At 46.1% G+C, this 144,179-nt stretch overlaps 1 protein-coding gene across 1 annotated transcript; it reads left to right on the top strand.

The window, feature by feature from the left end:
- Positions 1-33,102: 33,102 nt before the first annotated feature.
- LOC141076227 (uncharacterized) lies at positions 33,103-93,477 on the top strand. The gene is made up of 7 exons (XM_073563584.1): positions 33,103-33,191; positions 41,149-41,918; positions 81,480-81,653; positions 81,737-81,860; positions 81,944-82,041; positions 82,240-82,330; positions 92,158-93,477. The coding sequence occupies exons 2-7, from the start codon at positions 41,301-41,303 to the stop codon at positions 93,348-93,350; spliced, it is 2,298 nt and encodes a 765-aa protein (XP_073419685.1). The 5' UTR covers positions 33,103-33,191; positions 41,149-41,300; the 3' UTR covers positions 93,351-93,477.
- The last annotated feature ends 50,702 nt before the right edge of the window (positions 93,478-144,179 follow it).

Consider the following 144,179-nt stretch of genomic DNA (forward strand, 5'->3'; position numbering starts at 1 on the left):
AACATGTCAAGCCTGGAACGTTTTATATGCAGTCTTTATAATAATAATAATAATAATCTTTTTATTTATATAGCGCCAACATATTCTGCAGCGCTTTACAGTTTGCACACACTATCATCGCTGTCCCCGATGGGTCTCACAATCTAAATTCCCTATCAGTATGTCTTTGGAATGAAAAAACGCCAACAAGAGGCGTGGCCTGGATCTCACACAGGGAGGACGTGTCTTATGGCAGCTCGCGCTTCCAGCCACAAAACTACCTTATTTGGCCCGGACGAAAGTGGCTAAAACTAATTTTAGAGTGCCCCGGGCTTGGAGGAGAAGGTGAGGGGTGGTAGGGAGAAGAGAGGGGCTGCTGCTCTCCGCCGTGACACCGGAGCGCAGAGCGGCCTCGTGGAGGGTGCTGCAGCGCTGGAGAGAGACGGGCGCCATCTTTACATCCCCCTGAGCACAAGGCCTGGAAACCGGACCGCAGGAGGCCCTCGATAGAGGCGTGAGACCGCGGAACAAGGAGCGGTCTCGCCCGTTAGAGCAAACGGTGGTGAGAGGGAACCCCCGGTGAGCTGTCTCTGGGGCCTGCGGGGATCACTATCGATACGTGCGGTGGAGGAGGGTGCTGGCTCTGGGCCAGACGGGTTGTTGACGGCCCCCTCTTTTTACTGAGACATTTCCCAGGGACTGAGTTGTTTTTGGAGCGGGGGATATCGCTCTCCTCACATAGAGGTGCTGCTGTCTACAGATTTATGCGACATTGGTGAGGAGGACATTGTGTCTTTTCTGCAGCGCCGTGGTGGGGATTTGACGTTACCCTGTCCCTACCGGCTCCAGCAGATCCCCACGGATGTTTCCATATATTAACCCCTCGCCCTCCAAGTTGCATGGGGCTATTTTCATATAGAAAAATGCACTACTAGACTTTTCTGGACGCACGAGTGGTAAATTAAAGGCGCGCTTTAATTAAGCAAAATGGTCAAAACTAACAAAGAGCGTGCAAAACCGTTGGCTGCAGAGGCGTATAGAAGCAAACAGGGTGAAATGGATAAATTTTTGAAAAATAAATCTGCTTCGTCTAAGCCTGATGCTAAAAGGCTCCCTGCAGAGGTTGTGGAGGAGGAGCATGTCGAGGACTCAGACTCCAGTGACGATGCTTCAGGCAGCGATGTCACTCAATCAGATTCTGGGAAACTTTCTAGATCATTTTTTAAAAAATTATTAGCACAAGCTATAAAACCATTAGTTAATGAGATATCTGGTATGAGAGCGGACTTGCTACACATTGGTAATAGAGTGGAGTCTTTGGAGTCCTCTCAGTCCTCTATCATTAGCCACTCCAATGCCATGAGAGAGCATCTGGACTACCACAGAGCACAGCTTAACAACTCTTTTCTAGCTCTCGAGGATCAGGAAAATCGGAGTCGCAGGAAGAACATACGGATAAAAGACTTACCTGAAAGTGTTTCCACAGAAATATTAGAAAAATCTACGAAGGAGATCTTTGCCCTCTTAATCCCACAAGAAAAATGTGACCGAATTGTAATAGAAAGGGTGCATAGATCACTTAGACCAAAGCCGAAGCCAACGGAACCCCCGAGGGATGTGATTTGCGGCTTATTGAGCTATTTGAATACCAATGCTATTTTGTCTGCCTCAAGAGACATTAAAAATCTTTCTTATGAGGGATCTGCTATTCATCTTTATCAGGACGTTGCGCCGTCAACCCTTGCAAAAAGAAGAGTCCTAAGGCCCCTCCTGGAGGTGTTACGCTCACGTAAAATCTTATATAAATGGCTGTTTCCGTTTGGTATATCTATACAAGGAGATGGTAGGCAAATAATGGTTCGGACCCTTGAGGATTTAACCAAAATATGGGACGCTTTTGGCATTGCCCCTATGGATATTCCTTCCTGGCTACCTCTGGACATGGATCATCGCACACCTCCCCCTGTCTATGCTTATGCTGGAGGGCAGGGTGACTGGGTCCTAGGAAAGAAACGCTCGACTCCTAAAAGAGGGAAATCTGGAATGGAAAAGGAGATACCCCCCTGAGCTTTCTTGTGCTTCTCTTGGTTGCATCTTTCCAATACTGGAGCCGGACCCCTCGGTCCACTCGGACATGTTCTATCTTATTTTAGCTTGCTAAGTTTGACATTTACTCATGTGTTGATATCATTCAATTGCCGTATAAGTTAACATATGCCACTTGTGTGTCGGAAATGTTATTTCCTGCTCTGTTATGGGAGGTATGTTTGACCCCCTACCTCTGCTACAGGCAGGTGGTTGGTTCTTGTTATATTTCTCTTGTTTTATCTTAATAATTTTTAGGGTTTTTGTTATTTTTTTCATCTCTTTGTTTTTTTTTTAATTTCGGTGGTTTGATGACAGAGGAATCTTTATTATTGCTTCCTTTACCAAACTATGGGTGACAAGGTAACCTTCGCTACTATGACAGTGGCCTCGTATAATGTAAAGGGCTTACGATCCCCAAGTAAGAGAAGCCAAGTAATGAATCTTTTGCATTCAAAGAAGTCTAGTATAGTTTTCCTGCAGGAGACACATTTTAAAAAAGGGAGAGTCCCAGATATGTCTAGATCTCGCTACCCGACCTGGTACCACAGTGCGGGCGGTTCAGCGTCGGGTGGAGTGAGTATTGCTATAAAGAAAAATGTTCCCTTTATTTTGAGTGATTGTTTATCGGATTCAGAAGGCAGGTACATTATAATTAAGGGCCTTTTGGCCAACACTAAGATTACCCTGTGTAATTTATATGCCCCAAATAGGAACAGATAGGTTGGCTGTGTAAAACAATGAATGTTCTAGAACTTTTTACTGAGGGTCTGTTGTTGGTGGGAGGGGATTTTAATGTATCTTTGAACCCAATTTTAGATACTTCAACAGGCAGGTCGGCTCTTTCTCAGAGGGCGCTGAGAAGATTACACCTTTCATTACAAAAATTGCATCTGATAGACCCTTGGAGAACACTTTTTCCTTCGGGCAGAGATTACACTTTTTATTCCCATCCAAATAATAGCTATCACAGAATTGACTACCTATTGATACAAACAGCTAATCTCCCATTAGTTAAAAAAGCTAATATAGATATCATCTCTCTCTCAGACCACGCTCCCATTTTCCTTGACATAGAGATAAAAACTCTACCACGGCCGGCTGGGTCATGGTCACTGAATGAGACACTGTTGGACTCGGATTCCCACATTGAAAAACTGACAAGCACTCTTGACTTCTTTTTTCAAAATAATTTGCACTCAGGCCCGCCCTTGTCTATGGTATGGGAGTCACATAAAGCAGTAATGAGAGGGGAATTTATAGCCCTAGGCTCCTATTTGAAAAAAGAGCGAACAAAAAAGGTTGTGTCTATTCTACATCAAATTAGTTCCTACGAGAGACTACATAAGAGATCTCAGGTAAATAAAACATTATCTGAACTGACAGATCTGAGAACCTCATTAAAAAACCTATTAAACATTCAATCAGCAAAAATTTACATGAGAAGTAAGCAGAAGTTTTATCTTCATGGCAATAAAAGTAGTAAGCTTATGACATCCCTACTTAAGAAACAAAAAGAAAAGACGTTTATTAGACAACTCAGAGCTTTGGATGGCTCTTCAATTCTCGGGACTGCAGATATTGCCAGGGAGTTTAGAACCTTTTATGAAAATTTATACAATTTAAATACACCGGATAGCATGCAGGAGCCAGTCACAGCCTTGGCAAAAATAAAAGAATTCTTGACCTCACTACATCTCCCTAAAATAACTCTTGAAGGCCAGTCCTTGCTGACTGCTCCAGTTACCCCCAAAGAAATTTTAGACACTCTTTCTACTATTCCGAACGGAAAGGCACCGGGTCCGGATGGTCTTCCCATTATCTATTATAAAAAGTTTATAAAACCATTGTTACCTCGCCTAGTGTCTTTGTTTAATTCCTATTTGGAAGGCCAGCTCCCCCCCTAGACAATCCTTAGAGGCATACATTACAATCCTCCCTAAGGAGGGTAAAGACCCCAACCTGTGCGCTAGCTACAGACCAATATCACTGCTTAATGCAGATATTAAGATGTGGGCTAAAATATTAGCGGGCAGATTAAGTAATTTCTTACCTAAGCTAATTCATGCAGATCAAGTAGGTTTTGTAAGAGGCAGGGAAGGGAAGGATAATTCTACTAAAGTCATTCAGTCTATAATGTTTGCTAAGACTCGGGGTATACCTTTGATGCTTCTGTCGACGGATGCTGAGAAGGCTTTCGACAGAGTGAGCTGGAGGTTCATGGAACAAGTAATGATTAGGTTTGGCTTCCCCCCTCAATATATAACAGCGGTCCTCTCGCTTTAACGGCACCCTGTCAGATAGTTTTGGGATTAATAACGGGACTAGACAGGGTTGTCCCTTGTCGCCATCTTTGTTCATTTTAGTCGTAGAAACTTTGATACAAAGCATCAGACAAGACCAACGTATAGAGGGGTTGACGGTGGGTCGAAGGTCACTTAAAACTAGCTTTCGCAGATGATCTGCTTTTCCTTATCTCCAATCCATCCCGGGCATTCCCAATTATCCTTCAGGCCTTTCATCATTTTGGTCTCCTTTCTAATTTCAAAATTAATTTGTCAAAATCTGAAGTGCTAAGCGTTGGTCTCCCTCACTCTCAGACCTCCACTATTTGTACGCAGATTCCATTTTCTTGGGCTACTAATTCTATTAGATATTTGGGAATAACGATAACTAGAGATCCCGCCAACCTATTCCACAATAACTACATTCCTTTAATTCAAAAGGTCAAAAGCCTGATGCAGAAGTATAGCCTACCCACTTTATCCTGGATGGGTCGTATTAATGTGTTTAAGGCATATATAATGCCTATTATACTATATACCATGAACATGGTTCCGATTCGGATTCCCCTGACATTTTTTGGAACATTAAAATCCCTTATTGGAAAATTTATTTGGAAATCTAAAAGGGCTAGGTTGCCATATAAGTTTCTTTCTCGCCCTATCTCTTCTGGAGGATTGGGGGTCCCAGACCCTCTTTTATACTATAAGGCTATTCATCTCAGTAGATGGTTAAAGGTGGTGTCCTGTGCTGGAAGGGAGGAGGGGGATAGTGTTGACTGGGCTTTATTGGGCCCGAGGGGTTTGCCATATCTTTGGACTAAGGCTAAGCCGCCGGCCTCTCTTAGGTTGGATGACGTAACTACAACTACGTTGCGTATTAAAAGATTGGTAATGGGAGAGTTCCCGGAAGATACCTTCCCCTCAATATTGACACCGATCGGTTCAATTCCCTATTTGTTAGAGCTAGATTTTCAAGACCCATACAATTTATGGTCCAACCTCCCTAGAGAAACGTTGAATAGTTTTTATGGTAATAGCATCTTGCGGGAGGGGTCTTGGCCACAGGGAGTGTCGACTCAACCAACAAATTTTCTCCAAAAACAACACATCAGACGTACACTTTTACAGTTTAGACGGAGATTCCCGTCTAAATCTAATTGGTCCTGGTTAGATATTATGGTTAAACTTCCATCCCCACGGCTAAAAATTATATCTCGCATTTACTCGCATCTCATCTCTCCGACTGTACACTCTAAACCCTCGTTTATACACTCTTGGGAAATGGAACTTAATACCACGTTTACAGAAGACCAAATATCTAAAATGCTGTCAAATGCTCGGGGTTTTTCTAGATGTGTACTTCTGCAGGAGAATTCTTATAAAATATTAACTAGGTGGCATTTAACTCCAGCTAAATTATTCCAGTTAGGCCTCGCGGATAATGATGAATGTTGGCGATGCCTCAATTCTAGAGGACATCATTCACATATTTTCTGGGACTGCCCTAGACTGCGGGTTTTTTGGGAGGGAGTTGAACTAGTTCTCAAAAAATTAAAACTAATAAAGGTTGATCTTAGAGCCACGGAGGCTCTCCTTTCATGGGCTTCATGGGCTTCTTCCACTGATGTTGAGTGCGGCGAGACAGTTGATAGCTGTCCATTGGAAGGATGTAGCTCCTCCCACGTTGGGAGAATGGTATACCAAAATAAATCAGATCTCTCGCTTAGAGGAGCTGTCTAGCTGGGAAATTTATAATCATAGAGCTTATGTGTTAACTTGGGCCCCTTGGAATAGGTATTTAGAAGATAATCCTCTTTAAAGGAATTTTAGAGTTTCTCAAGTTTAACCCCTTCACCCCCAAGGGTGGTTTGCACGTTCATGACCGGGCCAATTTTTACAATTCTGACCACTGTACCTTTATGAGGTCATAACTCTCGAACGCTTCCATGGATCCTGGTGATTCTGACATTGTTTTCTCGTGACATATTGTACTTCATGATAGTGGTAAAATTTCATTCAAATAACTTGCGTTTATTTGTGAGAAAAACGGAAATTTGGCGAAAATTTTGAAAATTTCGCAATTTTCCAACTTTGAATTTTTATGCCCTTAAATCACAGAGATACGGCACACAAAAAACTTGATAACTAACATTTCCCACATGTTTACTTTACATCAGCACAATTTTGGAACCAAAATTTTTTTTTGTTAGGAAGTTATAAGGGTTAAAAGTTGACCAGCGATTTCTCATTTTTACAACACCATTTTATTTTTAGGACCACATCACATTTGAAGCCACTTTGAGGGGTCTATATGAAAGAAAATACCCAAAAGTGACACCATTCTAAAAACTGCACCCCTTAAGGTGCTCAAAACCACATTCAAGAAGTTTATTAACCCTTTAGGTGCGTCACAGGAATTTTTTTGAATATTTAAAAAAAAATGAACATCTAACTTTTTTTCATAAAAAAAATACTTCAGGTTCAATTTTTTTTATTTTACCAAGGGTAACAGGAGAAATTGAACTGCAAAAGTTATTGTGCAATTTGTCCTGAGTACGCAGATACCTGATATGTGGGGGGGAACGACTGTTTCGGCGCATGGCAGAGCTCAGAATGGAAGGAGCGCCGTTTGACTTTTTCAATGCAAAATTGGCTGGAATTCAGATTGGACGCCATGTCACGTTTGCAGAGTCCCTGATGTACCTAAACAGTGGAAACCCCCTACAAGTGACCCCATTTTGGAAACTAGACCCCCCAAGGAACTTATCTAGATTTGTGGTGAGAACTTTGAACCCACAAGGGCTTTACAGAAGTTTATAACGTACAGCGGTACAATTAAAAAATCATATTTTTTCCACAAAAATGATCTTTTCACCCCAATTTTTATTTTCCCAAGGGTAGCAGGACCCTAAAAGTTATTGTGCAATTTGTCCTGAGTATGCTGATACCCCACATGTGGGGGTAAACCACTATTTGGGCGCATGGCAGAGCTCGGAAGGGAAGCAGCGCTATTTGACGTTTTTGGCTGGAATTGAGATCGGACACCATGTCGCGTTTGGAAAACCCCTGATGTACCAAAACAGTGGAAACCCCCCACAAATGACACCATTTTGGAAACTAGACCCCCTAAGGAACTTATCTAGATGTGTGGTGAGAACTTTGAACCCCCATGGGCTTCACAGAAGTTTATAACATAAAGCCATACAATTAAAAAATCATATTTTTTCCACAAAAATGATCTTTTCACCCTCAATTCTTATTTTTCCAAGGGTAACAGGACCCTAAAAGTTATTGTGCAATTTGTCCTGAGTACGCTGATACCCCACATGTGGGGGTAAACCACTATTTGGGCGCATGGCAGAGCTCGGAAGGGAAGCAGCGCTATTTGACGTTTTTGGCTGGAATTGAGATCGGACACCATGTCGCGTTTGGAAAACCCCTGATGTACCAAAACAGTGGAAACCCCCCACAAATGACACCATTTTGGAAACTAGACACCCTAAGGAACTTATCTAGATGTGTGGTGAGAACTTTGAACCCCCATGGGCTTCACAGAAGTTTATAACATAAAGCCATACAATTAAAAAATCATATTTTTTCCACAAAAATGATCTTTTCACCCTCAATTCTTATTTTTCCAAGGGTAACAGGACCCTAAAAGTTATTGTGCAATTTGTCCTGAGTACGCTGATACCCCACATGTGGGGGTAAACCACTATTTGGGCGCATGGCAGAGCTCGGAAGGGAAGCAGCGCCATTTGACGTTTTTGGCTGGAATTGAGATCGGACACCATGTCGCGTTTGGAAAACTCCTGATGTACCAAAACAGTGGAACCCCCCCACAAATGACACCATTTTGGAAACTAGACCCCCTAAGGAACTTATCTAGATGTGTGGTGAGCACTTTGACCCCCCCAGTGCTTCACAGAAGTTTACAACGCCCGGGCGTGAAAATAAAAAATTCGTATTTTTTCCACAAACATGATCTTTTAGTCACCATTTTTTTATTTTCCCAAGGGTACCAGGAGAAATTGGACCCCAAAAGTTGTTGTCCAATTTGTCCTGAGTACGCTGACACCCCATATGTGGGAGAAAATTACTGTATGGGCACACGTCGGGGCTCGGAAGGGAAGTAGTGACGTTTTGGAATGCAGACTTTGATGGAATGGTCTGCGGGTGTCATGTTGCCTTTGGAGAGCCCCTAATGTACCTAAACAGTGGAAACCCCCCACAAATGACACCATTTTGTAAACTAGACCCCCCAAGGAACTTATCTAGATGTGTGGTGAGCACTTTGACCCCCCCAGTGCTTCACAGAAGTTTACAACGCCCGGGCGTGAAAATAAAAAATTCGTATTTTTTCCACAAACATGATCTTTTAGTCACCATTTTTTTATTTTCCCAAGGGTACCAGGAGAAATTGGACCCCAAAAGTTGTTGTCCAATTTGTCCTGAGTATGCTGATACCCCATATGTGGGAGAAAACTACTGTATGGGCACACGTCGGGGCTCGGAAGGGAAGTAGTGACGTTTTGGAATGCAGACTTTGATGGAATGGTCTGCGGGTGTCATGTTGCCTTTGGAGAGCCCCTAATGTACCTAAACAGTGGAAACCCCCCACAAATGACACCATTTTGTAAACTAGACCCCCCAAGGAACTTATCTAGATGTGTGGTGAGCACTTTGACCCCCCCAGTGCTTCACAGAAGTTTACAACGCCCGGGCGTGAAAATAAAAAATTCGTATTTTTTCCACAAACATGATCTTTTAGTCACCATTTTTTTATTTTCCCAAGGGTACCAGGAGAAATTGGACCCCAAAAGTTGTTGTCCAATTTGTCCTGAGTACGCTGCTACCCCATATGTGGGAGAAAACTACTGTATGGGCACACGTCGGGGCTCGGAAGGGAAGTAGTGACGTTTTGGAATGCAGACTTTGATGGAATGGTCTGCGGGTGTCATGTTGCCTTTGGAGAGCCCCTAATGTACCTAAACAGTGGAAACCCCCCACAAATGACACCATTTTGTAAACTAGACCCCCCAAGGAACTTATCTAGATGTGTGGTGAGCACTTTGACCCCCCCAGTGCTTCACAGAAGTTTACAACGCCCGGGCGTGAAAATAAAAAATTCGTATTTTTTCCACAAACATGATCTTTTAGTCACCATTTTTTTATTTTCCCAAGGGTACCAGGAGAAATTGGACCCCAAAAGTTGTTGTCCAATTTGTCCTGAGTACGCTGACACCCCATATGTGGGAGAAAACTACTGTATGGGCACACGTCGGGGCTCGGAAGGGAAGTAGTGACGTTTTGGAATGCAGACTTTGATGGAATGGTCTGCGGGTGTCATGTTGCCTTTGGAGAGCCCCTAATGTACCTAAACAGTGGAAACCCCCCACAAATGACACCATTTTGTAAACTAGACCCCCCAAGGAACTTATCTAGATGTGTGGTGAGCACTTTGACCCCCCCAGTGCTTCACAGAAGTTTACAACGCCCGGGCGTGAAAATAAAAAATTCGTATTTTTTCCACAAACATGATCTTTTAGTCACCATTTTTTTATTTTCCCAAGGGTACCAGGAGAAATTGGACCCCAAAAGTTGTTGTCCAATTTGTCCTGAGTACGCTGACACCCCATATGTGGGAGAAAACTACTGTATGGACACACGTCGGGGCTCGGAAGGGAAGCAGTGACGTTTTGGAATGCAGACTTTGATGGAATGGTCTGCGGGTGTCATGTGCGTTTGGAGAGCCCCTGATGTACCTAAACTATTGAAACTCCCCACAAGTGACCCCATTTTGGACACTAGACCCCCCACGGAACTTATCTAGATGTGTGGTGAGCACTTTGAACCCCCAAGTGCTTCACAGAAGTTTACAACACTCGGACGTGAAAATAAAAAAATCATTTTTTTCCACAAAAATGATATTTTTGCCCCCAATTTTTTATTTTCCTAAGGGTAACAGGAGAAATTGGACCCCAAAAATTGTTTTGCAATTTGTCCTGAGTAGGCTGCTACCCTACATGTGGGGGTAAAACACTGTTTGGGCGCATAGCAGAGCTTGGAAGGGAAGGAGCACCATTTGACTTTTTCAACTCAGAATTGGCTGGAATTGAGATCAGACGCCATGTTGCATTTGGAGAGCCCCTGATGTGCCCAAACAGTGGAAACCCCCAATTCTAACTCCAACCCGAACCCCAACACGCCCCTAACCCTAGCCCTAACCCTAGCCCTAACCCTAGCCCTAGCCCTAACCCTAGCCCTAACCCTACCCCTAACCCTAGCCCTAACCCTACCCCTAACCCTAGCCCTAACCCTACCCCAACCCTACCCCAACACACCCCTAGCCCTAACCCTAGCCCTAACCCTAATGGAAAAATGGAAATAAATACATTTTTTTTATTTTATTATTTTTCCCTAACTAAGGGGGTGATAACGGGGGGTTTGATTTACTATTTATGGCGGTTTTTATGTTTGGCGGCTGTCGCACGCTAAAAGACGCTTTTTATTGTAAAAATAGTTTTTGCATCACCACATATTGAGAGCTATAATTTTTCCTTATTTTGACCCACAGAGTCATGTAAGGTCTTATTTTTTGCGGGATGAGTTGACGTTTTTATTGGTACCATTTTCGGGCACGTAAAATTTTTTGATCGCTTTTTATTCCGATTTTTGGGACGCAGAATGAACAAAAACCAGCGTTTCATGAATTTCTTTTGGGGGGGGGTGCGTTTATACCGTTCCGCGTGCGGTAAAATTGATAAAGCGGTTTTATTCTTCGGGTCAGTACGGTTACAGCGATACCTCATTTAGGTCGTTTTTTTATGTTTTTGTCGGTTTTATGCAATGAAAACTATTTTATATAAAAAATAATTATTTTGCATCGCTTTATTCTGCGAGTTATAACTTTTTTATTTTTTCGCTGATGATGCTGTGTGGTGGCTCGTTTTTTGCGGGACAAGATGACGTTTTCAGCGGTACCATGGATATTTATATGCGTCTTTTTGATCGCGCGTTATTGCACTTTTTGTTTGGCGGTATGATAATAAATCATTATTTTTTGCTTCGTTTTTTATTTTTATTTTTTAAGGGGTTCGCTAAAGGGGTTAACTAATGGGACAGTTTTATAGGGCAGGTCATTACGGACGCGGCGATACCTAATATGTGTACTTTTATTGCTTTTTTTTTTTATTATTTTCAAAAAATGAATTTATTGGGGAATATTTTTTTTTTTTTTTACTAATTTATTTGGCGATTTTTTTAAATTTATTTTTACACTTTTTTTTAATTTTTTTTTTACTTTATTACATAGGCCCAGGTGGGACATCACTGTCCTGTGACAGATCGCTGATCTGTCACATCACAGATCACTGTGACAGATCAGCAATCTGTCACAGGCAGTGCACAAGGCTTCCTCATGCCTGCGCTTTGCAGGCACTGAGGAAGCCAGCTTCCCCAGGCCCCCGAAGGCCCCCGTCGCCATCTTGGATTCGGGGGCCTGGAGGAAAGGAGCCCCCCGCAGCAGCGCTGCACATTGCGCTGCCGTGGGGGGCTCAGGGAAGCACGGAGGGAGCCCCCTCCCTGCCGATGCTTCCCTTTAACTCCCGGTACACCGCGATCGCGTTTGATCGCGGTGTGCAAGGGGTTAATGTGTCGGGGGCGGTCCGTGACCGCCCCTGACACATTGTGCCGGGTGTCAGCTGTGATAATCAGCTGACACCCGGCCGCGATTAGCGGCGCTCACCACGTGGGCGCCGCTGATCGCGGTAGACGTACTATCCCGTCCCCGGTCATACGGGCCCGGGTACCGTGGACGGGATAGTACGTCTCATGTCAGGAAGGGGTTAACTGAATTAGACGGCTTCTGTTCTGGGGCTCTTAGCCTCACTGCCCCAAACTAGATAGCCCAATTGTAATGTAGTGCGATGTGTTATTTCCCAAAGTGCACCCATTTAATGATTGTGCTTCTGTTGTCAACCACATGATGTTGATGTTAATGTTGTTGATTCTGTATATGTATATGTATGTGTACCCTTTTTCCCTTTCCCTTTCTTTTTCCCTTTTCTCCCCTACCTATTTTTCCCTCATTTTTTCCCTTCCTTATCGCCTTAAACCAACCCTTGCTTAACATTTCGCCAACTGTACCTGTGAACTGGTGTTGGTTTTAATGGTGATGTGTAAAATTTTCAAAATAAAGAATTTACAAAAAAAAAAGAAAAAACGCCAACAAAGCACAAAATGTCACAGTTCATGAGAAAGTCCGTCACACAAAGATAAATTATAGATCATGAGAAAACAGAACACACTTACATGCAATAATTATATTATAAAGCGCCTATGAATGAAGTGAGGTCACCTAAAAGAATGAATAAAAATATACTGTATCTTCTGACTATAAGCCGCACCGGACCATAAGACGCACCCCAAAGTTTCAGAAGGAAAATAGGGAAAAGTTAATGTGTCAAATGGGGGTCTGTCCCACAGTCTGAATTCAGTAAACCCGGGGGGGGGGATCGGCAGCGCTGGTGGAGCCGGGTCACAGGAGGAGTTCGGGGATCCGGCGATGATCTGACTGATCCCAGGCTGGTGCAGCAGGAACCTCTGTAACATCTGTAATCTCACTGAGGCCATTTGGAGTAAGGGGGTTTAGTTTATAAATCCAGAAGATTTCTTCCCGATGTAGTTGTCCAATGCGATTCTGACCCTGTGGGGGAATCTCCTCTGTGGGGAATATTCTCAGTTGTGTGGAATCTTTCTTGTGTTTGATGGTGCAGTGACGTGAAAGCCCATGTTGGAGAAAACCCTATGGAGTATTGGAACGGTGTGAGTTCAGCCTTTTGTGGAGGGGTTGGGTCGTCCTTCCCACATATAATTTCTGGTATGAGCATATAATCACGTATGTAACATAACTGGTGGAACATGACATGGGAGTTTTGATCGGGAAAATTTCACCAGTAGAAATAAGGGTGAGATCAGAGAGACCATGGCAGATCGAGTCACAACAGAGGCAAGTTTTCAGATTGCATGTAATGAGTTTATTCGGTACAGGCGATTTTTAGCAAATCTTCCTTCTTCTCTTTTATGTTTCTTGGTGCTAGGACATTTTTCAATGATGGAGGTCTTCAAAATGTCAAAAAGGGATTGCTGGGTAATGTTTTTCCCACTCCAGCTGTCTGACATGCTCATGATGCTCCTGCAGAGGACGTGAGTAACTCAATATATAATCCAGGTAAACTACCGCAAATCTACCCATCAGTGAGAAAAAAAATGAAATTTTCAAAGACTGTCGGAGCATTGTTTAATCTGAATGGCATCACCAAATTTTCAGTATGCCCCTCCGGTGTATTGAATGCGGCCTTCCATTCATCACCATTGTGTATACGTATAAGAGTAATCATAAGGAGTTGAAAGAATCGTCACCCAGATCCTTCTTACAATTTTATTCCATGGTGAAACGAGACATCAAACCATATTAGAGTGCGGCGTGCAGGTAGCAGGGAGCTATACAGATGAGAGAGCCTGACGGACTACGGCCGTTTCGCACTTGCTTAGCGCTTCTACCGGTCCATGCTTGTCAGGGGGTTACACCACTTCCTTATAAGGGTTAGGGAATGGTTAACTGAGAAGTGCAAAACATTTACAGTGAGTACAGTGAAATGATTAATATAAAAAATTAAAAGAAATGTAACATAGATCACAGCCACACAGACATATTCAATGTATCATTGAGGCCAAGGGGAACTTGTGCATCACAATCCACAATCCATGCTGCTTCTCTTGTTAGTAGTAATCTATTCTGGTCACCGCCTTGTACAGGATAATCAGCGGGCTCAATTCCTGCAGATCTCAGCACATCGGGGTCCGCATTATGGACCTCTCTTATATCATTAATGTCACAGATCCTTTTCCTGTGTGACTGAATGGAAATGTTCTCTGAGCCTGATGTGCCGCGGTCTAATAGTCTGGGCTATATAATAATCGTCCTGGGCAGTATATGACATAAAGCGCTTGCTCTGTGCGGCCCGTGATTAGTTTATCTACCGTCATCGCCCCGATCCTCAGATTTCTCCTGTAAGATGGAGATGACAGAAGGAGCAATCCCCACAATGGAAATGGCCTCTTGGACGTCTTCCATGTAACCAGGTGACTTTATTGTTCTTCTCCTGGAATCTTTCCTGTAGCGATAAGTCATCTAAGTCACCGCTTCTTCTAGAAGCAATCGAGGGTTGTTCTTTGCTGCTACGGCTAAATCTTTATCTCCTCACAAATGCCAATTCCTGTTTATCGCTGATTTTATTACATTCATATTGGGATTAGGTGTAAAAGTAACAATAAACCTTTTATTATCTCGTCCTTTTTTCTGCTCTTCCTCCTGGATCTTGTAACTAGACCCACATGGGTTCCGCCATCGCTCTAGCACAGTGTAATAATGTTGGCGGATAACCTCTGTGTAATAAGTCGTCTGTCAGGTCATTCGCTTGTTGTAGGAAACCTTCTTCTCTACTATTCATTGTTCTCAGCCTCAGATACCGGCTGTATGGTCGGCCTCTGTTAGTATGTTCCAGGTGCGCATTATTAGAATGGAGGGACATATTGATGGCTGCAGGTTTTTATAGGTGCTGGTTATTATTCTACCATCCACTATTTTATTATTCACATCTGAGAAATCTAAGTTATTCTCTCCAAATTGTGAATAAATCTCATATTAACCTTATTCTCCTCGCTCATATATGTAATGAAATCATTAACCCCTTTCTGTCCCAGCCCACACCAGAAACACATCATCCATGTACCGGTGGTCCGCACGGAGGTGTCAGGTGGGAGTTTACACTATAAATATATTTATTTTCACAGTCTGGCAAGAACAAATTAGTGAAACTGCAGCATCCGGCGCCCCCATCGCTGTCCCCGTCATCTGGGTGGACCAGCTGCCCCCAGAAGAGAAGGCCTTATGGGACAATATAACATTCAGGCTTTCCAGGATGAATCCAATATAGTCATCTGTTTCAGCAGTTTTTTCCATAGATTTTTTATTGCTTCCAGTCCTGTGATTTGTGGAATTCGTGCGTACAAGCTCCCGACGTCGATCAAAGCCAATCTATAACCCTCCTGCCAATCTATACCGGACACAGTTCTCTATAAATCTCCGGTGTCCTTGATGTGAGCAGGTGCTATTCTCAGTAATGGTCTCACACACCGGTCTATAAATGTAGAGAAAGATTCTGTTACTGATCCGACCCCGCACACTATCGGGCGGCCTGGTGGGGGAGCTGCGTCTTTGTGGACTTTAGGAATATATTACCCATGCCGCTTGTGTGGAAATTCAGGGAAGAGTTTCTCTGGTATTCCTTAGACAATCGTCCCTTCTCTATGTGAAATCTCAGAGAAGATCTTAGTTGTTCCTTCTCGTTATTTGTGGGATCAGCGCTTGTTTTTCTCTGTGCTGCTCTCTGATCGCTGTCTTTCTGCTCCTTACTATATTGTCCATTGCTACTAACACTACATTATTGCCTTTATCGGCTTCTCTAATAACAGGATCTTGGCAGTTTTTATCTCCTTCAGTGCTCGCTGTTCTTTTTTGTTACATTATCTGTTGTTTTTGTACAGCACTGCCTGTGTGTCTTTTACCCCTCTGTAAAAAACATAAAAACAATTAACCCGATCAGTAAACACCGGAAATAGAAAAAATGTGAGAATTGCCAAAATTACGTATTTATGGATGGCACAATTCCACAAAAAATGCTGTAACGAGCGATCACAATTGTACTAATAAAAACGTTATCTCGTCCTGCAGAAAATAATCCATCATATAGCTCCACCGGAGGAAAATAACAATGTTACGGGGCTCGGGAAATGGAGAAACTGCTCCAAAAATGTTTCTTTGCAAACCTCAGATTTTTTTCTCCACTAAAAGAATAATAAAAACTGGACATGTTTGGTGTTGCTGTAATCATAGTGATGAGGAGAATCATATTACACGGTCAATTTTACCACAAAATGTACAAAAACAATTCACAATAAACAATGTCAGAATTGTTTTTTTCACAATTTCACCGCACTTGGAATTTTTTCCTCGTTTTTGAGTACACTATGTGGTAAAATTAAGGGAGTCATTGAAAAGTACAACTCGCCCCGCAAACATCAAGCCTCATATGTCTATGTGGACAGAGAGATAAAGAGTTATGGCTCTGGGAAGAAGGGAAGGAAAAAACAGAAACAAAAAACGAAAATGGGCAGCAGCATGAAGGGGTTAATTGCGTCTTTCTGCCACTTACAGGGAAAGTTAGAAATTAGTTGTGTCAGTTCAGCGTTATGTTCATGGCTTCTGATTTAGAGGAGTTGACTATAAAATTCCTTCCATGGCCGAATTCTCCGAATTCCTTTATTACAGAGGGAGATGAGATCATTGGGGTGAAACATAGAGCCACAAGTCACCTGTGTATAGAGCGAGTGTATAGAGCTGTGAGCCTATAGTGACCCACTAATATCGGGATTTATACGTAATGCCACCACTAACTGCTCCATCACCGGTGTGTATAGGAGAAGTGATGAGGGGCGCCCTCGCCTCGTCCCATTATTAATAGATGATGTGTCAGATAGAAGGCCGTCTCCCCTAATTATCAGTTTAGGGTCAGTGTATAAGGAGAGAATGATAGATAACAAGAAAAGGCCCAACCCAATATGTCGTAGGGTGATCTTCAAGAAAGTCCGGGCTCTATGTCCAACGCTTCTTCAGTGTCGGCAGAAACAAGGCACATTGGGATCCCCGGGGTTTCCGCATGTGACATTAATAACAATGTTTTCTCACGAGCTTCTCTGTCCTTAATAAAGCCAACCTGATGGTCGGTAACAATTGGGGGCAGGTAGTGGGAGAGCCGGGCTGTAATCACTTTAGAGAGTATTTTCACATCTACAGTAATTAGTGATATCGGATGAAAATTAGGGCAGACATTTGGTTCTTCTCCAGGCTTTCAGTAACAATGTTATGTCAGCCTCAAGTAATTAAGGGGCAGAGAGGGGGTCTTCTGAGATATTACTGATCACTTCTCCTAAAATGGTAATAACTGGGGTGCAAACATCTTATAAAATCTATTATTGCCTCCATCCGGCCCAGGGTTCTTCCCGATAGGGAATGATGTAATGGCCTCTCCGATCTCTTCCTCAGTGACAGCTTTGTCTAGTTCCTCCTGCTCAGGGGTCTGTAAGGAAGGAAGAGCAGCGTCCATAATATATTTGTCAATTTGTCTTTCCAGAATATTAGGTGGCATGTCGTGGTATTATCCATGGATATTATAGAGCGAGCTATAATAGCAACAACATGCCTCAGCTGTGTCAGAGGGGTTATGCATTTCTGGCCCGTGTGCCCCTTCTATTTTGGATATGTATGTCCCTTGCATGCATGGATATAACCTCCTTGCTAATGAGCGACCACATTTATCTGTGAATTCGTACGAGCACCTTCTCATGTGATCTTGGTATTTTCTATACGTTTCATCTATTAGCAACTTTATCGCCTTTCTTTTTTCAATCAGATCATTTTTATTGAACAAAACAAAGAATTACTAACATTTTGTTTTCCTTGTACAAACATTGTGAGAAAAACAATAAAAAAATAAAAACCAGTAAACAATACAACAACCGGTTACAATGATATAAATCCCAATTTTGCTCTATAGTAGAGGGTGTACAGCAGTGAATAAGGCTGTGCATCCTCTGTAGTCCCGGAGCGTCTCTCCCAAACCCCCCTCCAGCCCCCCTTCTCTCTCTCTTTCTCCCTACAGTCAGGTTAGAAGTTGAGAGTGAGTGGGAAGGGGACGATTGTGAGGAAGCAATTTGAATGTTCCTGTGTCTACCGTGTGCAGTGTCATCAAGAAGTTTAAAGCCCATGGCACTGTGGCTAACCTCCCTAGATGTGGACGGAAAAGAAAAATTGACAAGAGATTTCAACGCAAGATTGTGCAGATGTTGGATAAAGAACCTCGACTAACATCCAAACAAGTTCAAGCTGCCCTGCAGTCCGATGGTACAATAGTGTCAAGCCATACTATCCGTCGGCATCTGAATGAAAAGGGACTGTATGGTAGGAGACCCAGGAAGACCCCACGTCTTACCCCGAGACATAAAAAAGCCAGGCTGGAGTTTGCCAAAACTTACCTGAAAAAGCCTAAAACATTTTGGAAGAATGTTCTCTGGTCAAATGAGACAAAAGTAGAGCTTTTTGGGCAAAGGCATCAACATAGAGTTTACAGGAGAAAAAAAGAGGCATTGAAAGAAAAAAACACGGTTCCTACAGTCAAACATGGCGGAGGTTCCCTGATGTTTTGGGGTTGCTTTGCTGCCTCTGGCACTGGACTGCTTTGACCATGTGCATGGCATTATGAAGTATGAAGACTACCAACAAATTTTGCAGCATAATGTAGGGCCCAGAGTGAGAAAGCTGGGTCTCCCTCAGAGGTCATGGGTCTTCCAGCAGGACAATGACCCAAAGCACACTTCAAAAAGCACTAGAAAATGGTTTGAGAGAAAGCACTGGAGACTTCTATGTTGGTCAGCAATGAGTCCAGACCTGATTCCCATATAAGACCTGTGGAGAGATCTAAAAATGACAGTTTGGAGAAGGCACCCTTCTAATATCAGGGACCTGTAAATAAATAATAATAATCTTTATATAGCGCTAACATATTCCGCAGCGCTTTACAGTTTGCACACATTTTCATCACTGTCCCCGATGGGGGCTCACAATCTAAATTCCCTATCAGTATGTCTTTGAAGTGTGGGAGGAAACCGGAGTACCCGGAGGAAACCCAAGCAAAACATACAAACTCCTTGCAGATGTTGTCCTTGGTGGGATTCGAACCCAGGACCCCAGCTCTGCAAGGCTGCAGCGCTAACCACTGAGCCACCGTGCTGCCTGTAGCAGTTTGCCAAAGAAGAATGGTCTAAAATTCCAGCAGAGCATTGTAAGAAACTCATTGAAGGTTACCGGAAGCGGTTGGTCGCAGTTATTTTGGCTAAAGGTTGTGCAACCAAGTATTAGGCTGAGGGTGCCAATACTTTTGTCTGGCCCATTTTTGGAGTTTTGTGTGAAATGATCAATGTTTTGCTTTTTGCTTCATTCTCTTTTGTGTTTTTTCATTTAAGACAAATTAAATGAAGATAATACCAAAGAATTTGTGTTTGCAATCATTTTCAGGAAGAAACTGAGTATTATCTGACAGAATTGCAGGGGTGTTAATACTTTTGGCCACAACTGTATAGTTCTGTAATTGTAGTGTCGCCATAATAGGTGTAGTGTCGCTGCAGGTGTACAGTGCTGCGGGGGCTCTGCTGACATTTTGTGAAAGGCCAAAACCCCCCGCAGTTTATATATTTATATTTACTCATTTATATAACGCTATTAATTCCACAGCGCTTTACAGACATTAGTGGCATTGTCCCCAATGAGGCTCACAATCTACATTCCCTATCCTTAGAAACGGACATGCGGCGGCGTCTTTCCAGTTCACAACATGTCTATTTATCTTGCAGAGACGCAATAAACCTCACCCGTACAATGGATTGTATGCGGATAATCCACACGGTTCAGGGATCACATGTGGAGTCAACTGTGTTCAGTAGCCGGCAGCGGACGTGTGCGGAGTCTAAAGCGCTGCCAATTCCTGATCGTGTGCACCCGGCCTAAGGAAATAAATCAGTCAATTTCAGATAAAAAACAAATTCCTTTGTCCTCTGCTGGTGTCAGTGCCGTCTGTGGCCCCAACAGGGATTTATGTGAATCCTATTTTAGATGGATTCAGGCAGAGCCCCCGGATGCACTGCAGAAGCGCAGTGTGAACACGGCTTAATATCCTATTGTGTGGAATAATGCCGTCTACTATACTATTCCGGCCTGTCCCAGTGCAGCGGCCAGACACGGACACGGACAGCAGGCAGACACGGACAGCATCCAGACATGGACAGCATCCAGACACGGACACTGGGCAGACACGGACACCGGCCAGACATGGACAGCATCCAGACACGGACCCCGGGCAAACACGGACACCGGCCAGACATGGACAGCATCCAGACACGGACAGCATCCAGACACGGACACCGGCCAGATACGGACACCGGGCAGACACAGACAGTGGGCAGACACGGACAGCGGGCAGACACGGACACCGGCCAGACACAGACACTGGGCAGACACGGACAGCGGCCAGACACAGACACCGGCCAGACGATACTTATTTTATAAATCCGTTGCACATCATCATTCAGCATTTCTGCAGCTACTCTCATCACTGGGCTGTAGTGGTCTTGTGGCTCTGGGGGTCTCCGTCAGTCGCAGCACTGGGCTGCAGTGTTCTTGTGGCTCTGGGGGTCTCAGCCAGTCTCAGCACTGGGCTGCAGTGGTCTTGTGGCTCCGGGGGTCTCTGCCAGTCTCAGCACTAGGCTGCAGTGGTCTTGTGTCTCCGGGGGTCTCTGCCAGTCTCAGCACTGGGCTGCAGTGGTCTTGTGTCTCCGGGGGTCTCTGCCAGTCTCAGCACTGGGCTGTAGGGGTCTTGTGGCTCCGGGGGCCTCTGCCAGTCTCAGCACTAGGCTGCAGGGGTCTTGTGGCTCCGGGGGTCTCTGCCAGTCTCAGCACTGGGCTGCAGTGGTCTTGTGTCTCCGGGGGTCTCTGCCAGTCTCAGCACTGGGCTGTAGGGGTCTTGTGGCTCCGGGGGTCTCTGCCAGTCTCAGCACTGGGCTGCAGTGGTCTTGTGGGTCCGGGGGGTCTCTGCCAGTCTCAGCACTGGGCTGCAGTGGTCTTGTGGCTCAAGGGGTCTCCGTCAGTCTCAGCACTGGGCTGCAGTCGTCTTTTGGCTCCGGGGGTCTCTGCCAGTCTCAGCACTGGGCTGCAGTGGTCTTGTGGCTCGGTGGGTCTCCGTCTGTCTCGGCACTGGGCTGCAAAGGTCTTGTGTCTCTGGGGGTCTCTGCCAGTCTTATCACTGGGCTGCAGTGGTCTTGTGGCTCTGGGGGGTCTCTGTCAGTCTTATCACTAGGCTGCCATGGTCTTGTGGCTCCTGGGGTCTCTGTTATTCTCAGCACTGGACTGCAGTGGTCTTGTGGCTCCGGAGGTTTCTGCCAGTCTGAGCACTAGACTGCAATGGTCATAGAATCATAGAATCATAGAATCATAGAATCGTAGAGTTGGAAGGGACCTCCTGGGCCATCTGGTCCAACCCCCTGCTCAAAGCAGGATTCGCTAAATCATCCCAGTCAGATGTCTGTCCAGCCTCTGTTTGAAGACTTCCATTGAAGGAGAACTCACCACTTCTCGTGGCAGCCTGTTCCACTCATTGATCACTCTAACTGTCAAAAAGTTTTTTCTAATATCTAATCTGTGTCTCCTCCCATTCAGTTTCATCCCATTGCTTCTAGTCTTTCCTTGTGCAAATGAGAATAAAGTTGATCCTTCTACAATGTGACAGCCCTTTAGATATTTGTAGACAGCTATTAAGTCTCCTCTCAGTCTTCTCTTTTGCAAACTAAACATTCCCAAATCCTGCAACCTTTCCTCATAAGACAGGGTTTGCAGACCGGTCACCATTCTGGTCGCTCTTTTCTGAACTTGCTCCAGTTTGTTGATGTCTTTTTTAAAATGTGGTGCCCAAAACTGGACACAATATTCCAGATGAGGTCTGACCAAAGAGGAGTAGAGGGAAATAATGACTTCACGTGATCTAGACTGTATGCTTCTGTTAATACATCCTAGAATTGCATTTGCCTTTTTTGCTGCTGCATCACACTGTTGACTCATATTCAGTCTGTGATCTATTAGTATACCCAAGTCTTTTTCACATGTGCTGTCACTTAGCCCTATTCCTCCCATTCTATATATGCTTTTTCCATTTTTATTGCCCAGATGTAGTACTTTGCATTTCTCCCTGTTAAAAACCATTCTGTTTGTTGCTGCCCACTTCTCCAGTTTATTTAAATCTTTTTGAATCCTCTCTCTCTCTTCTCTAGTATTAGCTATCCCTCCTAGCTTTGTGTCATCAGCAAATTTAATCAGTTTACCCTCAATGCCTTCATCTAAATCGTTGATAAAGATGTTGAACAATACAGGGCCCAGGACAGAGCCCTGTGGTACCCCACTTGAGACATTCTTCCAACTGGATGTGCAGCCATTTACGACCACTCTTTGGGTCCGATCACTAAGCCAGTTATGAATCCACCCAACAGTTGCCTTGTCCATACCATACTTAATCATTTTTTCAATAAGGATTGTATGAGAGACTTTGTCAAATGCTTTGCTGAAGTCAAGATATACTATATCTACAGCATTTCCTTGATCCACCCAATCAGTGATACCGTCATAGAAGGAAATTAAATTAGTCTGACATGACTTATTAGTTACAAACCCATGCTGACTCTGTTTAATCACTTCATTCTTATCCAGGTATTGACATACATGTTGTTTAATAATTTGTTCAAAGATCTTTCCTGGTATAGAAGTCAGACTCACCGGCCTATAGTTACCTGGGTCCACCTTCTTCCCCTTTTTGAAGATAGGAACAAAGGTCTTATGTCTCCCGGGGGTCTCCGTCTGTCTCAGTACTGGGCGCCAATGGTCTTGTGGCTCCGGGAGTCTCTGCCAGTCTTAGCACTGGGCTGCAGTGGTCTTGTGGCTCCGGGGGGGTCTCTGTCAGTCTCAGCACTGGGCTGCAGAGGTCTTGTGTCTCCGGTGGTCTCTGTCAGTCTTATCACTGGGCTGCAGTGGTCTTGTTGCTCCGGGTGGTCTCTTTCAGTCGTAGCACTAGGCTGCTGGGGTCTTGTGGCTCCTGGGGTCTCTCTCAGTCTCAGCACTGGACTGTAGTGGTCTTGTGGCTCCGGAGGTTTCTGCCAGTCTGAGCACTAGACTGCAATGGTCTTATGTCTCCCAGGGGTCTCCGTCAGTCTTAGCACTGGGCTGCAATGGTCTTGTGGCTCCAGGGGTTTCCGTCAGTCTCAGCACTGGGCTCCAGTGGTCTTGTGGCTCTGGGGGTCTCTGCCAGTCTCAGCACTGGGCTGCAGTGGTCTTGTGGCTCCGGGGGTCTCCTTCAGTCTCAGCACTGGGCTGTAGGGGTCTTGTGGCTCCGGGGGTCTCTGCCAGTCTCAGCACTGGGCTGCAGTGGTCTTGTGGGTCCGGGGGGTCTCTGCCAGTCTCAGCACTGGGCTGCAGGGGTCTTGTGGCTCCTGGGGTCTCCCTCAGTCTCAGCACTGGGCTGCAGTGGTCTTGTGGCTCCAGGGGTCTCTGCCAGTCATTGCACTGGACTGCAAAGGTCTTGTGGCTCCAGGCTTCTCTGTCAGACTCAGCGCTAGGTTGCAGTGATCTTGTGGCTCAAGGGGTCTCCGTCAGTCTCAGCACTGGGCTGCAGTGGTCTTTTGGCTCCGGGGGTCTCTGCCAGTCTCAGCACTGGGCTGCAGTGGTCTTGTGGCTCAGTGGGTCTCCGTCTGTCTCAGCACTGGGCTGCAGAGGTCTTGTGTCTCTGGGGGTCTCTGCCAGTCTTCTCACTGGGCTGCAGTGGTCTTGTGGCTCCGGGGGGTCTCTTTCAGTCTTAGCACTAGGCTGCTGGGGTCTTGTGGCTCCTGGGGTCTCTCTCAGTCTCAGCACTGGACTGCAGTGGTCTTGTGGCTCCGGAGGTTTCTGCCAGTCTGAGCACTAGACTGCAATGGTCTTATGTCTCCCGGGGGTCTCCGTCAGTCTCAGCACTGGGCTCCAGTGGTCTTGTGGCTCTGGGGGTCTCTGCTTGTCTCAGCACTTGGCTTCAGTGGTCTTGTGGCTCCTGGGGGTCTCTGCCAGTCTCAGCACTGGGCTGCAGAGGTCTTGTGGCTCCGGGGGTCTCTGCCAGTCTCAGCACTGGGCTGCAATGGTCTTGTGGCTCCGGGGGTCTCTGCCAGTCTCAGCACTGGGCTGCAGTGGTCTTGTGGCTCCGGGGGTCTCTGCCAGTCTCAGCACTGGGCTGCAATGGTCTTGTGGCTCTGGGGGTCTCTGCCAGTCTCAGCACTGGACTGCAGTGGTCTTGTGGCTCCGGGGGTCTCTGCCAGTCTCAGCACTGGGCTGTAGGGGTCTTGTGGCTCCGGGGGTCTCTGCCAGTCTCAGCACTGGGCTGCAGTGGTCTTGTGGGTCCTGGGGGGTCTCTGCCAGTCTCAGCACTGGGCTGCAGGGGTCTTGTGGCTCCTGGGGTCTGCCTCAGTCTCAGCACTGGGCTGCAGTGGTCTTTTGGCTCCAGGGGTCTCTGCCAGTCTTTGCACTGGACTGCAATGGTCTTGTGGCTCCAGGCTTCTCTGTCAGACTCAGCGCTAGGTTTCAGTGGTCTTGTGGCTCAAGGGGTCTCTGTCAGTCTCAGCACTGGGCTGCAGTGGTCTTTTGGCTCCGGGGGTCTCTTCCAGTCTCAGCACTGGGCTGCAGTGTTCTTGTTGCTCGGTGGATCTCCGTCTGTCTCAGCACTGGGCTGCAGAGGTCTTGTGTCTCCGGGGGTCTCTGCCAGTCTTATCACTGGGCTGCAGTGGTCTTGTGGCTCCGGGGGGTCTCTGTCAGTCTTAGCACTAGGCTGCCGGGGTCTTGTGGCTCCTGGGGTCTCTGTTATTCTCAGCACTGGACTGCAGTGTCTTGTTGCTCCGGAGGATTCTGCCAGTCTGGACACTAGACTGCAATGGTCTTATGTCTCCCGGGGGTCTCCGTCAGTCTCAGCACTGGGCTCCAGTGGTCTTGTGGCTCCGGGAGTCTCTGCCAGTCTTAGCACTGGGCTGCAGTGGTCTTGTGGCTCCGGGGGGGTCTCTGTCAGTCTCAGCACTGGGCTGCAGAGGTCTTGTGTCTCCGGTGGTCTCTGTCAGTCTTATCACTGGGCTGCAGTGGTCTTGTTGCTCCGGGTGGTCTCTTTCAGTCGTAGCACTAGGCTGCTGGGGTCTTGTGGCTCCTGGGGTCTCTCTCAGTCTCAGCACTGGACTGCAGTGGTCTTGTGGCTCCGGAGGTTTCTGCCAGTCTGAGCACTAGACTGCAAAGGTCTTATGTCTCCCAGGGGTCTCCGTCAGTCTTAGCACTGGGCTGCAATGGTCTTGTGGCTCCAGGGGTTTCCGTCAGTCTCAGCACTGGGCTCCAGTGGTCTTGTGGCTCTGGGGGTCTCTGCCAGTCTCAGCACTGGGCTGCAGTGGTCTTGTGGCTCCGGGGGTCTCCTTCAGTCTCAGCACTGGGCTGTAGGGGTCTTGTGGCTCCGGGGGTCTCTGCCAGTCTCAGCACTGGGCTGCAGTGGTCTTGTGGGTCCGGGGGGTCTCTGCCAGTCTCAGCACTGGGCTGCAGGGGTCTTGTGGCTCCTGGGGTCTCCCTCAGTCTCAGCACTGGGCTGCAGTGGTCTTGTGGCTCCTGGGGTCTCCCTCAGTCTCAGCACTGGGCTGTAGGGGTCTTGTGGCTCCGGGGGTCTCTGCCAGTCTCAGCACTGGGCTGCAGTGGTCTTGTGGCTCCGGAGGGAGTCTCTGCCAGTCTCAGCACTGGGCTGCAGGGGTCTTGTGGCTCCTGGGGTCTCCCTCAGTCTCAGCACTGGGCTGCAGTGGTCTTGTGGCTCCAGGGGTCTCTGCCAGTCATTGCACTGGACTGCAAAGGTCTTGTGGCTCCAGGCTTCTCTGTCAGACTCAGCGCTAGGTTGCAGTGATCTTGTGGCTCAAGGGGTCTCCGTCAGTCTCAGCACTGGGCTGCAGTGGTCTTTTGGCTCCGGGGGTCTCTGCCAGTCTCAGCACTGGGCTGCAGTGGTCTTGTGGCTCGGTGGGTCTCCGTCTGTCTCAGCACTGGGCTGCAGAGGTCTTGTGTCTCTGGGGGTCTCTGCCAGTCTTCTCACTGGGCTGCAGTGGTCTTGTGGCTCCGGGGGGTCTCTTTCAGTCTTAGCACTAGGCTGCTGGGGTCTTGTGGCTCCTGGGGTCTCTCTCAGTCTCAGCACTGGACTGCAGTGGTCTTGTGGCTCCGGAGGTTTCTGCCAGTCTGAGCACTAGACTGCAATGGTCTTATGTCTCCCGGGGGTCTCCGTCAGTCTCAGCACTGGGCTCCAGTGGTCTTGTGGCTCTGGGGGTCTCTGCTTGTCTCAGCACTTGGCTTCAGTGGTCTTGTGGCTCCTGGGGGTCTCTGCCAGTCTCAGCACTGGGCTGCAGAGGTCTTGTGGCTCCGGGGGTCTCTGCCAGTCTCAGCACTGGGCTACAATGGTCTTGTGGCTCCGGGGGTCTCTGCCAGTCTCAGCACTGGGCTGCAGTGGTCTTGTGGCTCCGGGGGTCTCTGCCAGTCTCAGCACTGGGCTGCAATGGTCTTGTGGCTCTGGGGGTCTCTGCCAGTCTCAGCACTGGACTGCAGTGGTCTTGTGGCTCCGGGGGTCTCTGCCAGTCTCAGCACTGGGCTGTAGGGGTCTTGTGGCTCCGGGGGTCTCTGCCAGTCTCAGCACTGGGCTGCAGTGGTCTTGTGGGTCCTGGGGGGTCTCTGCCAGTCTCAGCACTGGGCTGCAGGGGTCTTGTGGCTCCTGGGGTCTGCCTCAGTCTCAGCACTGGGCTGCAGTGGTCTTTTGGCTCCAGGGGTCTCTGCCAGTCTTTGCACTGGACTGCAATGGTCTTGTGGCTCCAGGCTTCTCTGTCAGACTCAGCGCTAGGTTTCAGTGGTCTTGTGGCTCAAGGGGTCTCTGTCAGTCTCAGCACTGGGCTGCAGTGGTCTTTTGGCTCCGGGGGTCTCTTCCAGTCTCAGCACTGGGCTGCAGTGTTCTTGTTGCTCGGTGGATCTCCGTCTGTCTCAGCACTGGGCTGCAGAGGTCTTGTGTCTCCGGGGGTCTCTGCCAGTCTTATCACTGGGCTGCAATGGTCTTGTGGCTCCGGGGGGTCTCTGTCAGTCTTAGCACTAGGCTGCCGGGGTCTTGTGGCTCCTGGGGTCTCTGTTATTCTCAGCACTGGACTGCAGTGTCTTGTTGCTCCGGAGGATTCTGCCAGTCTGGACACTAGACTGCAATGGTCTTATGTCTCCCGGGGGTCTCCGTCAGTCTCAGCACTGGGCTCCAGTGGTCTTTTGGCTCCGGGAGTCTCTGCCAGTCTTAGCACTGGGCTGCAGTGGTCTTGTGGCTCCGGGGGGGTCTCTGTCAGTCTCAGCACTGGGCTGCAGAGGTCTTGTGTCTCCGGTGGTCTATGAGAGTCTTATCATTGGGCTGCAGTGGTCTTGTGGCTCCGGGTGGTCTCTTTCAGTCTTAGCACTAGGCTGCTGGGGTCTTGTGGCTCCTGGGGTCTCTCTCAGTCTCAGCACTGGACTGCAGTGGACTTGTGGCTCCGGAGGTTTCTGCCAGTCTGAGCACTAGACTGCAATGGTCTTATGTCTCCCAGGGGTCTCTGCCAGTCTTAGCACTGGGCTGCAATGGTCTTGTGGCTCCGGGGGTTTCCGTCAGTCTCAGCACTGGGCTCCAGTGGTCTTGTGGCTCCGGGGGTCTCTGCCAGTCTCAGCACTGGGCTGCAGTGGTCTTGTGGCTCCGGGGGTCTCTGCCAGTCTCAGCACTGGGCTGTTGGGGTCTTGTGGCTCTGGGGGTCTCTGCCAGTCTCAGCACTGGGCTGCAGTGGTCTTGTGGGTCCGGGGGGTCTCTGCCAGTCTCAGCACTGGGCTGCAGGGGTCTTGTGGCTCCTGGGGTCTCCCTCAGTCTCAGCACTGGGCTGCAGTGGTCTTGTGGCTCCAGGGGTCTCTGCCAGTCTGAGCACTAGACTGCAATAGTTTTAGGTCTCCCGGGGTCTCCGTCAGTCTCAGCACTGGGCTCCAGTGGTCTTGTGGCTCTGGGAGTCTCTGCCAGTCTTAGCACTGGGCTGCAGTGGTCTTGTGGCTCCGGGGGGGTCTCTGTCAGTCTCAGCACTGGGCTGCAGAGGTCTTGTGTCTCCGGTGGTCTCTGCCAGTCTTATCACTGGGCTGCAGTGGTCTTGTGGCTCCGGGGGTCTCTTTCAGTCTTAGCACTAGGCTGCTGGGGTCTTGTGGCTCCTGGGGTCTCCGTCAGTCTTAGCACTGGGCTGCAATGGTCTTGTGGCTCCGGAGGTTTCCGTCAGTCTCAGCACTGGGCTCCAGTGGTCTTGTGGCTCCGGGGGTCTCTGCCAGTCTTAGCACTGGGCTGCAGTGGTCTTGTGCCTCCGGGGGGTCTCTGCCAGTCTTACCACTGGGCTGCAATGGTCTTGTGGCTCCGCGGGTCTCCGCCAGACTCAGCGCTGGGCTGCAGTGGTCTTGCGGCTCAAGGGGTCTCCGTCAGTCTCAGCACTGGCCTGCAGTGGTCTTTTGGCTCCGGGGGTCTCTGCCAGTCTCAGCACTGCGCTGCAGTGGTCTTGTGGCTCGGTGGGTCTCCGTCAGTCTCAGCACTAGGCTGTAGGAGTCTTGTGTCTCCAGGAGTCTCTGCCAGTCTTATCACTGGGCTGTAGTGGTCTTGTGGCTCCAGTGGTCTCCGTCAGTCTCAGCACTGGGCTGTAGGGGTGTTGTGGCTCCGGGGGTTTCAGTCAGTCTTATCACTGGGCTGCAGTGGTCTTGTGGCTCCAGTGGTCTCCGTCAGTCTCAGCACTGGGCTGTAGGGGTGTTGTGGCTCCGGGGGTCTCCGTCAGTCTCAGCACTGGTCTGCAGGGGTCTTGTGGCTTCACCTTATATTATAGCAGCAAAGTGAATAATAACCATCAGGGCCCCCGAACCATCGGCCACGGAGCCAGAGGGGATTTAGCAGAGTAGTTTGGGGGACATGTAGGACTTGTTATTAATCTCTTTTTATTCTGCTGTTTGTGAGGTAGGATGTAGAAAAAGACGGCAATTCTGCTAATGTTTTCTATTATGTGACTGTACGGCCCCTTCACACGACCTGTCATGTTTTTCACAGATGCCACGTGTCCCCTATTTGACCTACGGTGCTGCTCTCATGTCCGTGTTTTCCCAGCAGCACAGATGACAAAGGGCCAATACAAGTCTATGGGTCCGTGTAAACATGCCGTCCGTGTGCTGTACATGAGCCCTCTGTGTGCTGTACATGTGCTGTACATGTGACGTCCATGTGCCGTCCGTGTGCTGTACATGTGCCGTCCGTGTGCTGTACATGTGTTGTACATGTGCTGTCCATGTGCTGTAGATGTGCCGTCCGTGTGCTGTCTGTGTGCCGTACATGTGCCGTCCGTGTGCTGTCTGTGTGCCGTACATGTGACGTCCATGTGCCGTCCGTGTGCTGTACATGTGCCGTCCGTGTGCTGTACATGTGCCGTCCGTGTGCTGTACATGTACTGTCCGTGTGCTGTACATGTGCCGTCCGTGTGCTGTACATGTGCTGTCCGTGTAAATGTGCCGTCCGTGTGCTGTACATGTGCCGTCCGTGTGCTGTACATGTGCCGTCCGTGTGCTGTACATGTGCCGTCCGTGTGCTGTACATGAGCCGTCCGTGTGCTGTACATGTGCCGTCCGTGTGCTGTACATGTGCCGTCCGTGTGCTGTACATGTGCCGTCCATGTCTAACATGGAAAGTATATGAGAAGCTTTGTAATTCCATTTCCATTATCCATACGGATGACCAAGATCAGAGTCTCATTACCCCGAGTAGAGAAGCTCCAGGGACAAAGACCCCGTCTGGTCCTAACACGCTGGGGGTCCGGAGTATCCAGCCACGGGGCCCGAATTCTCTCATTTGTGGCCCCAGCGTTTCTTGTAGAATAAATCCCTTTCTCACACAGTCCTGTAGTAATGACTTTGTTCTCACGGTTTGTAGGAGGGTTCGTCTGACTCCATCTTATGTTATCAGTATAAGTGCGAGAGATGAGAGACCGACGACCGCAGTTTTACCGTGTGTGTCCGGCGTCAGTTCTACAGTGTGAGAGATGCAGGGTCTGTGACCGAAGCTGGGGGTATACGGGTGTATACAGCGTACACTGAGGGGTCTGCGACCAAAGCTGGGGGAATACAGGGGTATACAGCATACACAGAGTAGTCTGCAGCCGATGCTGGGAGTATACGGGTGTATACAGAGTACATAGAGGGGTCTATGACCGAAGCTGGGGGTATACAGGTGTATAAAGCATACACAGAGGAGTGTGCAACCAAAGCTGGGAGTATACGGGTATATACAGTGTACACGGAGGGGTCTGTGACTGAAGATGGTGGTATACAGAGTACACACACGGCTCCGCTCCGTACACCTAGTACACACACGGCTCCACTCCGTACACCTCGTACACACGCAGCTCCTCTCCGTACATCTTGTGCACACGCAGCTCCGCTCTGTACACTTCGTGCACACACGGCTCCGCTCCGTACACACACGGCTCCGCTCCGTACACCTCCATTTTACTCTGTGAAATTGAAAAATTGGATTCTAAAACATTACACCTTGTACATGCAGCTCTGCTCCGTACACCTCGTACACACGCGGCTCCGCTCCGTACACCTCGTACACACACGGCTCCGCTCCGTACACCTCGTACACACGCGGCTCCGCTCCGTACACCTCGTACACACACGGCTCCGCTCCGTACACCTCGTACACACACGGCTCCGCTCCTTACACCGCATACACACGCGGCTCCGCTCCGTACACCTCGTACACACGCGGCTCCGCTCCGTACACCTCGTACACACACGGCTCCGCTCCGTACACCTCGTACACACACGGCTCCGCTCCGTACACCTTGTACACACACGGCTCCGCTCCGTACACCTCGTACACACACGGCTCCGCTCCGTACACCTCGTACACACACAGTTCAGCTACTTCCACCCTGTAAACCCCTCCTGACCCCACAGATAAACTTCCCCTCATCCAGCACCATGACAACCAGCACAGCAGAGTCCTGCACACACTGAGGCCCCTGATCATGTGACCCCCTGACTCCTCCCCTCCTGTGACCTCACCACAGGTCCTGTGCGCACAGAGCAGCTGTAGAAATCTCCGGCCTCGGGGGTCTCACCAGACTTCGCTCTTTTCTTGCAGGGGCCGCAGTGGATTTCATCCTGGATCCATAGAGCTGAATAGAGGAGCGATGTTCCTTCAGTCTGATGGGAATTGATGGTGACGTTTGTCCAACGTCCACGTTACCGAGTAAATCCCCCCAGGACTGCAGCCGGTAAAGACCCCGATATCCACAGGTGTCCCCTCTAATTGGGGGAAAGGGATAGAAAAGCCTCTTATCCCGAGGGGAAACCCTGTACATGGAGACATCGGCCTCAGATCTCTCCTGTCCTGTTCTTCCAGAAAAGCCTCAAACTTCTGTGTGTGACTCAGAGCTGAGATCTAACGGGAGAGAAGATTCCAGTGCGGGGAAGACGGGAAACCTTCATATAGACGGCCGGTGGGGATGGAGGCAGTGACCGACTCTGGTCACATCTGTCTCTAGAGCCGTAGTAGAAGATGAAGATGTCGTCCTCATCATGAAGGAGTTATTTCTCATGTCACGTGTAATGAATGTCTCCTGCAGTATTGCTAATGCCGATTCCAGTGTCGGTAATGAGACGAGAATTAGCGTTATGGAAGATGAGTCTATGAGGAACGTGTTCAGCTGCCGACTCCGAGGAGGAAACTGCTTGTTGTCTGTGGCCTAAATATATAGGTTTTATTAGTAGATGTCAGGGAAGAAAACTAAACCCTGTAAAATAATAAATCTCCTCCTATGTTTCCCTTATTATCTCCAGTAATTGTATTATTACACAGGATTCTTATGATGTTACATCGGATCATCTTCTTCTCATTCAGGTCTCTACAATATCGGATCCTCTCAGTGAAGATCTTCTACAGAAGAGAATTTTCCTGATTTACCCATCAAGGATGGATATGGACAGAGACAAGATGGCGGAGAGGATATTACACCTCACCCTAGAGATCCTCTTCCGTCTCACTGGAGAGGTGAGAGATTCTGATGACGTCACATTACATCATTCTTATCTATGGGAATAACAGATGGACAGAACTGGAGAGGTGAGGACTCTGGAAATGTCTGTAGTGAGATTTATTAATGTGTCTCTCCATTACCAGGATTACACAGTGGTGAAGAAGACCTCTAGTGATCGCTGTCAGGACCCTGTGTCTGAGGGATGTGGAAGACCCCTGAGTCCAATCACGGGGCCTCCACCTCACCCCTTGATCCATGAGGACATCAATGACCAGAAGATCCTAGAACTCATCTACAAGATGATGGAGCTGCTGACTGGAGAGGTGACACTGCTGGGAATGCTGGGACATTATACAGTAACACTATGAAGGGATCGGGGGATGACGGTATCATTGTATGTGTCAGGTTCCTATAAGGTGTCAGGATGTCGCTGTCTATTTCTCCATGGAGGAGTGGGAGTATTTAGAAGAACACAGAGATCTATACAAGAACGTCATAATGGAGGTTCCCCAGCCCCTCACATCTCCAGGTAATAGACAGGACTAAATACACACGGCCTATAATTATCTGTATGTAGAGAATGAATTCAGTCCCTGTATGTGTTTCCTCCAGATCTGTCCAGTAAGAGGACAACACCAGAGAGATGTCCCCGTCCTCTTCTTCCACAGGACTGTAACCAAGAAGATCCCAGTGCTCCTCAGGATCATCAGGTAGATGGAGAGACGGTGTCAGGAGATCTCCCCTATGATGTGTAGACGGCTGTGAAGGTTTTGTGCTCAGTCTTGTTTTATCCACCAGTATTATATGTTTTATACTTGTGTAATGAGAGCGGTGGAGATGGCAGGATTAGAGCTGATCATAGATGGGACTTCTCCATCTGTCTGTGACTTTTACAATATTTGTTTCAGGGTGAAGATCTGACCCATATTAATACTACAGAGACATATGTGAGAGATGATGAGTGGTGTAAAGAGGAGATTCCCACATATGACTACCCAGGTAAGTAGTGACCACTGAATGCAGAGACGTCACAGATTCCTCTCAGTCACCGGCTGTGGCTGCTTTATCGGTGGTGTAGTCCGGCCGTATTACCATGATCACCATTTTGCCTCTAGACCACAACATTCTCCTCCACCTAAAACTGTTCAAATGACTTTGGGCATTGAAAGTCCTTTTCTATAGAACTTACGACCTGGAGGATCCACCTACCCCCTGGTATTAGTGTGAGGGTGATCCCTTAAAGCAGTACCTATATGATTGCATGTGCCTGACCCAATATAGGCTGAGTGCATGCTTAAAGAGTCACACCGATCACACAGTTAGGCCGGAATCACACTTCTTTGTGTGATACGAGAAACTCGCACGAATCTCTCGTAATCAACATCCAGCACCGCTGCTGGTACTCAGGAACGGAGCTGCGGCTGCATAGAAATGCATAGAAATACATGCAACCACAGCTCCGGTCCTGAGTGTCGGCGGCCGGGTGTTGATGCGAGAGACTCGTGCGAGTTTCTCACATCACACACAGTAGTGTGATACCGGCCTTAGATGTCTACTCCTTTCTCAGTAAAGGCTTGCACAACTGAAGTTTATTCTCAAAAGAAAGGAAACAGCCATTCTCTCCTTCACATTAGGAGACGCTGACCGTTACCTGCCCAGATCTGTAACTATAAAGCCAAATGACAGCGTACGTAGAATGTGCTGAGAAGATAGAAAATCACTTGAAGAAAAATCTTATGCTGGGCCTGTAAGAGAAAGCGGAGGGTAATGATGCTGTTGGCTTCCTAGATCCCTGAGATCTTATCGGATGAATCTTCTCTCCCTTCTGTGCTGCTGAATGTCTCATGGTCCCTAGGAATGAGCGAGTTTACTCGTTAGGATTTGGTACTCGTAGTACTAGAATCCTGGCGAGTATTTCACAACTCGCCTCTCTAAGCTGTGCGTGGCTGATGGCTGTAATATACATTTATTCCCGCCTGCAGGAGATGTGTTGGCTCCAGCCCTGGTGTCATGGAGTCACTCCTCGTAATAAATTACATTGTTTTTGATCCTAAGGAATTCAGATTCCTGCACAATCTCCCCTGAAATGGGGAGCAATATTATTTTCTCTAATTTTCTGCTCAGGATCCATAGTAGCTCCAATGGTCCACCATAAATGAGGGCAACTCTGGTTTACTGTGGTGTAATCTGTATTTGTAGCTTTCAGTTAATGAGATTCTCGTGCTCTGGGGCGGGGCTGTGGGTGGGGCTGTGGGCGGGGCTTTATGTGGTGCACTGATTACATATTCCTCTGTATTGGCTTATGACAGGTCGCTGATCCCTCACTGACCTGCCCCCCATTATTACATAATGCATATAATAGCATTGATATTATTGGTGATAATGCCTATAATATTGTGGCTATTGTGAGGCTTAGAAAAAAATTACATCCAGCACAATGTCACCGGTGATGGCGGCGCCTGCGCAGTATCATCTATATCAACTATATCAAATTTTATTGTTAGGAAGTTATAAGGGTTAAAAGTTAAACAGCGATTTCTCACTTTTATAGCAAAATTTACAAAACCATTTTTTTAGGGACCACCTCACATTTGAAGTCACTTTGAGGGGTAAATATGACAGAAAATACCCAAAAGTGACACCATTGTAAAAACTGCACCCCTCAAGGTGCTCAAAACCACATTCAAGAAGTTTATTAACCCTTCAGGTGCTTCACAGGAATGAATGGAATGTGGAAGGAAAAAATAAACATTTACTTTTCTTTCACAAAAATTTTCCTTTACACCTAATTTTTTTTTTACTTTCACAAGGGTAACAGGAGAAAATGGATGATACATTTTGTTTTGCAAATTCTCTTTTTTTTTTACTGCAAAATATGCTGGAATAATTAGCGGATGCCATGTCGCATTTCCAGAGCCCCTGATGTGCCTAAACAGTGGAAACCACCAACAAGTGACCCCATTTTGGAAACTAGACCCCTTAGAGAACTTATCCAGATGTGTATTGAGCACCTTGAACCCACAGGTGCTTTACAGAAGCTCATAATGTAGAGCCGTGGAAATAAAAAGGCTAAACCACTGTTTGGGCGCATGGCAGAGCTTGAAAGGGAAGGAGCGCCATATTGGAGACCAGATTTTGCTGGAATTGTTTGTGGGTGATGTCACATTGTCAGAGACAATGACGTGTCTAAACAGTGAAGTGACCCCATTTTGGAAACTAAACCCCCCAAGGAACTTATCTAGATGTGTGATGGGCACTTTGAACCCCCAAGTGCTTCACAGAAGTTAGTTACATAGAGTTGTGAAAATAAAAAATCATATTTTTTCAACAAAAAATTAACTTTTCGACCTCAAATGTTTTTTCCAAAGGGTAACAGGAGAAATTGCACCCAAAAAGTTATTTTGCAATTTGTCCTGAGTATTCTGACACCCCATATGTGGGGGTAATCCACTGTTTTGGCGCATGGCAGAGCTCGGAAGGGAGTGAGCGCCATATTGGAGAGCAGATTTTGCTGGAATTGTTTGTGGGTGACATGTCACATTGTCAGAGCCCCTGAGGTGCCAGAACAGCATAAGCCCCAAAAGTGACCGCATTTTACCAAATACTTCCCTGAATGAATTCTTCTAGTGGTGCAGTGAGCATACTGACACCACCGCTGTTCCATAGAAAATTATACCATTGGGCAGTGAAGAAAAAATTACTGTATTTTTCGGACCATAAGATGCACCCCAAATTTTCAAAACGAGAATAGGGGAAAAAAGTGCCAAATGGGGGTCCGTCTTACAGTCTGAATTCAGCTTACCGGGGGGGATCAGCACAGGTGCAAGAGTAATCACAGAGGTTGTTCGGAGGTCTATGCTGGTGCAGTGGCCTCCGGAAAATCCCATCCCAGGCTGGTGCGGCAGCGGTGCTCTGTGCTGGGGTGGCGCCAGCGCTCTATGCTGGTGCGGCAGCGCTCTACCTGGGACGGTGGCAGCACTCTGTGCTGGGGCGGCGGCGCCATTTTGTCAAAGCCAGAGGCCTCTGCAGCTCCATTGCTGCGATGCGGTGGCTTCTGGGAAAATGGCAGCTGGGGGCGGTGCATGCTCAGATTCAGATCTCGGCAACGAGATCTTGGGGCGAGATCTGAATCTGAGCATGAGCCGCCCACAGCGGCCATTTTTCTGGAGACCACCGCATCGCAGCAATGGAGCTGCAGGGGTCTCCGGGCTTTGACAAAATGCTGGCGGAGCCCTCCACGCAGCACAGAGCGCCGCTGCATCATTTGTAAGTATATTCCTACTATAAGACACACCCCCATTTCCCCCAAAAAATATTTGGGAAAAAGTGCGTCTTATAGTCCGAATAATATGGTACATTTATACGAATAAGGCCGGTTTCACATTCGCGCTTTTGAGTGCAGCGACGGCCTGCGCACGGCCGCCGCTAAGCCCTGCCCCGCCTCCACCGGTATCTCCGCCTCCGGGCACATGACGTTGCATGCGTCATGCGTCCCCTATCTTCATCACAGAGGGCGCAGGCCGTGCGCAGTCTGCGTTTGGCGGCGCATGCGTCCTTTTGACGGTGCGCCGAAGCACAACCAAAATGCAACAGGTTGCGTTTGGCGCTGCTCGGCGCACCGTCAAAAGGACGCATGCGCCGCCAAACGCAGACTGTGCGCAGACTGCGCACGGCCTGCGCCCTCTGTGATGAAGATAGGGGACGCACGACGCATGCAACGTCATGCGCCCGGAGGCGGAGATACTGGTGGAGGCGGGGCAGGGGGCGGGGCTTAGTGGCGGCCGTGCGCAGGCCGTCGCTGCGCTCAAAAGCGCGAATGTGAAACCGGCCTAAAATGTTTTTTTAACCCCAGATATTACATTGGAAAATAGGTAGATAGGTAAATGGTCACTACACCCAGAGATGAATTCCCAGAGGGGTGTCATTTCCAAAATGGGGTCACTTCAGGGGGGATTCTGCTTTTATGGCACTTTGGAGAGCCGCTAAGTGCCAGAACAAGAGAATCCTCCCTGAAGTGACCCCATTTTGGAAATGACACCCCTCTGGGATTTCATCTAGGGATATAGTGACCATTTTCACTACATGGATGATTTCCAGAAACTCGTAGTAGAAGTTTTATAGCAAAAATTGCAAAAATGTGATTGTAGTGCCCAATATATTGTGCCCAGCTTGTATCTCTGGAGACCTCCCCCCACCTACCCCCGGAAATTGTTAAGTCAGCTCTACTGAAATGTGTCTGTCACTAAATAAACCAAATACTTGAATGTCAAAACAGTTCAACAACGTGGTTCTGTGTGGAAGATTGTAAAGCCGTCATGGAGGCATAAGGCTGGCAATGATGGGCATTGTGGGTAATAATAGCGGGGATCATGCCTCATTCCTCTCTAGGAACATACACGACATCTTCTCTGGGGGTTCTTTCTTGTTTCAGTTACTGGGATGAGTGCAATAAAATGTCGCTCAGTGAGTCTTCTAACATCTTCACATTCTAAAGGATTGGCGGGGACAAAATTATCAAAAACAAGATTTTCAGTGACCTTTTCCTGATAATCAAGGAAAGTATCTGCATTTCCGGCTTTTTTGTATAACACAAAAGAATTATATGTGGCCACCTGAAACAAATACATGACTAACTTTTTATACCAGGTATTTGATTTTCTTGATACCTGGTATGGCTGTAGAACCTGATCTGCAAGGTCCACACCCCATATATTTGTTGTAGTCAGTGACAGACACAGGTTTTGGAGTAGTGGATCCCTGTTGGTCTGCAGTGGCCCTTGTGGCATCTGTGTGGATCGAGCTCAGGATAAAAATATCTTTATCCTTATACTTAAGGACAAGCAGCTCTCCATTGTGTAAAGCCCCTGACTGCCCCTTTCAGAACTTTTCTTTGACCAATGATTGTGGAAACCCCTAATGGTTCTTGCGAATGGTCCCACAAGCCCCTATGTTATGTTCAACCAGACTTTTAAATAGGGGTATGCTGGTGTAGTAGTAGTCAACATACAGATTGTAGCCTTTTTGTAAAAATGGAGTTATCATCTCCCAAACCATTTTTCCAGATGTCCATGTCATGATACCAGTGCTGGATGACCGGCACTTCTGGGGTTAATGTTCTGATCTCAGTGCAGACTCTCACCTGCACACCTGGGACCTATTATGGTGGCCTCTCATGGTTCTGGGGAGGCTTCTTATAGCCTCAGGAAGCTCCCATCCCCCGTCAGTTATACTTTCGCCCTTGGCATTGTGTGGTGACCCCTGAGTGTGTTAGTGCTGTGTTCTGGTTGCTTGATTCTCTGTGTACGACTCGGCCTGTTCTCTGGATATCGCTTTGGATTCTGCCTGGTACCTTCTACGTCTGTTTGGTTTTGATCTCTGCTTGGCCCTGACTGTCCGTTCTGTCTCATCCCTGGTACTGTACTGATATCTTGTGTATGACCTTTGGCTTTGTCTGACCTTCCGTCTGTTTATCCCTCAGGTACCTCACTTGCCTGTATTGTGCTTGACCCCCGCTTTGCCTGACTCTGAGTTTTCTACCTCCTCTGAAAGCAGGACACTAAGCCCTGCCCCCTTGCAGTCACATGACCATATGTCCTATGCCGGCTTGCTAAACTTCTACATTCAGGTCCTGTTCATCTTTATTTTCCGGCTATTCTTGTCCCCAGGGGTCCCTACGGTGCGGGTGAGTCCCTGCTTAGCGGAGGCTGTACGCTGGCGCTGTCAGGACCCTGACAGTCCCCAGATAAGTAGGGCTTCCTGGTGGGTTCAGTTTGCTGTCTTTCCCTTCATAATTGTGAAAAGCTGATGTGTATCCGGTTGAACTCTCACACATTTTATAGCGCTTTATGCCGAACCTTGCCCTCTTAGAAGGAATAAATTGCTTAAGATGCAGTCTTCCTTTGAATTTTATAATGGACTCATCAATGGAAATAACATAGGGGTGGCTTGAACAGGGCAGTTGGACCAATAGGACTGAATGCTCATTTTTTTAACAAGCTCCATATTGAATGTAAGTCCTAAAAATGTTTTACTTTCTAGGACATTAGTTGGTGTCCATAAATTTGACCTAGCATAATAGGATTGTGGATTCTGGCTGATGAATTGGGACACATATAAATTTGTAGGACAATATGCTCTAGCAAGCTATCTGTCAGAGACAAATTAAAAAATTAATTGTTCCAAAATTTTCCACCTCCACATTTATACCAGGAATGGCATTAAAATTAGGGATGAATGGAGTAGCCGAATCCGAAGCCTCCCATCTGGGAAATGCTACATCAAGAGGCAAAGCCCCTTGGACATTGGTGTGCGCCAATTCACGAGCACTAGGGACAGCGCTAGTACTGGGCATTGGAGTTGGAGACATTTCTCCAGAAGCGCTATTTGTCCTCCTTGTTGTACTGGTCCTTGTGTGTGAGGATGGACCAGAATCACTGCTCATTTCTGAGCTATCACTGTCGCTGCTACTAAAGCCCTCGAAATCCACATCGCCATCTGACACTGCACTTTCTTCACAGTCAGAACATAAAAGTGCATAAGCCTCCTCTGCACTATAATACTGACGGACCATTTTATTTATTTATTTTTTTCCCGGAAATAGAAAACTCTGACGTGACCAAATTATTGGGGAAACAATTGAGAAAAACCTAATTCTTTAGCCTAACCCTAACTTTAGAATAAACACTAACTTTAGTCCCAACACTAACCCTAACTATAGCACTAACCCTAACCTGCCTTATCTGTATTGTTACTTTATAGCACAATCGCTGACTGACACAGCTGTTCCCAGCAGCTCTTGTAACACTTTCTCCTCTAATCTCTTACTGACAGGAGATCTGAGGAGAAACAGCGTTTTTATGGGGCAGATCGCCAGGAAAAGTTCATTGCTGCAACAAACTTTCCCAGTGATTTGTCTCATTGGCTGGTGTGACGCTGACGTCATAAGGACCTGTACCGATCAGGTCTCAATGAGGTAGGGGGTCACAGGAAGCATTTTGGGGTGGAATCCCCTAGTTATAAGGTATGTGGGGTCCCGATGAGCACAAAACTGCCGACCGTAGACAAACGACTGCGCTGCACAAAGTCCTGCTTGCGCCGGCGTTTATCTACCATTGGCGGTCATGAACTGATTACGTTAAGGCCTATTTCATGAGTTTTAATTTTTTAAAAATTCTGTGGAAGCCTGGCTGAAAAGCAATGTCTGACTTTCATCTGCTCATTTTCATAGATTTTTGATTTATTTCTACTTTTGTCAGATTAAAGTTATTTCTGTGACCATTGTGGGTTTTTCTGTCATTAAACGAGGGGTACCAACAATTTTGACCACGTGTGTAGGAGGAGTGAATATTTTGACTCCACAGCCACTTTCCGGAAATTAACACGCAGTGGATGTTGGAGTGAAAATTACACATTTGCCATTTTATTACCCAGCACATAGTGCCCAGATTGTGCTCCAGGAGACACACACCGCAAATTAAGTGGGTTCTTCTCACTATAATATTGCTGAATACAGGGATCCTAAATGTTGTTTGCGCACACTGCAAGACTCCGAAGGGAGAGCGGATTTTGCTGGATTGGTTTATAGAAACCTTGTTGGTTTTCAGCAGCCTTTGAGCCACTAATAGTGTGGGAACCTCTGTTTTTCCATCGACAGATGATGGACCTGAGTGGGGACTTGTTTTTGTGAGATGAGAATTGGTATTATTTTCGCCTACATAACATTGATTGGTTTCTTTTTATTCGATATTTGGGAGGCAGAATGAACAAACAGTTGAACACCGCACACTACTGGCTCATCCAACAAGGTTTTCTATTAGACTGTGAACTCTCATTGTCTTGGTAAATAATTAAAGTTTTTTACTTAGCTTGCCATTTTTATGGACAGTTTAAGTAGAAACGTTCAAAGATATAAAACTCATGGATATTTTATTAAAAATAATTGTTTTTTTTATTTTAGCAGATGACTGTACCAGGAGATCAGAGGGAGAGCTGACATCTTCAATTTTGAAATCTGATGATCTTGAGATCCTACAAGATACAACTGAAGTGATTGCTGTTACTCCAGATATATCATCATCCATTCACAGCAAAGATCTGTCATCTGATCCTATGAAACGAGTCCCATCTTCTGATTCATTACTGACTACTAAGAAAAATCAAAGTCACAAAAGAGGCAATAAAAAACAAACTGCTCCTAAAGCAAAGAAGTCATTTTCATGTTCAGAATGTGGGAAATATTTTGCACGTAAATCACTGCTTGTTGCTCACCAGAGAACTCACACAGGGGAGAAGCCTTTTTCCTGTTCAGAATGTGGGAAATGTTTTACACATAAATCAGATTTTGTTACCCACCAGAGAACTCACACAGGGGAGAAGCCTTTTTCATGTTCAGAATGTGGGAAATGTTTTCACAAAAAAAAACTTTTTCTTATTCACCAGAGAACTCACACAGGGGAGAAGCCTTTTTCCTGTTCAGAATGTGGGAAATGTTTTAACCAGAAATGGCATCTTGTTAGTCACCAGAGAACTCACATAGGGGAGAAGCCTTTTTCATGTTCAGAATGTGGGAAATGTTTTAACCAGAAAGGGAATCTTAATGAACACCATAGAACTCACACAGGGGAGAAGCCTTTTTCCTGTTCAGATTGTGGGAAATATTTTAACCGGAAAGCGCATCTTGTTAGACATCAGAGCAGTCACACAGCGGAGAAGCCGTTTTCATTTTCTTAATGTGGGAAATATTTTACTTGGAAATCAACTGTTAATAAACATTAGAGACATCACATAGGGGAGAAGCCTTTTTTATGTTCATAATGTTGATATAGTTTTAAAGGCGAGTACTCTGGCAGCTGTGCTCTGCTTGTGAGCAACGCATTATGTCCCTGCCATGTGCTGCTTACAAGCATAAAGCAGTTGCTGGTATCAGAGCAGGATTCAGCAAAGGAGCGCCGGGTAGGTAAGTGTAATGCTTTTTTTTAATGTTTTGTGATGGGGCCATGGATACCAGGATGGGGCCAATTATAAGGATTGGGCTATGCATACCAGGACTGGAATGGGGGGCCAGTCATACCCGAATAGTGATGGTGCCCTGCATACCAGGATAAGGATGGGGGCCATGCATACCAGGAGCGGGATGGGGCCAATCATGCCAGAATAGGGATGGGACCCTGCATACTAGGACAAAATGGGGACGCTGCATACCAGGATAAGGATGAGGGCCATGCATACTACGACATGATGGGAGCCCTGCAAACCAGGATAAGGATGGGGCCATGCATACTAGTATAGGGATGAGGGATCTATGTATACCAGGGTAGGGATGAGGGGACCATATATACCAGGATAGGGGATATTAAGTACAGAATTAACCACAATTTTTGCTTCAATTTTTTTTCCTAATTTCCTCTAAACCTAGGTGTGTCTTATAGTCCAAAAAATACAGTATATATATCTTTTTTTTTTTTCTCAGTGAACTCATTCCTCACGTTTGACCTCATTAAAATAAAAACACACTCCACTGGCGGGCCGGCTCCACTTCAGTGGTGTTGAGACTCACGGTCCCGGGGCTAATGTGAGGTTCTCACATCACACGAGCCCTGCACCCAATCAGCGGCAGCTTCACTGCTCCTTCCTTTGGTCTGAACATCAGCAGGAAGCCAGGGCTGCGGCTGCTCTCTGACGGCCTCATGATGCTTGATTTGTCCGAAGGTGGGGACAGTGATGTCAGCGCTGATTGGGCACAGGGCTCACATGACATAAAAACCTCAAGAGACCCCAGAAAGCAGGTACCGACAACGTTTTCAAACATCAAAAATCCCACACGGGGAAAAGTCATTATTATACCTAGAGTGTGAGAAATGAGTTACAGGAAAATCGTATTTTGTGGGCCATCAAAAATAACTCAGACGAGGAGAACCTATATACATTATTCACAAATTGTACAAAAACATGATGCACGCGGCGTGTGTTCAAGAATGATATATTATATGGGAGTTTTATAGAATAAACCAAATACCAACAGAAAATAAACGACCAAAAACAAACATTTATCAGTAAAATTAACTCATCTTAATTAGGTAAAGTATGAAAGAATTGCGCCATTTTCCGATACCCGTCGCATCTTCATTTTTCATGATCTTGGGTTGGGTGAAGACTTATTTTTTGTGGCCCGAGCGGACGTTTTTAATGATACCATTTTGGTGCAGATACAATCTTCTGATCGCCTGTTATTGTATTTTAATGTAATAGTGTGGCGACCAAAAAAACTTAATTCTGGCATTTTTTACGTTTTATCTCATTACGCCATTTAGTGATCGGGTTAATTCTTTTTTTATGTTGATAGATCGGGTGATTCTGAATGCAGCAATACCAAATATGTATTTTTTATTGTTTTATTTTAAATGGGGCAAAAGGGGAATTTGAACTTTCATATTTTTTTTTACTTTTTTAATATTTTTATAAACTTTTTTTTTTTTTTACTTTTGCCATTGTGAAGACATACAGCAGTGTTCCTTAATTAACCAGACAACTATTTTTAGCAAATAGAGAATAATAGAATGTTATCTGTATGTTGGCCTTAATTTTAAGTGTTTAATTTCTAGTTGGTCAAGAAAACAGACTTTTGTTTGTAAGCCGGTAATATTGACTTTTATTGTGCCCTTACCTTGATCACTAGTGATGTTTGCTGATATGCTAATTATGCATTGTGTTATGGAGCCAGTTTGTTGACTTCTAAAGCAGAGAGGGAAAAACTATGCAAATAGTTTAATCAAGTAATGCTACTTGTTCTCATCTCCATTCTTACCCTTTATGTAAATACTAAATGAGGGACACTTGTTAAGTGTACAAATAGAATAACTACAATGTCCCAAAACCTAATCCAAAAGGGCAAATCACGCAAATCCGTATCACATATCCCATCAATATAAACATGGAACAAGGAAGAAATCCCAATAATATTAAAAATTCATTTTATTCAAAAATTCTAAAAATGACAAAAGCATAATGTCGTAATAGGGGACACCGTACACACTTAAGTAATCATGAGGAGACAATGTAAGACTGACATGTATGAACCAATTACATGACAGTACATATCAATTCTTATATCAATAATTATAATATTTATTCCATACAGTCAGAACCCATATACAATGTCTGAACAAGATCAATGATATCCAAAATATCCCTCCCCTAAGGGTATAAGGGAAACCACTCAGAGGCTAAAGGCATATATACTATAACCGTGTAAAATAACACGGACACAATGAGAACGTCAAGAATCCTGATCATAAATATGCCGATATGCACAGAGCACAAGGAATGAAAAAGTAATATTACCTCTAATTACAAGTGTGATCCAGCGTCCCCTCACCCCGACGCGCGTTTCGCCGCCTGCTTCTTCCGGGGGCGTCAAAGAATTAAGAGTGGTGTACTTAATTATTTGTACCAACTGGGGGGTCTGTATGTGGGAGAGACAGGGCAAAAGCTTAGAACAAGGATGAATTCTCACAACTACACAATAAGAGAAAAAAGAATAGATCTACCTGTGGCAAAACATTTTTGCAGCCCTGATCACAGCACCATGGACATGAAATTACTTGTATGAAAAAGGTAACTTCAAATCTCAGAGAAACAGAAGGATCTGGGAGTATAAACTCATGACAGTCTTTGACACTCTCAATGCAGGAATGAATGTGTCGCATGGATTCATGTCTAATATCAATTAAGGAATTTTCTCCTCAGACATTGTGGGGCATCACAACACAGAACCAGACCCCTATCAGGGGACAATAAAACTTTCACACTCCTAATCTATGAACTGTTCCAATATTTATGGCCACCACTGTTTATCCCTCCCCCATAATGATAGTTCTACTTCACGTCATTTGTCTTACCTATTGCATTATGTCTGTGCTATGTGATTCTTCAGATTTTGTATTACTCTATGCCTGAAGAGACCTGAGTAGTCTGGAAAGCTTGCAATGTGTTACCATCTTTTCAGTTAGCCATTAACCCCTTTACTCCCAAGGGTGGTTTGCACGTTAATGCCCGGGCCAATTTTTACAATTCTGACCACTGTCCCTTTATGAGGTCATAACTCTGGAACGCTTCCATGGATCCTGGTGATTCTGACATTGTTTTCTCATGACATATTGTACTTCATGTTAGTGGTAAAATTTCTTTGACATGACTTGCGTTTATTTGTGAAAAAAATGGAAATTTGGTGGAAAATGTTGCAATTTTCCAATTTTGAATTTTCATGCCCATTAATCACAGAGTTATGTCACACAAAAGACTTAATAACATTTCCCACATGTCTACTTAACATCAACACAATTTTGGAACCAAATTTTTTTCGTTAGGAAGTTATAAGAGTTAGAAGTTGACCAGCCATTTCTCATTTCTACAACACCATTTTTTTTTTAGGGACCACATCACATTTGAAGTCACTTTGAGGGGTCTATATGATAGAAAATACCCAAAAGTGATACCATTTTGAAAACTGCACCCCTCAAGGTGCTCAAAACCACATGTCAGAAGTTTATTAACCCTTCTGGTGCTTCACAGGAATTTTTGGAATGTTTTAAAAAAGAAATGAACATTTAACTTTTTTTATAAAAACTTTACTTCAGATCCAATTATTTTTTTTCCCTAATGGTAACAGGAGAATTTGGACTGCAAAAGTTATTGTGCAATTTGTCCTGAGTACGCTGATAACTGATATGTGGGGGTAAGCCACTGTTTGGGCGCATGGTAGAGCTTGGAAGGGAAGAAGCGCCGTTTGACTTTTTCAACACAAAATTGGCTGGAATTGAGATTGGACGCCATGTTGCGTTTGGATAGCCCCTGATGTGCCTAAACAGTGGAAACCCCCACAAGTGACCCCTTTTTGGAAAATACACCCCCCAAGGAACTTATCTAGATGTGTGATATGAACTTTGAACCCCCAGGTGTTTCACTAAAGTTTATAGCGTCTGGGTGTGAAAATATGAAAATCATTTTTTCCACAAACATGATTTTTAGTCCCCAATATTTTATTTTCCCCAGGGTAACAGTAGAAATTGGACCCCAAAAGTTGTTGTCCAATTTGTCCTGAGTACACTGATGCACCATATGTGGCAGAAAACTACTGTATGGGTGCACATTGGGGCTCGGAAGGGAAGTAGTGACGTTTTAGAATGCAGACTTTGATGGAATGGTCTGCGGTGTCATGTCACGTTTGGAGAGCCCCTGATGTGCCTAAACAGTGGAAATCCCCCACAAGTGAACCCATTTTGGAAACTAGACCCCCCCAGGGAACTTATCTTATTTAGATAAGACCCCCCCTGGGAACTTATCTAAATGTGTAGTGAGCACTTTGAACCTCAAGTGCTTCACAGAAGTTTATAACGTAGAGCCATAAAAGTAAAAAATATTTTTTCCCACAAAAATGATATTTTCTAAGCCAATTTTTATATTTTCTCAAGGGTAGCAGAAGAAATTGGACTCCAAGAGTTATTGTGCAAATTGTCCTGAGTACGCTGATACCCCATATGTTGGGGTAAACCACAGTTTAGGTGCATGGCAGAGCTCAGAATGGAAGGAGCGCGACATTTTACTGTTATGGTTTGCAGGTGCCATGACACACTGGGAGAGCCCATGAGGTGCCAGAACAGCAGAACCCCCTATAAGTGACCCCATTTTATGAATTACACCTCAATGAATTCATCTAGGGTTTGCAGTGATCATATAGACACCATGGGTGTGTCACAGAATTTTATACCATTGGGCAGCCATGCGGAGAGACTCGGGAGGACCGGAGCACTATTTGCCTATTCAAGTGAATGGGTCTGTGCACATGTCAGAGTGTTTCCACGGACCGTGTGTCCATGAGCAAACCACGCTGACGTCCATTTTTAATGTCAGCATGGGCCACAAAACAGCATACGTGCACACATAAATCACATGGATATCATTCATATGACACGCATTGGCACCGGGGAAGAAGCGTTACAGTAAGCGCTGTTCCCCAGTGCCAGGTGCTGAACACGACTCACCATTCTCCCCTGCTTGTGTCGATCTCCGGCACAGTACCAGTACCAGAAATATCAGGACATGTGAATGAGGTGCTATAGCGGGTTTTTATGCTTGGCAGCTGTCACACACTAAAAGATGCTTTTCATTGTAAAAATAGTTTTTGCATCACCACATTTTGAGAGCTATAATTTTTTGATATTTTTTGATCGCTTTTTATTCTGATTTTTGGATGCAGAATGAAGAAAAACCATCAATTCATGAGTTTCTTTTGGGGGGGGCGTTTATACCGTTCCAGGTGTGGTAAAATTGATAAAGCAGTTTTATTCTTCGGGTCACTATGATTACAGCAATACCTCATTTATATCATTTTTTATGTTTATACAATAAAAACTATTTTATATAAAAAAATAATTATTTTTTCATTGCTTTTTTCTGAGAGCTATAACTTTTTTATTTTTCCTCTGATGACACTGTATGGGGGCTTTTTTTTGCGGGACAAGATGACGTTTTCAGCGGTACCATGTTTATTTATTGATCAAGTGTTTTTCCACTTTTTGCTTGGCGGTATGATGACAAAGCGTTGTTTCTTGTCTTTGCTTTTATGGTGTTCACTAAAGGGGTTACCTAGTGGAACAGTTTTATAGGTTGGGTCGTTATGGACGTGGCAATACCAAATATGTGTACTTTTACTGTTTAGATTTTTTTTAATTCAAATATTTATTTAATGTTAGAATAAATATTGACTTTTTTATTTTCTATTTATTTTTTTTATTTCTACAATTAGTTACATGTTTTTTTCATTTCATTCTATCTTTTACACTTTGTCCCACCATGGGACAGTCATTTTTTGCAGGCTGATCGCTTCTATGGCAGGCAGATGAAGCAACATCCCCATGCTATAGAACAGGGGTGGGAATCTTCTTTCTTCCAAGGGCCATTTGGATATTTATACCATCCTTCGGGGGCTGTACAAGCTCCGCCCACAAAGTACATCCTGACTCTGGCACTGGTTTCATGACTTAATCTTTCATTGCATGCCCTTCAATGTTCAGTAGTGAACACTGCGTGTGTGTGCTAACAGAGCAAGAAGAAATTAATGAGCTTCTGGCAATCAAAATACAGCTCCCTGCCCAAGAATGCGGTCCCTGAGAATCTGCTCGGAGGCCTGACAAAAGGTCATCGAGGGCCGTAAATGGCCCTGGGGCCTGAGGTTCCCCACCCCTGCTATAGAAGCTGTCAGCGCTGCACTCAGTGCCCTGACACTGAGAGACCGCCTGACTTGCACTGCGTATGACCAGGAAGTTTCTTAGCTCTGGTCGTGACAACATCAGGTTACCATGGCAGTGATCGCGACCTCGCGTCACGTTGTGGGGTCTCCGATCCAAAGGCAGAGGGACTGTCAGACCTCTGACTGCACCAGGAATGCTGTGATCGTGTTCGATTGCAGTATTTTGGGGGTTAAAATGCCGGGAGTGGTCTGTGACTGCTCCTGGCACTTAGTGCTGGGTGTCAGCTGTGAGAATCAGCTGACACCCGGCCGCGATCGGCCGCACACCACCTGTGTGCGCGGCCGATCGCCGAGACGTACTATTCTGTCAATGGTCAAATTGGCTCAGGGCACATGGACGGAATAGTACGTCTGATGTCAGAAAGGGGTTAAACACAATACCACCCCTCTTATTTATTGTATTACGCTGCATTAGAAACTAAATAATTACGGCATGATGAAAATCAGCTTAAAGTTTCATGGAGCAATGTCTACCTTTCCCTCTTACCCCCCCCCCCTTAGGTCGTATGATCCCTATTTTTTGTGCTTCAGTTTTCCTTGTTTTTCCTTTTCTCTAGGAGCCAAGTCCTATGTGACGCCCCTATCACCGACTCTATGGTCTCTGCGCTGACTGTAGGACTTGTAGCTGTTTAACATTTAATAATTCATTGGTTAAAAAGAAGCTGTCCGGTTGGGTTATGAAACGAGCCGTGTCCTCCTGATTCTCCCCTTCTGAATTCAGATCTGACAATGACAATTTTACTTGTCCCTTGTTTCTACGATATCTACAAGTTTTCCTTTTACTGCTACATGTTACTGATACATAAAAGTTTCAGGACTCGGAAACATTATTTCTGCAAATATAAAGATGCGTGATATTTTGTTAGGCCAATTGTCTGATACTTAGAGGAAGCTTAGCAGCAATTCCAATATCTAAGACATATCTAAACACTATTACGGATTACACACAGTCACAGAAATTGCATTATAAGCTGTGGCCCTCATTCAGTGACAGCTCTTTTTCTTGTCTCTTGTACTCCTGCACCGGGTCATCTCCTACAATGGCCCAACGTTATCTACAAGCATTGATGGATTCCATTGTCCTTGATCTCTTTTTTCCATAGGTGCAATATCTTGGTGAAATCTCTCACCGTGCTCATCGCTCACGACTTCACAGTTTGGTTGAAAAATGTCTTGATGCGAATGTAAGAAATGAATCTTTAAGGACATGTACAGCCAAGATCCTGACACAGTGCGGAAAATAAGTATTTGATACGCTGCCGATTTTGCACGTTTTCCCTCCTACAAAGAATGGAGAAGTCAGTCATATTTATCACAGGTACACTTCAACGGTGACAGAAAATCTAAAAATAAAAAAAACAGAAAATCACATTGTATGATTTTAAAATAATGAAATTGCATGTTATTGCATGAAATAAGTGTATGATCACCGACCAACCACCAAGAATTCAGACTCTCTCAGACCTGTTAGTTTTTCTTTAAAAAGCCCTTCTACTCTGCTGTGACCTGTATTAATTGCAACCAGTTTGAACTTGTTGCCTGTATAAAAGACACCTTTCCAGATAATCAGTCACACGTCAACCTCTCCACCATGGCCAAGACCAAAGAGCTGTCTAAGGACACCAGGGACAAAATTGCAGACCTGCACAAGGCTGGGGTGGGCTTCAGCACAATAGGCAAGCAGCTTGGTGAAAAGGCAACAATTGTTGACAAAATTATTAGAAAATGGAAGAAACACAAGTTGACTGTCAGTCTTCTTTGGTCTGGGGCTACATGCAAGATCTCGTCTCGTGGGGTAAGGAAGATTCGGAGAAAGGTCAGAAATCAGCCCAGAACTACATGGTAAGACTTGGTCAATGACCTGAAGAGAGCTGGGATCACAGGACTGGGCCTGCTCAGGAAGTGTGCATAGCTAATCAGCTACCTAGCGTTAACTGGTGGATACAGACTGACCTGCAGGTAGCCGCCAGGTACCACTCCGGGGCAGAACCCAATATTGCAGCTGCAGACCCCAGGGGTCAGGTTCGCTGACATTGAATAGGGATAGGTCTCTGTTCAGACTAGTAAGTTCTGGTACCTCTACAGAATGGTTACTGACACTGATTAGGGCAAGGTTAAGACACTCTGGTCTATGATACTGGAACAGGGTTTGGGCGAACACAGACCAGATGACAATGTTCAGGCACTGGCCACTCATGGACAAGCTTCAAGCACTGGCCGCTCCGGGAATGAGATTCAAGCCATGGCCTTTCTGGATCCAGGGGACTACGGATACAGGACTTGCCACACCGGAATGAGTTTCAGACACTGGCTGCTCGGGGACCAGGGGATGACGGATTCAGGACTGGCCACACTGAGGCAAGGAATACAGGTTTAGGACACTAGCCAAACCAGGACCAGGGGACCTCATAACTCACTAGTAGTACACCTTACTGACTAATGATTCTACACGTTGCATGGCGAATCCCTAAGGGAGAGGGAGTCTTTTATATAGGATGACTCCCAGCAATTAGCTGGAAGCCATCTTCCAGGTGTAGTAATTATACTAAATATCTCTGAGCAACAAGCTAAGAGTATTTAGTATATACTTGCTCTGCCCCTTTAAGAATGGGGGAGTGCGCGCATGTGTGTACTAGGTGCATTGCTTAGAGCTGCGGCTCTCACACAACCAGGAAGCAGGAGAACGCTGAGGATTGTGCCGAGGGTCTGAGGCAGTGAGTAAGCTGGCATCCCACCATGCAGGGGTGCCAGTAATAGAGCTACAAGCACACTATGCCATCATGGATTAAAATCTTTCAGGGCACGCAAGGTCCTGCTACTCACACCAGCATATGTCAAGGCCCATTAGAAGTTTGCCAATGGCCATCTGGATGATCCAGAGGAGGCAAGGGAGAATGTCACTTGGTCAGATAAGACCAAAATAGAACTTTTTGCTATCATCACCACCCGCCATGTTTGGAGGAAGAAGAAGGATGAGTGCAAATCCAAGAACACCGTCCCAACCATGAAGCACGGTGGGGGGAAACATCATACTTTAGGGGTGTCTTTCTGCAAAACAGACAAGATGACTTCACCGTATTTAAGGGAGGATGGATGGGTCAAGGATCGCAAGATTTTAGCCAAAAACCTCCTCCCTCAGTTGGAACATTGAAAATGGGTCGTGGCTGGGTCTTCCAGCATGGCAATGACCCAAAACACAGCAAGAGGAACTAAGGAGCATTTCAAGGTCCTGGCGTGGCCTAGCCAAACTCTGATCCTGAACCCAATAGAAAATCTTTGGAGGGAGCTTAAAATCAATGCTGCCCAGCGACAGCCCTGAAACCTGAAGGATTAGGAGAAGATCTGTATGGAAGTATGGGCCAAAATCCCTGCTGCAGTGTGTGCAAACTTGGTCAAGAACTACAGGCAACGTCTGACCTCTGTAATTACAAACAAAGGTTTCTGTACCAAATATTAAAAGTTATCCACTACCCTAATTCGTTTAATTTTGTATTCATTAATCTTACTATTATGTGCCAGTAATGGATCCATACTCTTATTATAGGAATATATACCTTTATGAGGCAGATAGCATCACTTGGTGTCTGCCAGATGCAGCTCTGATGTTTATCAGTCACTTCTTGTCCCCCGGCGTACTGCACTCTAATACTACAAGCTCCGTTATGCGTTGCAGTGGCCTGTGAGCCAGCACTTAGCACGCCTTCTCCATTTTCCACACAAACTCCTCCCTGCCTCCTCACCATCACCATATGTATATACACACACACTGTATATATGTATACATAGACATATGCACACACATTTCCTATTCTTTGGCATGTTTGTATCAGATCACCAAACAAATGTAAATATTAGCCAAAGATAACACAAAATGCAGTTTTTTTAATGAAGATCTTTATTATATAGGGAAAAAGAAATCCAAACCTTCAGGGCCCTGTGTGAAAAAGTGATTGCCCCTAAACCTTTTAACTGGTTGGGCCACTCTTAGCAGCAACAACTGCAATCAAGCGCTTGCAATAATTGGCAGTGAGTTTCTGGAGGAATTTTGACTACTCATCTTAGTAGAATTTCCGAGCATGGACCGCCTTTTTAAGGTAATGACACAACAGCATCTCAAATGCATAGCTCCCAACCATCCCAGATTCAGCTGGACTGTCATGTCCCGTCTCAGCTGTTCTCCCAACCTCTATATTCCTCTCCGACATTTTCATCGCTCCTGTAGCTCCTCCTGCTCGGAGGGATTGGCCGCTTCTCTCTGCTAAGTCTCTCTTATGCTAAGTGCATAAATTAGATTATAGATTCACTTCCTCTCCCTTCAGTGATTGGTCTCCCCAGGACTATGAGCTTCCATCTCAGTATCCACAGGCTGCTGCTTTACCAGTGAGCCACAGCTCACGATGCTGGAGATGGGAGAATTTGGTCATATTGACCACTATATTGCCGGCAATGAACTCAGAAGCAGAGTATACATATCCATAGCAATACATTGTGTATAAGAATGCTTTTTCTGGTGCCTGTATACTGAGGTGAAGAAAAAAATATATTTTTGTTCCTATAAAAGTATTTAAAATAATAAGCAATTTACAAAAATGTATTTTTTAATGTTACACTCCCAGATCCTGAACCCACAGCCTCAACATTACTGACAGGCACTGTAAGCTGCTGAGCCATAAGCTCCGGTGAAGTGACTGCAGGATTGTGTGCACTTGATCCATATTCCAGGCTCTGACTACAGGCAGATTATTCCGATAGAAATACACTGCTGTGTACAATGGATGTTTCTGAATTCTAGAGGAGAATAAGAGATTTTTTCATCCCATAAAATTACTAATAATAATGAAAAACACCTGATAATGAAAAAAATGTCATTTTAATGCGTTTTTTAAATAATAAGCATCACAGATCAGTGAATAACCCGGACATAGTTGTGCCAATATAACTGTAATGACCCGCAGAACGCAGCGATCAGATTATTTACAGGAATCGGTAAATTACGGGAGAAACAAAATGGCGTAATTGATATTTTTCTCTATAAAACCCATAAAATAATGTGATAAAGCTGTAATGCGGAGGACGTGTTCACACGTAGCGTAAATGCTGCGTTCTTTCTTCTGTAAATGTCTGACCCAGATGACGTAGTGACAATCTTCCCTGATTATTGTGCGTTTGCTGCGTTTCTTCTTTTTTGCATTTTCCCCCATATTTGATGTTATTTGGCAGATATGAAGCCGCGTTTAACACTTGTTTATTAGTACAGAAAAGCTTTGATTCTGCGCTTATAAATGTGACGGCGGTTTTCTCTTCATACATTTTTTTTCTTAACATGTTTTTTTCAGAAGAAGCCTATAAAGGGGAAATGCATCAAAGCCCCAGAGGTCCGCAGGGTCTTCAGACCACAGAGAGCGCAGATTTCATGAGAACTGCGGCGCTATCAGACTCCAACACTCAGTATCCTCCATGGTGTAACAGTCAGGATTCCTCTAGATTCTCGTCTCTCCGCCTGGTTACAGCTGTTCTTCCTTTCTCCCCTTTTCTTTCCTCGCCTTTCCCATTCCTTCTCTTCTCCTCCCGCCTCTTAAATGTTTTATATATAAGGTATTACATGTGTCCCGCAACCCCTTTCCCGACCTATCCTGTGCAGACCAATCTTTTTCATTTTCTTTCTATCCCTTTCATTTTTCCCTTTTCCCCATTTTCCTTAACCCCTCCATGACCGTCCTAGTACGGTGCAGGTAGCTTCTCTCCCTTTGATGTCGGCTCCGGTGGTGAGCCCGCATCTTTCCCAGCACACGTCAGCTCAAGTGAGGTATTCTGCTACATACAGGTGACCTGATCATCGCCTGTACGTAGCAGAGCCGACCGAGTTATGGCAGCTTCTAGTCTCCCATGGAAACTATTGAAGCAGGCCAAAAGTAAAAAAAAGTTTTTAAAAATATATAAAAAATATAAAAGTTTAAATCCCCCCCTTTCACCTCACTCAAAATAAAACAATAGAAAAATCAAACATACACAAATTAGGTATCGCCGCGTTCAGAATCGCCCGATCTATCAATAAAAAAAGGAACAAACTGATCACTAGACGGTGTAGTGAGAAAAAAAAGTAAAAATGCCAGAATTAAGGTGTTTTGGTCGCCGCGACATTGCATTAAAATGCAATAATGGATGGTCAAAAGATCGTATCTGCACCAAAATGGTATCAATAAAAACATCAGCTCGGCGCACAAACAATAAGCCCTCACCCAACCCAAGATCATGAAAAATGGAGATGTGACGGATCTTAGAAAATGGCACTTTTTTTTTTCCCAACAAATTTTTGATTTTTTTTCACCACTTAAATACAAAAGAACTGAGACATGTTTGGTGTCTATGAACTTGTAATGACTTGGAGAATCATAATGGCAGGGCAGTCTTAGCATTTCGTGAATATGGTAAAAAGAAAATCAAAAAAAAGTTGTGGAGTTGCACTTTTTTTGCAATTTCATCGCACTTGGAATTTTTTTTCCCATGTTTGAGTACACGATATGGTAAAACCAATGATGTCGTTCCAAAGCACAACTTGTCCCGCAACAAACAAGCCCTAACATGGCCATACTGACGGAAACATAAAAAGTTATGGCTGTGGGAAGAAGGGGAGCGAAAAACAGAAGCGCAAAAATGAAAAAGGGCAAGGTCTCTAAGGGGTTAACAAACCCTATTTTTCCTTCCCCATTCTCCTCCTTAACCCTTTTCCCCGCCTCTCTCTTTCATGACTTTACATTTCTCTCTTTTGCTGTTGTTTGGTTCTTGTCTGTATTACTGGGTATTTATAATCTGTCTCCCTTTTTTCTTTACCCCATTTATGTAAATAAATCCTTAATAAAAACTACTTTACCATAAAAGGCGCCCGCTGTGCGCCCAAGGCACGCGGCTGATCTGTGCGGATTTGGGGCTTTTCTCTCTAATAAAATCGCAGGTAAAAAACTGCAGAAACTTTATTAAGTGCAGAATCAAAGCTTTTCTGTCCTCTAAAAAGCGCATTAAAAACCGCGGCTTCACATCTGCACCAAGAACGCATCAAATAAGGGGGAGAAGATCGTTATTGCAGATGGTGCGGATCCTGCAGAAAACAAAAAACACCGTATTTCTACAATGTGTGAACACGGCCTTACAGACACAAATAAGCCGGATGTCGTATAGTGACGCTACATAAAGAGGAGACCGTTCTGGAGGCTCCGACTGTGAATGACGGCACAAAAAATAATCCCCAGGTCCCACGCACGCTGGACCAGAGACCCAGGAATCCACCTGCTCATCTCTAGTCCCAACTGTCCTGGATACAGCAGTCAGTCCCAGAATTGGGTCTACGTCCTGCAGTCTCAGGCGTCTGCTGAATTTCCCACACTACCAGCGCCCCTCTGACAACTCCTCCTGCCGGGGGAGAAAGAAGCGGTAAATGGCCGTGGATTAGGGTAAGGCCAAAATTTGCTGCTATGTGCGCCGCATGCTCTATCTGTGCTTCAAAAGTTGTGAGGTGTGCACAGTTACTTGGTGTAACACTGGTGGATGTGGACCCACTGCACCATCAGCCAGGCTTACCCTAGAGAGGTGTAACTGGGTGTCCACCAGGTCTTCACTAGAGCTACTGGTGGAGAGGATAGGCCAGACAGCCGGTAGACACCAGGAACTACTCCACGGTAGTCCCCAAGACTACCTCAGCTGATTGGTGGGTCAGAAACACAAGTGTGAGGTACAACAGGCAAAGTGAACTGCCTAGGAACCAACATCCAGCAGAAAGCGGATGGTGGAGCTGCCTAATATAGGACCTGCCGGCACAGGATAGGCTGGGGAACCTAATCTGTGAAGGACACAGCAGGGTTAAATTCCTTTAGAGACTGGCCAATCCCCCAAGGCTAAATGGAAGCAACATGCTGAAAAGCTGCAGTGACCATAGTGAGTAGGGAGGCGCTGAGAGGAACCACCATAACACCTGGTTAGGAGCCCACTCAGATGTTTCCCCACCTGTGCTGCACCTCGGAACAAATGTCATATTATCTTCACAGCAAGTGGTAAAGAAATCAGTGACACCTGTAAGATAAAAATGCCCATTACACCCTTAGATGACTTCCTGATGGGTACAGGGTCTGAAATGGGGTCACTTTAGGGGGTTGTATGTTGTCCACAATCATCGGGGACTTTACAATTGGCCCCCACAAGCGAGAACTGCCAAATTAGTGCTCCAAAAGCAAAACAGTGACTGTCCCCATTGGAGCCCGGCCGTGTGCAGTCATTCCTGGCCTCAGGTTTGGGAAACATTTCTCTGTAAATTGTGGCTCCATTTTACTCTGTGAAATTGAAAAATTGGATTCTAAAACATTACACCTCGTACATGCAGCTCTGCTCCGTACACCTCGTACACACAGGGCTCTGCTCCGTACACCTCGTAAACACACAGCTCCGCTCCTTACACCTCGTACACATAAGGCTCCACTCCGTACACCTCGTACACACACAGCTCTGCTCCGAACACCTCGTACACACATGACTCCGCTCCGAACACCTCGTACACACATGACTCCGCTCCGAACACCTCGTACACACAGGGCTCCGCTCCGTACGCCTTGTACACACACGGCTCCGCTCTGTACACCTCGTACACACACGGCTCCGCTCCGTACACCTCGTACACACACGGCTCCGCTCCATACACCTCGTACACGCACGGCTCCGCTCCGTACACCTTGTACACACAGGGCTCCGCTCCTTACACAGCAAAACAGTGACTCTCGCCATTGGAGCCCGGCCGTGTGCAGTCATTCCTGACCTCAGGTTTGGGAGAAATTACTGTGTAAATTGTGGCTCCATTTTACTCTCTGTGAAATGTAAAAATTTGAGTTTAAAACATTTCACCTCGTACACACAGGGCTCCGCTCCGTACACCTCGTACACACAGGGCTCTGCTCCGTACACCTCGTACACACACGGCTCCGCTCCGTACACCTCGTACACACACGGCTCCGCTCCTTACACCTCGTACACACAGGGCTCTGCTCCGCACACCTCGTACACACAGGGCTCCGCTCAGTACACCTCGTACACACACGGCTCCGCTCCTTACACCTCGTACACACGCGGCTCTGCTCCGTACACCTCGTACACACAGGGCTCTGCTCCGTACACCTCGTACACACAGGGCTCTGCTCCGTACACCTCGTACACACACGGCTTCGCTCCATACATCTCGTACACACGCGGCTCCGCTCCGTACACCTCGTACACACGCGGTGTCATGATGTATATATTTTTCCCTGTCCTGTATTTGTATAATATGCCACGTAACTGTTCTCTGCTTGCATTTGCTGTGTTAACCATGTTTCCCTTCCCCCAATGCTTTGCAATGCCATGTGATGTGTGTAATTGTTCTCTGGTTCTATTAGCTGTAACTAACCTGACTTCATTCCTGAGACTATAATGTAATTAACTTGGTCAACAGATTGGGAGAGATTAGCTATTGTTTAGTAAGCAGAGGACTACTTTCAGTGCAAATCCTTGTAGACACAGTGGTGCCTTGCTGTGGGCCAAACCATTGCATAGGAGGAGTGGAACCCTCCTCCACTACACACATGGGCTGATCCAGGAGCAGAGCAACTCAGAGCAACTCAGTCAGATGTGAGTTGGATGCTGAAAAAGAAGGACGAGGCTGTCTGAGGAAGCCTCGGCCTCTGTGTGATCGTGGTGGATTTCTGGGACTCTTAAAGGACTATGGTTTTGTGATCTGGCACAAGGATTGTCGGGAGGTGCCCCCGAATCAGTTTCCTATGGACTTATTTTGGGACTCTGCAAATTACCTTCGTGTTGTTCCTGTTTTCTGGTCAATAAATCTGTTGGATAGTTCCCAGGCCTGTTGTCCCTCCTTGCTCTTGAGAATACTCCCGTCACAAACTGGTTGGCAGCGGTGGGATCAGAGCAGAAGAAATGGAGGACAACGGCCCATCAACTTCTGGAACCAGAGCCTCAGAGTACAAGAACTGGACTGCGAAGAACCTACAAACAAAGGCCCGTGAACTGGGAGTCAGCTACAAGGGACTCTCCAAGGAGCAGCTGATTGAGGCTTTGGAAGCAGTTCGCCTGCAAGACGATGCTGAGGAAGGATCCTCACAGCAAAGAGAGGAAAGACGGCAGCCGGAGGTAAATACCCAAAAAAGTCAGTGGGTTGTGTGGTACGAGGAGGAGATGGCCTTGCTGGGAGAAGAGGTCTCCATAGAATATAAGATGGAGGTCATATGCAGAGCCGAGGAGAGGCAGTGCAGGATGGAGGAGAGGGCATTGCTAGAGGGGCAGAGGGCAATGCTGGAGAGGGAGATCGCTTTGGAGGCAGCGAGAAGCTCCAGACAGACTGTACCCACAGCATCCCCCATGAGGGAACTCCCCAGAGTGTCCCGCAAAGACTTCAAGCCGTTTAATGAGGCTTCCGGTGACATTGAGGGCTTCTTCCAGGACATTGAGCATCAGTGTCGATTAATGGAAGTCCCGGAAAGGGAGCGTGTCCGACATCTGGTGGGGCTCTTAGAGGGTGGAGCTGCCGCAGCCTATAGAGCTATGGACCCTCGGTGAAACTGTGAGTATGCAGAGATTAAACGGACTGTTCTAGAACATTATGCTGTGACCCCAGACACTTACAGGACCCAGTTTCGTACTTTAGCCTGTAATGAGGAAGTGTCTTTCAAGATGTATGCCCATAAACTCAAACAAATATGTAATCGCTGGCTGGAGGCAGAGGAGGCCTTAACCTGGAACACCTGTCTCCAGGTTATCCTAAAAGAACAATTTTTTGCCCAGTGCCCCGCTGAGATCAGGGAATGGGTGCGTGAGAGGAAACCTGCTACAGTGGAAGAAGCTGCATCTCTCGCTGATGAGGATCTCACCATCAAGCCTCAGTGGAGAGTTCTGTTGGAGGATGGAGAGAGGCCTACCTGCTCCACAACACCGGTGGCCCCCAGTTCTTCTGTCCCCATTGTTCCCCGTTCCTCTGAGCCACCACCTCGTGTTGATACCTGTGTTAATGTGTTAATGTGCCTCCTGTTGCTTCTACTGCGCCTTCTGGAATACGACGAGGAGAGGAAGTAGCAGAGCGCAGGTGTTATGGTTGTGGGCATCCGGGGCATCTGCAGGCCTCATGTCCAGCCAGCCCATGGAGGAGTCGTCCTCAACCCCCTACAGCACCTTCAGGTGGGAGCCGACCGGCAGGTTCCCTTACTCCTCGCCCAAGAGGACGCATTGGATGGAGTGAGACACAGCACAGATGCTATCGATGTGGGCAGCCGGGGCATCTGCAAGCCTCCTGCCCAGCTGTTCAAATGAGGATTGATCCTGTACCCAATCATATTATTAATTATGTACAGCCAAGTGCCATGGAGGAAGACGTGTCACCACTACATGAGGACTGGCCTAGTGCCTCACCCACCCATGTTGCACCACTAGGAGTTTATGGTGTGCGACCCGCAGCTATGACGACTTCAGCTCATCGAGGTAAGCACTTGCAGGAGGTCGTGCTGGATGGACAAAGACTTGTTGGATTTTATGACTCAGGGGCTTTCCTCACGATGGCTGATCCCCGAGTGGTTCGGCCTGAGGCAATCCATAGAGGACCTGGGATTGTCATTGAACTGGCTGGTGGACAATGGAGGAGTATTCCCACAGCCACTATGGATCTGAACTTTGGTTTTGGGGTCAGGCGATGTGTGGTTGGGGTGATGGGTGGTCTGCCTGCAGCTGTTCTCCTGGGCAATGATGTGGGAAAGCTAGGATGCCAATTCGTGGCTGCATGAAGCCACATGTAAGTTACGCCATGCCTGTGTGTACTTAACCAGTGACCTGTAGAGGTCCCTAGTACATACACAAATTGGGAGGGGAAGGGATTGTCATGATGTATATATTTTTCCCTGTCCTGTATTTGTATAATATGCCACGTAACTGTTCTCTGCTTGCATTTGCTGTGTTAGCCATGTTTCCCTTCCCCCCAATGCTTTGCAATGCCATGTGATGTGTGTAATTGTTCTCTGGTTCTATTAGCTGTAACTAACCTGACTTCATTCCTGAGACTATAATGTAATTAACTTGGTCAACAGATTGGGAGAGATTAGCTATTGTTTAGTAAGCAGAGGACTACTTTCAGTGCAAATCCTTGTAGACACAGTGGTGCCTTGCTGTGGGCCAAACCATTGCATAGGAGGAGTGGAACCCTCCTCCACTACACACATGGGCTGATCCAGGAGCAGAGCAACTCAGAGCAACTCAGTCAGATGTGAGTTGGATGCTGAAAGAGAAAGACAAGGCTGTCTGAGGAAGCCTTGGCCCCTGTGTGATCGTGGTGGATTTCTGGGACTCTTAAAGGACTATGGTTTTGTGACCTGGCACAAGGATTGTCGGGAGGTGCCCCCAAATCAGTTTCCTGTGGACTTATTTTGGGACTCTGCAAATTGCCTTCGTGTTGTTCCTGTTTTCTGGTCAATCAATCTGTTGGATAGTTCCCAGGCCTGCTGTCCCTCCTTGCTCTGGAGAATACTCCCGTCACATGCGGCTCTGCTCTGTACACCTCGTACACACGCGGCTCCGTTCCGTACACCTCCCACATACAGGGCTCCGCTCCGTACACCTGGTACACACGCGGCTCTGCTCCGTACACCTCGTACACATATGGCTCCGCTCCGTACACCTTCCACATACAGGGCTCCGCTCCGAACACCTCGTACACACGCGGCTCCGCTCCGTACACCTCGTACACACGCGTCTCCGCTCCGTACACCTCGTACACACGCGGCTCCGCTCCGTACACCTCATACCCACTCGGCTCCGCGCCGTACACCTCGTACACACGCGGCTCCGTGCCGTACACCTCGTACACACGCGGCTCCGCGCCGTACACCTCGTACACACGCGGCTCCACGCCGTACACCTCGTACACACGCGGCTCCGCTCCGTACACCTCGTACACACGCGGCTCCGCTCCGTACACCTCGTACACACGCGGCTCCGCTCCGTACACCTCGTACACACGCGGCTCCGCTCCGTACACCTCGTACACACGCGGCTCCGCTCCGTACACCTCGTACACACGCGCCTCCGCTCCGTACACCTCGTACACGCGGCTCCGCTCCGTACTCCTCGTACACACGCGGCTCCGCTCCGTACACCTCGTACACACGAGGCTCCGCTCCGTACACCTCGTATACACGCAGCTCCGCACACCTCGTACACACGCGGCTCCGCGCCGTACACCTCGTACACACGCGGCTCCGCTCCGTACTCCTCGTACACACGCGGCTCCGCTCCGTACTCCTCGTACACACGCGGCTCCGCTCCGTACACCTCGTACACACGCGGCTCCGCTCCGTACACCTCGTACACACGCGGCTCCGCTCCGTACACCTCGTACACACGCGGCTCCGCTCCGTACTCCTCGTACACACGCGGCTCCGCTCCGTACACCTCGTACACACGAGGCTCCGCTCCGTACACCTCGTACACACGCGGCTCCGCACACCTCGTACACACGCGGCTCCGCTCCGTACTCCTCGTACACACGCGGCTCCGCTCCGTACACCTCGTACACACGAGGCTCCGCTCTGTACACCTCGTACACACGAGGCTCCGCTCCGTACACCTCGTACACACGCGGCTCCGCACACCTCGTACACACGCGGCTCCGCTCCGTACTCCTCGTACACACGCGGCTCCGCTCCGTACACCTCGTACACACGCGGCTCCGCACACGTCGTACACACGCGGCTCCTCTCCGTACACCTCGTACACACGTGGCTCCGCTGCGTACACCTCGTACACACGCGGCTCCGCTCCGTACACCTCGTACACACGCGGCTCCGCTCCGTACACCTCGTACACACGAGGCTCCGCTCCGTACACCTCGTACACACGCGGCTCCGTACACCTCGTACACACGCGGCTCCGCTCCTTACACCTAGTACACACGCGGCTCCGCTCCTTACACCTAGTACACACGCGGCTGCGCTCCGTACACCTCGTACACACGCGGCTGCGCTCCGTACACCTCGTACATACAGGGCTCTGCTCCGTACACCTCGTACACACACGGCTCCGCTCCGTACACCTTGTACACACACGGCTCTGCTACATCCACCCTGTAAACCCTTCCTGACCCCACACAGAAACTTCCCCTCATCCAGCACCATGACAACCAGCACAGCAGAGTCCTGCACACACTGAGGCCCCTGATCATGTGACCCCTGACTCCTCCCCTCCTGTGACCTCATCACAGGTCCTGTGCGCACAGAGCAGTCATATATGTGGCGGACCCTCCTGGACCTTCTGCTTTCTAGGCCGGTTCCTCCTGTGAGTCCTATTAACCCTTTCGCCCCCTGTCTTCTCCTTTCTGACAGGACAATCTCTGAATTCGGACAGTGTGACAGGAATTTCAGCAATGTGGAAGGAACAAATGACAATTTTACTGTTTTCCTCACAGAAATGTGACTTTCCCCCCAAATGTATCATTGTCCTAAAGGTGACAGGAGCGCTGAGGCCGCACAGTGCGCTGTGTCTCCTGAGTGCCGATACCCCACAGGCTCGGGAGGGAAGGGGCGCCATTGTGGCTGGGATAGACGGCGGACGCCGTGTGACGTGTGAAGAGCGCTGACACCAGAACAGCAGAGACCCCACAAGTGGCCCCATGTTACCCCCTCCACCTCTGGGGGCTCATCTAGGGGGCAGGGAGGATTATTAACCCTCAGGGGGGCACAGAATTGTGTAACATTGAGCGGAGGAATGAAATGTTCCCACTAAAATGTCGCTCTGTCCCCAAGTCTGTAATTATCACACGGGAGAAGAGGAGAAAACAGAAACCACTTGTTCCACAATTTCCCCTGAGCGCCGATACCCCATAAGGGGCCGGACACTCCTCAGGAGGGAAGGAGCGCCGTCTGACCGGGCAGAGTCTGCTCTTATGGTGTTAGGGGGTCACATTATCAGAGCCCCCAATAAGAGGCGCCATGTTACACCCGCCACCTCTCAATTACTCATCTGTCTCCCAGAATTTTATACCATTGGGCGATGAGGAAAAAATAATTACATTTTACCACAAAAAATAGTTTTCTCCCCAGAGCAGCCATAGAAGCTGTCAGTGCTGAGAGACTGGATTGTTACAGCTGCCTGAAGAAGGAGCCGCTGTGCTCTGAAAGCTGCAAACATACTATTATCTGGTTATAAAGGCGTCACTCCTAGAATAGTTATATCATCATTGGGCAGAAAAGTCTTCACATCCATCTTGTAATATAGGAAAGTCTAAGGCCAGAAATAATCCCCATAAATCACTGTACATGGAGACTTTGGGATCAGATCATTTCTGTCCGTTGTGTTTGTGGAAACAAAAAATCTTTTCTAAAAGCCTCAAACTTCTGTGTGTGACTCAGAGCTGAGATCTAACGTGATAGAAGATTCCAGTGCGGGGAAGACGGGAAACCTTCATATAGACGGCCGGTGGGGATGGAGGCAGTGACCGACTCTGGCCACATCTGTCTCTAGAGCCGCAGTAGAAGATGAAGATGTCGTCCTCATCATGAAGGAGTTATTTCTCATGTCGCGTGTAATGAATATCTCCTGCAGTATTGCTAATGCCGATTCCAGTGTCGGTAATGAGACGAGAATTAGCGTTATGGAAGATGAGTCTATGAGGAACGTGTTCAGCTGCCGACTCCGAGGAGGAAACTGCTTGTTGTCTGTGGCCTAAATATATAGGTCTTACATAAGTTCCCTTCATCCAGCAGGATGACAACCAGCACAGCAGTCCTGCACACACTGAGGCCCCTGATCATGTGACCCCTGACTCCTCCCCTCCTGTCACCTCATCACAGGTCCTGTGCACAGAGCAGCCATATATGTGGAGTGCGGCTCTGCAGGTTAGTGATGGGCAGTCCGGCTCTTCTTGCTCCTTTCCCCACTTTTCTCCCTCCTGTCCCCTCACTATAAAGCCTGGGCCTCATTATACAGCTGTACAGGGGTCTAGTGAAGGCTTTTTAGCCCTTTCCTCAGACTGTAGCTCCTGGGCACAGACCTTCACTCCTGTCCCTTCACTATAAAGCCTGGGCCTCATTATACAGCTGTACAGGGGTCTAGTGAAGGCTTTTTAGCTCTTTCCTCAGACTGTAGCTCCTGGGCACAGACCTTCACTCCTGTCCCTTCACTATAATGCCTGGGCCTCATTATACAGCTGTACAGGGGTCTAGTGAAGGCTTTTTAGCCCTTTCCTCAGACTGTAGCTCCTGGGCACAGACCTTCACTCCTGTCCCTTCACTATAAAGCCTGGGCCTCATTATACAGCTGTACAGGGGTCTAGTGAAGGCTTTTTAGCCCTTTCCTCAGACTGTAGCTCCTGGGCACAGGCCCTCACTCCTGTCCCTTCACTATAAAGCCTGGGCCTCATTATACAGCTGTACAGGGGTCTAGTGAAGTCTTTTTTGCCCTTTCCTCAGACTGTAGCTCCTGGGCACAGGCCCTCACTCCTGTCCCTTCACTATAATGCCTGGGCCTCATTATACAGCTGTACAGGGGTCTAGTGAAGGCTTTTTAGCCGTTTCCTCAGACTGTAGCTCCTGGGATCAGGCCTTCACTCCTGTCCCTTCACTATAAAGCCTGGGCCTCATTATACAGCTGTACAGGGGTCTAGTGAAGGCTTTTTAGCCCTTTCCTCAGACTGTAGCTCCTGGGAACAGGCCCTCACTCCTGTCCCTTCACTATAAAGCCTGGGCCTCATTATACAGCTGTACAGTGTTACACCGCTCCGCCATACTCACCCGGCCTCCACTCCTACGCCGCAGTCGCCCTCCGCTCCCACGCCGCAGCCTCTCTCCACCCGACGGCCGCGGCGGTCACCTGAGACAGGTCCGCGACCGATGCCTTCCCTGCATGCTATGCGCATGCGCCATAGGCCGCGGCCGCGCCTCCTTCCTGCTTCTTATGCTCCGGCTGTGCCCTAACCCGGAAGCACCTGTGGACCAATGGCTGACCAGACGGGGCCATATCAGGCCGCTTCCCCCTGAGGGAGGCGCCTGATCGTTGTGTTTCCTGACACTCTGGCCTCGCTCCTTCGTGCACACACTGCTGCTGCAGTTCCTGTCTCGGCTGCTCTCACAGCAGCTTCTCAGTCCCGCTACCTGTGTTCCTGCCGACCTACTCCAGTCCTGCCTTGTGTTCCTGCCGACCTACTCCAGTCCTGCCTTGTGTTCCTGCCGACCTACTCCAGTCCTGCCTTGTGTTCCTGCCGACCTACTCCAGTCCTGCCTTCAGTGTTCCTGTCGTCCTACTCCAGCCCTGCCTTGTGTTCCTGCCGTCCTACTCCAGTCCTGTCTTCAGTGCTCCTGCCGTCCAACTCCAGTCTCAGTCTTACTCCGGTCCATCCTGAGCCGCCCCTCTCGGTATCGGCTACCGTGGTACTCGAACCCCTGGGCCTGCTCCTAACGGTCCCTGTATAGGGGTCGGTTCCACCTGGCAGCTCGCCCGGGGCCCCTCGGTGCCACGGTCCAGAGGGTCCACTCTCGGAGTTCCCGCTCCTGACCACCCGCGCTAACAGTACGATCAGGCCATGGACTCTGCCGGTACTACGGCTGCTACCCAGAAAGAGTTGCTATTCCTACGGGAGAATCAGGGGCGCATTATGTCAATCATGAAGTCGATGGACACCCGTTTGTCGGCCTTACAGGTGGCCGATCCTGGAAATGCCACTCAGCTGGCCAGTCTCCAACAGGAGCTGGGTCAGCAGCAAGATACTCAAACCCACATTTTGTCCTACATGGCCTCCTTTGATAGTCGCTTGTCGGCCCTCCAGGCTGCCGCTGCAGTGCCGACACCTCCCCCTGCGTCTACTGCTCCTCCGACGCCCCGCCTCGCCAAGCCGCCTCGTTTCACTGGGGATCCCAAGCTCTGTAGGGGGTTCTTAAATCAGTGTAGTCTCCACTTTGAATGGCTGCCGCAGCAATACCCCTCGGACAGGGCCAAAGTGGCCTTCATCATGTCCCATCTGGAGGGAGAGGCCCTTTCTTGGGTAAACCCGCTCTGGGAACGTGACGACCCGGTCGTTTCGAGTCTCCCGGTTTTCCTGGATACGTTTCGTAAGGTTTTCGATGAGCCGGGCCGGTTAGCCTCTCTCACTGAGTCACTCTTTAACTTACACCAGGGCTCTCTCATGGTCAGACAGTACGCTATTTGCTTTCGCACTATTTCCTCCGAGCTCGGCTGGAATAACGCAGCTTTGGTGGGGGCATTCTGGCGCGGTCTTTCTAGTAAAATAAAGGATGAACTCGCAGGTCGAGATACCCCGTCCACCTTAGAGGACCTTATCTCGCTGGCTACCCGCATTGACCTGCGCTTCCTGGAGCGCGCTCGGGAGTCAGTGAGAGACAGGCGCTCCTCCAGGTCAGTTTCTCCTTTCACTCAGTCGGCCAGCTCACGTTCAGTTGGATCTTCTTCCCTCTCTTCGGGTGAGCCCATGCAGATAGATCATCTCAGGTTGGCCAAGTTACGTCAGAGAGAGAGACGGGCACAAGGTCTGTGCCTCTATTGCGGTCATTCGTCACACTATATCCGCACCTGTCCTAAGAGACAGGGAAACGACTCCACCTAGGTCAGGTAAGAGAGGCCTTCCTAGGTGATGATGATGATTCCTCTCAACCCCTTATGATTTCTGTGCTTTTGGTTTCAGGAGGGTGGCGTGGTTCCGAGGTGGCCTACGTGGATTCGGGCTCAGCGGGTAACTTCATTCGGCCGGAGGAGGTAGACAAATACCGAATTCCTGTAGTCACTCTACCTAACCCAATTCAGATTGCCACCGTGGATGGCAAACCGCTACAGGTGTCCGTCACCTTAGTCACTGAAGAGGTGGAATTGCAAATCGGAGCCTTACATTGAGAGAAGATAGCCTTTTACGTTTTACCTAAGCTCTCTCACGCCATTCTACTCGGTCTTCCATGGTTAAGGACTCATCAGCCTGTTCTCGACTGGTCTTCTGGGGAGATACTCCGCTGGGGGCACCCGTGCCAAGCTCGCTGTCTGATTCCTGTCCGCCTGGCGGCCGCTCCACGGTCACCTCCAGACCTCCCGGGTCTTCCTCCAGCTTACAGCTCCTACGCCGATGTTTTTGATAAGAAGGAAGCAGGGGTCCTCCCTCCACACCGGCCGTTTGACTGCCCAATTGAACTTGTTTCTGGTTCAACCCCCCCAAGGGGCAGAATCTACCCTCTGTCTCCCGTGGAGACCACTGCCATGTCTGAGTACGTCCGAGAGAACCTCGCCAAAGGCTTTATACGGAAATCCTCTTCGCCCGCAGGAGCCGGGTTCTTCTTCGTCAAAAAGAAGGACGGGACTCTTCGGCCATGCATCGACTATAGGGGCTTGAACGAGATTACCATCAAGAACAGGTACCCTCTTCCACTCATTCCAGAACTGTTTGACCGTCTCAGAGGGGCTCGGGTCTTTACCAAGCTGGACCTCAGAGGAGCCTACAATCTGGTCCGTATCCGTGCAGGTGACGAGTGGAAGACCGCTTTCAACACTCGAGATGGCCATTATGAGTACCTGGTCATGCCCTTCGGTCTTTGCAATGCTCCTGCAGTCTTTCAAGAGTTCGTCAATGAGATCTTCCGGGATCTCTTGTACTCCTGTGTGGTCGTGTACTTAGACGACATCCTCGTCTTCTCGCCGGACCTCTCGTCCCACAGAAAGAGTGTCCGCCTGGTGCTTCAGCGGCTTCGGGAGAACCGTCTGTATGCAAAGATCGAGAAATGTCTCTTCGAACAGACCTCTCTGCCATTTCTGGGATACATTATCTCCGACGCTGGTCTAAGGATGGACCCCGAGAAGTTGTCTGCCATCCTCAAATGGCCTCGCCCCGTCGGATTAAAGGCGATACAACGATTCCTCGGGTTCGCCAACTATTACCGGCAATTTGTCTCCCACTTCTCCGCGATCACAAGACCCATTTCTGTGCTCACCCGTAAAGGGTCTACTTCCAAGGATTGGTCTCCTGAGGCAGAGCAGGCCTTTCTGACCCTAAAACGGGCTTTCTCCACGGCTCCGGTCCTGCATCGCCCTGAGAGCGATCGACCTTTTGTACTCGAGGTGGACGCTTCCTCGACGGGTGCCGGGGCGGTGTTGTCCCAGAGAACCGTCTCCGGTCGCCTGCACCCTTGTGGCTTCTTCTCGAAGGCCTTTTCTCCATCCGAGTGTAACTACTCGATCGGTGACCGGGAACTTTTGGCTATCAAGTTGGCCTTGGAGGAATGGCGCCACCTCCTGGAAGGAGCTGTACATCCTTTTGTCATCTTCTCGGACCACAAGAATCTGGCCTATCTCCAGTCTGCCCAGAGACTAAACCCTCGCCAGGCCAGAAGGTCTTTATTTTTTGCCCGATTTGATTTCGAGCTCCGATTCCGTCCCGGCAACAAGAATTCCAAAGCCGACGCCCTGTCCAGGGTCTTCCAACCACACGAATCCATGGAGGAACCGTCACATATCATTGATCCCACTAGGATCATCACCGTGGCTCCAGTGAACTGGCTTACTCCTCCGCCTGGCAAGACGCTTGTGCCAGAGAATCTCAAGCAAAAGGTTCTTCTATGGGGGCACTCCTCCAAACTGGCCGGCCATGCCGGAACTAAGAAGACTCTTGACCTTATCAAATGTCACTACTGGTGGCCCTCACTTCGCCAAGATGTACTCGACTTTGTGGCTTCTTGTCCATCCTGTGCAAAAAACAAGGTGCCACGAAGATCTCCGTCCGGCTTGTTGCTTCCGTTGCCTGTCCCTACGGTTCCTTGGGAGAACATCGCCATGGATTTCATCACCGATCTACCCTGCTCTGCGGGCTGCACAGTCATCCTGGTGGTGGTGGATCATTTTTCCAAGATGGCTCACTTCATCCCTCTGCCGGGCCTTCCCTCAGCGCCAGAGCTGGCCAAAATCTTCATTCATCAAGTCTTCAGGCTTCATGGTCTACCTCGACGCATTGTGTCTGACCGAGGGGTTCAGTTTACCTCCAAGTTCTGGCGTTTGCTTTGTAAGCTCATGAACGTTTCCCTCGACTTCTCCTCGGCCTACCATCCACAGTCCAACGGACAAGTAGAGCGTACCAACCAGACGCTTACGGGATACTTACGCCACTTCTCTAACGCCCACCAGAACGATTGGGTCAACTTACTCCCCTGGGCAGAGTTCGCTTATAACAACCATGCTGGTGAGTCTTCGGCCAAGTCTCCGTTTTTCATTGTTTTTGGCAGACATCCTGGTGTTCCTCTTCCGATAACCCCTGCCTCTGAGGTACCCGCGGCCAATGCCTTGTCCTCGGAATTTTCTAAGATTTGGGCTGAGACCAACACATCACTCAAGAGATCCGCTGATCAGATGAAGAACTATGCTGACAAAAAGAGGTTGGATTCTCCTCCGTATCGTGTTGGCGACAAGGTCTGGCTCTCCTCCAAATTCGTCCGACTAAAACTGCCCTCTTACAAGTTGGGTCCACGCTACATTGGTCCGTTTGAAATTCTGGGACGTATTAACGAAGTTGCCTACAAATTGAGGTTGCCTGCTTCGCTCCGGATCCCGAACACCTTTCACGTCTCTCTCCTGAAGCCTGTGGTGCTGAATCGTTTCCACTCCTTGCTTGATCTTGGTCCTCAGCCGGTGGGGGCCGACAACATTTTTGAAGTACAGGACATCCTCGCTGTGAAAAGTGTTAGAGGTAGGACTTTCTTTCTCGTTGATTGGAAGGGCTTTGGTCCTGAGGAGAGATCCTGGGAGCCTCGGGAGAATATTAATGCTCCCCGTATCCTCAAGAGGTTTCTTGTTAACCTCCGGGGGGGGCGGCTTAGGGGAGGGGGTACTGTTACACCGCTCCGCCATACTCACCCGGCCTCCACTCCCACGCCGCAGTCGCCCTCCGCTCCCACGCCGCAGCCTCTTTCCACCCGACGGCCGCGGCGGTCACCTGAGACAGGTTCGCGACCGATGCCTTCCCTGCATGCTATGCGCATGCGCCATAGGCCGCGGCCGCGCCTCCTTCCTGCTTCTTATGCTCCGGCTGTGCCCTAACCCGGAAGCACCTGTGGACCAATGGCTGACCAGACGGGGCCATATCAGGCCGCTTCCCCCTGAGGGAGGCGCCTGATCATTGTGTTTCCTGACACTCTGGCCTCGCTCCTTCGTGCACACACTGCTGCTGCAGTTCCTGTCTCGGCTGCTCCTCACAGCAGCTTCTCAGTCCCGCTACCTGTGTTCCTGCCGACCTACTCCAGTCCTGCCTTGTGTTCCTGCCGACCTACTCCAGTCCTGCCTTGTGTTCCTGCCGACCTACTCCAGTCCTGCCTTGTGTTCCTGCCGACCTACTCCAGTCCTGCCTTCAGTGTTCCTGTCGTCCTACTCCAGCCCTGCCTTGTGTTCCTGCCGTCCTACTCCAGTCCTGTCTTCAGTGCTCCTGCCGTCCAACTCCAGTCTCAGTCTTACTCCGGTCCATCCTGAGCCGCCCCTCTCGGTACCGGCTACCGTGGTACTCGAACCCCTGGGCCTGCTCCTAACGGTCCCTGTATAGGGGTCGGTTCCACCTGGCAGCTCGCCCGGGGCCCCTCGGTGCCACGGTCCAGAGGGTCCACTCTCGGAGTTCCCGCTCCTGACCACCCGCGCTAACATACAGGGGTCTAGTGAAGGCTTTTTAGCCCTTTCCTCAGACTGTAGCTCCTGGACACAGGCCCTCACTCCTGTCCCCTCACTATAAAGCCTGGGCCTCATTATACAGCTGTACAGGGGTCTAGTGAAGGCTTTTTAGCCCTTTCCTCAGACTGTAGCTCCTGGGCACAGGCCCTCACTCCTGTCCCTTCACTATAAAGCCTGGGCCTCATACAGCTGTACAGGGGTCTAGTGAAGGCTTTTTAGCCCTTTCCTCAGACTGTAGCTCCTGGGTACAGGCCCTCACTCCTGTCCCTTCACTATAATGCCTGGGCCTCATTATACAGCTGTACAGGGGTCTAGTGAAGGCTTTTTAGCCCTTTCCTCAGACTGTAGCTCCTGGGATCAGGCCTTCACTCCTGTCCCTTCACTATAAAGCCTGGGCCTCATTATCCAGCTGTACAGGGGTCTAGTGAAGGCTTTTTAGCCCTTTCCTCAGACTGTAGCTCCTGGGCACAGGCCCTCACTCCTGTCCCTTCACTATAAAGCCTGGGCCTCATTATACAGCTGTACAGGGGTCTAGTGAAGGCTTTTTAGCCCTTTCCTCAGACTGTAGCTCCTGGGATCAGGCCTTCACTCCTGTCCCTTCACTATAAAGCCTGGGTCTCATTATACAGCTGTACAGGGGTCTAGTGAAGGCTTTTTAGCCCTTTCCTCAGACTGTAGCTCCTGGGAACAGGCCCTCACTCCTGTCCCTTCACTATAAAGCCTGGACCTCATTATACAGCTGTACAGGGGTCTAGTGAAGGCTTTTTAGCCCTTTCCTCAGACTGTAGCTCCTGGGCACAGGCCCTCACTCCTGTCCCTTCACTATAGAGCCTGGGCCTCATTATCCAGCTGTACAGGGGTCTAGTGAAGGCTTTTTAGCCCTTTCCTCAGACTGTAGCTCCTGGGATCAGGCCTTCACTCCTGTCCCTTCACTATAAAGCCTGGGCCTCATTATACAGCTGTACAGGGGTCTAGTGAAGGCTTTTTAGCCCTTTCCTCAGACTGTAGCTCCTGGGAACAGGCCCTCTCTCCTGTTCCTTCACTATAAAGTGTGGGGTGCAGCACGCAAGCATCCCATAAGCAAAGCATCACAGAAGCTAAGCATCCAGCAAAACGGCAGTTATACATGTCAGTTAGTCAGGGCAGGAGTCAGGTAACCCACACTTTGCTCTCCCCTTTAACCATGCGCTTTATTTTTATCCTCCTGTGTTCCCTTGCCATCCACATTCACCACCCTATCCCCCCTCCATCATGACTCGTACACATCAGCCCCTCTATACTTCCCTTTCCCATGTACAGCTCACATGTACTCCTCACCTTCCTGAGAAACCCTAGCCCATCTTGCCCAAACACATCGCAGAAAATAACTACTTACAATTCCAACAACTATTTGTTCTTTATCTTCCTACTCCTACTGATTTCATGGGACATCTCCCCCAACCCTGGTCCACCATCCCCCAACCTCAACCCCTACCCTACCTCATATCGAAACCATAATAATCTTATTAACTTTACTTGCACTCCCTCATTTCCATCTTTTAAGATCATAAGATAAGATTATCCTTTAATCGTCCCACCATGGGGAAATTCAGAGCATTACAGTAGCAAGGCAGGAACAAGTACAGATACAGATGCATAAAGGCATTACATTGACAGTAGGTAGGTACATATACGGGGGAAAAAAAAAAAATGTAACCGGACTGTCACAACTTTGGATCTATCAGTTCACTGTTTGGGTCGTTCTCCGTTTTGGACAGTGCTGGTTATACAGCCTAACTGCAGCAGGAAGGAAGGACTTTCGATAGCGCTCCCTCTCACATTTAGGATGAAGTAGTTTAATTGTGCCCTCTGGAATCCATGGTCTGCTTGTAACAAGCTTCCTTTCCTACACAACTACTTTCTGAACAACTCTCTTAATCTGTTGGCCCTCACTGAAACCTGGATTCAGGATTCTGACACTGTCTCTCCTGCTGCCATTTCCTACGGTGGCTTACAATTCTCTCACTCCCCGAGACCCACAAACAGACATGGTGGTGGAGTCGGCATACTCCTGTCCCCACAATGCACTTTCCAGGTCATCCCCCCCAGTTCCATCACTCTTATTCCCTTTTGAGGTCCACACCATCAGGCTCTTCCGTCCCCTCTCCCTCAGGGTAGCGGTCATATACCGGCCCCCAGGCTCACCCACCCACTTCCTTGACCACTTTTCAGCCTGGCTACCGCACTTCATGTCCTCAGAACTTCCAACCCTCATCCTGGGAGACTTCAACATCCCCATTAACAGCCCTACTTCCACATCTTCATCCCAGCTTCTATCACTAACCACCTCTCTAGGCCTCTCGCAGCTTTCAACCTCTGAGACACACAAGGACGGTAACACCCTTGATCTGGTCTTTGTCCGGCTCTGCTCAATCTCCCACCTAAATAACTCACCGCTTCCACTCTCTGACCACAACATTCTCTCCTTCACACTCACAAATCCTCGCTCACCCCAGCTCACTCCTACCTCCCACACAGTCAGAAATCTACAAGCCATTAACCCTCAGACATTTTCAGATTCCCTACACTCATCACTGTCCCCTATCTCCTCTTTTTCCTGTCCTAATCTGGCTGTTCATCACTACAATGACACGCTTAGAAGCACCCTTGACCAAGTAGCTCCCCTCACCCTCAGAACCTCAAAACACAGAGTAAAATAGCCCTGGCTCACATCACAAACTCAACTTCTCCAGCGATGCTCTAGGAGTGCTGAACGCCTATGGAGAAAAACCCTCATACCAGAAGACTTCATCCACTTCAAATTTATGTTAGGAACCTATAACGCTGCCCTTCACCTCGCCAAGCAGACCTACTTCACCACCCTGATCTCCTCACTAGCCAACAACCCCAAGAAACTTTTTGACACTTTTCACTCCCTCCTCAGGCCAAAAGCACAAGCCCCTATCACAGACATTTGTGCTGATGACCTGGCCTCTCACTTTACAGAAAAAATAGATAATATCCGTCAGGAAATCTGCTCCCAACCACCAAGTGCTGTGACTCCCATCCCTTCCTGCATCTCCCCTGGCTCACTTTCCACATTTGATCCCATCACAGAAGAAGAAGTCTCCAGACTCCTCTCTTCTTCTCGTCCGACTATATGCACTACTGACCCCATGCCCTCACATCTCCTCCAGTCTCTCTCTCCAGTCGTCACAACCCACCTAACTACAATCTTTAATCTCTCCCTCTGCTCGGGCATTTTCCCATCCTCCTTCAAACACGTCATTGTTACTCCATTACTAAAGAAACCTGCTCTCGACCCATCCTGCACAAACAACTACAGACCAGTCTCCAATCTCCCCTTCATCTCTAAACTTTTGGAGCGCCTAGTTTACTCCCGCCTTACCCGTTACCTCTCCACTCACTCCCTTCTAGACCCTTCACAGTCCGGCTTCCACCCCCTACATTCGACTGAAACTGCACTTATCAAAGTGACCAATGACCTTCTGACAGCAAAACGTAATGGTGACCACTCTCTGCTCATTCTTCTCGATCTATCTGCAGCTTTCGACACTGTTGACCACCATCTCCTACTCTCTAGGCTCCAGTCACTAGGCATTAAGGACACTGCACTCTCCTGGTTCTCTTATCTCTCTGACCGCTCCTTCAGTGTTTTGTTCTCTGGCTCCACGTCATCTCCTCTTCCTCTTGCTGTCGGGGTACCTCAGGGCTCAGTCCTTGGCCTCCTTTTCTCTCTCTACACGGCCCCAATTGGACAGACCATCAGCAGATTTGGCTTTCAGTACCATCTTTATGCTGATGACACACAACTATGTACGTCTTCCCCCGACCTTACCCCCTCTGTACTACAGAACGCCAGTGACTGTCTGTCCGCAGTCTCCAACGTCATGTCCACTCTCTATCTGAAACTCAACCTCTCTAAAACTGAACTTCTTCTGCTCTCGCCGTCTACTAACCTCCCTTAAATCTGACATTTCCCTCTCCGTGAGTGGTACCACAATAACAACCCTGCAGCAGGCGTGCTGTCTGGGTGTTATGTTTGACACCAATATCTACTTCACATCCCATGTACAATCTCTTGCCCGCTCTTGCTGCTTACACCTAAAGAGCATCTCTAGAATTCTCCCTTTTCTCACCATGGAAACAACAAAAACCCTCACTGTAGCATTGATCCACTCCCGCCTGGATTACTGCAACGCTCTATTAATTGTCCTCCCCGTCACTCGACTATCCCCTCTCCAGTCCATACTTAATGCAGCAGCAAGTGTCATCCATCTGGCTAATCGGTACTCGGACGTGTCCGCTCTTCGTCAGTCATTACACTGGCTGCCCATTCATTATAGGATCCGATTCAAAGTACTTGTTCTCACCCACAAAGCTCTCCATGGTGCGGCAACCCCCTACATCTCCTCCCTCATTTCTTTCTATCGGCCTAGCCGATCGCTGCGCTCTGCAAACGACTTTCGACTAACCTCTGCACTAATCCGTACCTCCCACTCCCGACTCCAAGACATCATAGAATCATAGAATCACAGAGTTGGAAGGGACCTCCTGAGCCATCTGGTCCAACCCCCTGCTCAAAGCAGGATTCGCTAAATCATCCCAGTCAGATGGCTGTCCAGCCTCTGTTTGAAGACATCCATTGAAGGAGAACTCACCACTTCTCGTGGCAGCTTGTTCCACTCATTGATCACTCTAACTGTCAAAAAGTTTTTTCTAATATCTAAGGCTGGTTTCACACTTGCGTTTTTTTTCGCGGTATTTTAGCGCTAAATAGCGCATGCGTTTTTTTTTCCTATACTTTGCATGGGATGCGCTTATGTGCGCATACACATGCGTTTGTACGCGTTTTTCCACGCATGCGTTTTTTTGCGGTATGCGCTCGGGCGCACAAAATGCATCCTGTTGCATTTTTTGGGCGTCCGACTTGCCTCAAAAAAACGCATGCGCGCGCAATGCGTTTTTTTTTTACAGCAAGACACCCATTATAAGTCTATGGGTGCGCATATGTGCGCATTGGCATGCTTATGTATGCGTTTTTTTGCACATGCGTTTTTTTTGTTAACCATGGAATTTAGGGGTTTGGGTTAGAGTTAGGGTTAGTTAAGGGGGTTTAGGGTCAGGGTTAGGGTCAGGGTTAGGGTCAGGGTTAGGGTTAGGGTCAGGGTTAGTTAGGGTTTAGGGTTTGGGTTAGGGTTAAGTATGGTTTGGTTAAGGGTTAGGGTCAGGGTTAGGGTTAGGGTCAGGGTTAGGGTTAGGGTCAGGGTTAGGGTTAGGGTCAGGGTTAGGGTTAGTTGGGGTTTAGGGTTTGGGTTAGGATTAAGTATGGTTAGGGTTAGGGTCAGGGTTAGGGTTAGGGTTAGTAAAGTCATGGTTTGGGTTAGCGTGAGGGGTCACCTAATGTTTGGAAAAACGCAAACGCTGTAAAAATGCACTAAAAACGCATACAAACGCATAAAAACGCTGCGTTTTTTTCATGCATGCTCATAAAAATGCTTGAAAAAAACGCAGCAGTTGTATGCTTTTGTATGCGTTTTTTCAATGCGTTTTTTTGCGGGAAAAACGCGCTGCAAAAAAAAGCAAGTGTGAAATTAGCCTAATCTGTGTCTCCTCCCATTCAGTTTCATCCCATTGCTTCTAGTCTTACCTTGTGCAAATGAGAATAAAGTTGATCCTTCTACAATGTGACAGCCCTTTAGATATTTGTAGACAGCTATTAAGTCTCCTCTCAGTCTTCTCTTTTGCAAACTAAACATTCCCAAATCCTGCAACCTTTCCTCATAAGACAGGGTTTGCAGACCGGTCACCATTCTGGTCGCTCTTTTCTGAACTTGCTCCAGTTTGTTGATGTCTTTTTTAAAATGCGGTGCCCAAAACTGGACACAATATTCCAGATGAGGTCTGACCAAAGAGGAGTAGAGGGAAATAATGACTTCACGTGATCTAGACTGTATGCTTCTGTTAATACGTCCTAGAATTGCATTTGCCTTTTTTGCTGCTGCATCACACTGTTGACTCATATTCAGTCTGTGATCTATTAGTATACCCAAGTCTTTTTCACATGTGCTGTTGCTTAGCCCTATTCCTCCCATTCTGTATATGCTTTTTTCATTTTTATTGCCCAGATGTAGTACTTTGCATTTTTCCCTGTTAAAAACCATTCTGTTAGTTGCTGCCCACTTCTCCAGTTTATTTATATCTTTTTGAATCCTCTCTCTCTCTTCTCTAGTATTAGCTATCCCTCCTAGCTTTGTGTCATCAGCAAATTTAATCAGTTTACCCTCAATTCCTTCATCTAAATCATTGATAAAGATGTTGAACAATACAGGGCCCAGGACAGAGCCCTGTGGTACCCCACTTGAGACATTCTTCCAGCTGGATGTGCAGCCATTTACGACCACTCTTTGGGTCCGATCACTAAGCCAGTTATGAATCCACCTAACAGTTGCCTTGTCCATTCCATACTTAGTCATTTTTTCAATAAGGATTGTATGAGATACTTTGTCAAATGCTTTGCTGAAGTCAAGATATACTATATCTACAGCATTTCCTTGATCCACCCAATCAGTGATTCCGTCATAGAAGGAAATTAAGTTAGTCTGACATGACTTATTAGTTAGAAACCCATGCTGACTCTGTTTAATCACTTCATTCTTATCCAGGTACTGACATACATGTTTAATAATTTGCTCAAAGATCTTTCCTGGTATAGAAGTCAGACTCACCGGCCTATAGTTGCCTGGGTCCACCTTCTTCCCCTTTTTGAAGATAGGAACAACATTTGCTCTTCTCCAGTCTTCTGGGACTTCTCCCGTTCTCCAAGAATTTTCAAAGATTATGGAGAGGGGTTCAAAAATTTCTTCTGCTATCTCCTTCAGTACTCTGGGGTGTAATTCATCTGGACCTGGAGACTTGAATTCATTTAGGTTAGCTAAGTGTTTCCTCACTATCTTTCTGTTTATAGATATCCTGGATTCTTCTATTCCCTTAATAGGACAGTGAAGAACAGTTGATGTTACATTTCCTTTCTGAGAGAAAACAGATGCAAAATAGGAATTTAAAAGCTCGGCCTTCTCAACATCCTGTCTTACCATTTCATCATTTTCATCCTGTAAAAATCCTATAGCATCTTTGACTTTTCTTTTACTTTTGACATATCCCCAAAATCCTTTATTATTGCTTTTGACATCTCTTGCAAGCCTCAATTCATTGTCAGCTTTAGCTAATCTGATTTGTGCCCTGCAGGTTCTGCAGACAGCATTATATTCTTCTTTAGATATGCCTCCCTCTTTCCATTTTATAAACATTTTTTTCTTCCTTTTTAGCATGTGCTTAAGTTCTGTGTTCATCCATCCTGGCTTCCTTAAATGCTTCCTATTCTTCCCTCTTTTCGGAATTGTTAACAATTGTGCTTTGAGAATTTCATTTTTCAAGATTTCCCATCCTTCCTGGACATTTTTGTCTTTAAGGATATCCAGCCATTGGATCCCTCCAATTCTCTTTCTGAATCCCTTAAAATCTGCCTTTCTGAAATCTAACCTTGACGTCTGAGTCTTCACAGGTCTTCCTCCTCTAGTTATCCAAAATTCTAAAATAGCATGGTCGCTACCTCCTAGGGTCCCAGCCACTTTTACCTCCTCAACCATTTCCTCCCTGTTTATAAGGATTAAATCCAAGGTAGCAGTTCCCCTTGTTTTCTCCCTTACCTTTTGGAAGATAAAGTTGTCAGCAAGAGAGGATAAGAATTTCCTTGACCTGTTAGTTTTGCCTGAGAGAGATTCCCAACAAATGTCTGGATAGTTGAAATCTCCCATGACAACTATGTCATATTTTTTGGAGAACTTGGCCATTTGATGCATTCAGCTTGCACAGGTGGCCTGTAGTAAATGCCTACAATGGTGTCCTTTCCATTGTTCTGTCCTTGTATTCTTACCCAAACAGTTTCCACAGAACTCCCAGTCTCTGAAGCTTCAATCTCTGTGCAGATATACGCGTTTCTAACATACAATGTGACACCCCCTCCTCGTTTATCTATTCTGTTTCTTGCAAATAAGTTGTATCCTTCTAGTATTGTATTCCAATCATGTGTATTGTCCCACCAAGTCTCAGTGATTCCAATGACATCATATTTCTTTTCCTGTGTTAGTAGTTCCAATTCTCCTTGTTTGTTGCCCATGCTTTGTGCATTAGTATAGAAACATTTTAGTTTGTGATTGGTTTCTCTTTCTCCAATATTTTTATTAATTAGATTCTTTTGTCTTTGTTCTTCCTTTCCACTTCTAATAGCAGAGTTCTCAATAGCATTTGTCAGGTGTATGGCTTTTTCTGGTCTTTTGCTTCCCTTCCCATGTTGTTCTAGTTTAAAGCTCTCCTTACAAGTGTAGCAAGGCGACTTCCAAATACATGTTTTCCAGACTTCGTAAGGTGCACCCCATCTCTAGCAAGTAGTCCATCGTAAAGGTAATTCAATCCGTGATCCATAAATCCAAATCGTTGCTGACGGCACCATCGACGTAGCCAGTTGTTCACCTGCAGAATCTTATTCCACTTCCTTGTTCCATGGCCATCCACTGGGAGGATGGAAGAGAAGACCACCTGCGCTCCCAGTTCTTTCACTTTCTTGCCTAAGTCTTCAAAGTCTCTGCAGATGGTTTCCAGGTCGTTTCTTGCGGTGTCATTTGTCCCCACGTGTAGTAGCAGGAATGGGTAGTCATCTGTAGGTCTGAAGAATCCTGATATCCTGTCAGACACATCTTTAATTTTTGCACCTGGAAGACAGCACATTTCTCTTGAAGTTATATCCGGTCTGCAGATAGCGGCCTCTGTTCCTCTCAACAGGGAATCCCCCATGACCACCAGTCTCTGTTTCTTCTTCACAACGTTCTTCTTTCTCCATCCAGGAGGACTCTGAAGGCGTACAAGGTTGCTGTTTGTGGGCAAAGTCTTATCCTGATGTATTTCTTCATCGTTTTCCTGCGTGAGAGCCTGGTACTGGTTCCTGAGAAGTATGGGTGCTGACTGCCTCCTGATCCTCTTGCTTCTCTGGGTCACTTGTTTCAATTCCTCTGTTTCTTCAGGTGCACTTCGAATTTCTTGAACTTTGAACTTCTCCCGTGCTGCTCCTATACTCTGGAATGCTCTACCCCAAGAAATTAGGACTAACCACAGTTTGCATAGTTTTAGGCGCTCCTTCAAAACACATTTGTTCAGAGCGGCTTATCACGTTCGCTAATCAAAGTCATTCTATGTGTGAGTGTGCTTGTGTAGCCCATTCACTATCTCCATCCATCCTTCACTCCCTCAAGATGGCTGGACCTTCATTGTAAATATACAATTGTAAATTCACACCTGTACTTTGTATCTCCCCCACCTCATTGTAGATTGTAAGCTCTCACGAGCAGGGTCATCTTATTTCGTCTTATTTTGCTTTAATTATTGTATTGTTAACGTTGTTACTTATGACTTGTGTTTTGAAACTGTTAAACTGTAAAGCGCTGCAGAATATGTTGGCGCTATATAAATAAAGATTATTATTATTATTGAAGATTACAGTGCGGGGAAGCCGGGAAACCTTCATATAGACGGCCAGTGGGGATGGAGTCAGTGACCGACTCTGGCCAAATCTGTCTCTAGAGCCGCAGTAGAAGATGAAGATGTCGTCCTCATCATGAAGGAGTTATTTCTCATGTCGCGTGTAATGAATATCTCCTGCAGTATTGCTAATGCCGATTCCAGTGTCGGTAATGAGACGAGAATTAGCGTTATGGAAGATGAGTCTATGAGGAACGTGTTCAGCTGCCGACTCCGAGGAGGAAACTGCTTGTTGTCTGTGGCCTAAATATATAGGTTTTATTAGTAGATGTCAGGGAAGAAAACTAAACCCTGTAAGATAATAAATCTCCTCATATGTTTCCCTTATTATCTCCAGTAATTGTATTATTACACAGGATTCTTATGATGTTACATCGGATCATCTTCTTCTCATTCAGGTCTCTACAATATCGGATCCTCTCAGTGAAGATCTTCTACAGAAGAGAATTTTCCTGATTTACCCATCAAGGATGGATATGGACAGAGACAAGATGGCGGAGAGGATATTGCACCTCACCCTAGAGATCCTCTTCCGTCTCACTGGAGAGGTGAGAGATTCTGATGACGTCACATTACATCATTCTTATCTATGGGAATAACAGATGGACAGAACTTGAGAGGTGAGGACTCTGGAAATGTCTGGAGTGAGATTTATTAATGTGTCTCTCCATAACCAGGATTACACAGTGGTGAAGAAGACCTCTAGTGATCGCTGTCAGGACCCTGTGTCTGAGGGATGGGGAAGACCCCTGAGCCCAATCACGGGGCCTCCACCTCACCCCCTGATCCATGAGGACATCAATGACCAGAATATCTTAGAACTCATCTACAAGATGATTGAGCTGCTGACTGGAGAGGTGACACTGCTGGGAATGCTGGGACATTATACAGTAACACTATGAAGGGATCAGGAGGATGACGGTATCATTGTATGTGTCAGGTTCCTATAAGGCGTCAGGATGTCGCTGTCTATTTCTCCATGGAGGAGTGGGAGTATTTAGAAGGACACAGAGATCTGTACAAGAGCGTCATAATGGAGGTTCCCCAGCCCCTCACATCTCCAGGTAATAGACAGGACTAAATACACACGGCCTATAATTATCTGTATGTAGAGAATGAATTCAGTCCCTGTATGTGTTTCCTCCAGATCTATCCAGTAAGAGGACAACACCAGAGAGATGTCCCCGTCCTCTTCTTCCACAGGACTGTAACCAAGAAGATCCCAGTGCTCCTCAGGATCATCAGGTAGATGGAGAGAAGGTGTCAGGAGAACTCCCCTATGATGTGTAGACGGCTGTGAAGGTCTTGTGCTCAGTCTTGTTTTATCCCCCAGTATTATATGTTTTATACTTGTGTAATGAGAACGGTGGAGATGGCAGGATTAGAGCTGATCATAGATGGGACTTCTCCATCTGTCTGTGACTTTTACAATATTTGTTTCAGGGTGAAGATCTGACCCATATTAACACTACAGAGACATATGTGAGGGGTGATGAGCGGTGTAAAGAGGAGATTCCCACATATGACCACCCAGGTGAGTAGTAACCACTGAATGCAGAGACGTCACAGATTCCTCTCAGTCACCGGCTGTGGCTGCTTTATCGGTGGTGTAGTCCGGCCGTTTTACCATGATCACCATTTTGCCTCTAGACCACAACATTCTCCTCCACCCAAAACTGTTCACATGACTTTGGGCAGTGAAAGCCCTTTTCTATAGAACTTACAACCAATTACATTGTTTTTGATCCTAAGGAATTTAGATTACTGCACAATCTCTCCTGAAATGGGGAGCAATTTTATTTTCTTTGTGCAGTGGATGATTTCGCAAACTCCCCTCTCCTGCTCTCTGACCACAATCTTCTCTATAAAGAACTGCCAGGCTGCTCAGGTCACCCCCACTGTCCAGACTTATAGAAACATACAGGCCATTAACACCCAGAAACTTATGAAGAACTTGCAGTCTTCATTGGCCCCTATCTCCTCCCTCTCATGTCCTGATTCTGCATTGAAGCATTACAATGAAACACTTCAAACTGCCCTGAATGAATTTGCACCTCCTATAAATAGAACACCACAACGCAGACGGCGACAACCCTGGCACACCCTGCAAACACGTTTCCTGCAGCGGCTCCAGGTGCGCCGAACGTCTGGGGAGAAAATCCAATCTACACGAAGATTTCATCCATTATAAGTTTATGCTTAGAACGTACAACACTGCCCTTCACCTCTCCAAACAAACCTATTTCAACACCCTCATCACCTCACTGTCCAATAACCCGAAACGTCTCTTTGACACTTATCATTCTCTACTCAACCCAAGAGTCCAGGCCCCAACCACGGAGCTCTGAGCTGACGATCTGGCCAATTACTTCAAAGAAAAAATTGACCAGATTCGACAGGAAATTATCTCCCAATCACCTCATACCATGCACTGTCCTCCCTCCCCCACTGCACCTAGCTCACTCTCTGATTTTGAACCAGTAACAGAAGAAGAAGTAAGCAGGCTCCTTGAATCTTCTCGCCCAACCTTTTGCATCAGTGACCCATTTCCGTCACATCTCCTCCAGTCCTTTTCCCCTGCTGTCACCCCTCACCTAACTAAAATATTTAACCTCTCTCTCTTCTGGTATCTTTCCCTCCTCATTTAAGCATGCCATCATACATCCACTACTTAAAAAACCATCCCTCGACCAAAACTGTGCCGCTAACTATAGACCTGTCTCTAATCTTCCCTTCATCTCTAAACTCCTGGAACGCCTGGTCCACTCCCATCTTATCCGCTATCTCTTTGATAACTCTCTTCTCGACCCTCTCCAATCCGGTTTACGCTCCTTACACTCTACTGAAACTGCCCTCACTAAAGTCTCTAATGATCTACTAACAGCTAAACCAAATGGTCATTACTCCATGCTAATTCTCTTGGATCTATCTGCAGCATTCGACACTGTGGATCATCAGCTCCTCCTCACTATGCTCCATTCCATTGGCCTCAAGGACACCGTTCTCTCCTGGTTCTCCTCCTATCTCTCTGACCGCTCCTTTACTGTATCTTTTGCTGGTTCCTCCTCCTCTCACCTTCCCCTTACTGTTGGGGTTCCTCAAGGATCGGTTCTAGGCCGCCTCCTCTTCTCCTTGTACACTGCCCCTATTGGTCAAACAATCAGTAGATTTGGTTTCCAGTACCATCTCTATGCTGATGACACCCAATTATACGCTTCTTCTCCTGACATCGTGCCAGCCTTTCTAGAAAACACCGACGATTGTCTAAACGCTGCGTCCAATATCATGTCCTCACTATATCTGAAACTGAAACTGTCAAAGACTGAACTCCTTGTGTTTCCTCCCTCTACTAATGTACCTATACCCGACATTGCCATTTCTGTGTGTGGTTCCGCTATTACTCCCCAGCAACATGCCCGCTGTCTTGGGGTCATACTTGATTCCGAGCTTTCCTTTGCCCTCCACATTCGATCACTGGCTCGCTCTTGTCATCTGCACCTCAAAAACATTTCTAGAATTCGACCTTTTCTTACTTTTGCAAAAACTCTTACTGTTTCTCTTATTCATTCTCGTCTGGACTATTGTAACTCTCTTCTAATCGGTCTCCCTCTTACCAAACTCTCCCCTCTCCAATCTGTCTTGAATGCTGCAGCCAGGATCATATTCCTCCCCAATCGTTACACCGATGCCTCTACCTTGTGCCAGTCATTACACTGGCTACCCATCCACTCCAGAATCCAGTACAAACTTATTACCCTCACCCACAAAGCCCTCCATGGCTCAGCACCACCCTACATCTCCTCCCTTGTTTCAGTTTGCCACCCTACCCGCGCCCTCCATTCTGCTGTTGACCTGAGGTTAGCATCCTCAATAATCAGAACCTCCCACTCCCGTCTCCAAGACTTTACATGTGCTGCGCCAATTCTTTGGAATGCACTTCCCAGGTCAATACGATTAGTCCCCAATCCCCACAATTTTAAGCGTGCCCTAAAAACGCATTTATTCAGACTGGCCTATCGCCTCAACACATTAACCTAATCTATCCCTGTGTGGCACAGCCAAAAGTTTTACCATAACCAGGTTCCCCGCATCATGTTCCCACATGCTTTATGCATCCATTAGCCCTCTGTGTCTGTACTGTTACACACTTAACATTATGGCTGGTCCATACAATCAGGGCACCTGTTACCACCCACCTTTCGTGTCTCCCTCTTTCCTCATAGACTGTAAGCTTGCGAGCAGGGCCCTCATTCCTCTTGGTATTTGTTATAATCTACTGTATGTGATTATTGTTATGCTGTAATGTCTATTGTCTGTACAAGTCCCCTCTGAAATGTAAAGTGCTGCGGAATATGTCGGCGCTATAAAAATAAAATTTATTATTATTATTATTTTCTCTGATCTTCTGGTCAGGATTCATAGTAGCTCCAATGGTCCACCATAAATTAATTCAACTCTGGTTTACTGTTGTTTAATCTGTATTTGTAGTTTTCAGTAATGAGATTCTCGTGCTCTGGGGCGGGGCCTGTGGGTGGGGCTGTGGGCGGGGCTTTATGTGGTGCTCTGATTACATTTTCCTCTGTATCGGCTTATGACAGGTCGCTGATCCCTCACTGACCTGCCCCCATTATTACATAATGCATATAATAGCATTGATATTATTGTTGATAATGCCTATAATATTGTGGCTATTGTGAGGCTTGGAAAAAAATTACATCCAGCAAAATGTCACCGGCGATGGCGGCGTCATTTGACTTTTTGAATGTAAAATATGCTGGAATAATTAGCGGTTGCCATGTCGTGTTTGGAGAGCCCCTGATGTGCCTAAACAGTGGAAACCCCCAACAAGTGACCCCATTTTGAAACTAGACCCTTTAGGGAACTTATCCAGATGTGTATTGAGCACGTTGAACCCACAGGTGCTTTATAGAAGTTTATAGCGTAGAGCCATGGAAATAAAAAAAATAAAATTTTTCCTAAATCTTTTTACCTCGATATATATTTTGGTTTGTCCTGAGTATGCTGACACCCCCATATGTGGGGTTAAACCACTGTTTGGGCGCATGGCAGGGCTTGGAAGGGAAGGAGCGCCATATTGGATTGCAGATTTTGCTGGAATTGTTTGTGGGTGACATGTCACATTGTCAGAGCCCCTGAGGTGCCAGAACAGCATAAGCCCCCAAAAGTGACTGCATTTTACCAAATACTTCCCTGAATGAATTCTTCTAGTGGTGCAGTGAGCATACTGACCCCACAGCTGTTCCATAGAAAATTATACCATTGGGCAGTGAAGAGAAAACAATTATATTTTTACCACTAAAATATTGTTTTAACCCCAGATTTTACATTGGAAAATAGGTAGATAGGTAAATGGTCATCATAGGTAAATCTATGGGTGTACATAGATGAATTTGCAAGGGGTGTCCATTTCCAATTCCCAGAGGGGTGTCATTTCCAAAATGGGGTCACTTCAGGGAGGATTCTGCTGTTGTGGCACTTTGGAGAGCCGCTAAGTGCCAAAACAACAGAATTCCCCCTGAAGTGACCCCATTTTGGAAATGACACCCCTCTGGGAATTCATCTATGGATATAGTGACCATTTTCACTACATGGATGATTTCCAGAAACACGTAGTGGAAGTTTTAGAGCAAAAATGTCATTGTAGTGCCCAATATATTGTGCCCAGCTTGTGTCTCTGGAGACCTCCCCCCACCTACCCCCGGAAATTGTTAAGTCAGCTCTACTCAAATGTGTCTGTCACTAAATAATCCAAATGCTTGAATGTCAAAACAGTTCAAAAACGTGGTTCTGTGTGGAGGATTGTAAAGCCGTCATGGAGGCATAAGGCTGGCAGTGATGGGCATTGTGGGTAATAGCGGGGATCATGGCTCGTTCCTTTCTTGGAACATACACGACATCTTCTCTGGGGTTCTTTCTTGTTTCAGTTACTGGAATGAGTGCAATAAAATGTCGCTCAGTGAGTCTTCTGACATCTTCAGATTCTAAAGGATTGGCGGGGACAAAATTTTCAAAAACAAGATTTTCAGTGACCTTTTCCTGATAATGAAGGAAAGTATCTGCATTTCTGGCTTTTTTGTATAACACAAAAGAATTATATGTGGCCACCTGAAACAAATACATGACTAACTTTTTATACCAGATATATGATTTGTCTGATACCTGGTATGGCTGTAGAACCTGATCTGCAAGGTCCACACCCCATATATTTGTTGTAGTCACTGACAGACACAGGTTTTGGAGTAGTGGATCCCTGTTGGTCTGCAGTGGCCCTTGTGGCATCTGTGTGGATCGAGCTCAGGATAAAAATATCTTTTTCATCCTTATACTTAAGGACAAGCAGCTCTCCATTGTGTAAAGACCCTAACTGCCACTTTTGGAAATGTTCTTTGACCAATGATTGTGGAAACCCCTGATGGTTTTTGCGAATGGTCCCACAAGCCCCTATGTTATGTTTAACCAGACTTTTAAATAGGGGTATGCTGGTGTAGTAGTTGTCAACATACAGATTTTAGCCTTTTTGTAAAAAAAGGCTCAAAACGATTTTTCCAGATGTCCCCAGATAAGTTGGGCATCCTGGTGGGTTTAGTTGGCTGTCTTTCCTCTCATAAATGTGAAAAGCTGATGTGTATCCGGTTGAACTCTCGCACATTTTATAGAGCTTTATTACGAACCTTGCCCTCTTAGAAGGAATAAATTGCTTGAGGTGCAGTCTTCCTTTGAATTTTACAAGGGACTCATCAATGGAAATGTTTTCTGTTGGGGTGTAGAGCTTTAAGAACTTTTCTGTCAAGTCTTCGATGATGGGTCTGATTTTGTATATTCTGTCATGTTCTGGGGCATTTCTGGGCAGGCATTGACTATTGTCATTAAAATGCCAAAATCTCATGAGGATTTCATAACGGGTCCTAGGAAGAACGGCAAAAACATAGGGGTGGCTTGAACAGGGCTTTTTTAACAAGACACATAGCGAATGTAAGTCCTAAAAAAAATTTAATTTCTAGTTGGTGTCCATAAATTTGACCTAGCATAATAGGATCGTGGATTCTGGCTGATGAATTGGGACGCATATAAATTTGTAGGACAATATGCTCTAGCAAGCTATCTGTCATAAACAAATTAAAAAAATAATTGGTCCAAAATTTTCCACCTCCACATTTATACCAGGAATGGCATTAAAATTAGGGATGAATGGAGTAGCCGAATCCGAAGCCTCCCATCTGGGAAATGCTACATCAAGAGGCAAAGCCCCTTGGACATTGGTGTGCACCAATTCACGAGCACTAGGGACAGCGCTAGTACTGGGCATTGTTCCCTGAGTTGGAGACATTTCTCCAGAAGCGCTATTTGTCCTTCTTGTTGTACTGGTCCTTGTGTGTGAGGATGGACCAGAATCACTGCTCATTTCTGAGCTATCACTGTCGCTGCTACTAAAGCCCTCGAAATCCACATCTCCATCTGACACTGCACTTTCTTCACTGTCAGAACATAAAAGTTTATAAGCCTCCTCTGCACTATAATACTGACGGGTTATTTTTTTTTTTTTTTCGTAAATAGAAAACTACGACATGACGTGACCAAATTATTGGGCAGGCAATTGAGAAAAGCCTAATTCTTTACCCTATCCCTAACTTTAGGATAAATCCTAACTTTAGTCCCAACACTAACCCTAACTCTAGCACTAACCCTAACCTGCCTTATCTGTTTTTTACGTTACAGCAAAATCGCTGACTGACACAGCTCTTGGCAGCAGCACTTGTAAGGCTACTTTCACACTAGCGTTTCCTGGAGCTGTGGAGGGATGCGCATGGCCGCCCCTCCTCCGGTCAGCTCCGCCTATGGGCACATGACGCTGCATGCGACCTGCGTATCCTATCTTTAGCATTGGGTACACAGGCCGTGCGCAGGTATGTATTTGCTGGCGCATGCGTCCTGTTGACGGTGCGCCGAGCGCACCAAAATGCAACACGGTTAAAGTTTTTTGCATAGCTTGCCATTTTTATGGACAATTTAAAGAGGTTGTCCACTACTTTTTAGTAACCCCCCCTATTGTATCCCCCCGGGACCCATAATGATTTTTGTAATTACCTTGCGTTGCCAATTCTGCCTGTGAGCGGCGCTATGCGGGCGGCTGAGTCCAAGTCATGTGACCGCCAGGCTACAGCCGCTGCTAACATCCGCTGATGTCATGTCAATTTCCTGACTATGGAAATTGATGTGACATCATCAGCAGGCGTGACCCAGTATCAACACACTGCTGTCACTCATCAAGAGTCACAGTAGTGTGTGGGCGGTGCTGCACCACACATCACAGCCCCGTCACTCTGCAGCGTCTGTCTCCTCACCCATCAAGAGTGACGGGGCTGTGTAGGGGTTGGACAGGCTGTCTGCCAGCTGTGCGAGGGGTGGACAGGCCGTGCAGGGGTCTGCAGGCTGTCTGCTGGCTGTACGGGAGGTGAAAGGGCTGTGTGGGGTCTGCGGCCTGTCTGCCAGCTGTGCGGGGGGTGGGCGGGCTGTGTGGGGGTATGCAGGCTGTCTGCTGGTGCCGGCTCTGCGGGGGGTGGAAGGGTCGTGCGGGGGTCTGTGGGCTGCTGTGCAGGGGGTGGTGGGCGGGCTGTGCTGGGGTCTGCAGGCTGTCTGCTGGCTGTGCAGGGGGTGGACGGGCCGTGCGGGGGTCTGCCGGCTTTGCGGGAGGGTGGGCGGGCTGTGTGGGTGTTGCCAGGGCTGTGCGGGGGAGTCTGCGTGCTGTGCTGGCGGTGCCGGGGCTGTGCGGGGGGGGTGTGTGTGTGTGTATGCAGGCAAGCATCATCCAGTGGTACTACAAGTCCCATCAGGTGATGCTTGCTACACTGTCAGTGAGTGACACATTAGCCAATGATGGGACAGAAGTAGTCCCATCATCCAGCTAATGTGTTGAAAGTGAAAAAAAACAAAAAACCACAAACTGAACATACAACATATAGAATATATATATAACATACAACACATAACATAGAGTATATACTTACCAATCACCTAGTTCCCGAAGCCATCGATCTTCTGTAATAAAAATAAAATAATAAAGCAACCTATACTCACCTTTCCGCTGTAGTCCAGATAATAACGAGGGTCCCACGACGATCTCCCGTGTAGAGCAGCCGCATCAGCTGATGCGACCGCTCTCCAGGGGCCCCAGCAATGAAATGATAGACGGAGGTAATCCTCCGCTGTGTATCCCTCCGCCGCCGGGAAAGTGGTCCCGTAACCCGAACCCTAATTCTCTCGCAGCATTGGTGGAAAGTGAGAGCCTGAACTCATGTAACCTCAGTGATGCACTGCAGGAGCCATTGTCTCCTGTCAGTTCACCACTGGGAGGTGCTATAGAGCGGTCACATCACCTGATGTCACTGTTCTATAGGGGAGATCGTCGTGGGACACTCGTTATTAATTGGACTGTGCCGGACAGGGAGTATACGGTTTGTTTATTTTTTTACTTTTTATTAGAGGAGACCGAGGGTGTCGCTTTGATCTGGGCATGAAATAAAAATATGATATCCATGTTGTGTTTTATTTCATTAAAATACTTTATTCTTATGTGTGTGGTTTTTTTAACCCTTTATTACTATAAGATTAATAATGGAGAGGCTGACGCCACTCCATTGTTAACCGGGCTTAATGTCATTTTCCAATAGCAAGGTGACATTAACCCCTTATTACCCCTTATTACCCCTTATTACCCCATATCCCACCGCTACACGGGAGTGGGAAGAGAGGGGCTAAGTGCCAGAATTGGCGCATCTTATATATGCGCCATTTCTGGGGCGACTGTGGGCTGGTATTTGTAGCTGGGGGGTCCAATATCCATGGCCCCTTCCTAGGCTATGAATATCAGCCCTCAGCATAAAATTTAGGGGGACCCCCACGTCATTTTTTGGGGGGTCCCCTATTTTAATAGCCAGTAAAGGCTATGAAGACAGCTGCGGATTGATATTCATAGCCTGGGAAAGGGCCATGGGTATTGTCCCATTCCCAGGCAAAAAATATTGGCCCCCGGCAGTCGGCTTTCCTCTGGTGCAGAAAATTGCGCGGGAGCCCACGCAATTTTTTTTTTTACTTTCTAAAATGAAACATTGTTCATTAATAAACATGGATATGGAAATATCTATAGAAATATCTGGAAATATCTATGGAAATATCTATGGATAGATAGATCTATCTCATATCTATCTATCCCATATCTATCTATCTATCCCATATCTATCTATCTTTCTATCTATCTGTGTGTAATGGAGTGTGGGTTGGACAAGTGTAAAAGAGGAGGTCAGACAGAAATTACATCACAAATCTTTTTTTGTTAAATAACATATCTTTATTTAGGTTACAAAAACGCATACAATTCACAAGCAAAAACCGCATAAAAAATGCATCAAAAACGCATCAATAACGCACCTGCATTTTCTACCAACAGCTGCGGATTCTGTCTGGAATAATGCGCCCAGGAATCCGCCCGGTGTGCACACAACCTTATAGCTCTCAGCACTATAACGGTGTGTACACGGGGACTTATTATTAAGAACGTCTGTGTCTGTGCACGCTCCTGTGTGTGTGCGCTCATGATGCTTGCAATGTGTTTTATGTGAACACGTGGCGGATTGTGCTGAGGATTTTTCCGTGCAGATTTTGCTATATCCGCAGGTACAATGACCGGCGTTTTACCTGCGGATTTTGTGCGACTTTCACCTGCGTTTTGACACCTGTGGATTCTTATAATGGAGTAGATGTAAAACGCTGCGGAATCCGCACAAAGAATTGACATGCTACAGAAATGAACCCTCAGCGTTTATGCTGCTGATTTTCTGCACCATGTGCACAGCGGTTTTTGGTTTACATTGACTATAATGGTACTGTACAATGCAGGAGAATCTGCTGCGGATCCGCAGGGCCAAATCCGCTGCGGATCCGCAGTAGGATCCGCAACGTGTGCACAGACCCTTACAATAAGATGCTTCAGATTGAAGAGAGGGGAGGGAGGGGTTTGGGTGTGTTTTGGAGTGGGTGTGCTAGGTGCTGGCTTACAGGCCAGTGCAATGCATCATGGAACTTGTAGTATTAGAGCACAGTAAGTTGGGAGAAAGGAAGTTGTCGATTAACCCGATGAGAGCTGGAGCCAGCACTGAAAATGTGCTGCTAGAGCATGATAAAAGGTAATATTGCTAAAATAAACATAGTGGATGTTTTTACTGGCACATAATAGCAAGATTTATGAAAAAAAAGTTACAGTAGTGGACAACTTATTTAAGTAGAAATGTTCAAAAATATAAAACTCAATGATATTTTATTAAAGAAAATTGTTTTTTGTCTTAGCAGATGACTGTACCAGGAGATCAGAAGGACCGCTGACATCTTCAATTTTTAAATCTGATGATCTTGAGATCCTACAAGATACAACTGAAGTGATTGCTATTACTCCAGATATATCATCATCCATTCACAGCAAAGATCTGTCATCTGATCCTATGAAACAGATCCCATCTTCTGATTCATTACTGACTACTAAGGGAAACCAAAGTCACAAAAGAGGCAATAAAAAACAAACTGCTCCTAAAGCAAAAAAATCATTTTCTTGTTCAGATTGTGGGAAATGTTTTAACAAGAAATCTCATTTTGTTACACACCAGAGAACTCACACAGGGGAGAAACCTTTTTCCTGTTCAGACTGTGGGAAATGTTTTAACCAGAAATCAGATTTGGTTAATCACCATAGAACTCACACAGGGGAGAAGCCTTTTTCCTGTTCAGAATGTGGGAAATGTTTTAACCGGAAATCAAATTTGGTTAAACACCAGAGAATTCACACAGGAGAGAAGCCTTTTTCCTGCTCAGAATGTGGGAATTGTTTTGCAGATAAATCACATTTGGTTAATCACCATAGAATTCACACAGGGGAAAAGCCTTTTTCCTGTTCAGAATGTGGGAAATGTTTTAACCAGAAATCAAGTTTGGTTGATCACCATAGAACTCACACTGGGGAGAAGCCTTTTTCCTGTTCAGATTGTGGGAAATGTTTTAACCAGAAATCAAATTTGGTTGATCACCATAGAACTCACACTGGGGAGAAGCCTTTTTCCTGTTCAGAATGTGGGAAATGTTTTAACCAGAAATCATATTTTGTTAAACACCAGAGAATTCACACAGGGGAGAAGCCTTTTTCCTGTTCAGAATGTGGGAAATGTTTTAACCAGAAAATACATTTTGTTATCCACCAGAGAACTCACACAGGGGAGAAGCCTTATTTCTGTTCAGATTGTGGGAAATGTTTTAACCAGAAATCACATTTTGTTAAGCATCAGAGAACTCACACAGGGGAGAAGCCTTTTTCCTGTTCAGAATGTGGGAAATGTTTTATCCAGAAATCAAATTTGGTTAAACACCAGAGAATTCACACAGGGGAGAAGCCTTTTTCCTGTTCAGAATGTGGGAAATATTTTAACCAGAACGCGCTTCTTGAACGCCATCAGAGCAGTCACACAGAGGAGAAGCCATTTTCATTTTCTTAATGTGGGAAATATTTTACTTGGAAATCAACTGTTAATAAACATCAGAGACGTCACAGAGGGGAGAAGCCTTTTTTATGTTCATAATGTGGGAATAGTTTTAACCAAAATAGAATCTTCTTAAATTGGTTGTCTCTTGTCATTCCTCATGTTTGCTGACAAAAGGATAAAACTAAACTTTATTAATTCCAAATGTAAAACTATACCCATAATTCACCCCCTTAAGGTGAGTCAGTAGGTGACTAATAGAAAAAACATGTACCCCAAAGTTCAGTATATAGGGTGAGGTGATGTACACTGCGTGCAGAATTATTAGGCAAATGGGTATTTTGATCACATCATCCTTTTTATACATGTTGTCCTACTCCAAGCTGTGTAGGCTTGAAGGTCAACTGCCAATTATGTAAATCAGGTGATTTGCATCTCTGTAATGAGGGGTGTGGTCTAATGACACCAACAACCTATATAAGGTGTGCTTAATTATTAGGCAACTTCCTTTCCTTTGGCAAAATGCAGGACGCATGCAAGGAAATGGCCATATTACCTATTGTTTCTAATATCATATTTCATGCGTCCAAAATGTGAATGGCATCACAAACAGGTTAATGCGTAAACTAACAATTTAACATACATTCAATAAACTTCAAATAATTAAGGAGAGACAGGACATAGACGGGGTAGGGAAAGGCACAAAGGATTTAATTATATGATATCCAATAATCTATAATGTTATCATCAATAACCAATCCAGGGTGTTTAAAGCGGTTATACAACTCACTATTGTAGGATCATATATGAATCCCGTCCCAGGCTGTGACCAGTTCTCAATTGGCTACGGAGAGAGCCTCGGTGCCTGATCCAGTCGAATATCTGAGTGAAGCTCCATCCAGGGATGCCAAACCCTGAAGAAAGAATCCCACCTGTCGGTTCTAGTTGCTTCTATTCTTTCGTATAACATAATGTCGTTCATCTTCTCTTTTACCATAGATATTGGCAGTGAGGGCGACTTCCACTTTGCCGCAATGTGGATTTTAGTGGCCATACATAAGTAGTTTACTAGCTTCTGAAAGCTTTTTGGAAGCCAGGAAGGCCTGGCTCACAGTAAAAGGGTAGAAGGTTCCAGAAGAACCGGTCCACCATACATCTGTGCTATCAGACGCTTCACCTTCTCCCAAAGCTCAGAAACCACCGTACAAGACCACCAAATATGTCTCATGTCACCAGAAAATCCACAGCCCCTAAAACAGTCTTCCGAGACATTAGGAAAAATGCTGTGAATTTTTTCCGGTACATAATAGACTCTGTGCAATAGTTTTAAGGAGGTCTCCACAAGGGAAGTCTGGTGACTACCTTCTGATAGGGTGTCACAGCTACGATACCATTCATCAATTGACTGTTAAAACCTCAGATCCTCCTCCCATTGTAACATATACTTCAATTTTTCATCATCTTGTGGAGAATTTATAGCATAGTAGATCAATGAGATCGTTCCCCTGCCCAAAGGGTCATTTAGACATTTATTTTCAAAACTCGTTGCCCTGAGTGTAGTGCCGCTCGGTAGGATCTGCTTTGCAAAGTGGGAGATCTGGTTCAATCGCATTACCTCCCTAACTGGAGGGTCAAATTTTTGAACAAATTCCTGTCTGTCAAGTAAGATCTTAAATGGGTAACACAAATGTTTAAGTATATGAATATGGGTCGCCCACCAGGGCGGTGGGGTACTCGGTACCGGGCCAGTATCTGAGAGGGAAGTGTCACAGCACGGTGACCCGGTCCGTGGCCCTGGGCGCCCATGTATAAGGGGTTTAAGAGTGGATGAATAAAGTTTATGAGTGAATGATACGTGACGCCACCTGTGGTGCTCAGCAATGAAGATGGTAAGCCGAAGCTGCAGACAGATCCTCTGGGACAGATGGTATATGGCAGCAAGATGTGATAGCTCCCCACAGGTAGAGCTGTAGTCCCAGGGCAGTGAGAATAGGTGTTGATGAAGAGGGTGCAGTGTTAGGCACAGAGATGTAGCAGTGCTGAAGAGGTTGTGGGAAGAAGGCAAGGACACAACAGGGTGCAGTTTCTTTTACCTTTACTTTGCTTGGCAAATGCAATCCAGAGTACAGATGGAACAGGAGCTGGTTAGCCTGGAAGCAATTTAGGAACCTCTCTATGCAGATGGGTTGTGTAGTCTCCTTCCTAGCGCTTATTTGAGGAATATGCAGTACTGTGTTACACTGAAGTTCCTCCTTGTTCTCTCTTAGAACTCCCTCGTATGGCAGACAGCTGTAGCCTTCTATCTCTCCTGGCTCACACGTTGCTGTTGTGCCTCCGAGTCTTATAGGGGAACAGAGCATTTACAGCTTCCTATTCCTCTGGTTTCTGCTGCAGGAACGTCAGTATCCATACAGCATTGGAGACCGGGCTCCAGATCATGCGCTGTAGCTGGCGATGAGCCTCAGCTCCTTGCTCAATCTCCCAGCTCCTCTCCTCACACCTACACTCGTTGCCCTCCTCACACGAACTCCTCATCTCCTTCCTGGCCCCCAGAGAGTAGCTCTTCCCCTTAGTTTTGGTTCAGAGCTCGCTCTGCTGGCCTGGAGTGGGAACTGTGTTGCATGTAGTGATTAACTGCCAGAGAGACCATTCATTGCTTCCAAGCATGACATCACACTCCCTAGGAAGAAGGTAATGCCACTGTGGCGACCATACTCCTGCGGGCGCCACATTTACCTTTCAGCTTCCACCAAGAAAACATTTGTGGCTCAAGGCCTGGCGGGAACATGGGGTTGTGTAATATAGCTGTCAGGGGAGAAGGGCTTGATTGTAAGTTATATTTAAACTGGACTTTCCTCCAAAGAAGCAACTAGTGGACTGTAAAAGGAGCCACATTCATTAACCCCCGTGGAAGTCGGTCTGTGATCCACATTAGGCCTGATAATGGTTTAGAATGGTTTAGAGAGAAATGATTCCAGAATAACCCATCTCGGACTATTGGGATATGAACACGCACTTATTAATGGAGCAATCTGTGCCGACTTGTAATAAAGTGTAAAATTAGGGAGGGATAAACCCCCTTCTTTTCTGTGACGGAACATAAGTTTTTGCACAATTCTGGGTTGTTTTCCGAGCCAAAGAAACTTAGACATCGTAGAGTGTGAATGAGTGAACGCTCTGGCTGGCACCATAATTGGGAGGGACCTAAATAGATATAAGAAGCGAGGCAGTGACACCATTTTTAATGCCTGTGTTCTGCTGAGCCAGGATAACTTTGAGGAAGCCCATCTATCCAGGTCCCTCTGGAAGTTTTGGATCAGTGGAGTGTAATTCCACCTAAACAGAGGTGACCTGTTGGCTGTTAAGTTGATACGCAGATATGTTCGATAATGTTCTTTGTCTATAAACCCAAAATGGGAGGCTATATTAGTTTGCTCTTAGGAAAATTTACAAATAATGCTTCGGATTTATCAATGTTAATCTTTAACCCTGAGATCTTCTCAAATTCGTGAAGGAGGGAAAACAAGTGAGGGAGTGTAGTGTGGGGACTTATTAATGTTAGCAGGAGATCATCCGCAAAGAGGCTGACTTTATATTGGTCTCCCATATTCTCAGGGCCCAGGATATTCTGGTCTCTCCTTATTGCTTCCCCAGTGGGTTCCATTGTAAGTGCAGAAAGATCCGGAGATAGAGGACAGCCCTGCCTGGTACCCTCTGAATATTAATTGGAGGGGGGTGTGGTGACGGGAGTTTTACATAAGCGATAGGGCTATCATATAAAAATTGGAGGCACTTTATAAGTTTAGGGGAGAATCCGACTTCCGATAGAACCGTAAAGAGATATGTCCAGGACACCGAATCGAAAGCCGTCTCAATATCTAATGCAAGCAGGAGAAGTCGCTTTCGCTGTAGGTTAGTTGTATGAATAATATTTAACGCTCTCCTAATATTATCTGGGGCCTGTCGCGCTGGTATAAAACCAACCTGATCCCGATGGATGAGGTGAGGGAGGATTTTATTGATCCTGTTAGTCACAATGGATGTAAAGATTTTGAAGTCAATGTATAAGAGGGATATAGGTCTATAATTTGTTGTGAGATGATCTTTCTTAGGATTAGGGATTACGGTTACATGCGCCACGTAGAGCTCAGGGGGCAGCTGTGAGCCATTTAGTAGTGAATTACAGAGGTTTTTATATGTGGTGTCAGCACATCGCTGCATTTTTTATAATATATTGCTGTAAGACCATCCGGCCCCGGGGCCTTTCCTCTTTTTAGTTTTTTGGTTGTCGAAACTATTTCCTCCTCAGAGATGTGTAAATGGAGTTGTTGTGCCGCGGACTCAGTCAGGTTAGGTAGATGTAGTGTGTGAAGGAATGACTCCAGTAGTGAGGGGGGTGATTGTGGGGGGAATACAAACTCTGGGAGTATTCATTATAAGTGCTATACATGACATCGGGGTGGGCTGAGATCTGACCCTTAGGGTCTTTTATAGAGGAGATTATATGCAGTGACTCTCTCATTCTGAGCTTACGAGCGGCATCTTATTAGGCTTATTGGCATGGTGATAAAACGCGGCTTTACTCCAAGTTAGCGCCTCTCCGTTCTGGTGGTGAGAATGGCGTCTAATTGTCATTTCATATCTTGTATTTGTGTAGATAAGTATAGGGGTGAAGAGCGCTGATTGGCCAATTCTAACTCCTGCAGTTTCTCCTCCAGTCTGGGCTGTAATTCAGACCTTTCTTCTTCCTGTTGGCCGATAACTTAATCACAGAACCGGGAATAGATTTTCTGTGCGCGAGTCACATTGCTCCAAGTGAGGCCTCCTCCGCTGTGTGAGTTTAGGGGAAATTTGTTATATCTTCTCTTATAGCGGTTACATTAGAGATTTGGGCATTTTAGCTCCTGGTGTGGAGTCGATAGCACAATCATATGCCGCCATATAGTAGACGGCCGGTAACTGGTGAGAATTCCCTCATGTGTGGGGTCTATTTCCCTCCAGAGAAATCACACGTTACATTCCACACATAACACTGTGTAGAGAAGGCGGCGCGGGGTAATTGTGCCAGTAGTGAGGGGCAAATAATGGCGGGAATGTCACTGACTGAGGAGAAGGCTCCATGGAGGTCTGCACTCCGGAGATCATGTGACCCCTGACTCCTCCCCTCCTGTGACCTCATCACAGGTCCTGTGCACAGAGCAGCCATATATGTGGAGTGCGGCTCTGCAGGTGGAGGTATGTGGAGATTCCCCCCATTACTGAGCGCAGGGGACATTAACCCCTTCTACACTGAGACTCTTTTAAGAATCATCACGTTTCTGTTCCGTTTCTTGTAATAGATACATATGACCCCAATATGGAGGACAGGCAGTGAGGAGACAGAGTGTTCTCATAGTACAGGGCCCCTTTCTTTTCCCCACACAGTGTAATGCCCCCATTATGCCCCTGTAAGCAGGGTTCTGCCACACAACCAGCTGCCTCGGGCACTTTACCATGGCCGTACCTCTGATTCCTCCCCACACCCCTTTCCTTTGGAGCTATGGCGTTTATAATAACAGGAAACTGCGTCATCAAGGTCACCCGACCTGGTGTATCATCTAGACTCTTCCTTCCTGAAACTCTCCCTCTTCCCAGTGATTCCGTAGTCACATCTGGACGGCAGATGGCAGTCTATATACAAATGCCGCACAGCCCTGAGGATTTGTTCTTATGACTCGCCTTTTTACACCCCTTATGCAGTATATATGATGCCGCTCACACAGTATAATCTTCTCACAGTATCACCATCCCACCACACACAGTATAATCTTCTCACAGTATCACCATCCCACCACACACAGTATAATCTTCTCACAGTACCACCATCCACCACACACAGTATAATCTTCTCACAGTACCACCATCCCACCACACACAGTATAATCTCACAGTATCACCATCCCACCACACACAGTATAATCTTCTCACAGTACCACCATCCCACCACACACAGTATAATCTTCTCACAGTATCACCATCCCACCACACACAGTATAATCTTCTCACAGTATCATCATCCCCCCACACACAGTATAATCTTCTCACAGTATCACCATCCCACCACATACAGTATAATCTTCTCACAGTATCACCATCCCACCACACACAGTATAATCTTCTCACAGTATCACCATCCCACCACACACAGTATAATCTTCTCACAGTATCACCATCCCACCACACACAGTATAATCTTCTCACAGTACCACCATCCCCCCACACACAGTATAATCTCACAGTATCACCATCCCACCACACACAGTATAATCTTCTCACAGTATCACCATTCCACCACACACAGTATAATCTCACAGTACCACCATCCCACCACACACAGTATAATCTTCTCACAGTATCACCATACCACCACACACAGTATAATCTCACAGTATCACAATCCCACCACACACAGTATAATCTTCTCACAGTATCACCATTCCACCACACACAGTATAATCTTCTCACAGTACCACCATCCCACCACACACAGTATAATCTTCTCACAGTATCACCATTCCACCACACACAGTATAATCTTCTCACAGTACCACCATCCCACCACACACAGTATAATCTTCTCACAGTACCACCATACCACCACACACAGTATAATCTCACAGTATCACCATGCCACCACACACAGTATAATCTTCTCACAGTATCACCATTCCACCACACACAGTATAATCTCACAGTACCACCTTCCCACCACACACAGTATAATCTTCTCACAGTATCACCATCCCACCACACACAGTATAATCTTCTCACAGTATCACCATCCCACCACACACAGTATAATCTTCTCACAGTACCACCATCCCCCCACACACAGTATAATCTCACAGTATCACCATCCCACCACACACAGTATAATCTTCTCACAGTATCACCATTCCACCACACACAGTATAATCTTCTCACAGTATCACCATTCCACCACACACAGTATAATCTCACAGTACCACCATCCCACCACACACAGTATAATCTTCTCACAGTATCACCATCCCACCACACACAGTATAATCTTCTCACAGTATCACCATCCCACCACACACAGTATAATCTTCTCACAGTGCCACCATCCCCCCACACACAGTATAATCTCACAGTATCACCATCCCACCACACACAGTATAATCTTCTCACAGTACCACCATCCCACCACACACAGTATAATCTTCTCACAGTATCACCATACCACCACACACAGTATAATCTCACAGTATCACCATCCCACCACACACAGTATAATCTTCTCACAGTATCACCATTCCACCACACACAGTATAATCTTCTCACAGTACCACCATCCCACCACACACACAGTATAATCTTCTCACAGTACCACCATACCACCACACACAGTATAATCTCACAGTATCACCATGCCACCACACACAGTATAATCTTCTCACAGTATCACCATTCCACCACACACAGTATAATCTCACAGTACCACCATCCCACCACACACAGTATAATCTTCTCACAATATCACCATCCCACCACACACAGTATAATCTTCTCACAGTATCACCATCCCACCACACACAGTATAATCTTCTCACAGTATCATCATCCCACCACACACAGTGTAACCTCACAGTATCACCATCCCACCACACACAGTATAATCTTCTCACTGTACCACTATCCCCCCCACACAGTATAATCTTCTCACAGTATCACCATCCCACCACACACAGTATAATCTTCTCACAGTACTACCATCCCACCACACACAGTATAATCTCACAGTATCACCATCCCACCACACACAGTATAATATTCTCATAGTATCACCATTCCACCACACACAGTATAATCTCACAGTACCACCATCCCACCACACACAGTATAATCTTCTCACAATATCACCATCCCACCACACACAGTATAATCTTCTCACAGTATCATCCCACCACACACAGTATAATCTTCTCACAGTACCGCCATCCCCCTACATAGTAAAATTAAAATGTTCCCACAATACCAGCTTGCCATACACACAGGATAATTTTTCCACAGGACTGGCATCCCCCTCACACACAGTATTATGTCCCCACAGTACTGCCTTCCCCCCACTTTCTAATGTTCCCACAGTACTGCCCCCTACTTGCTCAAGATGGTTCCATCCACCCCACCGACAACCTCACAGCTAATTAACAAATACTCACTTAGCCTCATTCTTGGTGCAGATACTAATGAACCCAGGATCTATGAGATATTTACCATACGATAGTTGGATAGGCAGGAGTGTATCATCCATAAAGGTAGCCCACTCGGTTGCTATGATGCCCATACATTGAGAGGGCTCGTGGGGTTTGGTAGTGGTCACCCTCTCATTCCCATCATCACAATTTCAGTGCTATCCACACTCCCATGACGGTGATACCATTGAATAGAATAGTGAGTCAGGGAGTCCAAAGCTCCTGATCCACCATTCAGCCTTCACCTGTAAGTCTGAGACTCCGTGTACTGCAGGCACAATGACGTCACTACATCACACCTGTAGTATGGAGCCTCAATACTCACACCGCACAGACTGGAGCAGTTCACCTCGGGAACGGGGTTGGGTGAGTAGTGTGTGTTTTTTTAAATCAGGAATTGTGGAGGCTTAATATTAAGAGAAGAGCTGTTGGGACTCTCATGCTGAATGTGTGGCTGGTACGGGCCATAAAGTAAAGGGTTGTGATGGACTGTAAATTCCTCCATACTGACTGCGGGTCCTTATTGTCTGTAGCAGGTGGTGGTGGCCATAATACTGTGTGAGGTGCTGTGGGGGCCGTGATACTGTGTGGGGTTTGTGGGGGCCACCATACTGTGTGGGAGCCCTCATACTGAGCTACATGGGCACACAGGAGAACAAATTCCTTGTGATTAGTGACCTTTGGTCTATCTGATTGCAGTCCTCCTGAATTGATATGGTGTTGTGTGCAGGAGGGAGACATCAGATAGTACGTTCTGATGTAAAGCAAAGATATAATGGCAGTGGGAATCTGGATTCCAGGCAGGGAGCATAGCGGAGACACAGAGTAGGGTGAGGTCCTTAGCTCATGTTTGCTGCACTATTGTGACTTATAACAAAAATTATGTACCGCCACATGAATCCTGAAAGTTCCTGACTGCATAATGCAGAAGCATTCATAAAGTATGACAACTGCAATGTGATGTATATGCTTCTCATCAAGTTCTTGCTATGTAAAGGAAAGTTTATTTTTGAACGTTTGGTCTCCCTCATTCATCTCCATAACCTCTGGTCCGGACCTGCCAAGTATAACACCAGCATGCGATCTGCAGAGTCGGGAGATATGACTCCTCCAAATATATATATATGTATGTATATACCGGGTCGGACTGGTGTGTCTGGGGCCCACAGTGGGAATGGACCCTAGGGGCCCACCCTACAGCTATATGCAAATATCTGTCAGTCGTTATCCTGATTATAGTGGACCATTGACTGTAAAATGCAGGCAGCTCCTGCACATCTACTGTGCACCCCCATAACTGGGATGTATAATTGTGGTAATTACAGTAATGGGGTTCTTTGGTTAAAGCAAGTTATTATTGATCCATGGGCTCCACAAGATAGGTGATCACTTAGATCCGACCATTAGAAACTGCACCGTTCAGAAGAATGAGGAAGTTTTATTGTTGATCGGACACTTATCACCATTTTAAAATGGTGTGGTAGGTCTGATGTCATGATCAAAGTCAGGGTTTGTTTCTTGCTATTCTCTCCCTGGCCTGGTCGTGTGGGGCTTAACTTTCTCTGCCTCGTTTTGGGATCTGTTTGACTATTTCAGTCCGCTGCTACCAGCAGGCAGCGTCAGTTATAGTTCCTGCCCCTGGCTTGACCGGCTGACTCCGCTACACCCTGATTTGTCCTCTGCCCGTTTCCTGAGTTCCCGTACCTTCCCCTCTCCTGCTACCCTGCTCATCTTCGTGTTTGCTCCCCGTGCTGTGACCTCTTGGTATTTGACCCGTCTTGCCCTCTGACCTGTGTTACTGTCTCACATCTCTGCTCCCGACTGGCTCTGACTTCTCTGGCTTGTAGCTAACCACGTGTATTGCTCTTTCCTCTTGTACTGTGTTCCCTGTCCATTAATGACCAGGCTCATTTGACCACTCTCTTGCCACGTAGTGGCACCTGTGCTGCTGCACTGTGGTGGTACGCTGTGAGTGCAACCTTTCTTCTCTCATCAGCACCCCCTGGTGGAGGTTAAGCACTACTGCGCTACAGCAGCATTACATTATAAGTGACCAGTATATTTAAAGGTGTTTATCATTTTTTTCCCATGGTTTTGGATCTGCTTCATAACTTGGCAGATCAGGTGTCCAGTCTGACCCAGATGTTGCGGGAATTGTTGGTAGAACACCGGGCCCTGGCCACGTCCCATACTTAATTGCAGAAAGAGTTGATGGAGACTACAAGACTGTGCTGGGTGCCCCCCCATGTTGTTGGTAGGACTGGTGATTCTGTAGATGTAATCTTGCACTCTCCCGAACCCTCAGTCAAGCTACCTGACACCTTTTCTGGTGAGAAGGATAAGTTTCGTACGTTCAGTGAGAGTTGCAAATTATTATTTGACCTCGATCCTGTGGGGATGAGAGTCAGTGGGTGGGGATAATTATATCCTTGCTCAGGGAGGATCCTCAGTCCGGGGCTTTCATGCTGCCCCCTACTGCCCCTGAACGGATAATAATATAATAATCTTTATTTATATAGCGCCAACATCTTCCGCAGTGCTTTACAGTTGAACAGTTTCAAACACAACAGTCATAAGTAACAACGTTAACAATACAATAATTAAAGCGAAATAAGACGACCCTGCTCGTGGGAGCTTACAATCTACAATGAGGTGGGGGAGATACAAAGCACAGGTTTGTATTTACAATGATGTATTTACAATGATGGTCCAGCCATCTTCAGGGGGTGGGGGTTAGATGGAGATAGTGAATGGGCTACACACACACAAACATAAAATGACTTTGCTTACTGAATGTGATAGGCCGCTCTGAACAAGTGTGTTTTGAGCAAGCGACTAAAACTATGCAAATTGTGGATGGTCCCAATATCTTGGGGTAGAGCATTCCAGAGGATTGGCGCAGCACGGGAGAACTTGGAGTCGGGAGTGGGAGGTACGGATTAGGGCAGAGGTTAGTCAAAAGTCATTTACAGAGCGCAGCGGTCGGTTAGGCCGATAGACAGAAATGAGGGAGGAGATGTAAGGGGGTGCCGCACTGTGGAGAGCTTTGTGGGTGAGAACAAGTACTTTGAATTGTATCCTATAATGAATGGGCAGCCAGTGTAATGACTGGCGAAGAGTGGACACGTCCGAGTAACGATTAGCCAGATGGACAACCCTGGCTGCTGCCATTAAGGATGGACTGGAAAGGGGAGAGTCGAGTGAGGGGAGGCCAATTAATAGAGCGTTACAGTAGTCCAGGCGGGAGTGCATCAGGGCGACAGTGAGGGTTTTTGTTGTTTCCATGGTGAGAAAAGGGCGGATTCTAGAGATGTTCTTTAGGTGTAAGCGGCACGAGCGGGCAAGAGATTGTATATGGGAGGTGAAGGAGAGATCGGAGTCAAACATAACACCCAGACAGCGCGCCTGCTTTCGGGGTGTTATTATGGTGCCACCCATGGAGAGGGAAATGTCAGATTTAGGGAGGTTAGTAGATGGCGGGAGCAGAAGAAGTTCAGTTTTGGAGAGGTTGAGTTTCAGATAGAGAGCAGACATGATGTTGGAGACTGCAGACAGACAGTCAGTGGCGTTCTGTAGTACGGCGGAGGTAAGGTCAGGGGATGATGTGTATAGTTGTGTGTCATCAGCATAAAGATGGTACTGAAAGCCAAATCTGCTGATGGTCCGTCCAATTGGGGCCGTGTAGAGAGAGAAGAGACGGGGGCCAAGGACTGAGCCCTGAGGTACCCCGACAGTGAGAGGAAGAGGAGATGAAGTGGAGCCAGAAAACAGAACACTGAAGGAGCGGTCAGAAAGATAGGAGGAGAACCAGGAAAGAGCAGTGTCCTTAATGCCTAGTGACTGGAGCCTAGAGAGTAGGAGAGTCTGGTCAACAATGTCAAAAGCAGAAAGGTCGAGAAGAATGAGCAGAGAGTTGTCACCATTACGTTTTGCTGTCAGAAGGTCATTGGTCACTTTGATGAGTGCAGTTTCTGTCGAATGTAGGGGGCGGAAACCGGACTGTGAAGGGTCTAGGAGGGAGTGAGTGGAGAGGTAACGGGTAAGGCGGGAGTATATCAGGCGCTCCAAGAGTTTAGAGATGAAGGGGAGATTGGAGACTGGTCTGTAGTTGTTTGTGCAGGATGGATCGAGGGTGGGTTTCTTTAGTAATGGAGTAATGATAGAGTGTTTGAAGGAGGAGGGGAAAATGCCAGAGGAGAGGGAGAGATTAAAGATTGTAGTTAGGTGAGTTGTGACGACTGGAGAGAGAGACCGGAGGAGATGTGAGGGAATGGGGTCGGTTGTGCATGTAGTCGGACGAGAAGAGGAGAGGAGCCTGGAGACATCTTCTGTGATGGGATCGAATGTGGAGAGTGAGCCAGGGGAAATGCAGGGAGGGATGGGAGTCACTGAACTTGGTGATTGGGAGCGGATTTCCCGATGGATGTTGTCTATTTTTTCTGTAAAGTGGGAGGCCAGGTCATCAGCACAAATGTCTGTGATAGGGGCTTGTGCTTTTGGCCTGAGGAGGGAGTGAAAGGTGTTAAAAAGTTTCTTGGGATTGTTGGATAGTGAGGAGATCAGGGTGGTGAAGTAGGTCTGTTTGGTGGGGTGAAGGGCACAGTTATATGTCCTTAACATAAATTTGAAGTGTATGAAGTCTTCTGGTGTGCATGTTTTCCTCCATAAGCATTCAGCACACCTAGAGCATCGCTGTCGGTGGAGAGGTTTTTTGAGTCCTTAGGACTTATCTATGATGAACTGGACCATGTCAGGTTGGCAGAGGACACTATCATGGGTCCTGTTCAGGGAAACCGCTCAGCCGAGTGGTATTGCTCGGAGTTTAGACGATAGTTCCCCGAGGTGTCCTGGAACGACTCTGCTCTCAGGTGCCAGTTCCGGAGGGGACTGTCTGATCATCTGAAGGATGCTCTGGCTCTCCATCCACCACCTAGTTCTTGGAGGAGGCTATGACTCAGGTCATCCGGATAGATCGAAGACTATGGGAGAGGGGTGTTATGCAGCTGGAAGTTCCATTACTTCCAAGTAATCTCAACGTTACACTACATTCCGAGCCCATGGAGGTGGGGGCCATCACCGTCAATGAAAAGGAGAGGAAACCACTATGGAAAGAGAGACTCTGCTTCTACTGTGGTAGTCCGGGACACTGGAAAATGGACTGCCCCTCCTCCCTTCCCAATGTGCCGGGAAACGCCTAAGTCTGGGTATCTATTGAGGAGGTTGCACAGACTCTCAGTTACCTTTTTCCTTATTGTTTAAGTTACTGCTGGAAGTGGAACTTTATGTCCAGAACTGTTGTACTCCCACTTCAGCTTTTGTGGACTGCGGGTCATCTTTGAACTTGATTGAATCTGACTTGGTGGCCAAATGTAAGTTAGGGACAGTCAGGTTGGGAATTCCCATTAATATCGTGGCCATTGATAAAACACCTCTTGCTAATAATGTTATTAAGTTTGTCTTCAAGGAGTTATCCTCAAAGTGGGGTACTGTCATCAAGAACGTATTACATGTTTTGTTCTGGACCATCTTCCTGCGGGATTGATGTTGGGGTTTCCCTGGTTATGAGTACATAACCCGATTATTGACTGGGAATCCCAGGACATTGTTAATTGGGGTCCTAATTGTTTGAAGGGGTGTATTGTTAATGTATCAGTTTGTGTTTAAATTCTGGAGGGCTTTTTGAAAGAAGGCTGGGTATCAGTTTGACCTTTACATTAGTCTATCATCCCGAGACCAACGGTCAGACTGAAAGGACCAATCAGTCTTTGGAGCAGATTTTACGGTGTCTTCCACATCTCGACAGGATGATTTGTGCTCTTCTTTACCCATGGCAGAATTTGCGTTTAATAATCATGTCAATCAGTCACTGGTACTTCCCCGTTCTTCTGTAATTATGGTTTTCACCCTCATTTTGGTGAGTTTTCCCAGCTTGAATTGGTGTGTCCAGGGGCTGATTCGGCCATTCTGCGGTAAGTGGAGGTCTGGAGGGAGGTCCAGAGGAACAATGGGGAGTCTCAGGGCAAGTATAAATTTTTTGCGGATAAACGACGCTTGGTGGGGCCGGCGTTCCAGGTGGGGGATAAGGTATGGTTATCCACCAAGAATATAAGGTTGAAGGTTCCTTCTGCTAAGTTGGGTCCCAAGTTTATTGGTCCTTACGAAATTTTAGAAGAGGTTAATCCTGTTGCCTTTTTTTTGCGCTTGCCTCCGTTGTGCAGATCCCCAATGCACAGTAATTCCTAAAAAGTAAATTATATTACAGTAGTAATAATGTCCCTAATTGGACCCTAAAGAAATTATGCTTCCCACTTGTCACCATTAACTAATATAGCGTGTTCCTCATTCTGGCCTTCAAGCATTAATTTAGTCCCTCATCCTGTCCCCTTTATTTAATAATCTCACCCAGCCTGGCCCCATTTATTTTATAATATGCTCCAGCCTTGCCCTCTTTATTTTATATGCCCCATTTTGATCCCCTTATGTCCCTTGTCCAGCCTGGCCCCCAGATATCCACCCTGCACCCCCAGCTATACATACTGGCCCTCATATGCGTCTTATCCTGCCCCCTTATATCCTTCCTGGTCCCTTTTCCTGGCTCCCCCATATACAGTATATGAATCCTGGACCACCATGTATGTGCATCCTGGACCCCCATATATATGCTTCTTGGTCTTTTTTCCTGCCCCCCATATATATCCATCCTAGCCCCTCCCCATATATCCATCCTGGCCCCCATGTGTCTCCCTCCTGGCCCCCCATCTGTCTCCATCCTGGCCCCCATGTGTCTCCATCCTGGTCTCCCATATGTATCCAGCCTGACTTCCATGTGCCTCCATCATGGCCCCTCCATGTGTATCCATCCTGCCCCCCCATGTGTATCCATCCTGGTCCCCATGTGTATCCATCCTGCCCCCCAATGTGTATCCATCCTGGCCCCTCCATGTGTATCCATCCTGGTCCCCATGTGTATCCATCCTGGCCCCCCCATGTGTATCCATCCTGGTCCCCATGTGTATCCATCCTGCCCCCCATGTGTATCCATCCTGCCCCCCAATGTGTATCCATCCTGGTCCCCATGTGTATCCATCCTGCCCCCCAATGTGTATCCATCCTGGCCCCTCCATGTGTATCCATCCTGGTCCCCATGTGTATCCATCCTGGCCCCCCCATGTGTATCCATCCTGCCCCCCCATGTGTATCCATCCTGCCCCCCATGTGTATCCATCCTGCCCCCCAATGTGTATCCATCCTGGTCCCCATGTGTATCCATCCTGCCCCCCAATGTGTATCCATCCTGGCCCCTCCATGTGTATCCATCCTGGTCCCCATGTGTATCCATCCTGGCCCCCCCATGTGTATCCATCCTGGTCCCCATGTGTATCCATCCTGCCCCCCCATGTGTATCCATCCTGGCCCCCCATGTGTCTCCATCCTGGCCCCCACCTGTGTATCTATCCTGGCCTCCCATGTGTATCTATCCTGGCCTCCCATGTGTATCTATCCTGGCCTCCCATGTGTATCTATCCTGGCCTCCCATGTGTATCTATCCTGGCCTCCCATGTGTATCCATTCTGGCCCCTCCATGTGTATCCATCGTGGCCCCCCCATGTGTATCCATCCTGGCCCCCCAATGTGTATCCATCCTGGCACCCCATGTTTATCCATTCTTGCCCCCCATGTGGCTCTATCCTGACCCCTATTTGTATACAGCCTGACCCCCATGTGTCTCCATCCTGGCCCCCCATGTGTCTCCATCCTGGCCCCCCCATCCTGGCACCCCATGTTTATCCATTCTGGCCCCCCATGTGTCTCTATCCTGGCCCCTATATGTATACAGCCTGACCTCCATGTGTCTCCATCCTGGCCCCCCCATGTGTCTCCATCCTGGCCCCCCCATGTGTCTCCATCCTGCCCCTCCATGTGTCTCCATCCTGGCCCCTCCATGTGTAGCCATCCTGGCCCCTCCATGTGTAGCCATCCTGGCCTCACATGTGTATCCATCCTGCCCCCCCCATGTGTATCCATCCTGGCCCTCCCATGTGTTTCCATCCTGCCCCCCCATGTGTATCCATCCTGGCCCCCCCCATGTGTCTCCATCCTGGCCCCCACCTGTGTATCTCCATCCTGGCCCCCACCTGTGTATCTATCCTGGCCTCCCATGTGTATCCATTCTGGCCCCTCCATGTGTATCCATCCTGACCCCCCCATGTGTATCCATCCTAGCCCCCCAATGTGTATCCATCCTGGCACCCCATGTTTATCCATTCTTGCCCCCCATGTGTCTCTATCCTGGCCCCTATTTGTATACAGCCTGACCCCCATGTGTCTCCATCCTGCCCCCCCATGTGTCTCCATCCTGGCACCCCATGTTTATCCATTCTGGCACCCCATGTGTCTCTATCCTGGCCCCTATATGTATACAGCCTGACCTCCATGTGTCTCCATCCTGGCCCCCCCATGTGTCTCCATCCTGGCCCCCCCATGTGTCGCCATCCTGGCCCCTCCATGTGTCGCCATCCTGGCCCCTCCATGTGTCGCCATCCTGGCCCCTCCATGTGTCGCCATCCTGGCCCCTCCATGTGTTGCCATCCTGGCCCCTCCATGTGTAGCCATCCTGGCCCCTCCATGTGTCGCCATCCTGGCCCCTCCATGTGTAGCCATCCTGGCCCCTCCATGTGTAGCCATCCTGGCCCCTCCATGTGTTTCCATCCTGGCCTCCCATGTGTTTCCATCCTGCCCCCCCATGTGTATCCATCCTGGCCTCCCATGTGTTGCCATCCTGGCCCTTTGTCCTGGCTTCATGTACAGAGCGAGGGGACAAAAAAAAAAAAGATTCCTCTTACCTTCCTGCACTTCCAGCGCTGTACAGCGTCCTCCTCCTCAGGTCCAGAGCGCACAAAGTAAAATGGCCGCCGTCATAGCAGAGGCCAGCGGTGAATGACACATGACACTGATGTCATATGCCGGTGATGACGGGCGCACACTCTTCAGTATTGATCGAAACGCTTGGCACAGTGGTTCATGTAATGACAGCTGCGTGCACGCACCCCTGCACATACTCTGCCTGTGCTTTTAAAGGGCCCGCACCCCTAAAAACGGCAGACTTTTTTTTCTTTTTTTCTTCTTCTCTTCTCCTCCTTTCCTTCCCACAACCAAGGGCCCACTGGGGATTTCCCCGATACCCCCCCCCAGGCCAGTCCGACCGTGTGTATCTATGTATATACAATAAAATTGATAAGGACGTGACATAACTAACATTGTGCAGTGACTCTGCTTTCCATATAGTGACGGATTATTTCTTTTTTTAAACTCTTTTTATTGAAAGATTCTACAAAATAAGATGACAAACATATGACAATGCAGTGTAAGATCAGAATAATCCATATAATCACCGTCCACAGTGACACAGATATATCACACTTTCAATAATAAACAAAACGAATGAGACATAGCATTCACCATAATGTGCTCTATAAAGCATTGCTCCTCCTCACCAACAGGTCCGTTATCAGAGTTATGAGCTCGTACCAGGTCAGGTTATAATAGACACACATTCTCAAGTCCACACATATCATCACTTTCATACTCTGGAGAGTCATTCAATCCACTTGCAAAATTTGTCAGAGAAGCCAAATTTCAGAAGCACACGTTGCAAAAATTTCCACTCCAATGAATGAAAAGCCTCGGCTGTATCTAAAGAGGCTATCGCCCGAGGTTTCCTATATTTGTGGCCTATCTGCGTTAGAACCTGTACCCTTCTAACATTAGAGGAAGTGGATCTTCCTGGCATAAAGCCGGATTGATCTTCGTGTACAATGCTTAGTATTACCGCTTTCTATTAGCTATAAGTTTAGTGAGTATTTTATAGTCTGTATTAAGCAGGGATATAGGGCGATAAGCACCACACTCCTCAGAAGGTTTATCTGGCTTTGGAATTACCTCTATAGTGGCATCATAAAAGGATTGGGGAAGTGAGTGTTTTATAAGTGCTTCGGAGAGGGTTTGCTGCCCAACCGGCCCTGTCTGATCTATGTATCTTTTATATAGTTCTATGGGCATGCCATCAGGGCCCGGAGTGTTCCCATTGGAGAGAGACATGGCCGCTTCCCGAATTTCCTCCAACGTGATATCTCTATCCAAGAACGCCCGATCCTCACCAGAAAGTTTAGGAAATTCTATATGGTCCAAGTCCTCATTAATCTCTTCTATAGTGTGATTCAGTTGAGAGTCATATAACTCTAAAGTATTCTTCACATCTGTCTGCGATTTGGTCAGATTTAGGTAGCGGAGTTCCCTCTCTTGTATTAATGGCCAAAATGGATGGAGACATTTGATATTGTTGGACTACGTATGCTAAGAATTTACACGATTGGTTATTCAATTCAAAATAAGTTTGTTAGAGAAAAAAAGTCTTCTCTGGGCTTTATCCTGTAATTGTATCAAATCCTCCCCTTCCCAAGCCACCGATGTAAAGAATCATCAGAGGGGTTATTGATATACTCAGCTTCCAATAATTTACAATCCTCAGCAAGTCTCTGCTCCCCAATACAGGATTTCCTTTTAATATATGAAATCGTGGACCTGACACATCCCCTCAATTATGCTTTAAGTGTATCCCACACTAGCAATCTGTCAGGGAAATAAGCATAGTCTAAATACCTCTAATTGGTCTATTATTCTGTCTTGTTCCCCTATGAGGGAGAGCCAAAACGGATGTATGCGGAGCCTCTTAGGTCTGTTAGGGCCACCTAGATGAAGGCACATCACCAATGGAGCATGGGCTGATACTGCCCTAGGAAAGTACTCAGTTTCACGCAGATCCGATAATACAGCATTATTCCCAAATGCATGATCAATTCTGGATAAACAGTGAACAGATGGCGTATAACAGGAGAATTCTTTCTTAAGAGGATTCTGCTATCTCCACAAATTAATCCAGCCCATCTCTGTTATGAAAGCATCTAACACAGTAGTGTCCTGATTACTAGGCCTAGAGTGTGCAGCACTCATTCATCCAAGTAGGTGTTAAGAAACATATTAAATCACCCAGACATAACATCTTAGCATCAGAATACTGTGATACAAAGATTGCAGCCTGTTGGAGTACATCCATTTTTTCCAGTGGCGAGTTATAAATATTGAGTAGTACATAAGGTAGAAAACAGCAAAAGAGCAAAAAGGTTTACCCGTCCAGGCCTCCAGACACATGCACTATCAGGATGCAGTGGACCCATATAATTAAGATGGAAACACAGGTGCAAGAATACCGATGAAACAACCGCTCACAGCCTACCAATACATGGAGGGGGCGGTTGCCGGGTATGTTGATGCACAATAAAAAACTTAAACAAAAAGCGCAGAATGACAAATGTGCAAAAATACCTTGCAATAAGACATATAACAATAATCAGCAAGTGCTGATAAAAGGTAATAACAAACACAGGGTATTTAGTCGATACTTTTTTTGCAAAAAAATGTATGCCAAGCTGCTTCACCAACGTCAAGGTAACCCGTATTGAAGCAGTCCCTATCTAATGTATTTAAAACCTGAACATATGAACAGTGTCTAAATGGCAGGCTGTGAGCGGATGTTTCATCGGTATTCTTGCACCTGTGTTTCCATCTTAATTAAATGGGTCCATTGCATCCTGATAGTGCATTTGTCTGGAGGCCTGGTCGGGTAAACCTTTTTGCTCTTTTGCTGTTTTCTATTATTGGAGGATTTTTAAGTCCTCTTTCTGTGCTGTTTCAGTAGTACATAAGGTAGCATATCTATAAATGCATATTTAAAAATAAATCTACCCTCCGGGTCCACCTTGACCATTTGAACCGACCATCTCAAAGATCCATGTATCATAACGGCCACCCCCCTAGAATAGGACATGTACATAACATGCTTCTACCATTGTATCCAAGTTTTATTCATTCTGGATATAGTGTTTGGTGTTAAGTGGGTTTTGATGTTCTCGGATCCAGGAAGACTCCCCCGTCCGTGGGTAGTCCTCCTCCGGGTCCAGCTCTAGTTCCATGACTTCTTTTCCTGTTCGGCCAAACAACAAGGAGTAGGGCGTGTATCTGGTGGTTTGATGGACTCGATTATTGTAGATCCACACGAGCTCAGACACATACTCGGGCCACCGAGCCTTCATATCGTCTTCCAGGGTCCTTAACATTTTGATTAGAATATGGTTAAACTGTTCACAGGCCCCTTTTCTCTGAGGGTGGTACGGTATGCTATGAGACCTGTCAAGCTGATAGATTTATTGTAGCTCATCCATTACTCTTCCCAAGAAACGGGCTCCTTGATCAGAATGGATCCGTTGTGGGCATCCATACATCTGAATGAAATTTTTACAGATTGCATGTGCAGCGGACTCGGCCGTTTGATCCAGGGTGGGTGTCACAACCGCAAACTTCATGAAATGATCTATCATCACTAGACAGTGGTCGCATCCTTGGTGTGCTGGCCCGATGTAGTCGATAGTCAACAGCTCCTGGGGGGCTGATGTCACTATAGTTTGTGTAGGAGCTCTCTTTTCTGGGGATTTGGCCAACTCACATGCCCGACAGAGACTGCAAGCCTCTTCAACCGCTGTTCTTAACCAAGGGTTGTAGACAAACTGCTGTAGCCACTGGAAAGTTTTTTCATGACCGAAGTGAGCTAATTTTTCATGAGATTCAGCGGCCACTGTAGACAGCACTGTCTCCGGAATCACCACCTACCAGGAAGCTCCTAACTCTTTTTGCAGTTGAACCTTCCCATATAACAGCCTGTTTCTCATCTGGAGGTGCTTCCACTGCCTGATTATCTTCAGTGCTTCTGAAGTCAGAGTACTCCTCTGTTCTTGATTGGGCAGCTTCTTCAGTGTCACCCATTGTCTAAGCAGGGCAAGTTCACGATCTTCCTGCTGCAACCGGACCCACTTATCCTGAGATTTTCCCAATACTCCTTCATGGTGGGGGGTCCGTATCTGGTCCAGCGTCGCCACCACCCTCCCAGCGGTCTTCCGAAACCGGGGAATCTCCTCCTCCAGCATCTCATCTGTACTCTTTCCAGGTGTCGCATGCTTTGCTCTGGATAGGGTGTTGGCGTGGGTATTCTCCGCCCCCTCCTGTAAGCGATTCTATATCAGACCTTCGCCATCCGGGCCACCCAGTGCTGTTTCAGAGCCCCATAACTTGGCATTCTCCAGATGTGCTAATAGATTATTATCGGTGCGCACCAACACCTCTGAGCCAGACAGGTATTCTGCAAATCTCTCTGTCATAGCCCACACTAATGCCAACAATTCCAGCTTGAAGGAAATGTAGTTGTCCGGGTTGTGCTCGGAATCGTGAAGGGACCGACTAGCATAGGCAATCACCCTCTCCTTCCCATCCTGGACCTGTAACAACGCAGCCCAAAGTCCGTGCAAGCATCTGTCGGTGTGGAGAATGAACGGTATAGAGAAGTCTGCATAGGACAGTACCGCAGCTTCGGTCAGCGTTTTCTTCAAGTCACGAAAAGCCTTCTCCTGCCTTTCCGCCCAACAGATGGAATAACCCATCACATTCAGGAGTACCCCTTTCAGAAGCTCGAGCAGAGGTTGTACCACATGGTCAAAGTTCTTCACGAAGCGACGATAGTACCCATCAGCCCCAGGAACGCTCAGACATCTTTTACAGTCTCCATGGTTGGCCAATCCTGAATCACCGTGATTTCCTCCCATGACTGCTTCACTCCTTCAGCTGAAACAACATGACCTAGGTACTCTATCTGGGTCTGGAACAAGTGGCATTTCTGGGGTTTCACCTTCAGTCCATACTTCTGCAGACAGCTCAACAATTGCTCTAGTCTCTGCAGGTGATCTTCAAATGAGGCAGCATATACTATGATGTCATCCAGGTAAATGAGTGTGGCTTCAAAGTTCAAATCACCTAGACACCTCTCCAGCAGTTGTTGGAATGTACCGGGGGCATTGGCTAGGCCAAATGGCATCCTTTTGAATTCAAAGAGGCCCATAGGCCCATAGTGAAAGAACTGGGAGCGCAGGTGGTCTTCTCTTCCATCCTCCCAGTGGATGGCCATGGAACAAGGAGGTGGAATAAGATTCTGCAGGTGAACAACTGGCTACGTCGATGGTGCCGTCAGCAACGATTTGGATTTCTGGATCACGGAGTGAACTACTTATACGATGGACTACTTGCTAGAGATGGGGTGCACCTTACGAAGACTGGAAAGCATGTATTTGGAAGTCGCCTTGCTACACTTGTAAGGAGAGCTTTAAACTAGAACAACATGGGAAGGGAAGCAAAAGACCAGAAAAAGCCATACACCTGACAAATGCTATTGAGAACTCTGCTATTAGAAGTGGAAAGGAAGAACAAAGACGAAAAAATCTAATTAATAAAAATATTGGAGAAAGAGAAACCAATCACAAACTAAAATGTTTCTATACTAATGCACAAAGCATGGGCAACAAACAAGGAGAATTGGAACTACTAACACAGGAAAAGAAATATGATGTAATTGGAATCACTGAAACTTGGTGGGACAATACACATGATTGGAATACAAGACTAGAAGGATACAACTTATTTGCAAGAAACAGACTTGATAAACGAGGAGGGGGTGTCGCATTGTATGTTCGAAACGCGTATATCTGCACAGAGATTGAAGCTTCAGAGACTGGGAGTTCTGTGGAAACTGTTTGGGTAAGAATACAAGGACAGAACAATGGAAAGGACACCATTGTAGGCATTTACTACAGGCCGCCTGTGCAAGCCGAAGATATAGATGAACTCTTTATGCATCAGATGGCCAAGTTCTCCAAAAAATATGACATAGTTGTCATGGGAGATTTCAACTATCCAGACATTTGTTGGGAATCTCTCTCAGGCAAAACTAACAGGTCAAGGAAATTCTTATCCTCTCTTGCTGACAACTTTATCTTCCAAAAGGTAAGGGAGAAAACAAGGGGAACTGCTACCTTGGATCTAATCCTTATAAACAGGGAGGAAATGGTTGAGGAGGTAAAAGTGGCTGGGACCCTAGGAGGTAGCGACCATGCTATTTTAGAATTTTGGATAACTAGAGGTGGAAGACCTGTGAAGACTCAGACGTCAAGGTTAGATTTCAGAAAGGCAGATTTTAAGGGATTCAGAAAGAGAATTGGAGGGATCCAATGGCTGGATATCCTTAAAGACAAAAATGTCCAGGAAGGATGGGAAATCTTGAAAAATGAAATTCTCAAAGCACAGTTGTTAACAATTCCGAAAAGAGGGAAGAATAGGAAGCATTTAAGGAAACCAGGATGGATGAACACAGAACTTAAGCACATGCTAAAAAGGAAGAAAAAAATGTTTATAAAATGGAAAGAGGGAGGCATATCTAAAGAAGAATATAATGCTGTCTGCAGAACCTGCAGGGCACAAATCAGATTAGCTAAAGCTGAAAATGAACTGAGGCTTGCAAGAGATGTCAAAAGCAATAATAAAGGATTTTGGGGATATGTCAAAAGTAAAAGAAAAGTCAAAGATGCTATAGGATTTTTACAGGATGAAAATGATGAAATGGTAAGACAAGATGTTGAGAAGGCTGAACTTTTAAATTCCTATTTTGCATCTGTTTTCTCTCAGAAAGGAAATGCAACATCAACTGTTATTCACTGTCCTATTAAGGGAATAGAAGAATCCAGGATATCTATAAACAGAAAGATAGTGAGGAAACACTTAGCTAACCTAAATGAATTCAAGTCTCCAGGTCCAGATGAATTACACCCCAGAGTACTGAAGGAGATAGCAGAAGAAATTTTTGAACCCCTCTCCATAATCTTTGAAAATTCTTGGAGAACAGGAGAAGTGCCAGAAGACTGGAGAAGAGCAAATGTTGTTCCTATCTTCAAAAAGGGGAAGAAGGTGGACCCAGGCAACTATAGGCCGGTGAGTCTGACTTCTATACCAGGAAAGATCTTTGAACAAATTATTAAACAACATGTATGTCAATACCTGGATAAGAATGCAGTGATTAAACAGAGTCAGCATGGGTTTCTAACTAATAAGTCATGTCAGACTAACTTAATTTCCTTCTATGACGGTATCACTGATTGGGTGGATCAAGGAAATGCTGTAGATATAGTATATCTTGACTTCAGCAAAGCATTTGACAAAGTCTCTCATACAATCCTTATTGAAAAAATGACTAAGTATGGAATGGACAAGGCAACTGTTAGGTGGATTCATAACTGGCTTAGTGATCGGACCCAAAGAGTGGTCGTAAATGGCTGCACATCCAGTTGGAAGAATGTCTCAAGTGGGGTACCACAGGGCTCTGTCCTGGGCCCTGTATTGTTCAACATCTTTATCAACGATTTAGATGAAGGAATTGAGGGTAAACTGATTAAATTTGCTGATGACACAAAGCTAGGAGGGATAGCTAATACTAGAGAAGAGAGAGAGGATTCAAAAAGATTTAAATAAACTGGAGAAGTGGGCAGCAACTAACAGAATGGTTTTTAACAGGGAGAAATGCAAAGTACTACATCTGGGCAATAAAAATGAAAAAAGCATATATAGAATGGGAGGAATAGGGCTAAGTGACAGCACATGTGAAAAAGACTTGGGTATACTAATAGATCACAGACTGAATATGAGTCAACAGTGTGATGCAGCAGCAAAAAAGGCAAATGCAATTCTAGGATGTATTAACAGAAGCATACAGTCTAGATCACGTGAAGTCATTATTTCCCTCTACTCCTCTTTGGTCAGACCTCATCTGGAATATTGTGTCCAGTTTTGGGCACCACATTTTAAAAAAGACATCAACAAACTGGAGCAAGTTCAGAAAAGAGCGACCAGAATGGTGACCGGTCTGCAAACCCTGTCTTATGAGGAAAGGTTGCAGGATTTGGGAATGTTTAGTTTGCAAAAGAGAAGACTGAGAGGAGACTTAATAGCTGTCTACAAATATCTAAAGGGCTGTCACATTGTAGAAGGATCAACTTTATTCTCATTTGCACAAGGAAAGACTAGAAGCAATGGGATGAAACTGAATGGGAAGAGACACAGATTAGATATTAGAAAAAACTTTTTGACAGTTAGAGTGATCAATGAGTGGAACAGGCTGCCACGAGAAGTGGTGAGTTCTCCTTCAATGGAAGTCTTCAAACAGAGGCTGGACAGACATCTGACTGGGATGATTTAGCGAATCCTGCTTTGAGCAGGGGGTTGGACCAGATGGCCCAGGAGGTCCCTTCCAACTCTACGATTCTATGATTCTATGATAGGTAGTATAAAGGCCATTTTTGCCTGGTCCTTCTCTGATATGGGCTCTTGCCATTAGCCACTGGCGAGATCCAGCTTCGAGAAAAATTTGGCTTTCCCCAATACAGACAGAGATTCCGCAATCCGGAGCAGAGGGTATGAATCCCTCACGGTGCAGGTGTTGAGTTTACGGTAGTCTACACAGAACTTTAGTGTCCCGTCCTTCTTTCGCACCAGCACAATGGGGATGCCCACGGACTTTGGCTCTCCCTGATGATGCCCGCCTGTAGTATCTGACCGAACATCTCTCTTACTTCCTGATATAACTGAGGGGGAATCTGCCAATAACATTCTTGAATGGGTGCCGTATCCCCCGTTGGTGTTTTGTGGGTAATTGCTGTAGTGCAGCCAAAGTCATCCTCATGTTTCGCGAACATGGATTGGTATCGCCGCAGTAACTCTTCCACTTGTTGTACCTGGGTGGGGGTGAGTTCAGATAGTTTGGCGCACATCTGTTCCAGTATGCGTCGACCCTCCTGGATGTATTGAGGTTCGGCTGTCGGAGAAGTGGTGACCTTTACTGACCACAGGTTTTCTGGATTTACTGCCAACTGTATGGTCTGTGGATGTATAATTTCTTGAGGTTATTCCCACTACCCGTGCCACTTCACCCCTGTGTGGAAGGACAAATTCCTGATCTGTCAAATTAACACAGCATACAGGAACCGTCCCTTCATGCACCATGGCCAGTGTCCGGCAGGGCTGTGGAGTCGGAGTCATGGAGTCGGAGTTAGTTTTGGTCGGAGTTGGTAGAAATGTACCGACTCCGACTCCAGCTTTAAAAAAAAATGTATTAATATTTCATAATTGAACTTTCATCTGAATTTTATAAATGTTACTCAAATATATATGTTCTATCAAACTATGATCAACAGTGATAAGCAGTTCTGCTGGAAATAGAGACATTTCTTACTTCTTGTGTGTCACTGTTCTCCACTGCCCTTATCTAATCTTATACTTGGTTAACCTCATGCTGCCCCAACTCCCCTACTTACAATGTATGAAACTGAAAGTGAAAATGTGTTGCAAATTCTTAGTAGTAAAGCTCCTCCTCTAGACTAGATGTTTGGTGTGTGTCTTCCAAGCATTTCACAGCTGCTACTCAGAAGAGGAAGACAGTAAGAAGTATTATCCTTTCAACAAACTTTGCATCAGTTAACTGTGAGTACACGAGGAATAACAGTATTAATGACCACTATATCAGTTGTACGACCTGACAATTTTGTACAATTGTTTTTGGGAAAAACAATTGTCATTTGGATTGTGAATGCAGAATTAAAAACCTGAGATTGTCAAAGAAGCGTCACATTAAATCAGCTGTATTTGAACATTTCACCATCACTCAAGATAAAAAAACATTATGTCTGTCAGTGTATGACAAATGATCCAGACGAAAATAAATGCTGTGAAGCCAAGATCAGTGCATATTCAGGCAAAGATAAAAATGCTCCTACCAGAGCTTCTAATCTAAAGAGACATTTACAGCGCTTTCATCCAGAAGTACTGAAAGCAGTGGATGAGAAAGACTGCATCCAAACCAATGAACCAGTGCCCAGCTCTTCCAGCCAAACAAAGGAGCAGAGAACTTTGCAGCCATCAGTTGCAAGATATTTTGTCAGTGACAAAGTTACTGTGACAATGACAGTAGATACATTTAAAAAACAGATCATAGAGCTTGTTGTAAAGGATAGTGTGCCTATTTCATTATTTTCACGACCAGCTTTTATGTGTCTGAATGGGGAAATGGCCCGCAAGCTTGGTGTTTCTCTGGAGAGAGAGAGTATTAGAAAATTAGTAATCGAAGAAGCTTTAAAACAAAAGGAAGAACTTAAAAAAACTCTCAAGGGACGCTTTCTGTTTCTTAAAATGGATGCCTGTACACGTCACAGAGTGAACTATTTTGCCATCAATGTCCGATTTGTTTGTGACAAAAATGAAATAGTTACCAAGACATTGGCAGTAAAAGACACCAAAGCTCATCACACCAGTGAGTTTCTCCAGGTCTTGGTGGAAAAGGTTCTGCAAGACTATGAGCTTAAAAAAGAGCAAGTTCTTTCTGTCGTAACTGACAATGCTTCAAATATGATAAGTACTATTAAGCTATTGAATGAGTGTAATGATGGTGACCAGCAGCTAGAAGAACATTCTGGGTCCACAGACACAGAAATGTTTGAAATAGAGGAACACAGTATTGTAACTGAGGAGCAAACTGAAGTTGTTTCAGATGAACAGCAACATGATAGTTTAGATGATCTTGTTGAAACTGTGTCAATACGTTCTTTCATTCATCTCATGCGCTGTGTTGTGCATACTCTACAGATGGCTATAAGAGACAGTCTGCAAGAAGGACATGCTGCTGCACTGATTGGCAAGGTGAGAAAATTGGATACTGTTGCCAGAACCCCTAAAGTTGACTCAATTTTGAAGAGACGTGCTGGAAAAGGGGCAATTATTGATCAAGCCACACGATGGGGCAGTACTTACTTAATGATTCAGCGCTTGGTTGAACTGAAAACCTTTCTTGTAGACATGGCTAACCCTCAACTGACGCTAAATGAAAGTCAGTGGAATCAGGTGACTGAGCTGGAAAAATTGCTACAGCACCCATTTACAGTGACTAAAAAATTACAAGCAGAGGACTTAACTCCAGGTATTTTCTTAATGGAGTGGAAGAACCTGATGTTTCGCCTGTCCCAAAGAGGAGGGTTAATTGCAAGTGGCATTGCTACATCAATGAAACGGAGAGAGGAGCTACTATTACAAAATAACATTCTTTTGGCAGCTGTTTATGTAGACCCAATGCATCGGATTCTTCTAGATGATCAACAGCTAAGCAAAGGAAAAGAAGCTCTGTTTGAAATAGCAGTAAGGATGAAAGGGTTGCAGAACAGTCAGGAGGAACAAGAAGAATTTGGTCGTCCTGCCACATCTTCACCCTCATCATCAACTGATGAAGAATTTAATTTTGAAAAATATTTGGATCACAAGGACCGTGCAAAGCGTTCCTGCATAGAAGAAGAGTCATCCCCATCAAGGAACACAGCCAGTACATTTCAGCAGAATTTTTCATGTGCACTAAAAGAAATTGAGAAATTTGACCGTTCATCAAAAATAACAGTGCAACAAGCGATTCCTCTGTATCCTGACATTGTCAGAGATGTTGCCCGAGTGGTTACTGCTTTGCCACCAACACAAGTTAGTGTAGAGAGGTTGTTCTCTGCTCTCAAAATAATTAGATCAGATTTGAGGGCATCCATGAAGGAGGATCTGACAGAGGCAATACTTTTTCTGAGGACAAATTTATAGATTTCTTCTTATTAACTGCATAAAAGTGTTTATTGCATATTTACTTACAGTTTAGAAAAGTTTATAAAAGTTATTTGCTATATTCTAATTGTATTCTAATAAATGTAGTTTTTGCTCTAAGTGGTCTGATTACTTATATGATGGTGAGAAACTGAATAAGCACGATGTTTAATATTTTACAACAGTAAATTTGTTGTTATGAATTGGCCATTTATGAAGGAGTCGGAGTCGGAGCCGGAGTCGGAGTCGGAGCCTGATAAAATCCAGGAGTCTGAGTCGGAGTCGCAACTGTGGCTTACCGACTCCACAGCCCTGGTAAAGGTACAAAAAACACAACACTTGGTAAAGTACACAGGTGGTATAAAGGTAAAAAAACACAACACTGTTATTACCCTCAATTGGTGTAAAGGTATCAAAACTAAAAGAGGAAAAATTGCTAAAGTTTTTCAAAGGAACCTTGGTAAAAAAAAAAAAAAATTATACCTTGTCATCTTGCCAGTCGACTCTTCCTTCTGGTGACAGAAAATAATCCACAAATGTGTCCCTCATTCTTGCCACTGAGCCAGTACTCCGAACACTTGTCTGCTGATAATCCCACAAGGTGGTTTGGCAAACATTTTCTTCCATGGAAACAGGTTCCTTTGAATGTACAAATTTGTGCAGGATGACACACGCCTTCACCACCTCATCCACAGTCTCAGTTTTAATTTTTATGGCCGTAAACAGCACTCTCCATTTTGCAGTTAAAATCCCAAAAGCGCACTCCACCACTCTGCGCGCTCTTGTCAATCGATAGTGAAATATTTTTTTGCGGTGTGTCAATCCACGACTACCATATGGCTTGAGAAGATGTTTGGAGAGTTGAAATGCGTCATCACCAACACACACAAATGGCATTGGTGGGCCTGTTGTTCCAGGGAGTGGTCTTGGAGGTGGGAAATCAAAATTGTCTCCATACAAACGACGGCCCATTGCGGACATCTTGAATCAAATCAAATCAATCAAATCAAATTTATTATCGCCAAGTACATATTACATATATACAAGGAATTCTTTGTGGCAAAGAGGCAACATAATATATAACAACAGATACAACAAGTAACATCTAACAAGACAGATACAGTATATAGTCTACACATGACGATTTAATTGTTGAACAGAGAGTGGATGGAAGCTGTTCATATGGCGGTTGGTGCTGCATTTGGGGACTCTGAAGCGACGTCCTGAAGGGAGTAGTTGGAATGAGGAGTGTCCCAGGTGAGAGGGATCGGATGAAATTTTCAATGCGTGGGATCGAATACTCTTATCATAAAGATCCTGGATTTTAGGCAGGGGGGAACCTATAATTCTCTCTGCTGTTCTGAAAGTCCTTTGTAAGCGGAGTTTGTCATGCGCAGTGGCTCCCCCATACCAGACTATCAGAGAGGAACAAATCACAGATCTGATGACAGCATTAAAGAATAAGATCAGCAGATTCTTAGACAAACCATATCTTTTCAGCTGACGCAGGAAGAACATCCTCTGTTGTGCTTTTCTTATAACAGCATCCACGTTTTTCCCCCATTTAAGATCATGAGAGATGATAACACCAAGGAATTTGGTCTCTGTGACCCTAAGAACCACTTCGTCATGGATGTAGATTGGAAGTATCTCATGTTGATCTTTCCTAAAATCCACAACCATCTCAGCAGTTTTTTTAGTGTTGAGTACAAGATTATTGGCTTTACACCAGTCACATATTCTTTCCACCTCACTCCGATACAAGTCTTCAGCATTTCCCCTGATGAGACCAATCAGTGTCATATCATCGGAAAATTTCAAGACTTTTACCGAGTCTGCTGAAGAGATGCAATCATTCGTATAGAGAGAAAACAGTAACGGGGACAAAACACACCCCTGAGGTGCCCCGATGTTTGTGACCAAGGTGTCCGAAGTGAATGGTCCAACTTTTACACTCTGTATCCTGGCTGTCAGGAAGTTATAAATCCACAAGCATAAGTTAAGAGGGACTCCAAGAGCTACCATTTTCTTATGAAGTAAATTCGGATCAATGGTATTGAACGCTGAGCTAAAGTCCATGAAAAGAATCCGGACATATGAGTGCCGTTCATCTGTATGATCCAAAATGTACTTCAGTGCCAGATTGACAGTGTCGTTTGCTGAACGATTCTCCTTATAGGCAAACTGAAGCGGGTCCCATAGCTTCTGCGTGAATTTTATCAGGTGGGACATCATAATTCTTTCGAAGACTTTCATAGCTACAGATGTGAGTGCTACTGGTCTATAGTCGTTCAACTCAGAGGATCCCACTTTCTTGGGGACAGGGATAATTGTGGAATTTTTCCAACACTGAGGTACAACGCACTCTTTCAGTGACATATTGTATATATTTGTCAGTATAGGGGCAAGCTGGGTAGCACATACTTTCAGACACATTGGAGATACACCATCAGGGCCAGGTGCCTTTTTGACCTTAAGTCCCTTCAGGATGCGTATCACCTCTGCCTCGGAGATCACTACTTGGGTGTTGCACAATGAATGATCACCTGAGAATCATTTGATCGACCATACGCACCAATGTCCACAGCAATAAATTTGCATTTGGAGTCTGCAATGGCCATCAGTACAATGGAGAAGAATTTCTTGTAGTTGAAAAATTCTGATCCAGATCCAATGGGTTTCACAATCCTGATATGCTTCCCATCCACGGCACCAACGCAAATTGGAAACTGGCAGATTTCTTGAAAGCTGTCCGCAATCTCCAGCCACCTCTCCTGTGTTGGCTCTGGGATGTACTCCTGGTGTAGACAATCCCACAAAGCCCGGCAGGTCTGTTGGGTAATTCCAGATATTGGTGAAATCCCAAGGCGGAACTGGTAATGGAGGGAGGTGAAGGATTCTCCAGTTGCCAGGAATCTGGTAAAAAAAGGGAAAAAAGTAAAATTAATACAAACTACAAGCCATAACATAACAATAAAAGCCTGCAGAATCTGAAAACATGTAAAAAATAGATCACTTACCGAAGGGTCACCATCAAACGCTCCGCTCTGCGTCTCTTTTGCGTTGGAGACGCAGGATTCGCAGTCTTCTTTTCTCCCTCTGGAGAGCAATAATTGCCAACCGATTGCAGTGAAAATCAAATTCCACACAGAAGCTGTTAATATTCGCAATAACTCCTTCCATCGCTGCCACTAGCTCTAAAACCTTTCAAAGATATTGTATTACAACACCATAGATATATTTCTCCCTAGTTTCCAGGAGCCAATCACATTTGGGAGCATTTTCCAAGAGCCAATCATATCTGGGAGCATCCCATTTTGGAGGTGTGGAAAAACGGATCCATCAGAAAACGGATCCAACGGATGCCAGCGGATGGTACGGATCCGTACAAAAATCAGTCTAGTGGATCCGTCAAAAAACGGATCCGTACCATCCGCTTGCATCAGTTTTGACACATTTTTAGCGGATCCGCCATTTTCACTTTTTGGCGGATTTTGACTGATCTGGAAAAACTGATGCGTGAAACAGGCCTTAGGGATCGTGACACTGTGGAAGAGGTGATAAAAATCTTGGAGGATATGCATGGTGACGCCACGGAGCTAAGGCACCTCAGCATGCCTTTTTTCTAGCGGGTCCAAGGGAAAAGTGAGACCATAGCTTAGTATGTTACTTCATGCTATGCACTGACGGTCCAGATCACCAAAAATACCCAAGATGGGAACTGAAGGCTGGGTCCCTTGGACAAAGTGATGCGGGACCAACTTGTTGCTGGACTGAAGGATCCCTCTCTGAAGCAGACTGTAATGCAGCTGCTCTGCATGTATGTACAGACTCCACTAGGGGGTGTTGGTGAGAGAAGAGAGGTCGCACCTGCAGCACAGTGCAGCTGCACAGTGCCACCAGGTGGCGATAGAGAGTGGTCAAAACGAGCCAAGTCAGTAAAGGTCAGTAAGGGTGGTGTTTAAAGGGGAAAACAGAACTCATGGTCAAATACAAGCTGAGGGTCTAAACTAGATGGAAGCAGAAGTACCAGAGATGTGAGACAGAGAGCGATGTCAGAGTTCAAGCTGAGTCATACACAGAGGGGAATACACCCCAGAATAACACTAAGTCTGGTATAGAGAACAGTCAGGCACAAGTAAGGGAAGGCAGAGGTAATAAGAACACTGGGGTATAACTGGAAGGCTGCTCAAGCCAAGGATCAAAGCTATCACTGACACAAGCTTCCTGCAAGAACACCACAAAATAGCCACCCCCAAACCAAAGAGAGGCAGAAATAGTTATCCCCGCCATGAAGAGGAAAAGAAGAAAGCAAAACCCGACCTGGGTCAGTACAAAGATCTTAAAGGAGCACCCATGCCTGAATTCCGGTCTGGGCTTTATTGAGGTCGGGGCCAAAGTTAGAGTCTTGGAGAGAGAGGCTCCAGTTCTCACCCTCGTGGTCTGGAGTCATGAAGGGGTCTGTTAAATATTAATAATTCGTTAAATATTTCTTATTACACCCAGTTCTGTAGAATGCTTTAGCTTACATGACATAGGCTATTTTTAAGCTTGGCTCATGGTAGAAATGTCAGCTCACTACATATTTAAGTTTAGCCTTGAGGTAAATGTCAAACTCCATATATGTAGAGACCACGTGCTTTAGGAGACGTATATAATTCATGGCTAACTGTAGAGGTCGCTCTTCTTCTTCCCTCACCATCATGAGACACAGACGCAAGATGACATAACTCAACAGCTGGTATGTTACTTTATTACGAAGAAGCCGAACTGAGAGACAGACGCCATTTGCCATGTGAGATCCCGGAGAGAAAGAAGAATACATGCTGCTTTGCTATGAACAATGGACAATATCTCTTTCACTTATTTTTATTCACCTGTTTTTCTGTAATAACCTTTCTTTGATGGAAGAATCCAAATAAACCACTATATTTTTATCTGGTAACTAGTCCTGAGTATTTTACAGGATATGCATTATTTTACATTGGAGAGCCAGCCAGATCTGAATTTTTGTACTTTTTTGCGGATTTCCCTCAACTTGCCCACACGGGGGATTGGACTTTGCTAACGTCAAATCATATGTGCAAGTTATCGGGAATTCCACTACTTACAAGAATCACACAGAACCTAGAAGTAAGAATTGCCAGATAGATTGAGAAGTACTACAAGTGCCAAAGTGCCAGACGTGCTGAAACCAAGACAACAGGAACCCAGCGTTGTCCATCAAAGGAACAAGCTGAGACATTTCAAGGTAAGATAAAATGGATGTCATTAATTGTCTTGCTAAGCAGAGTAAATTGAAATTTAAGTCTGTAGACAATTCTAATTCAGAAGTTTTATGGTTAAGTTTATATGCCGAGTGTGAACTCGAGAATCAGAGGTTAGATTCTAAGTTTTTCAATAGAGAAAGAGAGAGATTAAAAAATATTCTACAGATGGTAGATATATTTCATAGATCTGTGTCAGAGAAATCTAAAAATGATTGTTGTGATGTTCCCGAGATTCACTGTAATGTGGAGAAACAGTTACAAGTAGCAGCTATTGAAGGTGACCTTGCAGACGTGGAACAAGATGGAGAAGTAGGAGGAGACTTCAGAACTGACGTAGAGGACGTACAAGGGAAAGACGTACCACTAAAAATAGACGACTCACAGGCCCAAATCCGAAGGAAAACTTTGATAAAGATATGCCAAATAATTCCTGCTTATGACAACAAAATAGATGTTTGTAGAAACTCTGAGATTTTTGAAAGTTGTGCTGATAAATTTGATTTATCTAACGAGGAGAAGAATCAGTTGTTCAAAATGTGGATCCCTGTAAATTTTGCTAGGAGATTGTCTTTAAAGTTATCTGGTGAAACACATGAGAATTTAACTGATAAAGACAGATTAAAAATTCTCATTTTTTGTTCATCAAATGAAAATCATCCAGATATTGATATTCTTCAAAAATTAAGAATTGGTCGGAAGGAATGTATTTTTACGTTCATGTCCATATATGAACGTTTGTACAAAATGCTGAGTGAGAATGTCAAAACACCGTCCCTCATAAGGAGTTTTGTAAGCAAATTTTGGTTTCTAAATCCTGCATCTCGTGTTATTGCGTCACAAAAAGATTCTTTGTTTGAATGTGCGCAATCCCTTGATTTTGCCAGAAAACACGAGAATCGTGAGAGGAAAGTAAATTGTGCTAATTTTGTAAAGACAGGCAGAGTAAAATCTTATCAGAAGCCTGTATTAGCAAAGCCTTCTAAAATGAGTTTTCCCCAAAATCAAATCTACGAAGAAAGAAAAAGAAAATCACATGTTTGTTATAAGCCATATGGAATGATGCAAAAGAACACCGAAAAGACACAAATGGAATTAAGAAAAGTGATGAGTTCTGATCTTCTTTCTGTAACAAAGATGGCCGAATTTAACAGACAGAAACAGGTGGTGAGTGACATCATGGCCTGTAAACTGAATACTCTGCTCCAAGAATCTATCAGCTTTAAAATGGCAAGAACCTTTCAGGATATTTTTTGTAGAGAAATAAGTATAGGTGTAGGAATTGGCTAGGAAAAAAGTAATATATATTGTGTAACAGTGTTATACAATTAGTGAGTTATATGTAATTATTTTATAGAGTATAATCCTGTAGTTTTATGGTTTGTGGATATATACATAGTCATACAGTATATATAGAGTGTTTGTAGAAGTAGAAATAGTAGAACTGTATTTTTTAATGAAAATTAAAATCTACATCAGTAATAATATTTAGAATATGAATATGATATTAACCTTATTTTTTATGTTTCCTTAGAATTTTCATTTCAAAGCAGGACTTAATCGAGAAAAATTCTCTTCCAAGGATTTATGCCTTTATTTACACAGGAAGTTGCAATATTGCATGATTTTATATATCTAACCCTTAAAAGGAAATAACTAATTGCTTTTTAAAATGTTCTGGGTGTGTGCTTTACTGCATGGTTTGAATGACAACCACAGCAGGGGAATTTGAACCTTGTTCTAATAATACAAGTATACCAGTATACTATGTCCCTGTTCCTTAGGAAAAGAATTTTTAAGGGGGTCTCAACTTTTGCAAACCAATGGAATTTTTTTTCCAGGCCTAAATGTCAAGTATAGCTATACATATACATATATTTATGTCATGTGTATTTGGGGAATATTCAAAGAAATATTAAGAGACTAAATTGAAATAGTTTACAATGCATTGATAATTAGGATAATTTGGGTTAAAATACGTGTATTCATCACACCTTCATATGTGAGGTATTTGGTTTAAAGTTAATATGTGACACAGTCTGAGTGACAGTGACTGAGTGTATGAGCAGCTGCTGAGCGAGTAATGTGATACGTTTGTATGAGGCCTCAGGATTCTGAATGAGGAAAGAAAAAAAACCCCAAAAGCTTTTATCTTTAGGAGAAATATGCAGATCAGTTAAATTATTAGAATATTAGGATATATAATGAAATATTATCTATACAACATATATTTCTATATTTCTATAGTAATTATTATTTCTTGATTTAGTTAATTGTGGATAAGTGCAAAGTGCAATCGCACATCAAAATGGTTTATGCAAATTAATTTTTCCAAAGGATAATTTTATGATATTCAAATTAATTTTAATGGTTACACATCTTCAGACAAATAATGGTATAAGCAAGTATAAATTTACATAATTTATACATTAATTATTTTTAATTTTGGTTTTGATAAATGAATTATTTCATAGAACAATATTTTTTGGTATTAAGGGGGAAAATATGTTTTTGATCCTGACTACATCATCACATTTGATTAATTCTTCTTCTTCACACATTTTAATAGGAAAAAATATTAATAAGGTGCAATGGTATAAGTATTGGGTATAATAACAAGTATTATAAAGAGTCATTTCTTTACACTAAGAGGAATTACATGCAAAGTTGCATAATTTGAATATTTTGGTAACACAAGTTTATGACAATTATGAAATAATCCAGATCATGGAAATATTAAGGGTATATGTTACTGAAGACATAACTACTCTGCATCAACATAAAGGCCTTATTCTTATTTTTATTCTTATTTTTCATTATTTTTAATTCTTTCACCAATATTTAGTAAAGTAATATCTACTGAGAATATTGCTTCATTAAATATAGCAATTATATGGTTCTATTACTAAGGAAAATGTTTCACTTCTGAGTTATATGCAACAATTCTTTTATTCATTCATTCGCTCACTCATATATTCTTATTTTGGTTCATGGCTTTACATTCCTACATATTATTAGTATAATGAATATATTCCTTATTAATAAAGATGATAACACTGGTTACATAAAACACAGTGACACCTATGGGTTGAAAAAGGTAATTACACCTATGACATAAAAAAAATGTTCTATCACATGAAAAATGCGGATAATAATGTATTATCGTTTATTATTTCAAATATTGAAATCCATATATGGTACAAATTCTGATAATAATTATATGGATATTACTGATTGCTATGGTACGCTGTGATATTATGGGATAGGGAAATTACCAGATTTGGTATAGAATAGGGAATGAAGACTTCAAGCAAGATACTGAAATTATGTTAATAAAGACTTTTCACATTTCTAAACTTCATTGATTTTTATCAGTTGCAAGAAGAAGAATGCCGCGATCCAGAAGTCCCAGAAGGTAACAAAGCTATGATTACTGAGTAATAGACTGTGTTAATTACAAATGCAGTATCCACCACCGACAGTCACAAGTGCAGTATCCACCACTGACAGTCACAAGTGCAGTATCCACCACTGACAGTCACAAGTGCAGTATCCACCACCGACAGTCACAATTAAAGTGTCTAACCTGACAACCAGAGGACGATGATCCTATGATGCTGAGATGAACGGTGTTATCACGTTCTTATCAAGTTCCAGAGGTTTTCAATCACCTGAAAAGCTTCAATGTAAAGCTGGTGAACAATGAAGGTAATTAACCCTGACTTGTGTCCTGTGCATTAGGACAAGGACTGGTTATGGTGCTATGTTTAGCAAGGAAGAGTCATTTTAACCCTTGCTTTGCTGACCAAAGACGTCACACCTGTTCAAAGACCAGTACCGATGGAGGATTCCAGAATATCCAAGGCGAGCCAATATAAGCCCAGGTTTTTAAAGATGACACTGCACAGATATTAAAGCTGCATAGACTTTGTTTTCGTATTAACATTTGAAATTATGGACTTTGATTTGATACACAACACAATTTCTATATGCTATAGAAAAACTGTGTTTTTAAAAGAACCAAGAAGAAGACAGAAGACATCAAAATGAAGACCAGATGACACCAGATGATGATGACTGGACCTGAGATGCTTCAATTTAGACTTAGGGAAGTATAATTATACATATTTTATATGAATATTGTTCACGGCTTACCATAACATGAATTCACATCAATTATGTCATTGAGTACTTATAACGGTAATCTAATATTATTATTATTATTATTATTATTGATATTAAATTATTTTGTCAAAGAAGAAGAAAAGAAGAAAAAAGATCGTTATATTTGAGGGTTCCAATTAATGTCTGTCTCCCTCAAAAGGGGGAATTGTTAAATATTAATAATTCGTTAAATATTTCTTATTACACCCAGTTCTGTAGAATGCTTTAGCTTACATGACATAGGCTATTTTTAAGCTTGGCTCATGGTAGAAATGTCAGCTCACTACATATTTAAGTTTAGCCTTGAGGTAAATGTCAAACTCCATATATGTAGAGACCACGTGCTTTAGGAGACGTATATAATTCATGGCTAACTGTAGAGGTCGCTCTTCTTCTTCCCTCACCATCATGAGACACAGACGCAAGATGACATAACTCAACAGCTGGTATGTTACTTTATTACGAAGAAGCCGAACTGAGAGACAGACGCCATTTGCCATGTGAGATCCCGGAGAGAAAGAAGAATACATGCTGCTTTGCTATGAACAATGGACAATATCTCTCACTTATTTTTATTCACCTGTTTTTCTGTAATAACCTTTCTTTGATGGAAGAATCCAAATAAACCACTATATTTTTATCTGGTAACTAGTCCTGAGTATTTTACAGGATATGCATTATTTTACAGGGTCATGTCTGAGTCAACACGTACTGAGTCCGACTGGGTACGGGAGATATGTTAAGAGATTTGGGACATTCGAGGTGAGCTGTGCAGCAACAAGGGGACCCTTGCCGCCAATCCTCTAGCTGATAACCAGACCTCACGTGAGGGGAGGTCAGAGCGGGAAAGTCGCTCCTTTCAGAACACATCATGTCGCGTACGTAGCCCATCGGCGGAACGCAAGCGCGAGTGTTGAACCTGTGGTGGAAGGGGATACATTTCAAGACACTGTCCGAATCAAGAAAGGAGGAGATGGGGTGTCCATTAAACTAATGCAACCCACGGTTGTGGAGAATATTGTGGGGTTTCGAGACTCAGAGGGAGAAAAGAATTCTGAGGATATTGTCTCTGAGAGACCCATTGTCTGGGCTGAATTCAATGGGCAACGCATTCACTGTTTGATGGACACGGAGGCATATTTCTCGAAGTTGCTTGCTCCAGAAAAGAACACGGCATCCGAATGGTGGCATCTAATCAACTGCCTATCCCAGGAGCAGGAGTAGTGTGGATGTCTGTCCGGGTGTGCGGGAAGGATCTGGGCTGAGAAGGAATAGTGTTGACAAAGGGGTCCGGAGGCTGAGGACCCACTATTACCCTGGGCATGAATGTGCTAAAAGAAGTGGGCAATTCTTAGCTGAGGGCCCAGATAAACAATTGGACCCGTGCCACACATGACCTGGCAAGAAAGAAGGTGTTCCAGCAACTAGTGCGAGTCAGCAAAATTCAGAAGTTACCTGTTGCCTCCCATTTTGATACAGGAAAGATCTGAATATTTTTCTGCTGCCTCCTAGTATCTCGGCGAAGTACTGATACCAACAGAATCCACAGTGACACTATCAGTGGGACAGACTGTACTCACTATGCTATTACAGGCCCATGTATCCTTAGAGGATGTGGACATCCATATTGAGCCTATAGAGGGAGCCTATAGAGGGAGAAGAAGCGATCTCTGGATTATTGGTTGCCTGCACCCTGGCCAACGTGCAACAGTGACGAGTACCTGTGCGCTGTAAAAATTTAAGAGGAGCTATTCTACAGTTGGTGCCCTGATAAGAAGTGGCCCAAGTCTGTATAATGCTGGAAGATCTCCCCAGAGCTGAAGCTATAGGTCTGACACCTGTGGGAAGAGACCCATGGACCTTTGCGGTGTCGCATGATAGTCAGGAAAACCGAAGCGAACCACTGGCTGGACTTAACCCCTTGGAACAGATGGAGGCCAGCCTCACAGAGTTAGATAAGTTGTGCAGGCTGAACAGTTATTACAGAGATATTGAGATGTGTTGGCACAGCATCAAGATGCCTTAGGGTGCATCCATGCTATTCCTCATGCGATCCCTACAATTACCACTGCTCCCATTCAAGAGAGGTATCGGCAGGTCCCACCTCAGATGTACCAGGAGGAGAAAGAACTGTTGGCCCACATGCTGTGCAATGGTGTGATCTGTGAGAGTCAGAGTCCCTCGGCGGCCCCCCATTGTGTTCGTTCGGAAAAAGAATGGTAGCCTGCATGAGCCTCTGCATGGACTACTGGAGGCTGAAAGATTGTACTTCTAACCCTTGCCCAGAATTGAGGAGTCCCTATCTGTGTTAGGAAAAGCCAAATATTTTTCCTCACTTTATTTAGCCAGTGGCTACTGGCAAGTCCTGGTGGCTGAGAAGAACTGCCAGAAAACAGCATTTGTCCTCCCTATGGGCCTGTTCGAGTACAACCTGATGCCATTCGGACTGACGAATGTACTAGGAACCTTTCAGCGGTTTATGGAAAAATGCTCGGCAGGAAATTTGAAGCCACATTGATCTGTCTGGATGACAATCATTTATTCTGCCACGTTTGAAGAGCATCTTCACCGGCTGGAGTAGCTTAGCAAATTGGCCCACGCCTACCGACCTGAGAGAACTGTGAGCATTCCTAGTGCTGGCCGGCTACTACTGCAGGTTCATAAGGGACTTCGCCAAGATTGCGGTACCACTCAATGAATTGTTGCGGGGCATGGCTGGGGGAGCCAAATGTCAATCCATTCAATGGGGACCATGACAAGAGGAATCATTTCAGGCATTAACTTCTCACAGCTCTTCATGCTGTACACCGATGGAAGTCTATAAGGACTGGGGGCACTATTGGCAGAGTTACAATAAGGAAGAGAGCAGGTGATTATGTATGCCAGAAGGTAACAGAGACAAATAAGAATCCGGACAATTACAATTCGTTCAAACTGAAGATGCTGGCGCTGGTATGGACCATGACTGAGAAATTCACAGTATAAATACAGTATTTGTTGTGGTTAGAAATACACGTGTGGATGGACAACAACCCACTGGCCCACCTAGAAAATGAGAAGCTGGGAGCGCTAGAACAGCGTTCGGCCGCTAGGATGTCTAAATACCAGTACAAGATGTCCTAGCAGTCCCAGAATACTCAAGCAGACCACTTGTCCCGAATCACCCAAGCCGGACTGAAGACAGACATAGATGAAGAGCTTGAGGCACATCCTGGATTTTAGGCAGTTTGCTGCGACTGTAGTAACCACTCAGGAGTCTAGAGCAGAGCCCAGACCCATTCAAATTCTTGTCCGTTCAAGGGACTAAAGGATACACTTGCAATAGTCCGATTCGGAGCTGACAAGGCTGAAGAAGTGGGTCGCTCTGGTGCAAAGGCCTGATCAGGAAGCTAGCGCTGCTTCAGCCTCAAGTACCCTGCAGATCTTGGGCCAGTGGGAAAGGCTCTGCCTGAAAGATGGCCTGCTGTGTGGAAAGATTCAACTCCCTTGAGAATTTGATGTTACCTGGCAAGTAGTGGCCTCCAGAAGCGCTGATAGTACAGCTGGCTAAAGATGCTCATGAGAGGGGTGCCCACTTCAGTGTAGAGAAGACCCTTTAGGGCCCTGCAACAACTGGTCTATGGCCTCAACTGCGGCAGAAGGTCGAAGGAGTTTGACAAATATGTCACGGTTGTAAGCTGAACAAACCCCGGAACAGAGGGCTAATATTCAGGCAATCTGAACCTCTGCACCTTTAGAGGTCCTGATGATCGACTATCTGATGATTGGAACTTCATACAATGGCTACGGGTATTGATTGGTGAGGACTGATCACTTCATCTAGTTCATAGTGGTGACTCCCACCCTGGATCAGACAGCCGAAGTTAGAGCCATAGCCATCTGTCAGAACTTCATTGCATATATGGATGCCAGAAGCGAATTCATTCCAACCAAGGGACCTGCTTCCAGGGGCGAGTGATGGCTGAACTATATTCTAAGGAAATGACAAATCCAGAACCTGGTTGACCAGAAGTTTTGGGAAGTTGAATATTCAAATCGATCCCCAGTGTCAGGAGGACAACTTCAGCCAGGGGACTGGGTATTGGTGGAGGCCAAACGACCTGGGAACAAGTTGGATCATCGTTGGGAGGCGCTACCCTACCGAGTGGTGAGGAAGACTCACCCGAATAACTCAGTCTACAAGATTTTTCCTGAAGGAGATGATGTCGTAGCACCTCAGGTGTTGCACAGGAATAAGCTGCGACCCTGCTCTTCTGAAACAGAAGACAATAACGAGGCATGGCTCCCAACAGAAGTGACTGAGGTCACGCAAAGCGGAGTCTTAGAGGAAGAGAAAGAATGACTTGCATGGCCAATGAGTTCACTAGAGATGTCATTGCTGCTCTCGAGTGGGAGAGAAAACTAACTTGGAGTCAGTTTGCCACCTCCAGCGGCTGAGTCTCCAGGTACCCCAGACGCACCTCTACAGGAAGAGTTCAGGTGGACTGATCTGGCCAATGACGGAATTCCCCGTCTGGTCTCACATACATCAGAATACCAAGGAGTTCAACTGTTGGCCGAACTCGGCCTACCTGTGGGGAAACTCCGAACTCGAAAGAATTAGGCTATGTACACACGTTTCGGAATTGCCACAGAAATTTCCGCGGGAATTCCATTCCACTGGAAATATGCGAGAAAACCGCATTTTAATTCCCGCCTATTTCCCACAGAAAAACTAGCGATTAGCAAGCGTAATTAGCTTGCAAAATGTTTGCGTTTTCCAAGCGATCTGTAGCATCGCTTGGAAAACTGATTGACAGGTTGGTCACACTCTTCAAACATAGTGTTTGACTACTGTGACCAACTTTTTACTATTGAGGCTGCCTATGCGGCATCAGTAGTAGAAAGATCTAATGTTTAAAATAATTTTAAAAAAATCAATCGTGTTTTTCTCACCTTCCGATGTCCCGCGAAGCGTCCCGGTCATCGCGATGCTCCCGGCAGGTCCCGTTCCCAGTGATGCATTGCGCCAATGACCTTTGATGATGTCGCTGTCTCGCAAGACCGCTACGGAATCGTAAGACCGCGACGTCAAAGGTCATTGGCGCAATGCATTACTGGGAACGGGACCTGCCGGGAGCATCACTGAGGCCTGCTGAAGCTGCGAGGGACAGCAGAAGGTGAGCATGTGACGATCTTTTTATTTTAATTCTATTTTTTACAGGGACATGGTATCCAGTGCCTGGAGGAGAATCTCCTCTCCTCCAGACCATGGGTACCATCCGCAAATGTTCTGCTTACTTTTCGCATGGTGGGCACAGCCACATGCAGAACAATGCATTCCTATGTGTGAGGATTTTCCCGCGATTCCGAACAAAGAATGAGCATGCTGCATATTTTTCCACGATGCAATTCCACCGCGGAAAAAACCACAGCATTAGCACAGCATGTGTGGAATGCCATAGGATTGCATGGGATGCTCTTTTTTGCGTTTTAGCGTCAAAATCGCGCTTTTAAAATCACCACAAAAAGGCAAAAAAAACGCTACATGTGAACACAGCCTTACACTCACCCGAGGACTGGCAAGCAAAAAGGGGGAGGAATGTAACAAGAAGCCACAACATATCTGGAGACTCTTGCAGGAGGTGCCATTGATGAGAACAGGCTGCCATCTGCTGGTCATCTGAAATCAAGTGGAACCAAAGTATGCTAGAAGGTTTGCAAGTGGAGTGACCTCATATGCTGGACTGGATCAGGTGACCCACAGGAAAAACTTCTCTGCTATAAAAGCTCTGCGCACCCATACATGAGGAGATTTGGCACCAGGGAAGAGAGTGGGGCAGACATGCTCCAGAAACACCGCTGAGACCAGCGTTGCAGACCTCAGGGGGAGTCTACGCCACCCAGGTGTTGTTCACCACATGGCAAGGTCTGGATTCCCCAGAAGATATCCCCAAGAATGGCTTACACTGGTCAGATACAGAAGCTGCGCCCTGCGCTGGTCAATTCTGAGGCTCGACTATGCCTGTCAAGAGCTGAAGCCCAGTCCTCTTCACCTTGAGCCTGAGAGACTTCCGCCGATGGTCAAGCCGAGGAGAGCCGTGTGGAGAATGCGACAGGAGAGTCACGCCTGGGATTGAAGAGGAACGGTGCAAGTAAGCAGGGCCATCACTTCCAGTTATCGACAATGGTCAGCTGGGATTAGGAGTACAGGTTGGGAGGGGGACGGTTGGTGCGTGGGAGGCTCAATGGGCTTTAATAGACTGCATCAGGAAGAGACTTGCAACCTAGCGGGAAAACCCGGGGACCCCCACTAGGGCCAGAGCTTTGAGTGAGAACACACGTGGTGACTCCCAAGTCTAGGTGCACCACCTTTGTGAAAAGGACACAAGTGTTAAATAGTAAAGACTTTCTTGTTTATTCTAATCCTGTTATTCCTTCTACTGAAAAATTGCACAGCTACTAACACTAACTGATAGTTACTGCTGTATATAAATAGCATTATATCACCCCCTGGCCGTTTCCACCTCGTGATCTCTGCTCGTTGCATCCAGACACCTGCATTACAATGTCATTTGACATCATCAGAATCTCTCACCTCTCCAGTGAGACGGAAGAGGATCTCTAGGGTGAGGTGTAACATCCTCTCCACCATCTTGTCTCTGTCCATATCCATCCTTGATGGGTCAAGGCAGATTGTGTTGTAGATGTCAATGTGAAAGATAATATTTATCAGGGACCTGAATGGAAGGATGGTGAGATTATGTAAAATCATACAAAATACTATGGAAAAAACCCCCAACAACTTACTGCGTTGATGATGCTAGCTGACAGCAATAACCTTATATGTAAAGTTCAGACTGTAACATCATTACAGGCGCCTCTTCATGGTCTTCCCTCTTCTTCCATGCAAGGACACCGGTTTGCTCTCCCTCCATGCAGGGACGCCGGCATATTCACCACCCCAGTCACGCAGAGTGGTCCCCGGCATGTTCCCTGTTTCCTGGCCTGTGTCTGCGCACCGCACCTCTCAGTGCGCGCTCCCCTGTTCTTAAGGGGGCAGCTGTTCCACATAGTAAAATGCCTCCAGACAACAGCTGGGAGGCATTTAGCTTAAGACTACACCTGCAAGAAGGATCCCAACCAATAGCTGGGAGACATCTTGTTTTAAAGGCACCTTCCCCAATAGGGTGATGTCAAGCACTACAGTGGATTATTAGTAAGCGAGGGGGTCTCTGAGGGAAATTGTGAGTTCCCCTGGTACTGATGTGGCCAATGTCCTGAACCCGTAGTCCCTGGTCCTGGTGAGGCCAGTTCCTGAACCTTGTCCTTGGTCCTAGTGCAGCCAGTGCCTGAACCTTGTCCACATCCTGTGAATGGCCAGTTCCTGAATCAGTATCCGAGACCTGTGTGTCTGAATGTGTGATATTAGAGTACCCCGTATACCCAGACTGCTACAACCAGTCTCCGAATTAGGCCGGGGAGTGTGATGTGAGAAACTCGCACGAGTCTCTCGCATCAATACCCGGCACTGCCACTGGCACTTGCGACTGGAGTGTACGGCTGTATGTATTTCTATGCAGCCGCACATTCCGGTTCCGAGTGCCGGCAGCAGTGTCGGGTATTGATGTGAGACTCATGCAAATTTCTCACATCACACTCGCTAGTGTAACTCCAGCCTTAGTCTGTGTCAGTAACCGTTCTATAGAGGATCCAGAACTTACTAGTCTGAAAGGAGCCCTAGTCCTATCCGTGTCTGCATATCTGACCCTTGGGGTAAGCAGCTGCAGTACCGTGGTACCTGGTGGCTACCTGCAGCCAAGACTTACTCCACCATCAGGAGCTCCAGTGAACACCTGGTATACCGCTACACCCCTCCTAGATAAGCCCGGCACAGTGGGCCCACGAACCACGTGCACCATCTGCGTGCATAACACAGACATTAAGTATCTTTCTCATTTCAGTTGGGATCACAAAAAAAGTTAAAAATGATTATAGAGTAAGGGAATATTGAACAATACAATTCAATACACGGCCTATTGGTTTCTGCTGGAAATCCAAAGAGAAAGCGGGACAAACTATGTATAGCCGCCACGGCAAAATTCCTGACATGCCTGTTGTGAGTTCATTTTCCCCTTTACCACTGAGGCCCGATGAACTCCCTCTTCTAGTAAAGAAAGATAGTGAGCCTGATTATCAGGCATCTGGGTCTAATGATGATGATTGGCTGAGTGGAGTTTCTGACTGGATATAAGGCTGTCCACGCCCGTCTGCTCTGCGGGTGATTTCTCTGTGGATCCTTGGAAACCAGTCTGAATTCCTGCTCTCCAAGAGCTAAGTTTTCTGCTCTGCCGTTTGCATTTGTACGTTGTTTTTGTTTTGCTGGATTTCTGTCATTCCCTGCTGGGGTGATCTGAATTCCTTTAGCTCTGTCTTCAGAAAATACCTGAGTGCTGATATAGTTTTTGAAGCCTAGCTGCTTCAGGGCCTTTTTCCATATCAGCCTGTTGGCTTATGTCTTTTCAGGGTTTTTGCAGATTGCAGACAGCAGCTGTCCTATCCTGTCCTATTTTAGTGAGTTTGGGCCCCATTGTTTGCTCAGCCTATCTTTCTGTGTGTGTGTTTTTTCATCTTGCTTCACCGTCATTATATGTTGGGGGCTGCCTTTTACTTTGGGGTCTGCTCTGGGGCAGTTTAGTTTTCCTTTTCTGTCTTTAGGCTATTTAGTTTCTCCGGCTGTGATCGAGGGGTCTAGGGCACCGTAGGAACCCCCCACGGCTACTGCTAGTTGTTGTTAGGTTCAGGGGTCTGCAATCTGATAGTTGCTAACTTCTCCGGTTTTCTGGACTTAGCTGCTATTTTTGTGTCTGCCTCCTACGGTGACTCATTCATAACAGAATCACCCGCCGAACCGCAGATCCTAGGGTACTCAATAGCAGGAAAGAATTGTAAAAAAAAAAAAAAGTGTGTATATTTTTTCCTCTATATCTCTGAGGCCGTAGGGGGGGGGATTTTTTTTTCTCTCAATGGAGATAAAGCAATTGTCTGATCGTGTGGAGCAGCTCGCTGCGGAAGTGCGGGGAATTTCCGCCTACCTTGCTCATTCTCATACTGCTGAACCAAAGATTCCCACACCTGATGTATTTTTTGGGGATCGGTCTAAATTTTTGAATTTCAAAAATAATTGTAAATTATTTTTTGCCTTGAAGCCTAACTCGTCAGGGATCTCCGCGCAGCAGGTTAAAATTGTCATCTCTTTGCTGCGTGACGATCCCCAGGATTGGGCGTTTTCTTTGAAACCTGATGATCCTATTCTGACTAATGTGAATGCATTTTTTCAAGCCTTGGGGTTGTTGTATGACGAACCTAATGCCATTGATCAGGCTGAAAAGACCCTGCTGGCATTGAACCAGGGTCAAGATTCTGCAGAATCGTACTGTCAAAAATTCCGAAAGTGGGCGGTACTTACTACCTGGAATGATAATGCCTTGGCTGCTCTCTTTCGGAAGGGTTTGTCAGAAGCCGTAAAAGATACTATGGTGGGATTTCCTGTTCCCTCTGGTCTTGACGATTCTATGTCATTAGCCATTCAGATTGATCGGCGTTTGCGCGAACGCAAAACTGCACGAGTGGTGTTGCCACTTGTTGAACGAGTGTCTGAGCCTATGCAATGTGAGTTTTGTCCAGAGAGCAGCGTCAGGAGTTCAGAAGGCGTAATAAGTTGTGTTTTTTCTGTGGAGATGCCTCGCATATTATTTCTGTCTGTCCTAAACGAGAGAAACGCTTTGCACACACGTTTTCTGTTGGTGGTGTTCAACCTAAGTTTCTTCTGGCTATTACTCTGATCTGCTCCCTGTCCACATTTTCCGCCAAGGCTTTTGTGGATTCGGGAGCAGCTCTAAACCTAATGGACTTGGATTTTGCTAAACGTTGTGGATTTCCGATGACACCTCTGCAGACGCCTATTCCTTTGAGGGGGATTGATGCTACTCCTTTGGCAAAAAATAAACCTCAGTTTTGGACCCAGGTGGTAATGCGGGTCGCCCCAGACCATCAAGAAAATGGCAGATTTTTGGTGTTGCATAATCTGCATGATACCATTGTTCTGGGGTTTCCCTGGTTGCAAATTCATAATCCAGTTTTGGATTGGAAATATGTGTCTGTGGTGAGTTGGGGTTGTCGGTGTGCCTTTAGTGAGGCTCTGGTGTTTTCCACCTCTCCTCAGTCGCATGATGTTCCTGATTATTTGGCGGACTTTTATGATGTATTTAGTGAGAATGAGTCTGCGTCTCTGCCTCCTCATAGAAGTTATGACTGTGCAATTGAACTGAGCCCGGGGTGTAAATTCCCCAAGGGTCGGCTCTTCAATTTATCTGTACCCGAGCACGAGGCTATGCGATCCTATATTAAGGAGGCGTTGGAGAAGGGTCATATTAGACCATCCTCGTCACCCTTAGGTGCAGGTTATTTTTTTGTAGCCAAAAAAGATGGATCATTAAGACCTTGTATTGATTATCGTGCCCTCAACAAAATTACTGTTAAATATCAGTATCCGTTACCCCTGATTTCGTATCTATTCTCTAGAGTTAAAGGTGCTTGTTGGTTTACCAAGCTTGACCTCAGGGGGGCGTATAATCTTATTCGCATTAAGCATGGGGATGAATGGAAGACGGCGTTTAATACTCCGGAGGGACATTTTGAGTACCTGGTGATGCCTTTTGGGCTCACTAACGCCCCTTCTGTCTTCCAGTGCTTCATGAACGATATTTTCCGAGATTTTGTCGATAAATTTTTGATTATCTAGCTGGATGATATTTTGATCTTCTCCAAGGATTGGGATTCTCATGTGGAACATATTCGGACTGTGTTCCGGATCTTGAGGGAGAATTCCCTGTATGTCAAAGGATCTAAATGCCTTTTTGGAGTACAGAGGATTTCTTTTTTGGGATTTATTTTGTCTCCGTCAACTATTGAAGTTTTTGGGTTTTGCTAATTTTTATTGGAAATTTATAGCAAAATGTTCTAGTATTGCCAAGCCATTGACTGATTTGACTAAGAAGGGTGCTGATGTGTTAAATTGGTCTCCAGAGGCTGTTTCTTCCTTTCAGGAGCTGAAGCGAAGATTCACCTCCGCCCCGGTTTTGCGGCAACCTGATGTCTCACTTCCGTTCCAGGTAGAGGTGGATGCTTCTGAGATTGGTGCAGGAGCTGTTTTGTCCCAAAAGGATCCTGTAACATCTAAAATGAATCCCTGTGCTTTCTTTTCCCGAAAGTTCTCTCCATCTGAACGTAACTATGATGTGGGGAATCGGGAACTGTTGGCCATGAAATGGGCATTTGAGGAGTGGAGACATTGGTTGGAGGGAGCTAAGCATCAAGTCGTGGTCCTCACTGACCACAAGAATTTGATTTACCTAGAGTCGGCTAAGCGCTTGAACCCTAGACAGGTGGGCCTTGTTTTTTACACGTTTTGATTTTGTGGTTTCTTTTCTTCCTGGAACTAAGAATGTCAAGGCAGACACCCTCTCTAGGAGCTTCTTTGCTGATTCTCCTGTGGTGACCAAACCTGCTACCATCTTAGGCGAAGGGGTAGTTCTTTCTGCCATCTCGCCCGATTTGAGACGTGCTCTGGAAGAGTTCCAGGAGGACAAACCTGAGCGTTGTCCCAGTGGAAAGTTGTATGTTCCTGACCAGTGGAAGAGGAGAGTGATGTCTGAAGTTCATTGCTCTGCTTTGGCTGGTCATCCAGGTATTTTTGGTACTAGAGATTTGGTGAGTCGGTCTTTTTGGTGGCCCTCCTTGTCTCGTGATGTCAGGAATTTTGTGCAGTCCTGTGGGACTTGCTCCCGGTCTAAATCGTCTTCACGCTCTGGTGGGTTGTTGATGCCTTTGCCTGTCCCCAAGAGGCCATGGACCCATATTTCAATGGATTTTATCTCCGATATGCCTGTCTCTCAGAGAATGACTGTTATTTGGGTGATTTGTGATAGATTCTCTAAGATCGTCCATCTTGTACCACTCCCTAAGTTGCCGTCTTCCTCTGAGTTGGTACCCCTGTTTTTGCAACAGGTGGTTCGCTTGCACGGGATTCCTGAGAACATTGTATCTGACAGAGGGGTTCAGTTTGTGTCTAGATTTTGGAGAACTTTCTGTTCCAAGCTGGGAATTCAGTTGTCCTTCTCCTCTGCTTTTCACCCTCAAACCAATGGGCAGACAGAGAGAACAAACCAGACCTTGGAGTCATATTTGAGATGTTTTATTTCCGCTGATCAGGATGATTGGGTTTCATTTTTGCCCTTGGCCGAATTTGCTTTAATTAATAGAGCTAGTTCTGCCACTTTGATGTCACCTTTTTTTTGTAACTTTGGGTTTCATCCTCGATTTTCTTCAGGGCAGGTGGAGCCCTCTGCCTGCCCAGGTGTTGACACTGTGGTGGAGAGAATGCACTAGATCTGGGACCAAGTGGTGGATAAGTTATCTCTCTCCCAGGAAAAGGCCCAGCGGTTTTCCAACCGACATAGGACCATTGGTCCCCAGTTTAAGGTTGGTGATATGGTGTGGTTATCATCAAA

This window comes from Dendrobates tinctorius, unplaced genomic scaffold, assembly GCF_039654945.1.
Source record: "Dendrobates tinctorius isolate UK_male_01 unplaced genomic scaffold, ASM3965494v1 ptg000395l, whole genome shotgun sequence".
NCBI classification, from domain to species: domain Eukaryota; kingdom Metazoa; phylum Chordata; class Amphibia; order Anura; family Dendrobatidae; genus Dendrobates; species Dendrobates tinctorius.

Excerpts from the sequence above, each read along its gene's own strand:
- LOC141076227 (XM_073563584.1), top strand. The coding sequence starts at position 41,301 with ATGAAACGAGTCCCATCTTCTGATTCATTACTGACTACTAAGAAAAAT. Across the intron at positions 81,861-81,943 it reads CCAGCCCCTCACATCTCCAG|ATCTATCCAGTAAGAGGACA; the intron begins GTAATAGACAGG and ends TGTTTCCTCCAG. Across the intron at positions 82,331-92,157 it reads TCCCACATATGACCACCCAG|CAGATGACTGTACCAGGAGA; the intron begins GTGAGTAGTAAC and ends TTTTTGTCTTAG.